Below are 144,179 nucleotides of genomic sequence, written 5' to 3' on the forward strand. Positions count from 1 at the left end.
CAGTGTACATTCCCACCAACAGTGCAGGAGGGTTCCCTTTTCTCCACAGCCCCTCCAGCACTTGTTATTTGTGGACTTATTAATGATGGCCATTCTGACTGGTGTGAGATGATATCTCATGGTAGTTTTGATTTGCATTTCTCTTATACTCAGCGATGTTGAGCATTTGTTCATGTGTTTGTTGGCCATTTGTATATCTTCTTTGGAGAAATGTCTATTCAGGTCTTTTGCCCATTTTTCCATTGCTTGATTGGTTTTTTTTGCTGTTGGGTTGTATAAGTTGCTTGTACATTCTAGAGATTAAGCCCTTGTCAGTTGCATCATTTGAAACTATTTTCTCCCATTCTGTAAGTTGTCTTTTTGTTTTCTTTTGGGTTTCCTTTGCTGTGCAAAAACTTGTCAGTTTGACTAGGTCCCACTGGTTTATTTTTGCTCTTATTTCTATTGCTTTGGGAGACTGACCTGAGAAAATATTCATGATGTTGATGTCAGAGAGTGTTTTGCCTATGTTTTCTTCTAGGAGTTTGATGGTGTCCTGTCGTATATTTAAGTCTTTCAGCCATTTGGAGTTTATTTTTGTGCATGGTGTGAGGGTGTGTTCTAGTTTCATTGCTTTGCATGCTGCTGTCCAGGTTTCCCAGCAATGCTTGCTGAATAGACTTTCCTTTTCCCATTTTATGTTCTTGCCTCCCTTGTCAAAGATTAATTGACCATAGGTGTCAGGGTTTATTTCCGGAGTCTCTATTCTGTTCCATTGGTCTGTCTGTCTGTTTTGATACCAGTACCACACTGTTTTGATGACTGGCTTTGTAGTATTTCTTGAAGTCTGGGAGAGTTATGCCTCCTGCTTGGTTTTTGTTTCTCAGGATTGCTTTGGCGATTCTGGGTCTTTTGTTGTTCCATATAAATGTTTGGATTGTTTGTTCTAGTTCTGTGAAAAATGTCATGGGTAATTTGATAGGGATTTCATTGAATCTGTAGATTGCTTTGGGTAGTATGGCCATGTTTACAATATTGATTTTTCCAATCCAGGAACATGGAATATCTTTCCATTTCTTTACATCTTCTTTGATTTCTTTGATTAAAGTTTTATAGTTCTCGGCATATAGGTCCTTTACCTCCTTGGTCAGGTGTCTTCCGAGGTATTTGATTTTGTGAGGTACAATTTTAAAAGGTATTGTATTTTTGTATTCCTTTTCTAATATTTCATTGCTGGTATACAGAAATGCAACTGACTTCTGAATGTTAATCTTATATCCTGCTACTTTTCTGAATTTATTAATCAGTTCAAGGAGTTTTTGGGTTGAGTCCTTAGGGTTTTCTATGTATAGTATCATGTCATCTGCATACAGTGACAGTTTTATCTCTTGTCTTCCTATATGGATGCCTTTTATTTCTTTTGTTTGTCTAATTGCTGTGGCTAAGACTTCCAAAACTATGTTGAAGAGCAGTGGTGAGAGTGGGCATCCCTGTCTTGTTCCAGATTTGAGTGAGAAGGCTTTCAGTTTTTCCCCATTGAGTATTATATTTGCTGTGGGTTTGTCATAAATGGCTTTGATTATATTCAGGAATGTTCCTTCTATACCCACTTTGGCGAGGGTCTTGATCATGAATGGATGTTGGACTTTGTCAGATGCTTTTTCTGCGTCTATTGAGATGATCATATGGTTTTTGACTTTTCTTTTGTTAATGTGGTGTATGATGCTGATTGATTTGCGTATGTTGAACCATCCTTGTGAACCTGGGATGAACCCAACCTGGTCATGGTGTATAATTTTTTTTGATATGTTGTTGGATTTGGTTGGCTAAGATTTTGTTGAGAATTTTTGCATCTATATTCATCAATGATATTGGGCGATAGTTTTCTTTTTTGGTGGTATCTCTGTCTGGTTTTGGAATGAGGGTGATGGTGGCCTCATAGAATGTCTTTGGGAGTATTCCTTCTTCTTCAACCTTTTGAAAGAGTTTAAGGAGGATGGGCACCAATTCCTCTTTATATGTTTGATAAAATTCACCTGTGAAGCCATCTGGTCCTGGACTTTTATTTGTAGGGAGTGATTTTATGACCTCTTCAATTTCATTTCTAGTGATCGGTCTGTTCAGTTGGTCTGTTTCTACTTGATTCAGTTTTGGCAGGCTGTAAGATTCTAGAAAATTGTCCATTTCTTCCAGATTGTCAGACTTGTTGCCGTATAGTTTTTCATAGTATTCTCTTATGTTTTTTTGTATTTCTGCTGTATCCGTTGTGATTTCTCCTTTTTCATTTATAATTTTGGTGATTTGGGTTCTTTCTCTCCTCTTTTTAGTGAGTCTGGCCAGGGGTTTGTCAATTTTGTTGACCTTTTCAAAGAACCAGCTCTTGGTTTTATTAATTTTCTCTATTGTTTTTTGAGTCTCTATTTTATTGATTTCTTCCTTGATCTTTATAATTTCCTTCCTTCTGCTGACTTTAGGACTTTTTTGTTCTTCTTCTTCTAATTCATTTAGGTGGAGGGTTAAGTTGTCAATTTGGGATCTTTCTTCTTTTTTGAGAAAGGCCTGGATTGCTATAAATTTCCCTCTGAGCACTGCTTTCGCAGCATCCCATAGATTTTGAGAGGTTGTGTCTTCATTATCATTTGTCTCAAGGTATTTTTTAATTTCCTTCTTGATTTCCTCATTGACCCATTGGTTTTTTAGTAGCATGTTGTTTAGTCTCCATGAAGTAGGTTTTTTTCTCTTTCCTTTTCCCATGGTTGATTTCTAATTTCATGGCATTGTGGTCAGAGAAGATACTTGAGATAATTTCTATGCTCCTAAATTTATTGAGGTTAGCTTTGTGTCCCAATATGTGGTCGATTCTTGAGAATGTTCCTTGAGCATTTGAGAAGAATGTGTATTCTGATTTTTTTGGATGTAGTGTCCTGAAGATATCAATTAAGTCTAACTTTTCTATTGTTTCCTTTAGGATCTCTGTTGCTTTATTGGTTTTCTGTCTAGAGGATCTGTCCATTGATGTGAGGGGGGTATTAAGGTCTCCTGCTATGATTGTGTTCTCAATATCTCCCTTTATGTCTGTTAATATTTGATGTATGTATCTGGGTGCTCCTGTATTTGCGGCATATATGTTGACGATAGTAACATCCTCTCCTTGGATGGATCCCTTAATCATTAAGTAGTGTCCTTCTTTTTCTTTCTTTATGTTTCTTGTTTTAAAGTGTATTTGTCTGATATGAGCGTTGCGACTCCTGCTTTTCTGTCATGTCTATTGGCGTGAAATATTTTTCCCCACCCTTTCACTTTCAATCTATATGTATCTTTTGTCCTAAGGTGAGTTTCTTGTAGGCAGCATATTGAAGGTTTTTGCCTTTTTATCCACTCAGCCACTCTGTGTCTTTTGATTGGGGCATTCAGTCCATTGACATTTAAGGTGATAATTGATAGATGATTATTTATTGCCATTTGAACCTCATGTTCCAGTAGATTCTATGGTTCTCCATTCTTCCTTTCTTTTTTTTTTTTTTGGTTGGATAGTCTCCTGTTATTATCTGCTTGAGTTTATCTTTTTTTTTTTTTCATTTTTTGCAAATGCAACATTTGGTTTTGGCTTGTGGTTGCCCTGTGTTTTAAGTATGCTAACCCCTTCCCATAATAGCGTGTTTTAGCCTGATGGTCCTGTAAGTTCAAACACTTCATTACTATGTTAAAATTAAGAAGAGAAACATACAAACAACCAACCAAATAGGGTTACTTCCTAACATCCCTTGCCCACATTTTATGGTTTTGATGACTCTTTTTAATTTTATTTTGCTTGAAGCATGTTCATGATTAAATCTGTATGCTCGCTTATTTGAGTGACTGCTCTCTGATTGTGGTTTCCTCAGTCCTAGTTCTTCCTCTTCTTCTTTTTTTTCTTTTTTTACTTTTCTTGATCCACTTCTCTGTTGATGGACATTTAGGTTTTTTCCATGTCTTGCCTATTGAAAAGAGTGCTGCAATTAATTTTGGAATACATGTGTCTCTGCAAGTCATGATTTTCTCTGGGTAGATGCCCAGGACTAGGATTGCCTGATCAGATAGTAGTTCTACATTTAGTTTTCTGAGGAATCTCCATACTGTTTTCCACAGTGGTTGTACTAGTTTACATTCCCACCAACAGTGTGATAGGGTTCCTTTTCCTCCACACCCTCTCCAGCACTTATTGTTTGTAGACTTTTGGATGATGGCCATTCTGGCTGGTGTAAGGTGGTACCTCATGGTGGTTTTGATTTGCATTTCTCTAATGATGAGTGATGTTGAATATCTTTTCATGTGTTTTTTGGCCATCTGCTTGTCTTCTTTGGAGAACTGTCTGTTTAGATCTTCTGCCCATTTTTTGATGGGGTTGTTTGTTTTTTTGGTATGGAGCTGCAGAAGTTGTTTATAAATTTTTGAGATTAATCCCTTGTCAGTGATTCATTTGCAAAGATTGTCTCCCATTCCGTGGGTTGTCTTTTTGTTTTGTTTAGGGTTTCCTTTGCTGTGCAGAAACTTTTTAAGTCTGAATAGGTCCCATTTGTTTATTTTTGTTTTTATTGTCATTACTCTAAGAGATGGATCTGAGAAGATGTTGCTGTTGTTTATGTCAGAGAGTGTTTGGCCTATGTTTTCCTCTGAGAGTTTTATAGTGTCTGGTCTTATATCTAGGTCTTTAATCCATTTTGAGTTTATCTTTGTGTATGGTGTTAGGACATGTTCTATTTTTCCTTATTTTCCATGTGGCTGTCCAGGTTTCCCAGCACCATTTGTTGAAAAAGCTGTCCTTTCTCCATTACATATTCTTGCCTCCTTTGTCATAGATAAGTTGGCTGTAGGTGTATGGGTTTAATTCTGGGCTTTATATCCGGATGCACTGATCTATATGTCTGTCTTTGTGCCAGTTCCATACGGTTTTAAGGATTGTTGCTTTGTCGTATGGTCTGATTTCCGGGAGCTGGATCCCTCAGCTCCATTTTCATCTTCCAGGATATCTTTGGCTATTCTGGGTCTTTTGTGCTTCCAAAAAAAATTTAAAATATTTTGTTCAAGTTCTGTGAAGAATGTCCTTGGTAATTCAATAGGGATTGCATTGAATCTGTAAATTGCCTTGGATAGTAAAATCATTTTGATACTATTAACTCTTCCAATCCAAGAGAATGGTATGTCTTTCCATCCATTTGTGTCATCTTTGATTTCTTTCCTCAGTGTCTTTTAGTTTTCAGAGTACAGGTCTTTTGTCTCTTTAGGTAGGTTAACTCCTAGGTATTTTATTCTTTTGGATGTGATGGTAAACAGGATTGCTTCCCTAATTTCTCTTTTTGATCTTTCATTGTTAGTGTATAGAAATGCCATTGATTTCTGTGTATTAATTTTGTATTCTGCGACTTTGCCAAATTCATGGATGAGCGCTAACAGCTTTCTGGTAGAGTCTTTAAGATTCTCTAGGTATAGTATCATGTCCTCTGCCCATAGTGACAGTTTCACTTCTTCCTTTCCAATTTGGATTCCTTTTATCTCTTTCACTTCTCATATTGCCGTGGCTAGGACTTCCAAAACTATGTTGAAGAGTAGTGGCAGGAGCAGACATCCTTGTCTTGTTCCTGATCTCAGTAGGAATTCTTTCAGCTTTTCACCATTGAGAATGATGCTGGCTGTGTGTGTCATATATGGCCTTTATTATGTTGAGGTAGGTTCCCGCTATGCCCACTTTCTGAAGGGTTTTTCTCAGAAATGGGTGTTGGATTTTGTCAAAGGCTTTTTCCGTGTCCATTGAGGGGATCATATGGTTTTTATTCTTCAGTTTGTTAATGTGGTGTGTCACACTGATGGATTTGCAGATACTGAAGAACCCTTGCATCCCTGGGATAAGTCCCACTTGATCATGATGTACAATTCTTTCGATGTATTATTGGATGTGGTTTGCTAGTATTTTGTTGAGGATTTTTGCAGCTATCTTCATCATTGAAACTGGCCTGTAGTTTTCTTTTTTTGTAGTATCTTTGTCTGGTTTTGGTATCAGGGTGACGGTGGCCTCATAGAATGAGTTTGGGAGTATCCCTTCCTCTGCACTTTTTTGAAATCGTTTCAGAAGGAGAGGTGTTAGTTCTTCTCTAAATGTTTGATGGAATTTGCCTATGAAGCCATCTGGTCCTGGACTTTGGTTCGTTGGAAGTTTCTTAGTCACGGTTTCAATTTCAGTTCTTGTGACGGGTCCATTCATCTCTTCTATTTCATTTTGGTTTATTCTTGGGAGATTGTACCTTTATAAGAAATTTTCCATTTCTTCTTGGTTTTCTGTTGTATTGGCATATAGTTGCATATAGCAGTCTCTTATGATCCTTTGTATTTCTGTGATGTCCGTTGTTACTTCTCCTTTTTCATTTCTAATTTTATTGATTTGAGTCCTCTCTCTTTTTTGCTTGATAAGTCGGGCTAAGGGTTTATCAATTTTGTTGATCTTTTCAAAGAACCAGCTTTTCATTTTTCTTTGATGTTTTCTATGGTTTTCTTTGTTTCTATTTCATTGACTTCTGCTCTGATCTTTATGATTTCTTTCCTTCTGCTGACTTTAAGTCTTGTGTGTTCTCTCTTGAGCTGCTTTAGATGTACAGTTAGCTTGTTTACTTGAGGTTTTTATTGTTTCCTGAGGTGGACTTGTATTGCTAGAAACTTTCCTCTTGGAATGGGTTTTGCTGCATCCCAGAGGCTTTGGAGTGTCATCTTTGTTGTCATTTGCTTCTAGGTAGTTGTGAACTTTTTTTGATATATAATTTCTTATGAATTAGAAATTATATTCTTATATTCAGGGTTACATATATTCCATATTGTGTCAATAAACCCTCTAAACAATATATATATAATATATATACACATATATATAAAAAATATATATATATATATATATATATATAATTTTAGAAAGGGAAAGGGGTTGGAGTAGGAAAGAAGCAGGGGACTAGATGTGAGATGGTACTGGAGGAACATATTTATGTACTCCATGACCCAAAAAGGAATAGCATTTGAGACCTACTCCTGCACCTTCTTTTTAACTTCCATCCAATTTCTCATGAGAAATTCAATCCTCATTCCATTAGCAAGGAAAAAGAGACTCACTCTACATACTTACCTGGCTGTCTGCTGATAGCTCATGGCAACTGTCTGGCCCCCAAGTCTTTCACAGTATGGAAAGGTCCCATCATGTGATGGGTTGGTTAAGTCCAAAAAGGGGCAAATTCTCCAAAGGAGCTTCATTTTGTCTTAGAGGCTAAACTGTTTTCAACAGCTTTGCAAGGAATAAAGAATATACCATTGTATTTATTATCCCCTGGCTACTTTGTCAACTGAGTCAGAATCCAGGGAGGAGTGAGCATATAGGTTCAAGAGAACTCCTCTAAGCATGTGATTTTCACAAAATATTGAAGTATGGCCCTTTAGTTCATTGCTTGAAAAATTAAGACATTTGAACAAGAGTTCTCGTCATGGCTCAGCAGTAACCAACCCAGCTAGTATCCATGAGGATGCAGGTTCGATCCCTGGCCTCCCTCAGTGAGCTAAGGATCCAGCATTGCTGTGAGCTGTAGTGTGGGTCACAGATACAACTCAGATCCCATATCGCCATGGCTATTAGCTGTGGCTGGCAGCTACAGCTCCGATTTGACCCCTTGCCTGGGAACTTCCATATGGTGCAGGTGCAACCCTAAAAAGCCAAAAAAAAAAAAAAAACCTGAACAAGAGATTAGCCAAGATTCTAATTCAAGGTTTTGGTTTAAAGCTATCAGAAATTATGACATCAAAACAAATAGAATGTTTTCCCAAAATACTAGCCATTTCACATGAGCAAAATAGATAAGCCCAAAATCTCAAACTGACTTAAAATTACTACCATATAGAAAAGGAAAAACTAGAGAAACACTAAGAATAGGGAACAGAAAAAGAGAATGCTAAATATCTATATTATAATACCTAAAATAGTCTACTATTCTGAGACATTTACAGAAAGAGCTCTGATCTTATTTTATGTATATTATCAGAAGGAAGTAGAAGAGGAATCAGAGAATTGTATTATAGTACAATAGTTATTCACCTGCCACTCAGAGCATTAGGTGACAAATGCATCTATATCTTCACAAAATGCAGTTGCCTAGAACTCCACAATGCCCTGAAGTCAAGATTTTCAGTTTTCTTCAAAGAAGAGAAAAAAACTTATTCAGATAAGTAAAACTTTATTTTTAAAAATTTCATCCAATTAGAAATTGTAAAGTCTGGGGAGTTGTTTTTTTCCCCCCACTCAAAGAGCTCATAAAATGTACAGGAGAGCAAATTCATCTTAAAAAGAGCATTATTATTTAAAAGGCAAAAGATGCTATCCATAGGCATTCATTCACTTTCCGAGAGGCAGAGTGAGCCAAGCTGGAATACCAAGATTAGTAAGACAGTCTTCCCCGCTAGGATTCATAACTTAATTCCTTCACTTAAAAGGGGTTAAAAGAAAGTACATAGTCCAGCAAGGGAAGAACTGTTCCTGTAAGGAAGGAAAAGAAACAGTCAGGCATGTACTGATGGGAAACTAGCACGTAAAAGTTCTTGAGATACTTCACTGTGCCTCAAGTCAGGACTACAGGAGTTGGGAAAGAGGCCATGCATTTTACACCACAGAACCTATTACAGGCATACTTCATTTGACTGCACTTTGCAGATATTGTCTTTTTCATATATATACAAATTGGAGGTTTGTGGCAGCCTTGAGTCAAGCAATTCTATTGGTGCCATTGTTTTCCAACAGCATTTGCTCACTTCATTTCTCTGTGTCACATTTTGGTAATTCTCACAATGTATGTCTACATTTTTCATTATTATTATATTTCTTATGGTGATCAGTGATCTTTAATGTGATGACTATGCCTTGCTGAAGACGCAAATGAAGGTCAGCATTTTCATAATAAGGTATTTTTACGTTTAGAATAGATAAGCAATGAGGTCCCGCTGTGTGGCACAGGGAGCTATATCCAATCACTTGTGATAGAACATGATGGGAGATGATATGAGAAAAAGAATATATGTGTGTGACTGGGTCACTTTGCTGTACATCAGAAAATGACAGAACATTGTAAATCAACTATAATTGAAAAAATAAAAATTTTACCAAAAATAAATAAAAATAAGGTATTTTTAGTTAAGACATGCACTTTTTTTAGACATAGTACTATTGCACATTTGATAGACTACAGTTATAGTGTAAACATAATTTTATTTTGTCTTTTTAGGGTTGCACCTATGGCATATGGAAGTTTCCAGGCTAGGGGTCGAATCGGAGCTGTAGCTGCTGGCCTACACCACAGATCGCAGCAATGCCAGATCCTCAACCCACTAAGTGAGGCCAGGGATCAAGCCTGTGTTCTCATGGACACTAGTCAGATTCGTTTCCCCTGAGCAATGATGTGAACTCCTAAACCAAACTTTTTTTTTTTTTCGTCTTTTTTGCCTTTTGTTGTTGTTGTTGCTGTTGTTGCTATTTCTTGGGCCGCTCCCACGGCATATGGAGGTTCCCAGGCTAGGGGTTGAATCGGAGCTGTAGCCACCGGCCTACGCCAGAGCCACAGCAACGCGGGATCTGAGCCACGTCTGCAACCTACACCACAGCTCACGGCAACGCCGGATCGTTAACCCACTGAGCAAGGGCAGGGACCGAATCCGCAACCTCATGGTTCCTAGTCGGATTCGTTAACCACTGCACCACGACGGGAACTCCCCAAACTTTTATATTATACTGGGAAACTCAAAGATTCATGTGTGTCACTTTATTATAATATTCGCTTTATTGCAATGGCTTGGAACCAAAGCGTCGGTATTTCTGAGGCATACCTGTACAATTTTGTAATGACTCAAGTACAGTCAATGCATTATTCACATATACCCATTATTGGTTAATAAATGCTTATAAATTTTACATACAATAGTATCTCAAATTTTGACTTATGATAGATCTATGAAATAGAAATTCACACTATCTGTGCATTCTCAGATGCTAAAGTGCTAGGGTAATAAGCCAGTTGAACAACCCTTATGTCTCTCCTTCAGATTTGAGAAGGGTTTTCTCCTACAGGTGCTTAGCCTGTTGAAGGTAAAATGCAAATGTTAAGAGTTAAATATGTATCAGTTACAATCTTCATGGCAATTCTTAGGAATTCTCAGTCCTGTTCTATAGATGTAATAGGTTATAATCAAAGTTTTTTGCCCCTCTGAGTGGGTTGGGATTGATAATATGAATAGCTATTGAGGGTTCTTAGCAAAACTATATTTTCCCTGAGTGAATAATGAGAAACACTATGATAAATTGTAATCCTGATCACCATAAATTCATGGTCACAACAATCCTGAATGAATCTCTGTGGGCACCTGCAATACAATATGTGGTATGTGTTACCAATTTACTGAACCTTTGATTTTTTCATAAGCGTCTTAGAAAACATTTATAGGCAGAGTTCCCGTCGTGGCGCAGTGGTTAACGAATCTGACTAGGAACCATGAGGTTGCGGGTTCGGTCCCTGCCCTTGCTCAGTGGGTTAACGATCCGGCGTTGCCGTGAGCTGTGGTGTAGGTTGCAGACGAGGCTCGGATCCCGCGTTGCTGTGGCTCTGGCGTAGGCCGGTGGCTACAGCTCTGATTCGACCCCTAGCCTGGGAACCTCCATATGCCACGGGAGCGGCCCAAAGAAATAGCAAAAAGACAAAAAGACAAAAAAAAAAAAAGAAAACATTTATAGGACTAAGTCCAAAACTCACCCAAATGATGCTTCTGGATTGGTCTCCAAGAACTGTCCTTGAGATGATGTTGAGTTTGTCTTTCCTACTGGCTCTTGGAAGCTTTTCTCAGATATATTACTATTATCTTTTAAGTCTTTTTCCACAAAGGTGAACGAATCATTTCTGAAAAAAAGAAAAAAAGATTTGAGACTGGTGTACATTTTACTATTTGTTTTTACAATAACTGGAAATGCAAGGCTGGAAACAACACTAGACAGGTGTCTGAGTTGTAAAGGATGAAATGCCAGGTGATTTAAAAACAAAAAACAGAAATGGAAATTTTATTTCAGAGAAATACAAGGGAAATTTTCTAAAGGAATGTTAGTCTTTCCCATTTTCTCAGAATTAGTTATTATAACCCAAAGCTGAAACCAGAGAAGTGTCAGATGCCAGAAACTCTTGAAAAAGCTACTGAACCAGCTAAGTTGAAAAAGCTACCTAACCAGCTAAGTTATCTCCAATCATCTCACACCCACAGGCTACATGAAATGATTACAGAGATACAGTTTCAAGTTTCTGAAATATGGTGGGCAGGTAAGGAAGACACAGAAGCACTTCCTTTCTTTATGAAGCCAAGTAAGGGTGTCTTTTTTTTTTTTTTTTTTTGTCCTTTTGCTATTTCTTTGGGCCGCTCCTGCGGCATATGGAGGTTCCCAGGCTAGGGGTCGAATCAGAGCTGTAGCCACCGGCCTACGCCAGAGCCACAGCAACGCAGGATCCGAGCCTCGTCTGCAACCTACACCACAGCTCACGGCAACGCTGGATCGTTAACCCACTGAGCAAGGGCAGGGATCCAACCCGCAACCTCATGGTTCCTAGTCGGATTCGTTAACCACTGCGCCACGACGGGAACTCCGAGTAAGGGTGTCTTAAAGGAGGCCCTTAAACACTCCAAGTTTCAGAGTTCCTGTTGTGGCTCAGTGGTAATGAACCCGACTAGAATCCATGAACATGTGGGTTTGATTCCGGGCCTCGCTCAGTGGGCTAAGGATCTGGCATCTCCGTGAGCTATGGTGTAGATCACCGATGTGGCTCGGATTTGGTGTAGGCCTGCAGCTGTAGCTTCAATTCAACCCCTAGCCTGGGAACTTCCATATGCATGGGTGTGGCCCTAAAAAGCAAGCAAACGAACAAACAAATGCTGAAAGTCTCAGTAGAGACTGACATCTCACTCCCAATGTTTATAGACTTGACTATTTCCATTGTGCCTACTTAGTACAGAGGAAAAAGAAAAGTTGAAAGACAAAAATGTAACAAATGCCCCCAATGCCACATTTGGTGAGTGATTTCCTACAGATAGCTGGGTTTGAGCTATTTCTCTGCTGCACCAACAAATAATACTTATCACCAGTAGGTTACTTGTCACCTGCAGAGGGGTATTCAAAAACTAAGAGAGGTGTAAGATCAACAATCAAGATAGGAAACTGGCAAGCTGTCTTGTGGCGAAGTGGGTTAAGGATCTGGCATCATCACTGCAGCGGCTTGAGTCACTGCTGTGGCGTGGGTTGGATCCCTGGCCTAGGAACTTCTACATGCCCTGGGCACAGCCAAAAAAGCCAAAAAGAAAAAGGAAACTGGGAGGGAGGTTGAAAAGTAACATTTGGGTACAATTGGCAAAACTTTATCTAGGTTGCCCCATCAAAAAATAGCAGTGGATACCTCTATTCCTTGTAAGTCCCCCTAAGAACCCAAATGGCCATAAGTGGAACTACATTTATAGTCCATAGGGCAAAGCTATTTGCCCAGTATTACTAGAAATGAACTATAACAGGGAGTTCCCATTGTGGCTCAGTGTGTTACAAACCCAGCCAGTATCCATGAGGACGTGGGTTCAATTCCTGGCCTCGCTCAGGGGGTTGAGGATCCCTGCCATTGCAGTGAGCTGTGGTGCAGGTCCCAGACATGGCTCAGATCCCACATGGCTGTGTCTGTGGCATAGGCTGGCAGCTGCAGCTTGCTTTCGACCCTTAGCCCGGGAACTTGCATGTGCCACAGGTACAGCCCTAAAAAGAAAATAAAAAGAAAGAAATGGACTATAATCGTATCAGGTTGAAAGGCATTCATCCCTCTTTCCTCATTCATCTTTTTTCCTGCTTTGGCTTGCCGTGGTGGTTGGAGAAGCAGGAAAGAGGATTCATGGATTATGATGGCTCTTCCCACTTCCAATCATTTGTGCTTGGATCTGGAGGAGTGAAGGACAGCCACACCAAATCTGATATGAAATTGAAACTTTCATTGGGCTTAATTTTGCCATGGACGAAAAAGGCCAGAGATGTGATGAAAGGATGGGAAGGAGACTTTACAAAACAGAATGAGATCATTTGGTTCTTGTGTCTCCACAGAGTTCAGACTGTTTAAAAATTGATTAGAGAAGTTCCTGTCATGGCTCAGTGGAAACGAATCTGACTAGTAGTCACGAGGATGCAGGTTCGATCCCTGGCCTCACTCAATGGGTTAAGGATCCAGAGTTGCCACAAGCTATGGCATAGGTTGCAGATGTGGCTCAGATCTGGTGTTGTCGTGGCTGTGGTGTAGGCCTGTGGCTGCAGCTCTGATTCGACCCCTAGCCTGGGAACTTCCATATGCCATGGGTGCATCCTTAAAAAGCTAAAAAGAGAAAAGAATACACACACACACACACACACGAATGTATACATACATACATACATACATATATGTATATAATCTACTGACCTGACTAAACAGAACACAGTTGATCAGACTGGCCCCAGAATGCAATCTTAGCATGTTTTCTAATGTCTTTTCTCTCATCCTGCTGTGGTCTGAGTGTTTGTATTCCCCCCAAATTCATAGGTTGAGATCCTAAATTCCAAGGTAATGGTATGAGGAAATGGGGCTTTGGGGAGGTGATTAGGCCATGTGGGTGGGAGCCTCATGAATGGGATCTGTGCCCATAAAAAAGAGACCCCGGAGAGATCCCCTATCCCTTCCACCATGTAAGGTTACAATAGCCATCTATGAACCAGGATGGCCACTTACCAGACTCTGAATCTGCCCAGCACCTTGATTGTGGATGTCCCAGCCTCAAGAACTGAGAGATGAATATGCGTTTCCTATAAGGCAAGCAGTCTATGGTATTCTGTAATAGTAGCCCAGATGGACCCATCAGAAATACCTGGCAGCCAGGAACACACTAGATAATCATCTCTGTGGTCACCTAGACTTACCTTTTAACAAGGCAAAATACTGGTCTGATTCCTCTTCTATTTAAAAAGAAAGGCTCATATGTGATTGAACTTTCGATGAGAATGCCCCACGAGCGTTCCTGGGGGTGGGTGGGGAAATGTACAGTTATTTCAGTTAAATCAGAGTTCAAAAAAAAACCACTAAAAATTATAATTAGAAAGTTATAGGAATCCTCATGGTACCTTAAGATATAAAGAAGCAGTTCAGCAGAGCTAAGTGATCAAATGTCTATGTTTAAATAAGATCCTAATAATAGCTCCTGACATTGTGTCGGGGACATTGTATTTGTTGGGCAGTAGAGTCGGCACAGACAACTTTTAATCGCCACATCTGATTTATGGTAAGGGTCTGATTTAGTCAGACTTGGGCAGTAGGACAGGCTCTGCAATTTACTCTGGGTGTGAACTTTAACTCAATATTTGACAGCTTCAAAGCAGGCTCCACCTTCCCTATTTATAGAATGGAGATAATGTAAGCCATGGATTGATAAATTTTCTAAAACTGGCCAGAGAGTAAATATTTTCATTTTTGTGAATCATACTCTCTCTCTCATTTCTGACATCGTAGCATGAGAGCTGTCAGGCAATGCTTTAAATGAATGTTCCTATGTTCCAATAAAAGTTAATTTATAGGATGAGTTCCCGTTGTGGTGCAGAGGAAACGAATCCGACCAGGAACCATGAGGTTGCAGGTTTGATCCCGGGCCTCATTCGGTAGGTTAAGTTTCCAGTGTTGCTGTGAGCTGTGGTGTAGGTTGCAGACGCAGCTTGGATCTGGCATTGCTGTGGCTGTGGTGCAGGTCAGCAGCTTTGGCTCTGATTAGACCCCTAGCCTGGGAACCTCCATATGCCATGGATGTGGCCCTAAAAAGAAAAAAAAAAAAAATACTATCTTCCAGCAGGGTTACTCTGAGGGTTAAGTAATTGTCTGGTACACTATTTATTAAATAAGTAAAGTATGATCGAAGAATGAAAGCCGTTAAAATGCTCATCAGCCCCATGGGCACAAAATTGTTTAGTAAATTTTTCTTACATCACCGTCCATTTTATTCAGGAGAGTTGACAGAATTTCAAAAATTTTGGTTTGAGAAAAGAGGATTGAATCCTTTCTTAATTTTACAGCAGTTAGTAACTTGATATCTCCTATTTTAGTTGGATATTTAAATCAACATGACAACAAAAGGTTGGGGGCATTTCTGGAGTAGCTTCAAAACAAAATGTTTCTTTCAAGTTTGATTTTAACCCCAGAGAATATAAAATCTCTCCATTAAAGGCAGAGGATATTAGAGGAAGGAAGACAAAAAGGAATGCCTGATTTTTTTTTTCTTAATCCCACATTTTGGCTGATTTTTTTTTTCTATTATGAAATGATCCAAAAATTTAGGACAAAGAGTAGTCGTTATAGCATAAATTAGAAAATCAGTTGACAACAAGCACAGTGTTGTTAGGAAAGGGGGTTATACCCTCAAATAAGAAAAGACTGTCTCATTAAAAAGAATAACCAATCTTACATATGTCCTGATGCCACAAGAAGAAAGCATGTAAAAGAACTCGAAGGAATCATTCAGCACCCTGGTAACAGGACAGCCAGTTCCTAGATATAGTTCGTAAACCTGGGGTAGCAGTTCTCCCATATACGGTACTCGTCTTATTCGGACCTGAAGCCAGTGATCAGTACAGGTTACAGACACTGATGGAAGAAAAAGAGGGGAAATGTCAGAGTATATATTCTGTCCCCAAACAATGGCTCAGAAAATTTTCAACCTCTTGGTTGAAATGTCCAGTTCCAGAGCAAAAATGCCTTGGTTCTATTTCAATTTATTCTATGGTAACCTCTTCGGTGAGTTACTTAATCTCTACATGGCTCAATTTCCTTCTCTGGATGTAGGGGAAGTCATAAGAGCTACATCCTGGGAATCACTGAACATTAAAATTAGTCAAGGCTCTGATAGTCTTAGACTGATAGAGGAGACCTATCAGTAATTGCCTGATATTACTAGCAAGAAAAAAAATATGCCTCATCGGATAACAAAAGTTTTATTTTTTACATAAAACTTTTAAACTTGTTCTCAAATATGTAGACACTGCCTAGTGTCTTTTAAGTTGAAACAATATCCCTTTTAAGCATTTATAGCACTAAATATGACATATTGTTTGTTGCTCACTTCAAAATATATTTCCTTTATGTTTTCAAGCAGAATTTCATTGTTTAATAGGATCTGGTTTATACACATACAGTTCTGCAATTTGCAGAGACTGTGTTGATTTGACTACTGTGGCTAATAATATCTTCTGATAGCTGGTAAAGAAACTCACTTATACTCATATTTTACTCCAGGTTAATTCTCTATTTCCTAGTCAGCAAAATGGTACAGTATGACTAAGACTCTATGACAGTTTAAAAATATAATAGGCATCACCTGTAGCTATGATTTCTAATTCTAGTATGAAAAATACTATCTTCCAGCAGGGTTACTCTGAGGGTTAAGTAATTGTCTGGTACATGATAATCACTATTTATTAAATAAGTAAAGTATGATTGAAGAATGAAAGCCTTTAAAATGCTCATCAGCCCCATGGGCACAAAATTGTTTAGTAAATTTTTCTTACATCACTGTCCATTTTATTCAGGAGAGTTGACAGAATTTCAAGAAGTTTGGTTTGAGAAAAGAGGATTGAATCCTTTCTTAATTTTACAGCAGTTAGTAACTTGATATCCCCTATTTTAGTTGGATATTTAAGTCAACATGACAACAAAAGGTTGGGGGCATTTCTGGAGTAGCTTCAAAACAAAATGTTTCTTTCAAGTTTGATTTTAACCCCAGAGAATATAAAATCTCTCCATTAAAGGCAGAGGATATTAGAGGAAGGAAGACAAAAAGGAATGCCTGATTTTTTTTTTTCTTAATCCCACATTTTGGCTGATTTTTTTTCTATTATGAAATGATCCAAAAATTTAGGACAAAGAGTAGTCGTTATAGCATAAATTAGAAAATCAGTTGACAAGAGTAGTTGCACAGTGTTGTTAGGAAAGGGGGTCATACCCTCAAATAAGAAAAGACTGTCTCTTATTAAAAAGAATAACCAATCTTACATATGTGTCAATAAAGGAAGCAATCACATGTACATTACTATATTCAAATGAGAGTATACCTTTAAATGGCTATGAAACAGCTGTATGAATTGAGCATTATAAGCTTGGCTACAAAGAATATCTTCATATAAATCAAATATTATTGAATTTTATAGGTTAATTTGGTTATTGTCTAATAGGATTAGAAATATGCATAATAGTCTGGATCAAAGAAAATTTAAAATTAAAGGGAACAACCTATAATTACTATAGAAGTATATGAATTCTCAAGATTTAACACAGAGCCTCGTGATTACAGTCAATAACACTGTACCATAAACTTCAAAGATATTGAGGGCTTAATTGTTCTCACCCCTCCTCCAAAATGATATGACAATTATGTGGCATGATAGAGATATTAGGTAAAGATACAGTAGCAATATTGCACAATATATCAACACATTTTATATCTTAAACTTACATGGTATATCAAATAGATCTCAATTAAAAAAGAAAATCAAGATTGATTTTAAAATTGATTTTAAAATTTAATAAAATTGTATTTCAAATCCCATAGGACCCATTAATCAGAGGAATTTACCTATGACTGCTTCCTTTATCAACCCAGGATGAAGAAAGATTTTCTCACTCCTTCATCCCTATAGAATGATATTTAGAATTTCTTTACAATTTACTTTTCCCCTTCTCACCCCCCAGTGATACTTTTGCATGTATTTGCTTACTTTTCTTCCCTTATCCCAAACGTCTAAGTTTCACTGTGTTGTTTGTACCAATTTACATTTCGTTAAAGAGAAAGCACATACTCTGAATCAATGATTCTCAGAGTTTGATCCCAGAACCAACAGAGTTGCATCATCCAGGCACTTAGAAATGCAAATGTTTAAACAAGCAGCAGTCTATTGAATCTGCTGGGTTGCAGAGTAGGAATCTGTTTTAACAAGCCCTCCAGGTGAGACATTCAAAAGTTCGACAATCACTGTTTTAAAGGATTTTTTTTTAATCATATATTTTGTCATGTCATATATCACTTATCGTATTCTCATAAATGCATACATTTTAGACTAAGTATTCTATGTATTTATCTGAATATTATTCTCTTTTCTTTCTTGTTTTTCTGCCCCATCTTGAGTCTCTGTGCAGCTGATTCCCCTTTGTCAAGTGTTACTTGTTTTTGCTTCTTTCCCTGCTGATGAAAGGATGAAGCAAAGTGTACCCATTGTTAGGCTAACTGAGATAAACCAAGCATTTGAACAACTGCATTCAAATAAAAGACAGTTTGGTTGGTACTGGTACCACAGAAGGTACTGTTACTACTCCTTCTTAGCAAGTGTGTCCAAGTTTCTTCAAGTTCTCGATTTTCTATCCCAATTGCAATCTGTCATGAGAAGTCATAATGAAGAAATTACAGGACAGATTTATCAAACAAGCTCTACTTCTCATTGAATTTATATCCTAGTGGGTAGGTTAGAGAAACAAAATCAAAAGGATTTTGGGTGGTAACAAAAATTTTGAGGAGAAATCAAACATTGAAAGGGCACAAAAAACATTGAAAGTTGAAATCTTAAATAAAATGATCCTATGGAGAAGGCTTCAGTAAGCGTGCTGTAAAGTCCTGTAGAAAATGAGGAGAATTATCTAAATAACTGTGGAAAGAGTATTGCAAACAGTGGGAAGAGAAAACACAAATTACTGGTGTTAAAAGCACAGCTGGAGATACCTGGGGAGTGAAGAGTCATGGAATAGAGCAAGTGAGGCAGAAACAGGATATGGGGTCAGAGAAATTAGGAGGAGAAATCACACACAGCCCTGGATGCCATCAACGGGCCGGGCACTTGACTTCGAAAGAAATGGAAAGTCATTAGAACGTTTGGTGGCAGAGGAATGACACAATCTTGTATACATTTCAAGAAGGGCACTCTGGCTGCTATGTGGAGAACAGCTTCTAAGAGGACAGGAGTAACATAGGATACTATTTATAGGAAGGAGTACAATAAACCAAACAAAAGGTACTGGTGGGTTGGACCAGCCTGGTAACATTGGGGTTGGTGAGAAATGGTTCAATTCTTGAAATATTTTAAAGATAGAACCAACAGTTGGTTACGTGGAGTAATACAAAGAGGTAGGCAGGATGGCTTATCCAGTAATAAAACTGTTTTCTTTCTCTACGACCTTTGGAAAGAGGTCTTCTGGGTGGTGAAAAGATTTGATTTTAATTGTATTTTCCCAACACAGGATTTGCTGGTGATAGAAAATGACATAGGAGAAACAAATATGAAAGTTCATAGGCGTCAGTTTGGAAATGTTAAGTCTGAGATGCTATTGAGACAGGAAAGAAGTTGGGGCAGAACACAGTCATTAAAAGAATGACACAACCATTAAGACCAGGATCCCACAAAAACCGGGTAGAACCTGCTAGGCCAAACAAAGATGGTGAAGAGTCACCTTGCAATGGATCTTCAACCTCATTAATGTGCTCATTGTACTGCCTTAGCAGCTAAATGACATGCCCACAGGTGCCGTGAGAGTTCTGAGGTCAACTGCAAATGGCCAAAAAGTGGGTGGTGCCCCAATTCCTGAAATTACCACCCCTTCTCCAAGGTAATTAGAATATTCCTCCCAATCATTAGCCTATGAAATTACCCAGCCTAAAAAAAAAACTAACCTCACACTTCAAAGCCTCTCATTCTCCATGTCCTGGGGCCACCTCTCTCACCTTCTGAGCCAGCCCACACTCTGTCTACGGATTGTCCATCTCTCTAAATAATCCTGCTTTCACTGTATGATGGTTCACTCTTGAATTCTTTCCTATGTGAAGCCAAAGTCCCTCCTTGACATCCCATCCCAGAGACTCACCCGAGACCTGGAACAGGACCATTCTCCTATGCTGCATTTTTCCAACAGCACTATTAGACATTCAGAGATGGGAGGCAGTGGGTTATATGCATCAGGAGTTGGGAAAAAATATACAGGATGGAGATTTTTTTCTTAAAAGGGTAGAAATCATGATCATAAAAATGGTACATAAAGCCATGGCACTGGATCAGTTAACCAAAAAACAAAACAAAGGAGTTCCCGTTGTGGCTAAGTGGTTAATGAATCCGACTAGGAGGCATGCAGTTGCAGGTTTGATCCCTGGCCTCATTCAGTGGGTTAAGGATCCGGCATCACCATGAGCTGTGGTGTAGGTCACATATGTGGCTCGGATCCTGAGTCGCTGTGGCTCTGGCATAAGCCGGCAGTTACAGCTCCAATGGGACCCCTAGCTTGGGAACCTCCATATGCCATGGGTGCGGTCCTGAAAAGACAAAAGACAAAAAAAAAAAAAAAGTAGGAAAGGGGTCCTAGGATTGATTCATGTGCAAATTTGATCAGGCATCTGAGACACCAGAAAAGGAAACAGAAATGTCAGTAAGATGGGACGAAAAAAGAGGAAGGGATGGCATGACCTAGAAGCCAAGTGAAGGCAAGTAAGTCAAAAAGAGGGATAATCCATCCCATAGCTATAACAAAGTGAAGTTAAGATGGACAATGAAGGACGCTGAATTTTGCTAGGAAATCGTCAATGTCCCAGACAAATTCATTTTTGATGATATGCTTTAGGGAAAGGCTGATTAGAGGGGGCTCAAAAGAAAAGTGGGAGAAAATCCAAGCAACATTGAAGGGAAGAAGGAAAGTGAGGCAGAAACTGGAAGTAGGATCAAGAAAGCCAGAGAGGGAATTCCCATTGTGGCACAGCAGAAATGAATCTGACTAGTATCCTTGAGGACTTGGGTTTGATCCCTAGCCTTGCTCAGTGGGTCAAAGATCTGGTGTTGCCTTGAGCTGTGGTTTAGGTTGCAGACGTGGCTTGGATCCCGTGCTGCTGTGACTATGGTGTAGGATGGGCAGAGGATGCCTACATAATTATCCAGAGCTAAGCCCCACAAGCAGAGGAGATGTTAGGCTTTCATTAAGATGTGATTAAGATGACTGAAGGTTCGGGAGATTCAAAACATGTGTGTGGGTTAAAATGAAGATATCCCCCAAAGCTTTCCCAAGTCCTTTAGAAATGTTTCCATTTTATTATGGAAAAGGGCTTCATGAATGTGTCCTTGAAATTTTTCCAAACACGACAGATACAGGTCTGAATTAAGGATGTGTGAACTGGAGTTTGGCACTTGCCATCTGCCTCTACATGGATTAAATCATGAGCCACTGTTGACCCACATGCAGCATCCCTTGAGCAGATCTCAATGTAGAGACCAGGAGTGAGGCACTCCGGGGAAATGGGAAGAGCAGGTCTTCAGAGAGATATTTTTCAGAGATTTTATGAGCCCACTTCTTGCATCTCCTCATATTTAGAAAACACTTAAAATCCTTCCTGACAACTTTGGGGCAGTATTTCAGAGCTGCCTGGGCTGTAGTTAGATGAACAAAACAAAAGATGTCAAGGTCATCTGTGATAAGCAGTTACTCCCAAGGGTGGGCCAGTGAGCCCTGAGGGAACTCAGGAAAAAAAAAACAAAGACTGGCCCACAGCTGAGGGCATATCAAAGGAGTGATTCCAGGAAGCCCAGAACTTTACATCTTCCCATAGAAACTTCTTTGTAAATCTGGTTTTCTGTAAATCTTTTGTTTCTACTACCTGTCCTTTTTTGGCAAAAAGCTCCTATGTATCCTAGCTTCCTCCCCCTCCACTTCTTCAGAGTCATTTCTCAGGGCTACCTGAGATAATGTCTCACAGGCTAAAGCCCTAATATCACCCCAAATAAAACTTCACTCTCAACTTTCAGGTGGTGCAATTTTTTTAAGTTGACAGATGGAAGAAATTCTATATCTAGTTATAGCCATTTAGAAAAATAAATCAGCTGCTTGGTTTTAAAAAAAAATTACTCAAATCATTTTGATAGAGATGGAGTGGGATAGTTATACAGGTATTTGTAGGGAACCACAGAGAGGGAAAACTGGGGAATTAGGGGAGACCACTGTAAGTTAATAATTGCTCAAGAAAAGCCATCAGAAAGAAGCAGTCTTGCTTAACTGTAAAACCACAAATAAAATCACTAGATATGCATCAGTTCATTAAGTGAAAGATAAAATGAGGCCTGCATTCAAGTTCAGCAAGACAATGACCCTTAGGACAAAGGACAAGGATTTAAGGGAAAGATGACATTCCAAACTAGGAGACCGTCATTATAGAGAAACCTGAGATGATTCAACGTCTTTTAGCAGATGTTACTACCTTTCTGCTGATTTGAATAAATGCCACGATGGTCCTAGTTTGACCTCATAGGGTCAAAAACTCTCTTACCAGCTACAAAGGAGGAGCTAATGACGTAAGCCTGACGTCTACTTGAAGGAAGAGGAAGAGGCGGTCTTTTCCCCACTCTCCCACCTCCCCTTGGATTATAAAAGAGTAGCCAACCTACTTCTTGGGGCAGAGCTTCCTTGCATCTCTCACAAGCATTTTATCTCAATAAGTCAATCTCTTTCTTGCCTATCACTTTGTTCCTGGCTGAATACCTTCTGTGGGGAGGCACAAAGAACCTGAACCTCAGTAAGTTCAGAACCAGGTGAGTGATTCTAATTTAGAATGGGTTCAAGTCCCCATTTGGCTTTTGGCTGGGTTTGAGTCCCAGCATGTGGGTTCAAGTCCCAGTCTGGGTTCTGGCTATGTTCAAGTCATAACGGTTGTCAGTTTCAATTTGAGCCAGTTAATGTAGTTTGATATGCTATGTGACAGTAAAGATTTTTAATAAATTTTAAAATATACGTACATTTCAGATGTTTCCAAGATACATCTGCAGATGTTTTCATTATGGATTTTACCCCACGGGCCAAGCTTGTTTTTAAACATGTCTTACGGACTCTTCATCTCACCCATGCCATGTCAATTTTATTAGTTTTCCACATACACAGATGAATACATTTAAGTCACATAGATGCTAAGCAGCAGAGAAGAATTAAGACACAGGCAGAATCTGCTGAAATCCTTTGATCTACAACAGAATTATTTACAGTTGAAAGCAGCTGACCACTCTGCCCAACTTTCATAGGCCCAAAGTCATTAAGAACCTAGTCAGCCTCCTCTCCCAGGCATCTGGCAGTCTCCCCTGATGTATGCATTCAGCACAAATACTTCAGCCTCTGCCAAGTAACAAGCTTGTCCAACAAAAAGAAAATAAGAGCCTTAAAATGCTTGGCAAGCAAAGAAAAAAACAAAACAAAAAACCCCAGCACCTTGAAGTCACCTATGGATTCAAGAGAAAAATAGTGATAAAGATGCCCTGATAAAATTGTATATCAGTGAAAATGGAAAACCAATAGATACTAACAGATCGTCACCAAATTATAAATATCAACCTCAAAGCCAACAGTATAAAACGAAGCACCACACTACTTGCAATTTCAATACCACCCTCCAGCTTCCCCTCTTGTTCTTACAGTCATCAAGACCATGAATCAACACAAAAAGCATGAGGAGCCCTCCTAATATGCCAGAGGCCTTCATTACTTCAGCTCTGGATCCAAGGTTTCATGGGAAACAGGAATTTGAGGAAAGTGGGCACCGCAGGTGTTTATAGACCCCTTGTCTCCTCAGCTGTGGGTGATGATCCAGAACACACACTTGGCTTTTCCTTCTCACCGCTGAAAGTGTTATAATCATGGCTCAGAGAATCAGAACCTAAATACGGAGAAAGTAGTTCTAGACGGCACCTCTCCATTCATGTCTTCCCCAAGCTTAAGGATCTGTCTGAAATGGTGCCTTATGTAATATTTGATACGTGTCTAATGGAATGTGAAGAGCAGAGCTTGACAGGATGATTTGAGGAGATTCAAGGGAGTAGTGCAGAAGAATTATTTATGATTTGATTGATAACACTGTTTATCATGACCATTTTGGGGTCTTGTGAAAAACACCAATTCCCTGGCCACACAGCCAATGTTTCTGATCCAATTGACTGACTAATCCATCTCTCTAACAAACTCCAGGAGATCCTGATTCAGGTAAGCAAATTCACAAAATTGCTATCTATGCTCAAAAAACAAAAACCAAAAAAAACCTGCTTTCTCTTTTAATTTAGCTTTCCCAAGTGTATTTTATCATAAATGCATACATCTCCAGGTTGCTGGAGAAAAACTTTATGAGAGCATTTCTGTCCAGTAAAACCTAACAGTGTAAAACCCTGGTGGAAAAAGAGATCATGGATGAGAATAAAATTTTGCACTAGCTCCGTAGTTTGGCATAAAGCAGCAATTGTAGAAGCTCCATCTCAAAAGCAGAAGTTTAACAACTGACCTTTAGAAATTACATAGTATGTTACATGGATTGCCTCAGTTTCTGACTGTAGGGTAATCGCTAGGAAAGATGATTAAAATTGCAGAAATCTCCAGGACTGTGTATAAGGGGAGCAAATAGCAAGCAGAAAGATACATGTCTGATCATGAGAAACCTCAGGTGAAAGTTTTTTCCCATGAAATATTTTAATTATAGTTTCTGTGTCTTAAAATCAAGTTTTTTTGTTTTAGGGTGTATTGCTTATGTAATAGCCAGGAATGAGTGTTCCTTAGCTGATGTAAATTAACAAAGACGTTATCATTAAACTGTAGCTGATAGTTTTCTTGACTATACAAAGATGGGAACATTTTATTGTAAATAATATAAATAATATAGAACTATTAGTATAATTATAATTAATATAATTATTAGATGGAATAATTATTGTATAATTATCATATAATTATTATAATATAACAATATAATCCACATAATATAATTAATATAACATAATTGATACATTAATCATAATAATTATATTAACAGATAATATATTAACCTATCAATTATATATAATTAATAAATAATATAGAACTAGAATATAACATTGAAATTTCTACTTGACCAATAGCGCCTCCTTTACCCCCATCCTCAGGTAAACATCAATAATATTTTATTGTAGAAAATCTTGGTAATTTTATTGACAACTGTTTCATTTCATGAATGCACATACATCTAGGCGTTTATGACATATGGAATTTGTATTGTTCTATGTTGAGGTTTATTTATGTCAAGTGTCTCAGAGAATTTTAAGGTCACTGCCTTTGCCTGTACCACTTTCTTTTTTTTTTTTTTTTTTTTGTCTTTTGTCTTTTGTTGTTGTTGTTGCTATTTCTTGGGCCGCTCCCGCGGCATATGGAGGTTCCCAGGCTAGGGGTTGAATTGGAGCTGTAGCCACCGGCCTACGCCAGAGCCACAGCAACGCGGGATCCGAGCCGCGTCTGCAACCTACACCACAGCTCACGGCAACGCCGGATCGTTAACCCACTGAGCAAGGGCAGGGACCGAACCCGCAACCTCATGGTTCCTAGTCGGATTCGCCAACCACTGCGCCACGACGGGAACTCCCACTTTCTTTCTAATGGCAGCATGGTAACCCTTATATGAAAATCATAAAATATTTAAAGTTTAATGAGCATTTATGTCTTCTCTTTTTCTGTTTATTAACATCATCCTTCCCAGACACTCTATTTCCCTCTTGCTGTGCTGAGACCTGACCTTACTATCAGCCTGAGGGAACTAAGGATAGTCAGGGTAGATTTTGAAGGGGACGTGTGTCATTTCGTGATGATCTTGCCACAAGGAAGATATCTGCAGACTCCATAGGCAAGGAGAAGCTGCTTTCCTCTAGAAAGAAGGATTGGGCCACTTCAGCTTTCTGGAAGTTTTAGACAAATTGAGGGTATCTCCATGGACTTTGGCCTTTTCACAATTTACCATATCACATGGCACAAGGAAAATTAAATATTTGTTTTGATTAGGAAATTGGAGCATTACCTAAAGTGGAGGATGTTTTGCTAATGGCTTCCCACCTTGACGGGTAAAAGGAGACTAGATACAGAAGCATCCCATGTAAATTGTCTTTACAATCTGGGGAGTAGCCATGGAATCGATTTTGCTTAGCTATCTACTCTTTTTAGCCTATCCTGTCCATATAGGGACAATAAAAGAATATTGTTGATTGGAGATACTTAAAGAATTCCAGCAATATGGAGTATCTGGGATGAGGAAGAAAGGAATAGCATAGATTTCACCTGAAATCCTTTACCTAATGAGAAAACAATTTCAGCTTCATCATTTAGGGTCGAGGTAAACCTGGGGACTCCCCCGTCTTCAATTTACTTTTTTTTTTTTTTTGACTCTTGTCTTTTTAGGGCCACATGCGGCATATGGAAGTTCCCAGGCAGGGGGTAGAACTGGAGCTACAGCTGCCAGCCTACGCCACAGCCACAGCAACTCGGGATCTGAGCCACGTCTGCAACCTACACCAGGGCTCATGGCAATGCTGGACTTGAGATTCCATGCTTCATTCTAACAAGCTCCTGGTCATAGCCTTGCTTGTCTGGACATCACTTTTATATGTGGAAGGTTGTAGAGGCTACTCATAGAATGAAGGGGGCTGCAGAGTCAGTGGGAGGGACCTGGGACTGAAAAGGAAAGGAAAAAAAATCACATGTTCATGTGAGAAAGCAACTGTATTATCGCAGTAAAGTTTAACAAGTTACATGGACTTGGTGTTAACAAGTTACATGGTGTTCATGAATAAAATAAGCCACCATGAGGCCTATCTAGATGCTACAGATCTTGTGGTTACAGCTTCACCACTATCACCACTTCAAGCAAATGGGACCTAATCAAGGACCATTCTCTATCCCTTATACTAGAAGGAACCCTGGAACATTATCCTAGAGCAGTGGCTTACCCTCAGCACGATTGATATTCCAGGTTGATGTACCAATTTCTCCCTCATGATTAGTGGTTTTGTGGTTAGGGGTTTAATACATTTTTCTGACACCAAAATCACAAAAGACTTCTCTATGCTCTTACAAAAGTTTTACAATGATGCTTTTCATAGGTTCTTAATCTCTTTGAATTAATTTTTCTGAATAGAATAAGATATTCGAGCAGATATACATCCAAATGAATACTCAAATAATCCAGTTCTATTTTTTAAAAAGTCTGTCCTCATCCATATCTTTGCAGTCAGTTCATCGTAAATCAAGTCTACATATGTGTATGACTATTTCCAGACTCTGTATTCGTTCATAGGTTCGTTTATACATTCTTGTATCGATTTCGTATTATCTCAATTATCCACTTATATTTCATCTTTACATATATTACAGTTAAGTCTTCTTTTTCTCTGCTTGAGCATGTTTGAGCTCTAACATACACATTTTATTACTATAAATTTCTTTGAGTCCTGTTTTAGTTACATCCCACAGGCTTGACATATGGTATTTTTGTAATCATTTTCATGTAATGTATTTTCTAATTACCATTATGATCTTTTTATATCAATTGGTTATTAAAAATTTATTACTCAGTTTTCACATATGGTGATTATTTTAACATACTTAAAAATGGTTGAATTTTAAATACTTTGGTGTACAAAACATTCTTTATTATTTTAATCTTTGAAATGTGTTGTTTTCTCTTTATGTTGACTGTTATTTTTGTATGTTGCCTTTCTACCCTGCACCTTGCTGAATTCCTTTTTTCACTGTACTTTTCTCATGGATTCTTTGGATTTTCTATATATAAGATCATGTAACCTGCAAGCAGTTTATTTTACTTCCTTTCCAATTTGGATGACTTTTATTTCTTTGCTCTATCTGGTTAGGACTTCCAGTACTATAGCAATCCCTATTTTGTTTTGCTGTTGGATATCTGCACTTCTTCAGACTCTAAGGCAAATTATCTTTTAAGTCCATAAATGCCCAGAAAAAATCTTTTCTTCACAGATGAATTCCAGTTAGTCTAGCCATAGATATAGAGTATTAAAATAAATTATCTTAGAATATAATTTCTATTTCTCCATGGCCTGCTAGTATTCATGGTAAGTCTGTAACAATTTAATTACCATTTATGTTTTGACTGTGTTATCTGAGACTACTGAATTCTGCTGTAAAGGCAAGAAAACAAACAAAATGGTGAAAATTTAGAAAAAGTAATAAACATAGATCTAAGTAAACTATGAGATACAGGCAAATTCATAGGATGACTTTTTTTAGCTTTTACTTTTTTATTATAAAGAAAATAGAACAAACAAACTGGTTCCTTAAAGTCTACATGAACACATTCATATAAATGTGTGTGTATATTTACATATATTTAAATTGCATTGCAAAGCAGTACTGTGTTTGGTTTTTTTAAATTATTTTTTATTACTCAAATGAACTCATCACATCTATAGTTGTATAATGATCATTACATTTCAATTTCACAGGAGTCCCATCCCACAACCCCAGCACATCCCCCCACCCCCCAAACTGTCTCCTCCAGGGACCATAAGTTTTCCAATGTCTGTGAGTCAGCATCTGTTCTGCAAAGAAGTTTTCAGTCTGTCCTTTTTTCAGATTCCACATGTCAGTGAAAGGATTTAATGTTGGTGTCTCATTGTATGGCTGACTTCACTTAGCATGATAGTTTCTAGGTCCATCCATGTTGCAAAAAATGATGGTATTTCGTTCTTTTTAATGGCTGAGTCATATTCCATCGTGTATATGTACCACATCTTCTGGATCCACTCCTCTGTCGATGGACATTTAAGTTGTTTCCATGTCTTGCCTATTGAAAAGAGTGCTGCAATGAATATCAGAGTACATGTGTCTCTGTGAGTCATGGTTTTCTCTGTGTAGATGCCCAAGAGTGGGATTGCTAGATCAAATGGTAGTTCTATTTTTAGTTTTCTGAGGAATCTCCATACTGCTTTCCACAGTGGTTGCACCAATTTACAATCCCACCAACAGTGTGATAGGCTTCCTTTTTCTCCACACCCTCTCTAGCACTTATTGTTTGTAGGCTTTTGGATGATGGCCATTCTGGCTGGTGTAAGGTGGTACCTCAGAGGGGGTTTTGATTTGCATTTCTCTAATGATGAGTGATGTTGAATATCTTTTCATGTGTTTGTTGGCCATCTGCTTGTCTTCTTTGGAGAACTGTCTGTTTAGATCTTCTGCCCATTTTTTGATGGGGTTGTTTGTTTTTTTGGTATGGAGCTGCAGAAGGTGTTTATAAATTTTTGAGATTAATCCCTTGTCAGTGATTCATTTGCAAATATTTTCTCCCACTCTGTGGGTTGTCTTTTCATTTTGTTTAGGGTTTTCTTGGCTGTGCAGAAACTTTGAAGTTTGATTAGGTCCCATTTGTTTATTTTTGTTTTTATTGTCATTACTCTAAGAGGTGGATCTGAGAAGATGTTGCTGTTGTTTATGTCAGAGAGTGTTTGGCCTATGTTTTCCTCTGAGAGTTTTATACTGTCTGGTCTTATATCTAGGTCTTTAATCCCTTTTGGGTTTATTTTGTGTATGGTGTTAGGGAGTGTTCTAATTTCATTCTTTTCCATGTGGCTGTCCAGGTTTCCCAGCACCACTTATTGAACAGGCTGTGTTTTCTCCATGGTATATTCTTGTCTCCTTTGTCATAGATGAGTTGGCTGTAGGTGTGTGGGTTTAATTCTGGGCTTTCTATCCGGATGCACTGATCTATATGTCTGTCTTTGTGCCAGTACCATATGGCTTTGATGATTGTAGCTTTGTAGTATAGCCTAAAGTCTGGGAGCCTGATTCCTCCAGCTCCATTTTTCTTTTTCAGGAGGTCTTTGGCTATTCAGGGTCTTTTGTGCTTCCAAAAAAAATTTTAAATATTTTGTTCAAGTTCTGTGGAGAATGTCCTTGGTAATTTGATAGGGATTGCATTGAATCTGTAAATTGCCTTGGATAATAAAATCATTTTGATAATATTAACTCTTCCAATCCAAGAAAATGGTATGTCTTTCCATCCATTTGTGTCATCTTTGATTTCTTTCATCAGTGTCTTTTAGTTTTCAGAGTACAAGTCTTTTGTCTCTTTAGGTAGGTTTACTCCTAGGTATTTTATTCTTTTGGATGTGATGGTAAACGGGATTGCTTTCCTAATTTCTCTTTTTGATCTTTCATTGTTAGTGTATAGAAATGCCATTGATTTCTGTGTATTAATTTTGTATCCTGCGACTTTGCCAAATTCATGGATGAGCTCTAACAATTTTCTGGTAGAGTCTTTAAGATTCTCTAGGTATAGTATCATGTCCTCTGCCCATAGTGATTGTTTTACTTCTTCCTTTCCAATTTGGATTCCTTTTATCTCTTTCACTTCTCATATTGCCGTGGCTCAGACTTCCAAAACTATGTTGAAGAGTAGTGGCAGGAGCAGACATCCTTGTCTTGTTCCTGATCTCAGTAGGAATTCTTTCAGCTTTTCACCATCCAGAAGGATGTTAGCTGTGGGTATGTCATATATGGCCTTTATAATGTTGAGGTAGGTTCCCGCTATGCCCACTTTCTGAAGGGTTTTTATCAGAAATGGGTGTTGGATTTTGTCAAAGGCTTTTTCTGTGTCCATTGAGGGGATCATAGGGTTTTTATTCTTCAGTTTGTTAATGTGGTGTGTCACACTGATGGATTTGCAGATACTGAAGAACGCTTGCATCCCTGGGATAAATCCCACTTGATCATGATGTACAATTCTTTTGATGCATTGTTGGATGTGGTTAGCTAGGATTTTGTTGAGGATTTTTGCAGCTATGTTCATCAGTGAAATTGGCCTGTAGTTTTCTTTTTTTGTGGAATCTTTGGTTTTGGTATCAGGGTGACGGTGGCCTCATAGAATGAGTTTGGGAGTATCCCTTCCTCTGCACTTTTTTGAAATCGTTTCAGAAGGAGAGGTGTTAGCTCTTCTCTAAATGTTTGATAGAATTTGCCTGTGAAGCCATCTGGTCCTGGACTTTGGTTCGTTGGAAGTTTCTTAGTCACAGTTTCAATTTCAGTTCTTGTGACGGGTCCATTCATCTCTTCTATTTCATCTTGGTTTAGTCTTGGAAGATTGTACTTTTCTAAGAATTTGTCCTTTTCTTCTAGGTTTTCTGTTGTATTGGCATATATTTGCATATAGTAGTCTCTTATGATCCTTTGTATTTCTGTGATGTCTGTTGTTACTTCTTTTTTCATTTCTAATTTTATTGATTTGAGTCCTCTCTCTTTTTTGCGTGATAAGTCAGGCTAAGGGTTTTTCAATTTTGTTGATCTTTTCAAAGAACCAGCTTTTCATTTTTCATTGATGTTTTCTGTGGTTTTCTTTGTTTCTATTTCATTGACTTCTGCTCTGATCTTTATGATTTCTTTCCTCCTACTAACTTTTGGTCTTGTCTGTTCTCTCTCAAACTGCTTTAGATGTGCAGTTAGCTTGTTTATTTGAGCTTTTTCTTGTTTCCTGAGGTGGGCTTGGATTGCTAGAAACTTTCCTCTTGGAATGGCTTTTGCTGCATCGCATAGGTTTTGGAGTGTGGTATCTTTGTTGTCATTTGCTTCTAGATATTTTTTAATTTCCTCTTTGATTTCTTCAGTGATCCCTTGGTTGTTTAGTAGCATGTTGTTTAGTCTCCACATGTTTGTGTTTTTTGCAGTTTTTTTCTTGTTGTTGATTTCCAGTCGTATAGCATTGTGGTCAGAAAAGATGTTTGATATGATTTCAATTTTCTTCAAGTTACCAAGGTTGGATTTGTAGCCCAGGATGTGATCAATCTTAGAGAATGTTCCATGTGCACTTGAGAAGAATGTGTATTCTGTTCCTTTTGGATGGAATGTCCTATAAATATCTATGAAGTCCATCAGGTTTAATGCTTCATTCAGGGCCTGTGTTTCCATATTGATTTTCTGTCTGGATGATCTGTCCATTGCTGTAAGTGGGGTGTTAAAGTCCCCCACTCTGATTGTGTTATTGTGGATTTGTCCTTTTAAGGTTGTTAGCAGTTGCCTCATATACTGTGGTGAACCTATGTTGGGTGCGTAGGTATTTAAAATTGTTATATCTTCTTTTTGTATTGATCCTGTGATCACTATGTAATGACCTTCTTTGTCCCTTAAGATAATCTTCATTTTAAAGTCTATTTGGTCTGTTATGAGTATTGCTACTCCAGCTTTCTTTTGATTCCTGTTTACATGGAATATTTTCTTGCATCCTCTCACTTTCAATTTGTATGTGTCCCTAGAAATGAAGTGGGTCTCGTGAAGCCAGAATATATATGGATCTTATTTTTGAATCTATTCAGCCAGTCTGTGTCTTTTGGTTGGGGTGTTTAGTCCATAAACATTTAAGGTAATTATTGATATGTATGTTCTTATTGCCATGTTATTAATTGCTTTGGATTTGTTTTTGTTGCTCTTTTTTCTTCCCTTCCCTTCCCCTGTTCTCTCCTCTTGTGGTTTGATGACTATCTTTAGTGTTGTATTTGATTCAATTTTTCTTAATTGTTTGTGTATCAATTGTAGATTTTGGTATGAAGTTATTCTGAAGTTTTGATATGAGTCTATATATATATATGAGATTGTTTTAAGTTGTTGGTCTCTTAATTGCAAGTGCATCTCCAGTGTCCTGCATTTTTTATTTTCAGTTATTGTATTTTGCATCTCTTCTTGTTTGAAGTTTTATATCTTGTATCTCTTTGCCACATTCACCCCTGTTTTCCCAGGAGGTCCTCCAAGAACTGCAGTCAGGTTTGACCCAGATTCCCATGGAGACTTTGCTTTGCCCTGGGACCCATTGCACGTGTAAATCTATGTGCGCCTTTTAAGAATAGGGTCTCCGTTTCCCCCAGTCCCATAGAGCTCCTGCACACAAGCCCCACTGGCCTTCAATGCCAGATGCTCCAGGGGCTCTTTCTCCCAGTGCCAGATCCCCACACTTGGGAGTTTGATGTGGGGCTCAGAACTCTCACTCCTATAAGTGAGTCTCTGTGAACCAGTTAGTTTCCAGTCTGTGGGGCTTTCCACCCAGGAGGTATACGGTTTTTTATATCATGAAATCACCCCTCCTACCTCTTGATGTGGCCTCCTCTTTGTTTTCTGGGGTAGGATATCTTTTTTAGTGTTTCCAGTCCATTTGGTTGAAGACTGCTCAGCCTTTAGTTGTGAATTTTGTTGTTTTTAGGAGAGAAGTTGAGCTCCAGTCCTTGTATTCCACCATCTTTATCCCATCTCTCCCTTAGGATATCTTAAGTAGAGAAACATTAGTAAGCACGAAGTTTGTGAAATATCACAGAACTAATAAGATGTCTTAAATATAAATTAGTTAGCATGACAGTGAATTTTGTGTGTCAACTTGACTGGACCAAAAGGTGTGCAGAAGTTTAGTTCAACATTATTTCCAGATGTGTCTGTGAGAGTATTTCTGGATGAGATTAGCCTTTGGATGAGATTAGCCTTTGGACTGAGCAAAACAAACTGCCCTCCCCGAAGTGGGTGGGCGTCATCCAATCTGTTGAAGGCCTGCGCAGAACAAAAAGGGAGAGGGAGGAGAATTCCTTCTCCCTCTGACTACTTCTGACCTCAAACCAAGGTATCACAGGAAAAACAAAGTCAAGGACATAACCCTCTACGGGTATTAATAAAGCCTCCTCAGCTAAGGGTGATGCTCCATCTTTCTAGGAAGCGTTGAAAAGCTCTCAGTGCAGTGTTGGCTTTCCCTTCTCATAACTGAAGTTATTATAATTATAAATCTGAAAACGAAGAGGGAGGATGTGACAAGTGGTTCTAGACTGTATGCGTCCACCAATTGTGTCTTCCTCCAATCATATAGATGGGTCTGAAATTGTGTTTCATGTAGTAATTGGTACATGTCAATTGGACCTTTAAAGAGGGTTTTTGCAAGATGATTTAAAGGACCCAAGTGGATGATACAGAATAATCACCTACGAATTGGTTGAAGTCATTGTGTATCATATTTACTCTGGGTTCCTGTGAAAGAAGCCGGTTCCCTTCCTCCCAGCCAATAATCCAGATCCAGTAAACCTGGAACGAGACCTGCCAAACCTGTACTTGTAACCAACTCCAGGATATTATGATTCAGGGAAATAAATTCTTATAATTTATTTGGTCTAAGCTTTGGGAAAACACTTCTCTCTGATTAAATTTTGCTTCCCCAAAAGGCACTTTATTATGACTATGTACATCCTTGGGATACTACAGAAAGGCTCTAAGAGCGTTTTGGTCTAGTTAAACCCAGTAATACAAAATATTGAGAAAAAGGGATTATGGACAAGGATAACAGTGTGACCTGATTACAGGTATTGGTGGAAACCAACCCCTAAAAAGATCCATCTCAAAAGTAAATGCTTAATAAGTTATGTTTAGAAATTATATAGTATGCCACATAGATGCCTCAGCTTCTCTGTACAGGACAGTTGTTGGTGAACACTGTCTAATTTAGCTATAGGAATCTTCAGGATTGTGAATCAATATAACCATAGACAAGCAAAAAGGTACATCTGTGGTTATCAGAAACGTCTAGGTTGTTTCCATGTCTTGGCTGTTGTGAATGGTGCTGCAATGAACTTAGGGGTGCATGCATCTTTTTGAATTGTAGTTTTGTCCAGATATATGCCCAGGAGTGGGATTGCTGGACTGTATCGTAGTTCTATGTTTAGTTTTCTGAGGTATCTCCATACTGTTTTCTACAGTGGTTGTACCAATTTACATTCCCTTTTCTCCAAACCCTCTCCAGAATTTGTTATTTGTAGACTTGTTAACGATGGCCACTCTGGTGTGAGGTAGTACCTCATCATTATTTTGATTTGAATTTCTCTAGTAATTCATGATGTTCAGCATCTTTTCATGTGCCTATTTGTTACCTGGATGTCTTCTTTGGAGAACTGTCTATTTAGGTCTTCTGCCCATTTTTTGATGGAGTTGTTTGTTTTTTTGTTGAATTGTATGTGTTATTTGTATATTTTGGAGATTAGACCCTCATTGGTTGCATCATTCCCAAAGATTTTTCTCCCATTCTGTGGGTTGTCTTTTTGTTTTAGGTGTTTTTTTTTTTATTGTTTCCTTTGCTGTGCAAAAGCTTTTGAGTTCAATTAGGTCCCATTGGTTTATTTTTGTTTTTATTGTCATTATTCTAGGAGGTGGATCAACCAAGATGTTGCTGCAATTTATGTCAAAGAGTGTTCTGCCTATGTTTCCCTTTAGGAGTTTTATTCAAGAGGTGAACATATTGTTATTTTAAAAAGTTAACAATATATATATAAATAAAATAATACTGAAATTTCCAATTTCAGTAGTTTTATATGCTTTTTTACATGCCCTCTAAGTAACCACTGATAATTGTTTTTGTAGAGTTGAAATTCACATAATGTTAAATTAACCATTTTAAAGTATACAATTAAGGGGGTTCTCTTGTGGCACAGCAGGTTAAGTCTGCCTTGTCGCTGCACTGCAGCAGCTTGGGTTGCTGCTGTGGTGCAGGTTTGATCCCTGCCCTAGGAACTTTCACATTCCATAGGTGCAGCCAAAATAAAACAAAATAAAATTCAGTGGCATTTAGTACATTCACGTATGTAACCATCACCTCTATCCAGTTCCAAAATACTTTCAATACCCCTGAAAAGGAGAACCTAGATCCATTAAATAGCAACTACCCATTCCTCCCACTCCTCACCCCTCCCACAATTCAACCATTAATGTGCTTTCTATCTCTATGGATTTGGCTATTACAGATATTTCATAAAAATATAATTGTACAATATGTGACTTGTGAATGGATTGTTTCATTTAACATGTTTTTTCAGAGATTCATCCACATCGTAGTGTTTATCAGTACTTTATTTCTTTTTATGGCTGTATAATATTTTATTACACGACTATACTCCTTTTTGTTTATTCATCCATCCTGTGACGTACATTTGGGATGTTTCCACCTTTCAGGTTTTTTCCATCTCTGTGCTTCATGATGTTATTATGAATGTTCTTGTATAATATATTTTTGAATACCTGCTTTCAGTTACTCTGGCTACACAGCTATGTTTTTATCACCCCCTATTCACCCCGTTCCTGAAGGGTGAATGGAAAAATTCCCACCTTAAAGGAATTGTTAAAGTTTTGCACAGTAGCTGCACAATTTGACATTTCTGCCAGCAATAAACAAGAGTTTCATTTTCTCCACTTTCTCATCAACACTTGATGTTTACTGGCTTAAAAAGAAAACTTATTATTGTGATCCTAGGGGTTAAGTAGCATCTCACTGATTTTGGTTTGCATTTTCCTAATGACTAGTAGGATCTTTTCATATGATTTTTTGTCATTTGTATACTTACTTCAGATAAATGTCTATTCACATCATTTGCCTTTTTAAAATTCTTTTGTCTTTCTGTTGCTGAGTTGTAAGAATTTTTCCTATAATGTGGATCCTAGACCCTTAATAGATATGATTTGCACATATTTTCTCTCATTCTGTAAGTTGTCCTTTCACTTGATAATGTCCTTTGATGCACAAAACTTTTGGATGAAGTTCATTTTATCTATTTTTTCTTTTGTTGCTTTTGCTTTTGGTATTATAACTAAGAATTCACTGTCAAATCCAAAGTCATGAAAATTTACCACTGTGTTTTATTTGAATAGTTTTGTAGTTTTGGTTCTCACATTTGTCTGAGTTAAAGTTTGTATAGGGTGAGAAAGAAGAGGCCATCTTTGTTCTTATTCACATAAATATCGGTTACCCTAGCATAATTTTTTGAGAAATTATTCTTAACCCATTTAATGATCTTGATACCCTTGCTGAAAATCAATTGATAATAGATTTATGTCTTTATTTGGAGCTTTCAATTCTATTCCATTGGTCTATATGTTTATCTTTATGCCAGTAGTATACTGCTTTGATTGCTATAGTTTTGTAGCATGTTTTGAAATTGGGAAGTGTAAATTGTCCAACTTTATTCTTTTTCAAGACAGTTTTGGATATTTTAGATTTTCCTGTGTGTTTTAGGATTAACTTTTCCATTTCTGTTTTTTAAAAAATGTTGTTGAAATATAGGGATTTCATTCAATCTGTAGATTGCTTTGGATAGCATGGCTGTCTTAACAATATGAGGTTTTGATTTTTTTTTTTTTTTTGTCTTTCTGCCTTTTCTAGGGCTGCTCCTGCAGCATATGGAGATTCCCAGGCTAAGGGTCTAATCGGAGCTGTAGCCGCCAGCCTACACCACAGCCACAGCAACACGGGATCCGAGCCGCGTCTGCAACCTACACCACAGCTTACAGCAATGCCGGATCCTTAACCCACTGAGCAAGGCCAGGGATCGAACCCGCAACCTCATGGTTCCTAGTCGGATTCGTTAACCACTGAGCCACAATGGGAACTCCAACAATATGAGCTTTTTAATCTATGAACACAGGATATCTTTATATTTATTTGTCTTCAATTTTCATCAACTTTACATAGTTTTCAGTAGGTTTCCTTGTCTATTCCTGCACTAATATTACACTGTATTGACAATCCTTAATTTCTGGTCAGTCTTGATTTCTGACACAGTAAATTCTTCCACATATTTTCTGAGAGTATTTTGACTATATTTGATCAATTGCCAGGCTATAATTTTTTTAATTTGTACTTCCTTATATTTTTTTCATCTTTTACTTTATTTTTAAACTCCTTAACAATTTTTAAGTATACAGTATAGGATTATTAACTATAAGCCCAATGTGGTACAGTAGATATCTAGAACTTTTTCATCTGCCATCCCATAATTTTTAACACCAGCTTTACAAGTTTAAATTAAAAAAAGAAAATCTGATTTGATTAGTATTGGAATCTACAATCCATGAGTCTTCTATCCATGTGTCTCATCATTATTTTAGGTCTTTTTGCATGTGTGTAAGAGTAAAGTTTTGTAATTTTCTCTTTAAAGCCCTTGCATATTTTTAGGTTTATTCATAGGTACTTGATATTTTCCTACTACTGTTAATCTGCTAATTATTTTTCTTTTCTCTTTTTGCTTTTTTTTTTTTTGCTTTTTAGGGCTGCACCCACAATACATGGAAGTTCCCAGGCTAGGTGTCAAATCGAGGCTACAGCTGCCAGCCTATGCCACAGCAACCAACGCCAGATCTGCAACCTACACCCACAACTCATGGCATTGCTGGATCCCTAACTCACTGAGTGAGGCCAGGGTTCAAACACGAATCTTCATGGATGCTAGTCAGGTTTGTTACCACCAAGTCCTAATGGGAACTCCCTGTAGTTATTTTTCTTACTGTTTCTGGCACACTAAATTTCAGCTGCTTTTTATATATTAGCTTTAATTATTTATATATAGTCTTTGTACTTTGTACATATACAATTATTCACCTGTGAACAATGATGGTTTTTTCCTTGACAGCTACTTTATCCTTCCTTAATGTTGCCGTATACTCTACCTAGAACCTCCAACTTGGAGTTGAGTAAAATGTTAACAGTGGGTACTTTCATCTTATTCCTGATCTCAGAGGTAAAGTCATGAACATTTACCTTCATGATACTGGATCCAAAACAACGACCTCTCAGGTTACAGAAAAGAAGAGGAGACTGGGCTGCTCATGTGACTTTATGGCTCACAGACAGCTCGGGTGTTGCATCAACGCACAGCATCAGCTGTTACCACATACTCAACCCATTTTCCTAAAACGCCATTCTCTACTGACCACATGGACTTGAAAATTCAACAAAGTAAAACGTGAAGATTAGTTTTGCCAGAGCCGTGTTTCCTCTTTGGGTCTATGGTAGTGACAGGAGAGAAAGTATGTGTAATTCTCACACCATTTATTTTTTAGGCTCTCAGTCCTTGTGTGGGTAATTTGAGCAGCACCAGGAGACCCCATCTGACTTTCTGATGTGTTCAAATCCACACACAATCTTCCTGGCATTCAGCATCATGGCAATCCATCTTATTCCCTCCATCTCTACCCCAGCTCCCATCTCCACTTTCCTCTACAACACCCGATTTCCATTCTTCTCTTACATTTATACTCACTCTTTCAAGTTTTTTCTTCTCATCCTCTCTTTTTCTTAATTGAAGTATAGTTGATACACTATATAAATTACAGGTGTATAATGTAGTGATTCTCAATTATAAAAGATTGTGTTCCATTTATAATTAATATAAAATATTTGCTATATTCCCCATTTTGTACAATATGTCATTGTAGCTTTCTTTATACCTAATAGTTTGTACCTTTTAATTCCCTGCTCCTATATTGCCCCTCCCCCTTCCTTCTCTCCACTGGTAACTATTTGTTCTGAATCTGCTTTTTTGTTTTCAATCACAAATTTGTATTTTTTTGGATTCCACATATTAGTTATATCACACATATTTTTCTCTCTGTCTGACTTATTACTCTTAGCATAATTCCCTCCAAGTCCATCCATGTTGCTGCAAATGGCAAAATTTCATTCTTTTTTATGGATGAGTAATATTCCATTGTGTGTGTGTAGTATACCACATCTTCTTAATCCATTCATCTGTCACTGGACATTTAGGTTGCTTTCATATCTTAGGAGTGGTAAATAATGCTGCTATGAACATTGGGGTGCATGTATCTTTTTGAATTAGTGTTTTTGTTTTTTTGATTTCTCATCCTCTCTTAAATCTGATCCAACAGGTTTTGTACATACCTCTCCACCAAAACTGCTTTTGCCAGAGTCATCAGTGCTCTGCACATTGCTAGAGCTAATGGTCAGTTTTTAGTTCTCATGCATCCTACTTGATCTTTCAAGAACAAGTGATATGCTTGTCAGCTCCACCTGACTTACTCTATGCTGTTTTTACTTCAAGTCTACCTTACTGACTTTGCCTCATTTGAAGGTTCTGCCTTCTTTCAGCTACCTCTTAACATCAGAAATCCCAAGGCTTTAGCCTTGGATCAGTTATCTTCTTTTTCCTTGCTTTTTGCTTGAACTCAGTCTTATCTGCTTTAAATTTTACTTTTTGCCGATGAATACAAATTTTCTACATCCAACCTCGACCTTGTCCCATGAACCTCAGGCCTACATTTAACTACTCATTTGCTGTCTCTTTTTGGATATCTAAGAAGCATCTTAAACCTGACATTTTTTTTTTTTTTGTCTTTTTTGCTATTTCTTTGGGCCGCTCCCGCGGCATATGGAGGTTTCCAGGCTAGGGGTCGAATCGGAGCTGCAGCCCCTGGCCTATGCCAGAGCCACAGCAACGCAGGATCCGAGCCGCATCTGCAACCTACACCACAGCTCACGGCATCGCTGGATCCTTAACCCACTGAGCAAGGGCAGGGATCGAACCCGCAACCTCATGGTTCCTAGTCGGATTCGTTAACCACTGCACCATGACAGGAACTCCTTAAACCTGACATTTTCAACATAAACTTTCTAAACGAGGATCTCCCACATTCTTGTCTAAGTTAGCGGCACCTCCCACTTTACAGTAGTTTGAATATCATGAAGTCTCCTGGATTCCTCTTTCTCTTTTACCCTATGTCCAACTGTATGCAAATCCTTCTAGATTATACATATTGATATATCTATACAGACATAGCTCTCCAAAATCTGACCACTCTATTCCCCTGCTACATCTAACCCAGGGTTCTTAACCCCAGCCCAGGTCATTCTTTGTTGTAGGTGGCTATCTTATGCACTGCAGGATGTTCAGCAGCACCCCTGGCCTACACCCACTTGCTTTAAGTAACACCTCCCCTTGTGGTAAGAAGGGAAAAATCACCCGTGGATGAGAACCACTGGTCTAACACTCCATCATTACCTCCCACTTGGAGCACTGACCTAATTGGTTTCTCTGTTTCAGCCTTTGCTCCATCTTGGGTCTATTCTGCACACAGAAGCCAGGGTGATCCTGGTTTAAAAAAAAAAACAAACCCAAGTTGGACTTTGTCACCCCTCATTTGAAATTTTCCAGTGATACTCGCCATCTTGTTTCAGGTAAAAACCAAGGTTGTCACATCAACTTGAAGAAACTATATGACCCACCCCATTGTTGTGGGGTTTTTTCCCACCTCATTTATTACCACCCCCACTACCACCACCACTGCACTTACCTTCTTGCTCTGTGAACACTTTGAGCATGGTCTCCTTTCAGGGACTTTATAGCAGTTCTTCCCATAATCTTGAATAACCTTCCCTCCAGTATCTGCACGGCTCACTCCCTTCAAGCTTTCTGCTAATCATCATCTTTCATTTAGGCATTTCCTGGTGCCATATTTAGAATGGCACCCCTCACACACATTCCCACTCTCCTTTTCTCCTATAATTTTTTTTTCCTAAGTGGCATTTACCCCATTCCTGGAATACTACAGAATACATATTTTTTTATAGTCTGTCTCATCCTACTAAAATGTAACTTCCATGAGGGAATGTTGGTGAAATAAATGAATATATACTATTACTAGGTCCAACTATGACTAAATCCTAGCTAAGGGCATGAATCAGACACCAAGAGAGTAAAGTTTTATTTAACCCTTAAAAACCTCTTTATAGTGTGCATCAAAGCTTAAAATCACATCAGTCCTTCAGTAATTACAGACAGCCATGTAATAGAACACACTTTATTCATAAATAAATCTCCATAGAGTTAAAAGCAGGGGAAATTTCTTTTTAGAAAAAATAAATTTAAGGCAGCATGCTGTTGGATTTAAAATTGCAAATTCATTTTTTTAAATAGAAGAAATTGGAGTTTCATTAAGTTCCATACCAGCTCCTCAGATTTCTACAAAATAGCACATTAAATCCTTAGTCCTAAGCAGTCATTTTAGAGGTTGCCTCTGTAGACTTAATTTCTTCTCTCCCAGTAAATGTCCATCATTTGACACACAAAGAGAATATCTCATTCAGATTCTTCCTGAAATGGAAGAAAGACAGTTTTAAAAAAACCAATCCCAGTATAAACATTTAGCTTTTTCTACGAGCCTATTATTCTTAGGTAAAGCAATTTATATGCATGGAGGCACAGAATGGGAGAGAGTGTAGATTAAAAGTGAGGGAGAAGGAAAGAGGGAGAGGCTTGGACTGGCAGTTTGAAATTAATAGATGCAAACTATTACATTTTTAATGGATAAACAGGTCCTACTGTAGAGTACAGGCAACTATATCCAGTATCCTGGGATAGACCATTACAGGAAAGATTCTGTATATAACTGTCACTTTGCTACACAGCTGAAATTGGCACAACATTGCAAATCAACTATACTTTAATTAAAATAAATAAATATCCATATTTTAAAAGTGAAGGAGGGGAGTTCCCATCATGGCTCAGCAGAAATGAATCCAAAGTGTGTCCATGAAGATGCAGGTTTGATCCCTGGCCCCATTCAGTGGGTTAAGGATCCAGCATTGCCATGAGCTGTGGTGCAGGTCACAGATGCAGCTCGGATCCCACATTGCTGTGGCTGCAGTGTAGGCCAGTGGCTACAGCTCTGATTCAACCTCTAGCCTGGGACCTTCCATATGCCGCAGGTGCAGCCCTAAAAAAAAAAAAAAAAAAAAAATGAGAATGAGAGAAAGGAAGGAAATATTCCGTCCTTGAGACCATATCCTTAAATGTGCAATGATTCAAGTGCAATGCATGTGTAAATGCATTTTGCTTCTGTAAGCTAGGAAGTACAATCCAAAGGGTCCAAGACTACCCTGATACTCTCCATAAACATAGCTCCATCTCTTTATTGAGAACCAAAAATTAACACACGTGGAATTTTTTAAAAAATCCTTTCATCTGTGACTCAGGAATGAAGAACTGCACTGCCTTAAGGCATGTGGCCCTTTCTGGAAGAAGTTGCAATCAAGAACTATGGCACTTCTGAGTTCACTTCCCCACGGATTATCAACATATCTAAACCTCCACGTTGCAGACTTAGCTTGATGCTGATTTTTTTTTTAACTCAGCACTGTATTAATGTTGTAATTGATGGATAGTTCTTTCACTTTTGTATTTATCATAGAATTTCGTATGATGCCCAAGAAGGACAGCTCTTACTTAAATGAGATCCCTGCCAGTTCACGACAGATTAGCAAAACCACCATAATTGGCAATATCGTCAACAAACATAGGCATGCATGAATTGGTCATTCATGAACTGGAAGTTTTTTAGGCACAAAGCACCTTAATAGATACATGGCATTTCCTTGCCAATTGTATTGGCTCTTACCTAGGACATGCCTGGATAAAATGGTAAAATGCCAGTTCCAAGGGCCCTTACCATGGCTGAATTTCAGAAGCAACCTCCATGTCTTCAGAGCTAGTTTCATTATCTCCACTTTCAGCTTCACTTAAAATAGGATACGTACTAAAGTGAGAAAAGAAAATAGAGAACTATCACATGAATCTAAGATCTTTTCAGACCCTTTTGTTTGCAAGGCTGAAATTAAAACCAAATTCCTATTATGAATAGATTATTGATTTCTGCTTATTGTTCAAGAACATCGCAGGCAGTGTTTTGTAGCGTTGAATAGCATAGGCTTAGAAACCAAATTCTAGTTTTCCTTTCTGGTTCTACTCTCTACCAGAAAATGATCTCGAGCAAATAACTTCCCTGTGCTTCACCTTCCTTACCCCTAAATTGGCATAATAGTATCTACCTATTGAGTTGTCATGAAGAACAAACACTTAAATAAGTGTTACATCAGTACAGGAATATGCTAAGTGATTAATTAACGTTAACTGCTATTTATTATTGTTATTATCTGTGAAGAACACTATGTAGTGAGGCTCTTCTGTAATCACTGAGAGAAAAAACAACTCAATTCAATATTTTAACCAGTGGACTCTAAAAAAAAATTATCCAAAGAAAGTCCTGCCAACGATCAGAATTTTGTCAAACTGATCAAAGTTGTTCTGATATAAAGCTTGATTTCTGTAGACTTTCTCAGAAGTCAGACATATTTCTTATTCATTTATTTCAGGAATCTTAAATGAGGGTTCAAACTTCAAAATAACCAGATTTGGTTACGATCTGGCTAAGATCTATCAGGTTTTCAGTAACTCTGACATTTGTACTAAAAAAAATCAACATCATTCTATTTTTCCTCATTCCTGGTATTATAATATCCTAGAAGACAATTGCAATAACTTTTAAAACATATGTGGTCAGGGATCAACAGATTGGTGTTCCCATTAGGGTTTTATGTCTGTCTCCCTCTAGTTATGCCTGTTAACTTTTCAGGGTTGGTTTCTTATCTGGAAGATTAAGACGAAACTGGGGACCAGGACAGGACTCTGACATACCCTCCTCGCTTTGTGACAACATGTGACAGTGGCATTTCAGCTCTGTCTTTGGAGTTTCTTGAGAGATACTCGATTTCAGTTATAAGCAGAAAAATATTCTGGAAAGTCTAAGGGGATGAAGAGAAATTTTAAACAGATTATTTGTCTCAACAGTCTCAGGAAAATAAAATTATTTGAATATAAGTTATAGATCCTTTAGGCTCTCTAAAAATGGCCATACTCTTACTGAAATGAGTATACACAACATGTGTTCATGGGAAACCAGGCCATTTCCTAAATGACAGATGGATTAAAATTTGGCCCAATGCTTGTACATGAAAGGCAATCAGTACTTGTTAATTGGAAAAAAAAAGGAGGTCTGTGATTCATATTCAGGAACGTGTTTGTTTATATCTCTTTTTGAGAAACACTCGTGTAAATTAGTGGTAGAGAGAATGAGCATTGAGATCATATGAATACAATTTGGAACATGGGAGCTGCCTTCACTCACCATAAGTCCCTGAGAATTTTGTTTAAACAATTAAGTCAACATACAGAAATTAGTTATGTTTTTAAACACTAACAACAAAATATATGGAAAAATAAAGAAAAATCCCATTTATAATAGCATCAAAAACAAGAAAATACTTAGGGATGATTTTAACAAAGAAAGTAAAAGATCTGTACACTGAAAATCACAAGACTTTGATGAAAGGAATTGAAGACAAACAATGGAAAGATATCCCAGGTTCATGCACCAGAAAAATTAATATTGTTCAAATATCCATACTACCCAAAGCCATCCATAGATTCATTTCAATCCCTATCAAAATCCCAATGGTATTTTTAACAGAAAAAAAACTATCCAAAGTTGTATTGAACCACAAAAACCTTGAATAGCCAAAGAAATTCAGAGAGAAATCAAGCTGGAGGCATCACAAGCTAAACTACCTTTGGCTTAGGATGGCAATGTAAGATTCTTAACTTAGTCCCTCCCACAGACATACTGATTCTACAGCTGTGTATGGAACAATTTCCGTTGGGGGGGAAATATACTACAAAGCAGTATTAATCAAAACAGTATGGTACTAGCATAAAAATAGATACTTCTAATAACCATCCTACATGCTCAGCTCTATCTCAAATTTTGCTTTCAACAGAACACAGTCTTTGGGTTTTTTTCAGGTTCAGTGAGACCTGAAAAGTTATATTCGTCTCTTAATATTCCATTTGGTAGTAAGCAAAGCAATAAGTAACTTCATAGCAAATTTTTGTTGGCTGTTAATTTTTTAATTAAGACAAAATCCCAATTATATTTTTATTAGTGGTTTGCATACTTGATCTTTCACTGTGCCCCAATAAGGCACATCAAAATCTCTGGTGAATGAGGTTGGGTAGGGCTGAAAGAGTATGAAACATTTACTTTGGAAATTCTTCCAGGAATTCCCACTGCAGCTCAGGAGGTTAATAAGCTGACATAGTGTCTATGGGATCAATCCCTGGCCTCACTCAGTGGGTTAAGGATGTTGCATTGCTGTAAATTGTGGTGTACGTCACAGATGGGGCTTGGATCTGATGAGGCACAGGCCTCAGCTGCAGCTCTGATTCGACCCCTAGCCCAGGAACTTCCATACGCTTCAGGTGCAGCCCTAAAAAGAAAGAAGGAAGGGAAGAAAGAAAGAAAGAAGGGAAGAAAGAAAGAAAGAAGGGAAGAAAGAAAGAAAGAGAGAATCTTCTGATGCTTGACTAGTGTTACTTCCTTCTTCTGATAATACCTGGCCAAAATTTATGAATTGCAATGTATCACTAGGCACTAGGTTGGGAAACTATACGATAAACTTATGATGTGTGGAAAATGCTTTTCTCAAATTTGTCATCTCCCTGTTCTGTTACTAGTTGAATTTAATATCTACAAGGTACACATTAGAGTTTGTAGTTATTACCCAGTAAGAAAAAAAAGTATTTAGCACCTCCTTCATTAATTTCCTCTGTCCTGAATGAGACTATTATAGAAATTAGTCCAGCCATATTACAAATAGAAACTTAGTGACTTCCAGGTTGGGGACATGTTGAAGGAATCATGCAATGCTCAGGTTTTAGGTAAAATATCTATTCCTCTTACTTTTGTTATGATGCCACAGTCATAAGAATAATAGAAAAACTCATAGTGATCATCCAATGATGTGCAGGTTACAGGGCAGCCATCTCTTAAAAATGCTTCATCAGGGTCCATATACAAATTGTGAAATACCGTGGGTTTAATCTTGGCATAGAACCAAAAGTAGCTTCACTGTACTCATATAGCTAAGAAGTAAAAAAGAGAAAATTCCTGTTAGTATTGCTGTTATTCAGATCAGGTCAGGAAATTTTAGCACAGCCAGTTAATATAAATGAAGAGATCATCTTTCTACTAAAAACGTGCCTTAGAGATGAGCAAGTCTGTAAAATATGTTCTCCATATTTTGCTTTATTCTCTGAAAATACCCATACAAACATCCTTCAAAGAGTTTCTTAGGTGGATCCATATATGAAAAAAATCAATATGAAATAAAATCTTATGAACCAACTCTCCAAAGTCATCATTTATGGAGCTGGCATCATAGACGATATCTATATTATAGCATCTGCGCTAAGAAGTGTAGAGCATCTTTGATCTCCAATGTTCAACTAAAGTAGTTCTAAGCAAGTTCTTGTTTCCATGTTTGTATCCACAGCTTCATGATATGTAAAATAAGAAACCAAGTATTGATAAAGGAATAAAGACTTATCCAAAAAACTAAAACTTAGCAACCAGACTTTTATAGAAATTGAGTGTCTATAGTGCTTTATCTTTTCCCTTCCAACTAATAACTGGATAGTAATTTTTGTGTCTGAGAAAGGGAATCATTTTCTAATATAATTTTATATCTGGGCTAGGGTCCAGAAGGAGAAAATTAGAATAACCTAAAAAATATTGGATTGGGTAAGACATGGGATATAGAGAGTTAAGTTAGCTATTTATCTAGTCTTCAATGAAGATAAATCCTCTGGTTGCACTTGGGATACTAAAAAGGAGCCTCAGAGGATACTGAAAACTCACAAGCCAAGTAGAAACTATTTAAACCTGCAAACTTTTCACCGAGAAGTTGTACAGGTTGCAAATAAAGACATGAATAGATGTTCAACATCATTAACCATTAAGAATTAAAATCACAAGGAAATATCACTGCATATCTATCAGAGTGGCTAAAATAAACATGTGACAACATCAAATGTTGACAAGGGTATGGAAGAACTGGACCATTCATGCCCTGCTGCTGAAAATGTAAAATATAACCACCCTGAAAAATAGTTTCGCAGTTTCCTTAAAAACTAAACATATAACTACCATATGACAAAGAGATTGAAGTCTTTGATATTTAACCCAGGGAAGTAAAAACATATTCACATAAAATACTTATATTTATACTTATAAAATACTTATATTTATACTTATAAGTATACTTATAAAATACTTATATTTATAATATAATAACAAAAAACTAGAAACATCCCAGATGTTTTTCAATGGGAAAATGGTTAAACAAACCGTGGTACATCCATGCCATGGAATACCACTCAGCAACAACAGAAAGAATGAACTAGTGATACATAAAACAATGTGAATGAATCTCCAGGGAACTATGCTGAGTGGAAAAAGCCAATCCCCAAAACTAATATACTGTATGAATCCATTTATGCAGCATTCTCAAAATGACAAGATTGTAGAAATGTAAAATGGATTTATGGTTTCCAGAGCTAAAAGGACTGGGGTGGGAGGGGAGAAGGGCTGCATGAGGAACTCAGGAGGGAAGTAGACATGGCTGTCAAAGGACAACATGGGGCTCTTGGTTGTGATAGAAATGTTTGTAACCTGGCTGTGTTAATGGCGCATTATGATGGAATATTGTCCTCTAGTTTTGTAAGATGTTACGATCGGGTGAAACTGAGTAAACGGTACACTCGATCTCTCTCTGTAGTATGTCTTATACAACTGTCATGCATTAGACAACTGTGTATGACTCTACAACTATCTAAAAATAAAAACGTTCGTTAAAATTAAGCCTGCTTTATTATTTCATCCTCAGATTGTCAAAAAGTAAGACATCTGCAAGCACCAAGTGCTGGAGAAAATAACAATATTATTCTTCTAGGAAAACTGTAGACTGTCATACCCTGTTAGACAAGAATGAGCAAGAGTGAGTTTGTTTTCAGATATGCCCACCTTGTGACCTCATGATCCCATTCCTGAGGATGCAAAACACACTCAAGTTCAAACTCTACATGTAACAGCCAAACATGGAAAAATTCCACCTCCCAGCAGGAGAATAGAAACCATTTATGACAGATTAACTCCATAGCATACCATTTGACAGTTAAAATAAACTGAAGCTACACATATAAATCTCTAAATAGTGTTGAACAATAACAACAACAACGAAAAAAGCCGTAGAATGAAACAGAAATTTAAAAAAAAAAAAACCTGAATGCCTGCAAAACCTACATTTATGGATCGACAAATTTGACGTAAAATTTTAAAATGCACAGAGAAATGAATAATTACAAAACTCACACCTGGTCAAGGAGGCAAGAGAATAGTTTCAGGGCAGGCCATGGGGATGGCAATTCTACCTGATCTTTGACTTCTATCAGAAATTAAAATGTAAGCAACTGTAAACCCACGCACCTATAGCCAACTAATCTATGACACAGGAGGCAAGACTATACAGTGGAGAAAGGACAGCTTGTTCAATAAGTGGTGCTGGGAAAACTGGACAGCCACATGAAAAGAATGAAATTAGAACACTCCCTAACACCATACACAAAAATAAACTCAAAATGGATTAAAGACCTAGATATAAGACCAGACATTATAAAACTCTTCGACGAATACATAGGCCAAGCACTTTCTGACATAGATGACAGCAACATCTTCTCAGATCCACCTCTCAGAGTACTGACAACAAAAACAAACAAATGGGACCTAATCAAACTTCAAAGTTTCTGCACAGCCAAGGAAACCCTAAACAAAATGAAAAGACAACCCACAGCATGGGAGAATATATTTGCAAATGAATCACTGACAAGGGATTAATCTCCAAAATTTATAAACACCTTCTGCAGCTCCATACCAAAAAAACGAACAACCCCATCAAAAAATGGGCAGAAGATCTAAACAGACAGTTCTCCAAAGAAGACATACAGATGGCCGAGAAATACATGAAAGCATGTTCAACATCACTCGTTATTAGAGAAATGCAAATCAAAACCCCTCTGAGGTACCACCTTACACCAGCCAGAATGGCCATCATCCAAAAGTCTACAAACAGTAAGTGCTGGAGAGAGTGTGGAGGAAAAGGAACCCTATCACACTGTTGGTGGGATTGTAAATTGGTGCAACCACTGTGGAAAGCAGTATGGAGATTCCTCAGAAAACTAAACATAGAACTACCATTTGATCTGGCAATCCCACTCCTGGGCATCTATCCAGAGAAAACCATGACTCGCAGAGACACATGTACTCTGATGTTCATTGCAGCACTATTTACAATAGCTAAGACATGGAAATAACCTAAATGTCCATCGACAGAGGAGTGGATCCAGAAGATGTGGTACATATACACAATGGAATATTACTCAGCCATCAAAAAGAACGAAATACCATCATTTTTTGCAACATGGATGGACCTAGAAACTATCATGCTAAGTGAAGTCAGCCATACAATGAGACACCAATATCAAATGCTTTCACTGACATGTGAAATCTGAAAAAAAAGGACAGACTGAACTTCTTTGCAGAACAGATGCTGACTCACAGACATTGAAAAACTTATGGTCTCCGGAGGAGATAGTTTGGGAGGTGGGGGGATATGCTTGGGATGCAGGATGGAAATCCTGTGAAATCAGATCGTTGTGATCATTATACAACTACAGGTGTGATAAATTCATCTGAGTAATAAAATAATTAATTTAAAAAAGTAAGCAACTGTAGCCAACTATGGATTTAATAAGGTTGAAGAGAGGGTCAATGAATATTTATGTGACTTTTATGGTTGTCTGCTTTAAATAAAGGAAAGGGGGAGAAAAAGCATAATGAATACACCAAGATCCTTGCAAGTCACCTTACACAGCAGACCTGGGTGGTCCTGTGAAACAGGCAATTTGATAACATACAAACTCTTATTGCAACTCTGAAATTTCAACCTTAGAATCTGACAACCAAAGTTTATACTTAGGGCGACCAACTATCCTCTTTGCTCAGGACAGAGTTTCAATGCTTAAATAGAGAAAGTAGTAGGAATATCCAGTTTGTCATCCCACATGGAAAGGGCTAAATGCTCCCTCTCAAAAACAATGGATTTATGAAGAATAGTATAAGTGACAACAGAGCCCTTGATAAGGCTTTCTTCCTGCATGTCACACTCCAGAGTCCTGAGGTCCTGCCAATGCCCATGGAAGTCATTTTGTGCCCCTACCGCCCCCTCTACACACACACACACACTCCTTATATTCAACCCATTTCAGATATTTGAGCCTCAAGAAAATGACATCATCTGAAAGGGGTCAGAAAAGATGAGGGGTTGAGGAAAGCATGAAACTCTCAAATTTGGGCACATTCTACAGTCTCAGAACTAGTACTCAATCATCTTAAGATCAAGCATCTAAAAGAAAACTACACTCTAAGTATTCTTAGCTGTTTCTAGGATTCAGCAAGACCAAAATCAAGAACAATCCAAACAGCACATTGAAAGCCTTATCTTTCAGCACTTAAGAAACTCCTGTTCAGTTCCCGTCATGGCATGGTGGAAACAAATCCGACTAGGAACCATGAGGTTGTGGGTTCGATCCCTGGCCTTGCTCTGGTGTAGGACAGCAGCTGTAGCTCCATTAGACCCCTAGCCTGGGAACCTCCATATTCCACGGGCACAGCCCTGAAAAGACAAAAAAAGAAACTCCTGTTCTTCAAGTTGTATGTGATACCTGACTAATCGCCAACACAAATCCATGTCATAGAAAAAAGCAGAAACAGCGCTCTTAATCCCAAGAAACTCTTCATTGTCCCAGATTGCAAATGAAATCCCACTGGGGAAACAGGATGCTAGGAGAAGCACACTTTAAGCCATTATAGCAGAAGCTGCACTCATGTGTGTGTAATTAACTACCAACTTTGGGCAGCACACACATGCCATAAATATACCATTAGTTCATTGTCTAAAACCCAACACTTTTTACTCAAATGTTTTGTTCCCATGGAACAATGAATTTTACAAGCCTACAAAAACACCCATGAAACTCACACACAAATTGTAATGATGACTACTGAAAGCATAGGGAGCAGGTCTTTTAAATATGATTCAAAGATCAAGAGAAGGCTCTACTTCATTTGCTTAGTCTCAATCATCAAATACAAAGTTTTGTTTTGTTTTGTTTTTTTGTCTTTTTGCTATTTCTTGGGCCCCTCCCGCGGCATGTGGAGGTTCCCAGGCTAGGAGTCTAATCGGAGCTGCAGCTGCTGGCCTACGCCAGACCCACAGCAACGCAGGATCCGAGCCACGTCTGCAACCTACACCACAGCTCACGGCAACGCCGGATCCTTAACCCACCGAGCAAGGGCAGGGATCGAACCCGCAACCTCATGGTTCCTAGTCGGATTCGTTAACCACTGCGCCACGACGGGAACTCCCCAAAGTTATTTTTATACACTAATGTTTGCTTTATAAAAACTTTCTATGATCCTATAGTATCTATCTCCATGTCTAAGCACTAAAAAAGTAATGATAATAACTGTAAGAGAATTTAATTGTCCTGTGTACCTGAGAAGATGAAGTTATGAGGATTTGAGGATTATAAGACTGATTTCTCCTATCTTCTCCTAATTCACCAACAAACCTCTAAACAATGGCTCTTGAACCTAACAGACATCAGACTCACCTGCAGAAGTCAATGAAGCTCAGCACAGCTGGCTTAGCCTCACCCTACTGATTCAGTAAGACAGGGTGAGACTCAAGAATTTGTATTCCTAGCAAGTTCCCAGATGGTACTGAAACTGTCCAGAACCATACTTTGAGAATCACTGCTCTGAAGGGTTTGCCTTCAGAATGCATGCTGTGTTGATGCTCATTAGCAGTGCTTATCAAAATTTAAAACATAAACACATCACCAGAGCATGGCATTACAATGCTTATTCTGATTTAGAAGGTCTGGAGTCAAGCTAAAATCCTGCATTTCTAACAAACTCTGAGGTAATATCAGTGATACTGACTTATAATTTTTAGCAAGGCCTGAAGATATTTTATACAGGGTTCAAATTCCTTTCCTCAGAAGAGAAGATGAAGATGAGCAATTTCAAAATCTCTCTAAGAAAATGGGCCTAAAAGAATATTTGGTTCAAATGCATTCCACTGCTTCTTTTTTTCCTCTACAACACCAGTTCCTCAAGTTCAGTGATATTGTGCTGTTTTATTTTTATTTTATTTTATTTTTTGTCTTTTTGCCATTTCTTGGGCCGCTCCCGCGGCATATGGAGATTCCCAGGCTAGGGGTCGAATCGGAGCTGTAGCCGCTGGCCTACACCAGGGCCACAGCAACATGATATCCGAGCCGCGTCTGCGACCTACACCACAGCTCACCGCAACGCAGATCCTTAACCCACTGAGCAAGACCAGGGATCGAACCCACAACCTCATGGTTCCTGGTCAGATTCGTTAACCACTGCGCCACGACAGGAACTCCTGTGCTGTTTTAATATAACATGGTAAGGAGAAATTTACAGGAACTAGAAATGATTAGATAAATGCTTTTAACTACTCTTGGTATTATGTGGATTTTTATCCTTACATTCACAGTCTATTCTAAAAGTAATGGCCACTAAGTGATGAGATCTTCAAGGGCAGGGACCATCCCCATGTATTTTCGCATTTCCAGAACTTGGCAAACCTGGTACCTGGTAACAGATGGGAACCTGTGGCTGAGGGGAACAGTGGAAAAGAAAAATATATAATTCATTAACATTTTTTTCTATTTAAGAGTTTACCAAATTATTTATATCCCACTTGAGTGTAGGCATAAATATATGTATATTTAAAATATTTATCCTTGTGAAATTTTATGCATATTAATATAAAAAGCATATTAATATATTTCATAGATATTGCCATCTAGGTTAGCAATGCTAAAGAACAGCACAAATGAAGGCCAGGCTTGTGCAGAGGTAGATACATCAGTGTGTCTGATTTTCACATCTACCAATCAGCAAAACTACAACTGTCGACAAATTGTTAGCAAACCGGTAAAGGAATATGTGGTTTAAGTCTTAAATGTATCTGGTTAAATCTCTAGGAAAGCAGTAATTTCAGGATGAGGAGGGAGGCATTGAAAAGTAGTCACTTATACCTCTATATTATTTTTCCTCTACTCGTGAGCCTCTATCTTCAAGGCTTCGTGATCTCTCCTCTTTTTTTTTTTTTTTTTTTTGCAATAACCCCCCAATAGCTTGCTATACCCTGAAAAAAAAAAAAAAACCTCCTTTTTCTATTTTCAGTATTTTTTTTAAAAAGCTCTCAACATTTTAAGTACTTACAAAAATTAAGTACATTAATATGTATGTTTTAGTGAGTGAGGGTATATTTTAATTTTTGGAGGGAAATGGTTACGTGAGAGGCACTATAGGAAATAGCGGAAAGATGAAACAAGACCTTCTCCTCCTTACCTACTGCAACTGAGGTTCCAGAAACCTCCAGACTTATTATGGTGATTATGCAATATACAGGCCATATTTAAGGTTTTCCAGTTGTTAGCAATGTGTCTTTTCACAGCAATTTATTACTATTTATTATATTCTGAATATGATAAAGATTGATGCATTGTTTGGGTTATCGTATCCCTTTAATCCTCTATAATGTACTAAAGCCTGTCTCTCAGCTTTCCTTTTCGGTTTAAATATTAACTACTTTTTTACTTTTTAAAAATTAGGGCAAAATGTACAAACAGTTTAGTTCAGTCTTTAAAAGGTGTACGGTTTCATGAGTCTTGATAAATATATGCAGGCATGTGAACACCACGACAGTCGAGATAGAGAACATTCCCATGATCCCACATGTTCCTGTATGCCTCTCTTTGCATCGGCTAATCTCCCAGTCAACCACATATCTATTTTCTGTCCCTATACGTTTGTCCTCTCCAAAGCGTCATTTGAATGGAATCATACAGTTTGTACCCCTTCGTATCTGGTTTCTTTCACTGAGCATCATGCGTTTGAGATTCATTCATTTTGAGTTCTTAGGGGTAACAGTAGTTTTCTTCTCATTATATCTAAATAGTATTTCATTATATAGCTATACCACTTGTTTAATCATTTATGAGTTGATAGACATTTAAGCTGTTTCCCAGTTTGGGGTTATTATGAATAAAGCTATAATCTTTTGTGCATTGATCTTTGTATAGGCAGATGTTTTCATTTCTTTTCAGTGGGATTGCTGGGTTGTATAACAAGTGTATGCTTAATATTTTAAGAAATTACTAATCTGTTTTCCAAAATGATTTCTAGTTGTTCCATATCCTCACCAGCACTTGATATTATGGGTCATTCTAATATGTATTTTTCTCTCATTGTGATTTAAATTTCCATTTTCCTAGTAATTAATGATGTTGCACAAATTTTCATGTGATTATTTGCCATCTGTTTCTTCATTTCAAAGAAGTGTCTGTTCAAAAATTTTGTTCATCTTTATTGAGTTTTTTTTTCATCTTATTAGTTGTGCCTCCTGACTTGTTTTTAATAAAGATATCTTTTTAGCAGAGTCATAGCTAGTTGTCTTAAGACCCACATTTAGAATCTATTTAGTTATTTCTTCAAATTAGAAGCAAGTGAACCTTTTTGGCAGGAATAATCATAGGCTCGTAGTAAAGTTAAAGATCTTAATTTTTTTTTCTTTTTAGGGCAGCACCTGCAGCACATGGAAGTTCCCAGGCTAGGGGTGGAATCAGAGCTGTAGCTGCCAGCCTATGCCACAGCCACAGCAACATGGGATCTGATTCTTGACCTACGCCACAGCTCACATCAATGCCAGATCCTTAACCCAGTGAGTGAGGCCAGGGATCAAACATGAGTCCTCATGGATACTAGTTGGGTTTGTTACCACTGAGCCATGATGGGAAATCCAAGATCTTACAAATTTAAGAACAATTACGTTTCTTTTTCATTGTGCATTTTTATGATTTTTTTCTTTTTTATGATGTTATAGAGCTCTTCATATATTTGAGAGATTATGCTTTTATCTTTGACAAATATGTTCCTCCCAGGAAGTCAGCTGTCTTCTGACTTTACTTGTTATATTTTTACTGTTTAATTTTATTTTGAATTTTATTTGGTCACATTTTACTTATTGCTTCTGGACTGTAAGTCATAATTAAGACAGATTCTCCCATATCTAGTTAATAAAATAATTAATACAAGCGAGCAACATTAGGTTTATTAGTTACTTGGACCAAAGGGTAGCCTGTACAGAGCTAGTAAGTCACTATCCTTTGTCATTTGTAATTCACCGTTGTGTGTATCCAGTGTGATCTCTAGACACCTAACTGATTCAAATAAACCCTCAGGTAAGTGGCTAGTAACACTAAAACCTTTCAGCTATTTCTCCTTAACACTTATATGCAGGCAAGAAAATAAATTGAAAAAATCTCTCACTCACTAAGGTGTCCAGAGGTCCCATCTACAGTCCTGTCTCCCCAAGTGAGAGAAACCCAACATCTGTGTCTCATTCTTACTAAGCTCTGGACCAGGGGTCAGCCAACATTCGCTTCAGACAATCAAGATATTGATCCTTCGAAAAGGAGACTTCTCTGTGTCTCTACATCCTCTCCTTCTCCTTGCCTTGGGTTTAGGGTTCCCATCTCTATTTTTCAAAATTGCTCTTTTTTTACAAAAAGAATTACTTCCCTTGGAAAATGTACAAGTTAGTTACAGCGGAGGGTCCCAAACATTCACATAGTTCTATTGGTGGCTTAGTAATTGTTTTTAGAGCATCTCTAGGTCAAAAGAAATACTTAATGGCTTCATTTATTAATGCCCAAAATAACTTAGTAAGTACTTATGCCCTAACAACTTTATAGCTTTTTGAAAACAAGAAAACACATACGCTGAAAAAAAAATTTTAACGTTAATTTTATTGTTTAAATAACCACAGTTATTTACTAACAGAATGTGTATGCTTCTTCAACAACACACAACTTCTCATATATTGGAAACTGATTGGACATTGATACTTTTATTTATTTATTTTTTTGTTCCACATCTATTTTCCCATGATTGCTTTTGCTTTTTATCATAGCAACCACTACATCCCCAGTTGCACAAAGATATGGCTTCATTGAAAGAAATGTTGTGCCATCAGATGATGGAACTCTGGGCTACTTTGAGCTAGTAGTTCATACAGTGCCTGGCAACTGTCAAGTATCTGTCACATACAGAAGATTCATAGCTGTATATATTCTCGACTCCATGTAATGAGGAATTGCAAACTTAAACAAAGGGGTATCATTTTCATCCACCTGGGGAACAAAGTTTAAGAGATTCATTAGCATTCAATGATGATGGGGTCCTTAAAAAACAGGCAATATTGTTTACTCCCTACATGAATGTAAGCGACACATTTCCAAGGAGTGATTTAGCAATAAATATTCAGTCTTTAATAATATTAAATACAGTAAACATACTTTATCACAGCAGTTCCTCATCTAGTGTTTTATTCTATAGAAATACTGACATGAGATTGCAACAATTTATCTTAAAACATGTTATTTGTAACACTCTTTGTTATACTGGCAAATTTAGAAGGCAGCAATTCATCATTTGACATGAGTTAGATCAATTATGATCTATCTGTACACTGCATTGATACTCAGCAATTAAAAATGACAAAGTAAATCTATATACTATATATGTATAAATATATATACATAATTATATACACTATGTCTATATGTCTACACTATACACACACATATATATACACACATACATATAAAGTAGAGTATCTGTATACATGATTTGGCATTAGCCATGATGATGATTTTGTGCAGTTTTTTCCAAAGTGTGTCTGTAGAGAAATATATGTATACCTCTATAAATATGTATATATTCTGGACACATATATTATATTTGTGTATAGATATGCATATATATCATTTCCTAGAATGTATTTCTAATAAGAGTGTGTGTATATATACATACACATTAGAATAATTATCACAATGACTATCACCAAGGAATATGTTAGATGAAACTTTAATTTTGTATTTTAACGTTTTGTATCCATTTGCCTTTTTAACTATTTCATGGATTTTCTTACATCATCTAGTTAACAGAATCTCCCACTGGACTGCATACACTTAAAACTTAGCTATTAGACTTGCTATACTCAATAAAATTCTTAAGCCATTTTGCTGAATTAATACCATATTCAGATCTGCCTGTCTGGTGCTTCTCATACTATCTTTGAAATAGAGGAAATTAATAACACCATAAGTGTATAGGATCATAGCTGGAAGATGCATGCTTGAAATACAGTTTTTTCTAAATATGCATATAAGTTTTCCGTGCCTTTCTACAACGACACTTATTTTATTTGCATTTAAAATAACATTTTAAGTTGTTTTCCAGATAAGTCATTAAGTATCTCTTAGAATAAATTCTCCAGGAATTTTGCCATATCCATCCTTTCTCTTTGACTGTATTGTGGTACTTCAAGGCAGTCTTAAGTTTGTATAAATCCCAGTATAGGAAAAGCAGCACTACTGGGAGAAATTAATCAATGTTTTCACAGGAACCAACTTGAAGAAAATCTAAGCTTTTCATAGATCATAGGACTTTTGTAAATCTTCCAACTAAACAGGCTCTCCAGGAGATGTGCATTGCTCACCTAGGAACATCCATGAGGGCTAATTGACCACTGTGTCTATCTGGGAATATGAAAGCCTGGTTAGAAAAGAAAAACAGGGCAAAGAGTTAGACTATCTGACCCCTAAGAAGGATGTGAACATAGCATTTAAGAGAACGGGACTCTGTAAGATTGATTTTTCACAAATACAGGGGTGGTCAAGGTTGGACCTCCTGACCCTGTTGGCATCTCTTTTCCAGGGCGATAATGTTGGGCAAGTTCTGCAGCTACTGATACAGACAATTCTAGCACCCTAGGAAAATTTGTAAAAATAAACAAGCAAACAAACAAACTGGGGTTAGGGGAAGGGGAATGGCTCCATCTGTGAGTGCTGAAAGGCATCATCAGGTCAGAGCTGTGACCACCCTAAGTCCCATATAGTATCAAAAATTGGCCTGCGAATGACATCTCTCTGAGCACTTCAAAGGTCTTCAAAAAGACAGTTCTGTGGCTACCCCATGATGCTTTGCTGTATTCCCTTTATAGGATACTGGTTTTCAATATCTAAGTGATCAAGAAAAGGTCAGACTTCAGGAGCCAGAGCTGATGATAGGTCTAAAGGCTTTCTCTCTCACTGCAGAACTGAGTTAACAGAATACATCTGTGTGTGCCATCAGGTATAAAAGCTCTTTGGCTTCCCCAGCTGGTCTCAACTTCCTGTTGCCTGAGGAGCTCTGAGCCCAGGATCTAGCATCATGAAGTCCTCTGTGGCGTTGGGAGGACTTCTGCTTCTATGTGTTTCCTTGATGTGGATGTGTTCTGGGCAAGAGCCAGGTATGAGTGAACCCCAAATGATGGAGCTTTGAGTTATGAGCTTCTGGATGCTTGGACTTGATTGGCTCCTCCTAAAAGGGAAGAACTCTACAACTCTCATGGCCCCAGCCTTATCCTCCCCTTGAGTCCAGCAGATAATGCTGAATGAGTGAAGGGGTATTGTATGCAAGTTATTTTCTCTGAAGTTTCTCCAATTTGTCTCTCCTCTTTTCCTCCCACCTTCTCCTGCTTGTCAGCTACTGGAATGCCCACCAAGTTATTCTTGGACCAAATGCTCTTGCACATGACTTTCTCTTCCCATTGCTGACACCTCAACTGTTCTTTCACCACTTCACGTGTAAGTTACTTAATTACATGTTCTTAACTGGCCTCCCTTATCTAATTTCCTCTCTTCCCCTCCAGAACATCATTGCATAAGGTTTCTTGAGCTACTATGCTGATTCAACCCCTTCTTAAAAACTCCAGTGCCTCCCTGCAGTCCACTGGGTGAAGCATAGACTAGTTGTCAATATGCTGTAAAGACAGACCTCGGGCTACCCTCTGATCCCATGGGTCTGATTGGTCCCCAAAGAGGGATTTTCAGATTGTTTCCCCACTGGCATTGTGTAGTCTCACTCTGGCACCTGGGAAGAATTTGGTACAGAACCCTTCCCAACATATTCAGGCTGTGTAGACCATAGAGACCTGGGTGGCTCAGGGGAGGCAAATGCTAACTTAAAAATCTTGCAGGTATGTAAACCATTCTAAATGCTCAGAAGGAAAAAGTAAGATAGATTATGTAGCAGGTAGAATTGACATAGTCTAGGAGAACATATTTGAGGTAGGGCCTCGGGATGGCATTGTCTTTACTTAGGGGAAGTTTTGGGGGCTGAAGAGCAGAGACCACCTTCTGATTTTTGCCTTAAAAAAAAAGTTATGCAAAATGCCTTTAGTTCAGTGGTGGTCATCTGTGTCTAGGCTGCTACACCAATGGGGATAGAATACAGAGAGGCTGAAAAAAAGGTGGAGGAGACCAAAGGGGTATAAAAGTAACAGGGGATCTTGAGGTGTTTGGGGACAGGGGAGCAAGCAGCACAACCATCCCCTCTGCACAGGCTTTCTGATATAGAGAGTAATGTGCTTTTGCAATGGTTATTAGAGAGCTGATTTTTTTTTTTTTAAGTAGAAGTTGTGTGGAAGCTAGGAATGGAATGTTGGTCTGCCACTGAAATTTCAGGACTCAGAGGTGAGGCAGGTGGAAAAGAAAATCAAAGGGAACACTCCCTTTGTGCTAACACCCCACAAAGAGCCAGGGGCCCCCGTTCTGACCCCCCCACCCCGTTCCCATCTGGCCCTGACCTGGGGCTCCATAGCCCGAGAACAATGCCTGGCTTGCTTCAAGGCAGCTCATGCTAAAGACTTTGGTCTTTTTCCTGCTCACACCAGAAACCAAATTCTGGAGACCAGGGTAGTGGTATGGACATGAGAAAGTATGCTGAGTGTCTGTGGCATTGGGGCTGACCTAAGGTTTCACCCACCCTATACCATTCTTTCCAAGCCTTGCCTGATGCCTTCCCCCAAATTGGCATCATCATTCACAAACCAGTTCAGATGGATGAAGGATGTGGAAAGTACCATCAATTCTAAACAAGGGGTCCCTGGTAAACAAGTTGGCTGATACAATAGCCACGGTGACCCCCGACCAGATTATAAACTTAGGCACCCAAAGCCCTTGAGTCTCTACTTTCCTTGTCTGTCAAATGCAGAGAATCATGTTCAATTTCCCAAGAGATTGCGTTCAAACTTAAAATAATGGTAGAAATATGACAGATCAAAAAAGAATGAGTATGCAGGTGCTTTGTAAGTATAGATTTCTCCCAAAGTTTCAAATAATGGTATCGAAAACGTGAGTTTTCTCCCCAGTATTAGGATATACCTGGTGGCTAAAGAGGCCTATGAGGCTGTTAGGGCATGTTGTGAAGTGTCCCTTAAGACTTAGAGCTGGCAATAAGTAACTTTGATGCAATTCCACATGCCATCTTCACCCTCAATATTGAACTTTCCCTAGAGAACTCAGGCTCAGGCAGCTTTATTTGGGCTACTTCTGTTTCTATGGTAACGCCGTTGATACTTCAGTTGCCTCACAAGGGTCTAGAATCTGAGCAAGATCTTTCCTCCTTTTCCAAATACAAAGGCCATATTATACCTCTGTTTTTGTCCTCCCAACATTTAGAACAGGGGTATCAGAATGCCCAGTGTTAATTTCCATTTAACACTTTCTTCCCTCATCTATTTACCTACCATGTGCCTGACTGTTGGTGGCTGTAAAAATATAACAGTAAACAGCTTCTATCTTTATAAATCCTGCCTTATAGTTGGGGAGAAGGCACTATAAATAAGTAGATAACTGACTCAAATTTTATGATAAGGGTGATAATAGAAATAAATGGCATGATGTGAGATGGGAATAACTACGGAAAAGAAAAGGCACTTGAATAGAACACTCAGTGCAAGGTCTTCTGAGAAGCCGACATTGAACTAGGACGTGAAAGAAAAGTCATCAAAGCAAATATGCAGAGAAAAGGAATTGGAAAGGAAGTGGCCACCTCAATGAACCATAGGGAGGGATTAAAACACATTGTATTGCCCCCTGGAGTGCTTTGGAAATTTATGTTTTTGTTCTGAACAAGACTAAGGGAAAGAAAATATGCTATACAGCCTAAAATTCAAGAGACAATCTCATACTGCAAAGAATTGTCCCATATGAATTTCAAATACATCCCTATTCTTTTATCTTAGAGGCAAACATGTGTGTAATATCCAAACCTAGAATTTACCATTCATGTATATATAAATAGTCTTTTTATAAGGTTCTACATATAAAACCAAGGAAAATTGCACATCAGTTTGCTTGGAACCTTACTGAGTTTTTCATCATTCTGGAAATATCTCTCCCCTGAATTTTGTGGTACTTAAATCTCTGTTTTATCAGCAGCAGTGTCACACACTATGACTCTTGATATAAGTGTAGATGACTCTGAGTATCTACATATTGATATCCATGCTACTTTATTATAGCTTGCTTTCTTTTTATTTCTTTGATATTGCAATTAGTGGATTATAGTGACTTTTTAAAGAAATGTGTATAGATGGATTATCTATAAATTTTATTTAGGGATAATAAAGGAGACATTAAAATTGATTATTATAGAACTAGAGCATTTGGGTCTGATAGGCTGAGACCACTAGGCTAGAGTTTAGTGTATCAGTGAAGGTTAGGTGGGCAGATACTCAGGGACCACAGCAGTGAAGGTGGTAGAGGCCATTACAACTTCAGGTTTGCTGGGCATAATGGGAAGCAATTGGAGAGTTGTGTGCAAGCTGGTGAAATAGTTTTTATCTGATTTCATGTTTGCAATTGCTCTAGAAGGAGAACAAAAATGGAAGCGGGATGCTCCTTTACAAGGCTATGGAGGTGGTCCAGGAGAAACAGTGGAACTGGGGGTCAGGGCATTTCTCATGGAAAAGTGGATAGATGTGAGATCCAAAAATAGGCCACAAATGATCCTATCTACAAAACAGAAATAGACTCACAGACATAAAGAACAGACTTGTGGTTTCCAAGAGAGAGGGGGAAGAGAGTAAGATGGACTGGGTGTCTGGGGTTGATAGATGCAAACTATTACATTTAGAATGGATATAAATGAGCTCCTACTGTATAGCACAGGGAACTATATCAAGCCTTTTGGGATAGACCATGATGAAAGATAATATAAAAAAGGGAATGTATATAAATATATATACAGTAATTTTTCTGTACAACAGAAATTGACACAACACTGTAAATGAACTATAAATTTTTTTTTAATTTCAAAGGTAAAAGTGAGAAGATTCAGTGGACTGGATGCTGGTCCAAAGGAAAAGCAGGAGTTGGCAATAAATCCTTGTGTCTCTTGACTTGGCAGTTGAATGCATTGTGGTGTTATCAAGAGAGATAGAAAACAAACAGGGAGTGGGGTGAAAGTTTGGATTTCTGTGTTGGACATGTACCCTTTGAGTGGTCTCTCTCAAATATCCACTTGCTCTCTAGTAGCTAATGGGAAAGAAGACTCTCAAACTCAGGAGAGAAGTCTAGGCCAGGTATAAAAATCAGATCTGCCAAGGTAATGGAATGTGGTCCCAATAAGCTATGAACCTGGCATGATTTTCAGTCCCAGCTCTTTTTAAGAGTTCTGTGACCCTGAAAGAGTCTCTCATTCTCTCCATATTTTTGGTACATCTGCTCCTGTGTGACACAGAGCCATAGGCAAAAAGTTAAAATAGGGGACTATTTTCCAAGAGTTCACATTTTCCAGGACACTAGGTTTCAGGGAACTTAGCACCTGGCTTGAGAGCCCTAATAAGGACATGCTCCTCCACCAAATGGAGCTGCCACTGCCATTGTTTCTCAGGTAGACATTCTGAGGGCTCTGCAGGTTGATTCTGACCATTTTTGGTGGCGCCAGGGAGGAAGGGTGGCTGGGGTGGAAAGAGGGGGTGTTGTACTGTGAAAAGAATCATTTTCTTATACAACTCTCTAAGCTCATTTCTTTTAGCTGAAGCTGGTCTTCCTTCATGTTACCTAATACTGCTCAAACTTTGAGCTATTTGTTGAAACAGAATTGCTGGCTGATTTTTTTTTTTTTTTTTGGCTCTTTTAACAGTGTTGGTACAATGTAGCTGTCTTCATTTCCGCACTATAGCTAAAAGAGCACTATTTTATAAAGATGAATTGGTAGGCCCTGATGAATTATTTCTGGGCACTGGCTGTCTGGCAATTCACGTGCGAGCAGATGAACTTGAATTTGATTATCCTGTTACTTTGTGTGGAATTGAAATACAGGTAAGAGAAACAACTGTTTTACCTAGTATCATCTGTAAAAAATTTGAAACTGTTGCTTTATGTTTATTATAATATGCCATTTGCACTTCTAATTGGTATGATAGCTTAAGCGGAAGCCCAGAAAGAACACAAAAAACCTTTTATCTGTTTTCATTCATTTCCCAGAGACCTACTATGTATAGAACATGAAGAGTGAATAGGAGGCCCAAAGACCATTCTCTTCTGAAGCTTGGAGTCTGCGTGTATCATGATATAAATATATTATCAAGCACTTTCACACATTTTCCAATCCTCATAATTCTATGGAGAAATGCCATCCTTATTTGTGCAGGTTAAGGAATTGAAGCACAAATACTGGCGATGTAACCAAACTCAAAAAGTTAATATAGAGCAGAGCTTTATTTGCTTCTGCCCTTTGTCATATTTTGTTTTGCATTATGACTCTACTGTACAGCACAGGGAACTATATCCACTCTCTTGGGATAGAACATGATGGAAGATAATGTGAGAAAAACAATATATATATAAACATATATATATGACTGGGTCACTTTGCTGTACAGCAGAAATCAGCATTGTAAATCAACTATACTTTAATTAAAATTTTCTAATTTTTAAAAAAGCAGCTCTAATTGTAGAATATACAGCAACAATTTTACAAAAACTACCTGGAGGAGTTTGGAGGAAAGTTACAGGAGGTATTTTGAACTCAAAATAGACTTTGCTTGTTCTTCTCTATCTCACAAAAGATTATTGAAAATATATCCATATTATAGCAACATCAGAGTAAGGAAAGCTCTGGAAAGGTTTTGATATAGGAGCTTTCCATCACACCAAAGGTAAGTGTAACACTACATCCATTTTATCTCGGTTTGCACTGCTTTAGCCATGGGGTTAAGTATTTTCTGCCAGGAACCTACCCACAAGTCAATAGAAGGGGTTGTTTGGACATGTTGGTGTGAAGTTCTTTCAATGGAGCCTCTTCGCTGACCCATAAGTGTTGTGGTCTGAGGGCGCCACTTATGCTTGTCCAGCACATGCCATTTTGCCAGCCCTTAATCCCTCCAGTGGGATCCAGTGACTCAGATATTCTCCATCATCCTTGCCAGGGAGAGATCCAAAGTCATTTGATCCACTTTTAATGGTTAAAAACAACTGTCACTCCTACAGTCCTAGGCAACAGCCTAAACTGGTAGTTATCAAGCTGGGGTGATTTTTTGCCTCCCAGTGGACATTCAGCAATGTCTGGAGACAATTTTAGTTGTCACATCAGGCAGGGCTGCAGTGAGTGCTACTGGCATCTAGTGAGCAGAGGCCAGAGATATAGCTAAACACCCTACACTGCAACCTACACCACAGCAAAGTCAGATCCTTAATCCACTGAGCAAGGCCAGGGATTGAACCCGCATCCTCATGGCTCCCAGTACAGATTGTTAACTGCTGAACCACACAGGGAACTCCTAATTGTCTTTTTAAAAAAATCTTACCACTTGACTTGACTTTCTGAAACAGATAAATCATTTAGATGCCAGGATACTCTGTAGCTAATAAATCTATAATTTGATGACATAAGAACTTCCCTATTAAAGTGGGAAAAAAAGAAGATACACATACAAAATATACATTAAGATCTTAATAATATAAACAGTGGAGAGCTAATAAAGTTAGGTAGAAATACACACCAACAGAGAATTAAACCCAGGATGATATCATTTTAGGAAATATACCTCATTTGCTGAGCCGTAAACATATTTCACATGCTTCCTGCAATATGTGCATATTTTACATTCAGAAAACTCTGTTCAGTAGAACACATGCAGAAGTTTTAAGTACCTATCTTCCTATCAGGCTAATGTTTTCGAGGATTTGAAGAGCAGATCAAAAAGAAAATATTATGTTTTAATTTAGAAGCTATATAAAGTATTTCAAAACCCCACAATATTGTCTTTTAAAAAAATCCTTTCCTGGTAGAAAAATTCTTCTCCTAAGATGTGAAATTTTTTTCATTCCTCGAAAAAATACTTTTTTTTTGTTGTTTGCTTTTCAGGGCTGCACCCACAGTATATGGAAGTTCCCAGGCTAGGCGTCAAATCAGAGCTACAGCTGCCGGCCTACGCCACAGCAACACCAGATCCAAGCCACATCTGCAACCTACACCATAGCTCACAGCAACGCCAGATCCTCAACCCACTGGGCAAGCCCAGGGATTGAACCCATGTCCTCATGGCTACTAGTCTTCCACTGTGCCATGATGGGAACTCCGCTCAAAATTTTTTTTTAATATTCTGGGAAAGAAAAAGAATGTATGCCAATTCTAGCTGTAATTATTGCATTAAATATGATTTGATACATATTATATAATTTTTGAATAATCTAAGTTATTAAAAAATGAAATTTATTATACTGTTCAGAATATAGGACCATTTTACCACAAAGCTGTACTCTGACTTATTGCATACAAAGTAAAGCATTTTGTTTTAAAATACATTCATCACCTTTTGTATCATTTTAAAACTTGAATCTCATGATTTTTTAATTTTGATTTGAGCAGTTGAACATAAAACACTCAGGATCAACTGACCCTTAGCTGACAATTCTATTCAAAATCATATGCCCTGTGTTTTTGTTCTGTATTCTCCTGAAGTTAAATGCCTCCATTTTGCCAAGGAAAACTTTAATTACCCTGATTGCAGTCAATATCATGATCTCTAGAGAGTGAACAGTTTTAAATTTGAATAAAATAATATTTTGCGATAAATAAACACAAATTTCAAAGGTGTTTTTCCCCACCAGGTTTTCTATGATGGAACGTTCATTAATTCCTGGCTTACCTACAAACCAAGGAATCACTTACTTTCTGCTGAACTTCGTTTGGAGTGTATGGTTCCCAGGTTAGTGCAAAACATCCTTTTTTTTCTTCCTTACGTACTATAGCTTTTTGCTGAAATGTAGCACTATTTATCCAGAGACCTCGAAAGTCACAGTTGTTTGGGGTTTTGTTGTTGTTGTTATTTTTAGGTCCACACTAGCGGCATATGGAAGTCCCCAGGGTAGGGATCAAATCGTAGCTGTAGCTGCTGGCCTACACACAGCCACAGCAAGGCAGGATCTGAGCCAAGTCTGCAACCTACACCACAGCTCATGGAAACACTGGAGCCTTAACCCACTGAGCAAGGCCAGGGATCAAACCCGCATCCTCATGGATACTAGTCAGGTTCATTACTGCTGAGCCACAACAGGAACGCCATGATTGTTTCTATCTAGATTAGCTTGATAGTATGTCTGCCAATATTATTTAATCTCTGGAGCATCTCACTGTTCAGCTGTCAGGACTCAGGATGAGTGAGTTACACAAGTTATAAAGCCAGACGTGAACCTCGCTTCTTAATTCTAGATTCTTGATTCTTTCTATTCACTCTCCCATCCATGATGAGGGTATGCTGCCTAATCTACTTCATGGCACCAACACTTGACACACACATGTAAGGTGTCTTAGGCAGATGGATAGATGGGCTTTGACTCTTCCGTAATTCAAGAGGCTCTGGTTGTGCAGAAGAGTTGGGGTTTGGGAAGTCAAATAAATAATAATCCATTTCTCCTCCTGAATTTGATATCAACGAAGTAATAAGTCAGAGGATAGAGAAGATGCTGATCAGGATGCAGCTTTATTTCTAATAAAGCCAACTGGCAAATGAGACTTTAGACCTGCAACTATAAACCCCCTACAACTGCCCCATGATATGAATTTACTGACTCAGGAGAAAGAACTGGAAGAGTGCAATCTTCCCCCCTTGCCTGCAAAGAACTGATCTGGTAAGCTGGCCTCTTGGCTGCAGAGCAGACCAGAAGGTGACCCTCTGAAGACAGTCTGGCTCCACAAAGATATCTACACTGGGACCGAATGGTCAATGATCTGTTCTTTCTCTCAAATTTACTATTGGATAATATTTTCTTCTTCCACTGAGAAAAATGAAGGGAGAGGGCCCATAGAAGGTGAAACTCTTCCTCCTATGGTTTTCTCTCCCAGACAGCAAACCAACATACACCTTTCTTCTCTGGAAACTTAAAAATATGGGGTAAAAAAAAAAAGAAAATTCTACCGTTTGAGCAGTAAGGGTACAATTTCTTTTAAACCAGTTGGAATTAAATAAGAAGAAGTAGAAACTTTGCTAAGAACAGACTGTCAGGCAACAGCTTTTGACCAAAAAAATGTTTGATCCTTGCTACTAACAAAAAACTCATTTATTGAACACTTACCATGTGCCAACCACAAGTTTACAAGAACTTAAGGCATTTTAATCATCATTATCAACCTTATGCATGAGTCACTAATATTTAATGTTTGAGAAACTGGTCTTAGATGCATTGAATGATTTGCCAATGTCACCTAGCTAGAAAGTCCTAGATTTAATCCTAGGTAGAATGACTCAAGCTGCTGTTTTACATTGCTATGCTATGCCATTCTGTGATGGTTAGTAAGCTCTTATCTTTCAGCTTCTAAACTGTCTGATGTTGTCTTTTGAATAAAAAGAATAGATTTTATTAGCTCTTTGCAAACCTGTTAATAAACTTTAAGAGATGCTAGGAAAATCTTGCCTTGGACCTATTACTATTTTCAAGCAAAAATCCCTGTTCATATCTTAAAATGGTTTTTCTTAATTTAACAGAGAACCGTTTCTGGTTACATAATTTATTAGCCCACAATAAAGGATTTGGTGAGGGTATTGAACAGAACATGATAATGTGTTTGTTTGTTTGTTTATTTTTGGCTGCACCATGGTACATGGGGTTCTTGGGCCAGGGATCAGATTCAAGCTGTGACAACGCCAGATTGCTTAGTTCACTCTGCCTGACCAGGGATTGAACCTGTGTCCTGGCACTGCAGTGACACTACCAATCCCATTGTGCTGCAGCAGGAACTCCAATAATGTGTTATTCTTAAAATAAAATGAAAAGTTATAGCTGTTAAAGCATAGCTTGCTAATATCTGAGCCCAAAGATCAATTCCAGGAATGATATCTTAAGCCTTGGTATTACTTTTCAATTCTCTTCTTTTTTTCTTTTGAAAGCTCCTGTGTCTCCCCTGACAGGTCCACTAATGACACTGAAAGAATCAATAGCTTAATCATACCTCCACCTGTTCAATACTGGTTCTTGATACAGTACAGATACTGTGTGAGATGTGGTTATGCCCACTTCAGAGATAACTGGGTAAGGATACCTTCAAAATCCAATACCTACCAAGCCCAAACATTCTGTCCATCCTACTTCCTCCCCCTTCCTCCTTGCAACCACAACTCTGTTCTCTACATCTGTGAGTCTGTTTCTGTTTAGATAGGATCATTTGTGCCATATTTTGGATTCCACATATAAGTGATGTCATATGGTATTTGTCTTTCTGATTTATTTCACTCTGTATGAGAAATGTCTATTCAAGTCTTTTGCCCATTTTTCAATTGGGTTGTTGACTGTTTTATTGTTGAGTTATATAAGTTGTTTGTATATTTTAGAGATTAAGCCCTTGTCAGTTGCATCATTTGAAACTATTTTCTCCCATTCTGTAAGTTGTCTTTTGAGGTTTTTTTTTTTTAATGGTTTCCTTTGCTATGCAAAAGCTTGTCAGTTCGATTAGGTCCCATTGGTTTACGTTTGCTTTTATTTCTGTTGCTTTGGGAGACTAACCTGAGAAAACAGTTGTAAAGTTGATATCAGAGGATGTTTTTCCTATGTCTCTTCTAGGAGTTTGATGGTGTTTTGTCTTATGTTTAAGTCTTTAAGCCATTTTGAGTTTATTTTTATGCATGGCGTGAGGGTGTGTTCCAGTTTCATTGATTTACATGCAGCCAAACAATATTTCAAACATGTGCAAGACTCCCTTGAATTTTGTTTTCCTTCTATAATCTTTAAGAGATGTGATCCAGGTTGCTCCTGTTCTTAAAATCTGGACTATCTCAAACCATCTGGGATACAGTTCATATCTGGGAGTTATAAGAAAATCAGACCCTAAAGCTCACCTTAAATAGTCTTACTAGTTCCATTCCCCTTGGTATGAACTCAGAGAGTCCTCCTGTTTGTTTGAACAATATCCCTGAAACTTGGGTTTCATAAATACCAAATATCAGTTGCTTATGAATTTTGTTTTTCTACAGTCAACGCCTTTTTATGGACCACACAATTACTCCCTTCCAAGGAACCTGACTCCTTCTTTCCTCTACGAACTTTAGAAGTGTGTGCTCCTGGACATCCAACAGCAACACAGAAGTAATCCAGTTTATCGATGTCATGAGGCATTTTATTCTTATGTTATTTATATCTTTTTAATTCATTTTAATCTACTGTAACCATGATGCCTTTGAGAAAGGCCATTGGTGCTTTTAACTTTCAATGTGGCCATATGTCCATGAATAAAAAGGCATATTTTATTATATATCTGCCTTTATTGGATTTCTCATTTAGCATACTGGGCTACTGGGCTGGGTTAAAAGGGAAGGTGGGATCTGGGAGAAAGTATATCACCAATGTTATTCTCAACAACTATTTAACATGTAGCTGCTGAAAATTTGTAGTAGTTGTTTGTAGGAATATGGATAGTACACTTGCTTGGAAGATAGTAAATAGAAATTAAAACCCATTAGAAGCAGAGAGAGCTCAGAAGGGTGAGTGAACAGAATGTCTATTTATATCCCCCCCACCAAATTATTCTATAATGCAAGTTCAAAGGGTTGGATTTTGTCTCTACCCACATGTCCCTCTGACAGTCCCTTGGTCATATTATGATACATCCCTCCACCCCCAATACAAACAATACCAGCCACTCTTCCATTCTTGGTCCCAAAGATTCTGTGTCAAGTGGCTACTTGCACAGAAAACTCTGAAAGTTATGGTCATCTCTACTGATACCTTTTCAAATTTTACTTTGGTCAAGATGTTATCACCTTTTTAAATTTAGAAGCCCTGTTACCATCAAAAGAATTTTAATTGTATGCTCTGTGGTAATGATGCAAGCACAGTCACTTTCTTGGGTATAACATGATGGAGAAGGTAAAATAAGATCCCCAAGTATAGGACAGGGTTTTTCCAAAGTCCAAACTGGCCCCTGAGCTTCTGTCATGGACCTGGATTTGTTCTTACCTGCTTAGTCAACCCTACCCTTGTAAGCCCCACATATTTCCTGTGCATACATTATTAATAATAGATGTTTTCAATTTGCGTGTCCAATTAGGTTGAATTCAAGCCAGGGAAACCCACTCTCTGAAGCTGGAATGGTCCAAGCCCCAGCCCTTTCCACCGTCATTTTCCTAAGGGGCATCTTAGTTTCCCGGTAAGGGTAAAAGACTTACTCTGCTTAGGGCAAGATTAAGACTCTGAAAACCTCCCTAGGTAGGGCTCAGGGATTGAGAAACTGGCCATTTGAGCCTGCATCCTCTTATTACCTCTTCTGCCCAGTAAGTAAGGAAAGCTGCTTCACTTTCAAAAGTTTTGCCCTGGGGTTCCAGCTGTGGCTCGGCAGGTTAAGAACCCTACATAGTGTCCATGAGCATGCAGGTTTGATCCCTGGCCTTGCTCCGTGGGTTAAGGTTCTGGCATCTTTTATTTTTACAGTTCTTGCCAATGTTTTTAAGAGCCATTCAGGGAGCAATCAAAATGCCCCCGAAGCTGCAGAAGTCATGCACCCAAGCCAAGCTCGCAAAATAAACCTCCTCCCACCAAAAAAAAAAAAAAAAAAAAAAAAAAAAAATCATGAGGATGAATGAATAGACGGGTAGATACAAAAATATATATTTTCTAGGACTTGCACCTTTGAAGAGGCCCAGGCCAGGTGCATTGCAAGATTACCCCATACTTTCAATTGACTTCATTCTAGAAGTATTTTTCTATGCAAAATTTTATTTGAAATAGAATCATCAGTGATTTGGTGCTTTATTTACACTGACCCCATGGCATTCGTTCAGTTACCCACCATCTATTGAGAGTTACTATGAGCAAACTATTGTTTTATGCTTGAAGAATACATTAATTTTTCAAAAAGACAAAAATCTCTTTCCGTTTTGACCTTACATCCTAATAAAAAAAAAAAAAGATGGGTAAGTAAAATGTATTGCACGTGGTTAGTGCTAAGAAGGAAAAATTAAAAAGAGATGGGTATGAAATGTTGATGCGTGTGAAATTTTAGATAGGGTGGAGGAAAAGGACTCAAGAAGAAAATTTTGAGTAAAGATAGGAAGATAGCCAGCGAGAAGCCATGTCGATATTTACACAGAGGGAATAAAGGAAAGATCACTGAGATACAATATTAAGATAATTAGGTTGGGATGATTGTTGTACAACTACAAATATAATTCATTAAAAAAGAATATTAAGATGCCATTTTAAGTAAAGATTCATGCACATAGGACAACAGCACATGTTTCACATTGGATGCAAACGATTGTCAATAAATACATTAGAGCAGTTGCCTACCGTGGAGGAGGGATCAATGGATCAAATCAAGAAAGAGATCTTGCATTACCAATGATAACAATGTGTGATTAACTTGACTCTTGAAATTTCTGTAATTCTACCTAGTTTGATTTTGTCTAAAATGGGAAGTAGATGAAGCTACTCCCCTCGTCTTTCCCAGATAGATAAGAGACTTAAAGTCTGAAAAATTAAGTCTAACTGTAAAAAATTAGTCTCTCAGCCTTTTGCCCAGAGGTTTGGCATTCCTAAAATCATCACACCTGGGTAGCCCCCTACAAAGGAAAATGGCTCTTGAACTTTCCCTTGAATTAGGATCCCCTGGGGAACCTGTAAAGCCATGGATTATTTGGCTTCCATTCCTGAGGGGGTGGGACCAAGAATTTGCATTTCTAGCAAGTTCCCATGCAGTGCTGATGCTGCTACCCTGGGGACCACACTCTGGGAACAACCGTATAATAGTATTGAAGGTTAGCTTGTAGACAACGCCCTCCCAGGCACTTCAAATTCCTCCAGGTGACTCACAAAATGATTCCATTTGATTTGACATGGTAATACCCCGCACTTCAAACCTCAGGAGTGTGGAGCTCCAAGTGTGAGGAGGGCTCTCTTTGTTCTCCAGAGTAATGGGTAACCACATCCATCTGTGAGTGGTTTTAGGTACCAACCCTTTTGAGTCTTCTCAGCTCCTCTCAACTTCCGATTGCTCACAGTGTTCTTCACTTGTGACCCATCACAGTGAGGGTCTTTGTGGAGCTACCTGCTACTTGTTTCTCTGATTTAGGCATGTGCTGGGAAAGAGCCAAGTATGAGTGGGCTTTCGCTGATACTAGTTCAAAAGGCTGGTGTTTTGATGACCATGAGACATTGGGCTTCCAAACTAGCTGCACAGATTTGATTTTTCTTTTCCTTTTCTTTTTCTTTTTTTTCTTCCATTTTTGGCCACCCAGTGGCATATGGAGTTGCCAGGCCAGAGATCAGATCTGAGCCTAGCCGCAACCTAAGCCACAGCTGTAGCAATGCCAGATCCTTAATTCACTGTACAGGGCTGGGGATTTAACCTGTGTCCCAGTGCCACTGATCTCATAGTGCCACTGATCTCACTGCACCACAGCGGAATTTCTAATTTTTCTCTCTTAAAAGATAAGGGTGAGTGGTTCCAATTTAGCCCTAGATATTACCTTCTCCTTGGCTCTGGTTAACATTGTTGAATAATTGATGAGCTCACACTACTATCTCCTTTCTCAAAACTGTAGTCAGAGGTTTCTCAAATTTAACTAGTCTCTCTGCCTATCTCCCATTTCCTCCCATTAAGTCATCCTTGCTTATCTGCCCTTCCCTCCATCCATTCTTTCATGACGTCACACTAAATGACATTAACTCAATATCAAATATTTTCCATTATCTGCCTCTCCCCCTCTCCAGAACAGTATTATGTAAGTTTTCTTAACTCTACCTTAGTCCAATCCTTCCTTTAAATCCAGAACTTTCCTGCAGTCAGCTTTAAAATTATTTAACTATAGTTGATTTACAATATTAATTGTTAGTTCCAGGTGTCCAGCCTCAGATTCTTTTCTGTTATAGGTTATTATAAGATATTAAATATAGCTCCCTATGCTATACAGTAGGACCTTGTTGGTTATCTATTTAATATGTAGGAGCATGTATATGCTAATCCCAAACTCCTAATTTATCCCTCCTCTGTCTTTCCCCTTTGGTAACCATAAGTTTGTTTTCTCTGTCTGTGAATCTCTTTCTGTTTTGTAAGTAAGTTCATTTGTATCACTTTTTTTAGATTCCACATGTGAGTGATATATTTGTCTTTCTCTGAGAATGATGATGATTTCTAGGTCTACCCATGTTGCCACAAATGGCAATATTTCATTCTTTTTTATGGCTGAGTAATATCCCATTCGTGTTTATGCACCACATCTTAATCTACTCATCTGTTGATGGACACTTAGGTTGCTTCCATGTCTTAATTATTGTGAATAGTGCTGCTATGAACATTGGAGCACATGTATATTTTTGAATTATGGTTTTCTCTAGATATATGTCCAGGAGTAGGATTTCTGGAGCATATGGTAATTTCGTTTAGTTCATTTAAAGAACCTCCATACTGTCTTCTATAGTATCTATCCCAATTTACATTCCCACCAACAGTGTAGGAGGGTTCCCTTTTCTCCACACCCTCTCCACCATTTGTTAGTTGTAGACTTTATGATGATGGCCGTTCTGACGGGTGTGAGATGCTACCCCATTGTAGTTTTGATTTGCATTTCTCTAATAACTAGCAATGTGGAGGACCTTTTCATGTGCCCCCTATAGCCATCTTCGTGAAACACAGGCTCAAACTGGTGTTCCACCTCCCATATGAATCTACCCGGAGCCCTCATGTCTGCGGGCTACTCATCTAAGAACTTCAGGAAGGACATTCATGATTTTTCCTTTGCAGCTTAATAACCTGTCTGCAATACGTTATGCAGATCACATAGCTTCTAGAGATAAGGTATCTGATCTCAGAGAACAGATCAATGTTATTGATATAACCTTGCAGTTTGTGATGATTACATATATCTTAAGTGGGCCACAGGGTCCCAAGATATTTGGTCCAGTATTATTATGGGTACATTTGTGAGGGTGTTTCTGGATGAGATTAACATTTGAGTCATAGACTGAGTAAAGGAGATTGCTGGCCTAAGGTGGGTGGACCTTGTCCAGACAGTGGAAGGCCTGAATAGAATGACAAGGCTGAATAAGAAGGCACTCCTCCTGCCTGATTGCCTTCCAGGTGGAAAATTGGTTTTTCCTGCCTTCATACTCAAGCTGAAACATTTTGGACTAGAATTACCTTATCAGTTCTCCTGAGTCTCCAGCTTGCCAACTAAAGATCTTGGGACATTTCAACCCCCATAATCACATGATTATGAAGTCTAGCCAATTCTTTATTTAAAAAGAAAACGTAAAGGAGTTCCTGTCGTGGCGCAGCGGAAATGAATCTGACTAGGAACCATGAGGTTGAGTGTTCGATCCCTGGCCTCACTCAGTGGGTTAAGGATCCCGTGTTGCTGTAGCTGTGGTGTAGGCCAGCAACTACAGCTTCGATTTGACCACTAGCCTGGGAATCTCCATGTGCCAAGGGTGTGACTCTAAAAAGCTAAAAAAAAAAAAGAAAACATACATAGGAAGTTCCCTCATGGTATAGCAGGTTAAGGATCTGGCATTGCTGAAGCTGTGGCACAAGTAGCAACTGCTGCACGTGTTTGATCTCTGGTCCAGAAACTTCCACATGCCATGGGTGCAGCCAAAAAAAAAAAATTAGATACACACATCCTTTTGGTTCTGTTTCTCAGGAGAACCCTAACACATAGCTTTATAAATGTTGCTCAGTGCTTACACTCAAATGACTCATTTCACGCTAATCACCTTACTAATCTCTAGTACCTATAATATTTCAATTTCAGGAGGTTTTGCTTATAATTAGCAAAGGCTCTCCTCAAGCTGCCCAAGCAATGGATTATTGTAGACACCTGAAGGGATGCAGCTATATTAACACGGGGCAGCTGGACCTCTCACAACTTCCTGTTTCCTGAATGGATGTTGCCCTGGACTCTGGCCAGATGAGAGTTGTTCCGGCATTAGGAGGTCTGCACCTCCTTTTCTCTCTGCTTTGGACTTGTTCTGGAGAACAGCCAGGTAATTCCAGGGGAATAGGGGACTTTCTGGGTAATTGATGATCAATAACAAGACTGCATCTTTGATGTTCCAAATCTGAATATTTCAGTTTGCTGCTACGTTGATAACAGCTAAAGGTCTACCCTAAATGATCTGCATTGAATGGTTGAGGTTGGAATGCCTTGTTTCCTGACCTGGCCTTATCCCTGGTAGCTTCCTTTGCCCCCACAATGTCCCCTCCTCCTTCTAGAATAGCTCATCATATTATAAGGAAAATTGGGTTGGTTAGAGAGAAGTTTCCACTTATCTGAGATGGAAGGGTTATCTTAGCTTCAGCTGTGGAGAATGTTGCTTGGGAATAAACCTTGAGGAAACATGTCATAGTGTTCTGTGTATATATCAAATGCTTGTCTCTAGTTTCTCAGCCATTTCAGAGGAAACTGGTTTTTTTTCAGTTTGGTAACACAAAGTGCCAAGTGATTAGAATTAGAAATTCAGACAATGAGGTCAAGAGAGTTATGTGCCAATATGTTTTCTTTTTTTTTATTACTCAATGAATTTATTACATTTGTGGTTGTACAATGATCATCACAATCCAGTTTTATAGGATTTCCATCCCCCAACCCCAGCACATCCCCCCACCCCCCAAACTGTCTCCTTCAAAATCTGTAAGTCAGTATCTGTTCTGCAAAGAAGTTTAGTCTGTCCTTTTTTTTCAGAATTCACATGTCAATGAAAGCATTTGATTGTTGGCGTCTCATTGTATGGCTGACTTCACTTAGCATGATAATTTCTAGGTCCATCCATGCTGCAAAAAATGCCGGTATTTCGTTCCTCTTAATGGCTGAGTCATATTCCATTGTGTATATGTACCACATCTTCTGGATCCACTCCTCTGTTGATGGACATTTAGGTTGTTTCCATGTCTTGGCTATTGAAAAGAGTGCTGCAATGAATATTGGAGTACATGTGTCTCTGAGAGTCATGGTTTTCTCTGGATAGATGCCCAGGAGTGGGATTGCCAGATCAAATGGTAGTTCTACGTTTAGTTTTCTGAGGAATCTCCATACTGTTTTCCACAGTGGTTGCACCAATTTACAATCCCACCAACAGTGTGATAGGGTTCCTTTTTCTCCACACCCTCTCCAGCACTTATTGTTTGTAGACTTTTGGATGATGGCCATTCTGGCTGGTGTAAGTGGTACCTCATGGTGGTTTTGATTTGCATTTCTCTAATGATGAGTGATGTCGAATATCTTTTCATGGGATTTTTGGCCATCTGTATGTCTTCTTTGGAGAACTGTCTGTTTAGGTCTTGTGCCCATTTTTTGATGGGGTTGTTTTTTTTTTTTTTTTGGTATGGAGCTGCAGAAGTTGTTTATAAATTTTGGAGATTAATCCCTTGTCAGTGATTCATTTGCAAAGATTTTCTCCCACTCTGTGGGTTGTCTTTTTGTTTTGTTTAGGGTTTCCTTTGCTGTTCAGAAACTTTGAAGTTTGATTAGGTCCCACTTGTTTATTTTTGTTTTTATTGTCAATAATCAAAGAAGTGGATCTGAGAGCTGTCATTCATGTCAGAGAGTGTTTGGCCTATGTTTTCCTCTGAGAGTTTTATAGTGTCTGGTCTTATATCTAGGTCTTTGATCCATTTTGAGTTTATTTTTGTGTATGGTGTTAGGGAGTGTTCTAATTTCATTCTTTTCCATGTGGCTGTCCAGTTTTCCCAGCACCACTTATTGAACAGGCTGTCTTTTCTCCATGGTATATTCTTGTCTCCTTCATCATAGATGAGTTGACTGTAGGTGCGTGGGTTTAATTCTGGGCTTTCTATCCTGTTCCACTGATCTATATGTCTGTCTTTGTGCCAGTACCATATGGTTTTGAGGATTTTTGCTTTGTTGTATGGTCTGAAGTCCGGAACCCTGATTCCTCCAGCTCCATTTTTCTGTTTCAGGATATCTTTGGCTATTCAGGGTCTTTTGTGCTTCCAAAAAAACTTTAAAATATTTTGTTCAAGTTCTGTGAAGAATGTCCTTGGTAATTTGGTATGGATTGCGTTGAATCTGTACATTGCCTTGGGTAGTATAGTCATTTTGATAATATTAACTCTTCCAATCCAAGAGCATGGTATATCTATCCATCTATTTGTGTCATCTTTGATTTCTTTCCTCAGTGTCTTTTAGTTTTCAGAGTACAGGTCTTTGTCTTGTTAGGTAGGTTTACTCCTAGGTATTTTAATTCCTTTGGATGTGATGGTAAACAGGGTTGCTTTCCTAATTACTCCTTTTGATCTTTCATTGTTAGTGTATAGAAATGCCATCGATTTCTGTGTATTAATTTTGTATCCTGCGACTTTGCCAAATTCATGGATGAGCGCTAACAGTTTTCTGGTAGAGTCTTTAGGATTCTCTAGGTATAGTATCATGTCATCTGCAAAGAGTGATTGTTTTACTTCTTTTCCAATTTGGATTCCTTTTATTTCTTTTACTTCTCTGATTGCCATGGCTAGGACTTCCAAAACTATGTTGAAGAGTAGTGGCAAGAGCGGACATCCCTGTCTTGTTCCTAATCTCAGCAGGAATTCTTTCAGCTTTTCACCATTGAGAATGATGTTAGCTGTGGGTGTGTCATATATGGCCTTTATTATGTTGAGGTAGTTTCCCTCTATGCCCACTTTCTGAAGGGTTTTTCTCAGAAATGGGTGTTGGATTTTGTCAAAGGCTTTTTCTGCGTCTATTGAGAGCATCGTATGGTTTTTATTCTTCAGTTTGTTAATGTGGTGTGTCACACTGATGGATTTGTGGATATTGAAGAACCCTTGCATCCCTGGGATAAATCCCACTTGATCATGATGTACAATCCTTTTAATGTATTGTTGGATGCGGTTTGCTAGTATTTTGTTGAGGATTTTTGCAGCTATGTTCATCAGTGAAATTGGCCTGTAGTTTTCTTTTTTTGTGGAATCTTTGGTTTTGGTATCAGGGTGATGGGGGCCTCATAGAATGAGTTTGGGAGTATCCCTTCCTCTGCACTTTTTTGAAATCGTTTCAGAAGGAGAGGTGTTAGCTCTTCTCTAAATGTTTGATAGAATTTGCCTATGAAGCCATCTGTTCCTGGACTTGTGTTTGTTGGAAGTTTTTTAATCACAGTTTCAATTTCAGTTCTTGTGAGGGGTCCATTCATATTTTCTGTTTCATCTTGGGTTTAGTCTTGGAAGTTGTACTTTTCTAAGAATTTTTCCATTTCTTCTAGGTTTTCTGTTTTATTGGGGTGTAGTTGCATATAGCAGTCTCTTATGATCCATTGTATTTCTGTGATGTCTGTTGTTACTTCTCCTTTTTCATTTCTAATTTTATTGATTTGAGTCCTCTCTCTTTTTTGCTTGATAAGTCGGGCTAAGGGTTTATCAATTTTGTTGATCTTTTCAAAGAACCAGCTTTTCATTTTTCATTGATGTTTTCTATGGTTTTCTTTGTTTCTATTTCATCGATTTCTGCTCTGATCTTTATGATTTCGTTCCTTCTACTAACTTTAGGTCTTGTGTGTTCTCCCTTGAGCTGCTTTAGATGTACAGTTAGCTTGTTTACTTGAGCTTTTTCTTGTTTCCTGAGGTGGGCTCATGTTACTGTAAACTTTCCTCTTAGAATGGCTTTTGCTGCATCCCATAGGTTTTGGAGTGTGGTATCTTTGTTGTCATTTGATTCTAGATATTTTTTAATTTGCTCTTTGATTTCTTCAGTGATCCCTTGGTTGTTTAGTAGCATGGTTGTTGAGTCTCCACGTGTTTGTGTTTTTTGAAGATTTTTTCTGGTTGTTGATTTCCAGTCATATAGTATTGTGGTCAAAAAGATGTTTGATATGATTTCAGTTTTCTTCAAGTTACCGAGGTTGAATTTGTAGCCCAGGATGTGATCAGTCTTAGAGAATGTTCCATGTGCACTTGAGAAGAATGTGTATTCTGTTGCGTTTGGATGGAATGTCCTATCAATATCTATTAAGTCCATCTGGTCTAGTGCTTCATTCAGGGCCTGTGTTTCCTTATTGATTTTCTGTGTGGATGATCTGTCCATTGCTGCAAGTGGGGTGTTAAAGTCCCCCACTCTGATTTGTTATTGTGGATTTGTCCTTTTAAGGTTGTTAGCAGTTGCCTCATATACTGTGGTGAACCTATGTTGGGTGTGTAGATATTTGAAATTGTTATATCTTCTTCTTGGATTGATCCTTTGATCATTATGTAGTGACCTTCTTTCCCTTAAAATGTTCTTCATCTTAAAATCTATTTGGTCTGTTATGAGTATTGCTAGTCCAGCTTTCTTTTGATCCCTGTTTACATGGAATATTTTCTTCCATCCTCTCACTTTCAATTTCTATGTGTCCCTAGGAGTGAAGTGGATCTCTTGAAGACAGCAGATATATGATCTTGTTTTTGTATCCATTCAGCTAGTCTACGTCTTTTGGTTGGGGCGTCTAGTCCATTAACATTTAAGGTAATTATTGATATGTAGTTCTTATTGCCATTTAATTAATTGCTTTGGATTTGTTTTTGTTGCTCTTTTTTCTTCGCTTCCCTTCCCCTGTTCTCTCCTCTTGTGGTTTGATGACTAACTTTAGTGTTGTATTTGAGTTGATTTTTCTTATTTGTTTGTGTATCAATTGTAGATTTTTGGTTTGCAGTTATTCTGAAGTTTTGATATAAGAGTATCTCTCTCTCTCTCACTATGTATGTGTGTGTGTGTGTGTGTGTGTATATATATATATATAGTTTTAAGTTGTTGGTCTCTTAACTGCAAGCGCATCTCCAGTGTCCTGCATTTGTACCCATCTCTTCTCATGATTTCTCATTTTGGTGGCATAATTGTGCATGTATGATCTTGTATCTCTATATATACCTTTACTGGTGAGCCTTGTCATTTGCGGTATTTTTGTTTTCTGTTCTGGTCTTTTCTTTTCTGCCTAGAGAAGTTCCTTTAGTATGTGTCGTAAGGCTGGTTTAGTGGTGGTGAATTCTCTTTGCTTTTTCTTATCTGTGAAGCTTTTGATTTCTCCTTCAAATGTGAATGAGAGCCTTGCTGGGTAAAGTAATCTTGGTTGGAGGTTTTTTTCCTTTCATCACATTAAGTATATGATGCCACTCCCTTCTGGCCTGCAGAGTTTCTACTGAAAAATCTTCCAATAACCTTATCGATGTTCCCTTGTATGTTACTTGTTTCTTTTCCCTAGCTGCTTTCAGTAGTTTCTCTTTGTCTTTAATTTTGGTCAGTTTGATTAATATGTGTCTCAGGGTATTCCTCCTTGGGTGTATTTTATATAGTACTTGTTGTGCTTTCTGGATTTGAGTGAGGGGTTTCTTTCCCATGTTGGGGAATTTTTTTGGCTATTACCTCTTGGAATATTTTTTCTGTCCCCTTCTCTCTCTACTCCTTCTGGCACCTCTATAATACAGATGGCAGTGCATTTAACATTGTCCTAGCATTCTCTGAGACTCTCTTCATTTGTTTTCAATATTTTTTCTCTTTTCTGTTCCACATCCATAATTTCCACTAATCTGTCCTCCACCTCACTTATTCGTTCTTCTGCCTCCTGTATTCTGCTGTTAGCTGCTTCTAGGGAATTTTTTTTTTTATTTCAGCTACTGTATTTTGCATCTCTTGTTTAAGTTTTATACCTTGTATCTCTTTGCTCAGTGTTTTCTGCAAGTTATCCATCTTTGCCTCCAGTTTATTTCCAATGTTTTGCATCATCTTCACCATCAAAAGTCTAAAGTCTTTTTCCTGGAGGCTGAGAATCTCCTCACGGCTTAGCTGATTTTCTGATTTTTTTTTTCTTTCTCCCTTGTCTGAGTTAGAGTTCTCTGTCTTTTCATTTTTATAGAATTTTGGTGTGGTGACCTTTTTACAGGTAATAAGAGTTGTAGCCTCTCTTACTTCTGGTGTTTGCCCCCTTGTGGCTGAAGTTGGTATGGGGACTTGCACTAGTCTTCCTGATGGGAGGGATTGATGCCTGCCCACTGGTAGGTGGAGTTGATTCTAATCCCTCTGGTGGGTGGGCTTAGTCTCTGGATGGGATTAGAGGTGGTTGTGTGCCTGAGGGGTCTTTAGGCAGCCTGTTTACTGAGGGGTAGGGCTGTGATCCCACCTGGATTGTTGTTTGCCCTGGGGCTTCTGAGTGCTGACTGATGGGTGGGGCCAGATTTTCCCAAAATGGCCACCTCCAGAGAAAGGCAAGCTGCTGAATATTCCTGAGAGCTTTACTTCCAATGTCCTTCCCTCACAACAAGACACATTCACCTCTGTTTTCCCAGGAAGTCCTCCAATAACTACAGTCAGGTTTGACCCAGATTCCTATGGCGATGTTGCTTTGCCCTGGGGCCCAGTGCACATGAAAGTCCATGTGTGCCTTTTAAGAATGGGGTCTCTGTTTCCCCCAGTCCTGTGGAGCTCCTGCACACAAGCCCCACTGGCCTTCAATGCCAGATACTCTGGGGGCTCTTTCTCCCAGTGCCAGATCCCCACACGTGGGAGTTTGATGTGGAGCTCAGTACTCTCACTCCTATAGGTGAGTCTCTGTGAACCAGTTAGTTTCCAGTCTGTGGGGCTTTCCACCCAGGAGGTATGTGGTTTTTTATATCATGAAATCACCCCTCCTACCTCTTGATGTGGCCTCCTCTTTGTTTTCTGGGGTAGGATATCTTTTTAGTGTTTCCAGTCCATTTGGTTGAAGATTGCTCAGCCTTTAGTTGTGAATTTTTTGTTGTTTTTAGGAGAGAAGTTGAGCTCCAGTCCTTCTATTCCTCCATCCTAATCCCATCCTCCCAATATGTTTTCAAGAGATAAGAGTCTGGTCCACCTCCAGAATCCAATTATTTTAAATATATGCATGAGGACCTCTGGAGGGGCATTCTAAGCACTATTTCTAGAGAAAAAGTGAATGATCTTTCTCAGCTTAAGAGCGTAACTCAGTTCTAACAATGCAAGTGCCACATCTCTCAGTGGTTTTTGAAGATTTCTAATGCAGAGAAGACCTGAGGTTCATATTAAAAATGCAGACATATGGGTCCCACTCCACCTAACAAATAGGAATTCTGAGAACTTGGCCAAATAATGTGCATTTTTAACAAGCACTAAAGAGGATTCCACAATAGAACTTTAGTAAAAAGCCAGAGACTTTCTCACTTCTTGATTCTAAACAAAGTTGGGACTCATGGAGTTCCCGTCATGGCTCAGTGGTTAATGACTCCAACTAGGAATGATGAGGTTGCAGGTTCGATCCCTGGCCTTGCTCAGTGGGTTGATGATCCAGCGTTGCCACGGGCTGTGGTGTAGGTCGCGGACGAGGCTCATATCCCACATTGCTGAGGCTGTGGCATAGGCCGACGGCTATAGCTCCTTTGACCCCTGGCTTGGGAACCTCCGTATGCCATGGCAGCAGCCCAAGAAATGGCAAAAAGACAAAAAAAAATTGGAACTCAGTGTGAAGTCACTTTTTGTTCATTGTGGGCAAAGTTAACTCTTAGCAGATTTGGCAAGATCCTTCAACCATTCCCTACCACATGTGAGTTCAGTTCAGTATCTTCTATGTGCTGAATTTTCTGTGATCTTATGCTAATGTATCATCTCCTTTGAACTATTCTAACTACCTATTCTACACATTAACTTAGATATACAATATGTATCTTTAAATTATCATTTTGTAAATTAAATGCATGCATTTTTTTAAAATCCCAATTGTGCCTCTTCCTACTTTTCTTTATCTCGGTTAACAGCAGCATTGTCCATTCAGAATCCTTTATAGGAGTTCCCGTTGTGGCGCAGTGGTTAACGAAACCGACTAGGAACCATGAGGTTGCGGGTTCGGTCCCTGCCCCTGCTCAGTGGGTTAACGATCCGGATCCGGTGTTGCCGTGAGCTGTGGTGTAGGTTGCAGACGCGGCTCGGATCCCACATTGCTGTGGCTCTGGCGTAGGCCGGTGGCTCCAGCTCCGATTCGACCCCTAGCCTGGGAACCTCCATATGCCGCAGGAGCGGCCCAAAGAAATAGCAAAAAAGACCAAAAAAAAAAAAAAAGAATCCTTTATAATTATCCCCACCCCCAGAGTCTGCATCCACATGCAGCAACTCTGTTTCTAGAACCCCACTGGTTCTCTCCATTTCTTTACAGCAGCTCAAGCTAGTTCTGGTCTATTTGAATATCCTCATAACTAATCTCCCTGATTCCACTCTCCTCTGACCTAGCAGAACAGACTTTTCAAATAATAAACCAAATCCTATTTACCCCACACTGTGCTCACTGTGGTTTCTCACTTTTTTTAATTGAAGTATAAGTGATTTATAACGTTGTATTAGTTTCTGGTGTACGGCAAAGTAATATAGATAGATAGATACTTTTTCATTATAGGTTATTACAAGATATTGAATATAGTTCCCTATGCTATACAGTAGGTCTTTGTTATTTATTTTATATATAGTGGTGTGTACATTTTAATACCAAACTCCTACTTTATCCCTCCTCCCTTCCTCTTTGGTTCCATAGGTTAATTTTCTATGTCTGTGAGTCCATATCTTTTTTTAAAGTTTTTATTTAATTTTTTATTTATTATTATTTTTTTAATATTGAAAAGTTTTAATTATTTAAATTAAATTATAGTTGATTTATAATGTTGTGTCAACTTTTGCTGTATAGCAAATTGACCGAGTCATGCATATATATATATATATTCTTTTTCTCATATTATCTTTCACCATGTTCTATCCCAAGAGATTGGATATAGTTTCCTGTACTGTAAAATAGGACCTCATTGCTTATCCATTCTCAATGTAATAGTTTGTATCTACTAACAGCCATCTTCCAGTCCATCCCACTCCCTCCCCACTCCCCCTTGGCAACCACAAGTCTGGTCTCTATGTCTGTGAGTCTGTTTCTGTTCTGTAGATAGGTTCATTTATGCCATATTTTTGATTCCATGTGTAAGTGATATGACATGGTATTTGTCTTTCTCTTTCTGACTTACTTCACTTAGTATGAGAATCTCTAGTTGCATCCATGTTGCAGCAAATATCATTATTTCATTCTTTTTATGGCTGAGTAGTAATAGTACTCCATTGCATATACGTACCACATTTTCTTAATCCATTCATCTGTCAGTGGACATTTAGGTTGTTTCTATGTCTTGGGTATTGTGAATAGTGCTGCAATGAACATAGGGGTGCATGTATCTTAATTGCAGTTTTGTTCAGATATATGCCCAAGAGTGGGATTGCTGGATCATAGGTAGTTCTATATTTAGTTTTCTGAGGAACTTCACATTGTCCTCCATAGTGGTTGTACCAATTTACAGTCCCATAAAAAGTGTAGGAGAGTTACCTTTTCTCCACATCTTCTCCAGCATTTGTTATTTGTAGACGTATTAATGATGGCCATTCTGACTGGTGTAAGGTGGTACCTCATTGTACTTTTGATTTACATTTCTTTAATAATTAGTGATGTTGAGAATTTTTTCATGTGCCTGTTGGCCATCTATATGTCTTCTTTGGAGAAATGTCTATTTAGGTCTTCTGCTCATTTTTGATTGGGTTGTTTGGTTTTTTGTTGTTGTTGAGTTGTATGTGTTCTTAGCATATTTTGGAGAGTAAGCCCTTGTTGATTACATCATGTGCAACCATTTTCTCCCATTCTATATGTTGTTTGTAGGTTTTTCTTATGGTTTCCTTTGCTATTTGAAAGCTTTTAAGTTTGATTAGGTCTCGTTTGTTTATTTTTTATTTCTATTGCCTTGAGAGACTGAACTAAGAAAATGTTTGTATGGTTGATGTCAGAGAATGTTTTGCCTATGTTCTCTTTTAGGAGTTCTACAGTGTCATATTTTATGCTTAAGTCGTTAAGCCATTTGAGTTTATTTTTGTGCATGTCGTGAGGATGTGTTCTAGTTTCACCAATTTACATGGATCTGTCCAGTTTTCCCAACAACACTTGCTGAAGAGATTTGTCTTTTTCTCATTTTCTATTCTTGCCTCCTTTGTTGAAGATTAATTGGCCACAGATATCTGGGTTTATTTCTAGGCTCTCTATCCTGTTCCATTGGTCTGTATGTCTATACTTGTACCAGTACCATACTGTGTTGATTACTATGTCTTTGCAATATTGTCTGAAGTCCAGGAGAGTTGTGCCTCCTGCTTTTTTTTCCCCTCAGGATTGCTTTGTCAAATCTGGGTAATCTTTTATACTTACATAATTTGTTCTAGTTCTGTAAAAAAAAAAAAAATCCATGGGTAATTCGATAGGGATCACATTAATTCTGTACATTGCTTTAGGTAGTATGACCATTTAACAATATTAAATCTTCCAGTCCGGGAGCATGGAATATGGTTCCATTCCTCTGAATCCTCTTTAATTTCCTTAATTAATGTTTTATAGTTCTCAGCATATAAGTATTTCACCTCCCTGGTCAGGTTTATTACTAAGTATTTAATTTTGGAGGATGTGGTTTTAAAAGGTATTGTTTTATATTCCTTTTCTAATAATTCATTGTTAGTATACAGAAATGCAACTGATTTCTGAATGTTAATCTTGTATCTGCTACTTTGCTGAATTTATTGATCAGTCTGAGTAGTTTTTGTGTGGGGTCCTTAGGGTTTTCTGTATATCATGTCATCTGGATATAGTGACAACTTTACCTCTTCTCTTCCAATTTGGATACCTTTTCTTTTGTTTGTCTGATTGCTGTAGCTAGGACTTCCAATATTGTGTTAAATAAAATTGGTGAGAGTGGGCATCCTTGTCTTGTTGCAGATTTTAGCAGGAAGGCTTTCAGCTTTTCTTTGTTGAGTATTATATTGGCTGTGAGTTTTTTGTAAAATGGCTTTTATTTTGTTGAAATATGTTCCCTATATACCCACTTTGGTAAGAGTTTTATTATGAATGGATTTTTATCATGTTGGATTTTGTCAAATGCTTTTTCTGTATCTACTTAGATGATCATGTGGTTTTTGACTTTTCTTTTGTTAACATGGTGTATGATGTTGATTGATTTGTGTATGTTGAACCATCCTTGTGAACTTTGAAATGAATCCCACTTGGTCATGGTGTATGATCTTTTTTATGTGTTGTAGGATTTGGTTGGCTGAAATTTTGTTAAGAATTTTTGCATCTGTATTCATGAAAAATATTGGCCTATAATTTTCTTTGTTGGTAGTATCTTTGTCTAGTTTGGCATTAGGGTGATGGTGGCTTCATCGATTGTCTTTGAGAGTATTCCGTCTTCTTCAATCTTTTGAAAAAGTTTAAGAAGGATGGGTATAATTTCTTTTTTGTATGTTAGGTAGAATTCACCTGTGAAGCCATTTGATCCTAGCCTTTTGTTTGTAGAGAATGTTTGTATTACATATTCAATTTCATTCTAGTAATCAGTCTGTTCAAATGATCTACTTCTTCTTGATTCAGTTTTGGTTGGCTATATGTTTCTAGAAAGTTGTCCATTTCTTCTAGGTTGTCAACTTTGTTGGTGTATAGTTGTTCATAGTATTCTCTTATGGTTTTTTGTATTTCTGCAGTACAAGTTGAGATTTCTCCTTTTTCATTTCTTGTTTTGTTTATTTGGTTTCTCTATCTTCTCCTTGGTGAGTCTGGCCATAGATTTGTCAGTTCTGTCTACCCTTTCAAGAACCAGCTCTTGGTTTTATTGGGTTTTTTTTTCTATTTTTTTTAATCTCTATTTTTTTGATTTCCTCTCTGAGCTTTATGTTTTCCTTCCTTCTGCTCACTTTAGGTTTTGTTTGTTCTTCTTTTTCTAATGATTTTAGGTGGTGGATTAGATTGTTTTTCTTGTTTTTTTGAGGAAGGCCTGATCACTATGAATCTCCCTCTAAGAACTGTTTTTGTGGCATCCCATAGATATTGTATAGTTGTGTTTCCATTGTTGTTTGTCTGCGATTCCATTTCTGTTTTGTAAATAAATTTATTTCTATCATTCTTTTAGATTCCACACATAAGTGATATCATATGGTATTTGTCTTTCTCTTTCTGACTTACTTCACTTAATATGATAATCACTAGATCCATCCATGGTGCTGCAAATGGCAGTATTTCATTTTTGGTTTGTGTACATTCGGGCAACATTGCCCTTCTTTTTATTTTGACAAGTCACCAACTAGGGTCTTTGCACCTCTTGAACACACTGCCCAGAATGACAAGTGACCTAATGCTCAAGTCGCCCTCTTCCTCTCTGAATAAAGAAAAAATACCCAGCCTACCCACCATACATGAGCCAAAAAGGAAGAAGGGACATGCCGGTTGTTTTGTGTAGTCACTTTCACTATTGTAGTACTGAGATTCTCTAGTGGTTGGAAAGCCCCAGCAGCTAAAGATGGTGTTGGGACTCTGAACGGTTGACTCCTAAAAGTCATTTCCCCCATAGGTAACTTTCCAGTAGTTCTATACCTGCCTATTTAAAACAGCATATAATTCCTCCTCAGATTTTCCAATTTATTCTCTAAAATACCAGCAGTACCAAATTACTCTGAGATTTAACTGCCAGATCCTGTATTTCTATATCATTCTGATTCTTTGGCCTTTAGAAAACTTTATTGTTTCAATTGTAAATATTATCCCTTTGATTTTCTTTTGACTGGCAGGATATAACATCTCTTGAAACTACCAGTTTGCTGTAACCTTTAGCAGAAACATCTAGAAGACTTCATCTTTGGGGCCTCCTCTCCATCACAATCCAAGTTTTACCTGTTCTCCTAAAACAGCCCAGTGATCAGGGATGCTCTGTGCCTACTTTCCACTTTCTCAGCAATTGGCAGTGTCATTCATGTGCTCATTTTACAAACATGTATCAGAAGTTATTGTGGACTTGTTCTTGGCTGTAAGTGTGACAGCAATAAACAAAATGGGCCAAATCTCCATTCTTATGGAGCTTATGTTCTCATGCAAAGAGGGCAAAAATTTAAAGAATCTGGAGTTCCTGTCATGGCTCAGAAGAAACAAATCTGACTAGCATCCATGAGGACACAGGTTCAATCCCTGGTCTTGCTCACTGGGTTAAGGATCCAGCATTGCTGTGAGCTGTGCTATAGGTCACAGACATTGCTTGGATCTGACATTACTGTGGCTGTGGCATAAGCCAGTGGCTACAGTGCCAATTAGACTACAAGTCTAGGAACTTCCATATGCTATGGGTGCGACCCTAAAAAGACAAAAAAAAATTAAAGAATCTAATTACTAGATCACAAAAAGTAGTAAGAGAAAATATTGAAAAAGTACACAGGATTGGAGTTCCCTGGTGGCACAATGGATTAAGGATCTGGCATTGTCACTGCTGTGGCTTGGGTGGCTGCTGCAGTGCGGGTTCACTCCCTGGTCTGAGAATTTCCACATGCCATGGGTGTGGCTAAAAAAAAAAAAAAAAAAAAAAAACATGCACAAAGTTTAAGCTATGATCACTAGATTTCTACCCTGGCTTTGTTAATTTTGGTCAAATAACCACATTGCTTGAGAAAAATACCAAGATTAAACAGATACCAAGATAAGGCAAAGGTTTTTTTCTTTCCAGGAGTTTAAATTGGGAATAAAGCTAGGTAGACTTTTGCCTGTAATTATTAATATAAATGTCACAGTGGACATGGTCTTCCCCTTAGACTGTAAAATGGGCCTCTCAGACCTTGTTTGGGTTATTTCTAATCCACATACAGGATAACCTGGATTCTTCTTGTAGATGAGAGGACATGTGAGTGTTTGAAGGGAAAAGGTAGGACTAGAAAAATCTCTAAAATTTGTTTTTCCTCAACAAATGGGGATGGCTTTTTTTTTTTTTTTTTTTGTTAACTGGCTCTGAGCTTCCCTGAATCAGGACCACTGTCTTATTGGACACTTTCTCTTTTTTTCCTCTCAATAGTGTATATACGATGCAGCCTCTTTACATTTCTGGTCAGAGTCAAGTCCACTGCATTTGATAATGGCCTACCTATGGCTCCTGATGAAGTATTTCTGGGAGATGAATGTCCTGTAACCTCGGTTTATCAAAGATTTTATGAGTTTGACTACCATCCCACTGACTGCAACATCAGGACTGAGGTAATTAGGTATCTTCATAACCAGCTAAATTATCTCAGAGACTTTCAGGCTCACAAACTGAATGACATGGGAGTTTTCTTAGTTTTTTCCCTAGTAACAAGATAAGCTGCTTTTGCCAAATGTCACATCCATGCCAAGAGCAGAACAGAGGTACGAATGAAGAGGATCCACTTGTCAGTCAGTTGTACCTTCCTGTAGAGAATGCAAACCTAAATAAGACGTGGAACTTGTCCTCATTTTATTTATTTTTTTATTTTTTGGCCACCCTACGGTATATGGAGTTCCAGAGCCAGGGATCAGATTTGGGCCGCAGTTGTGACCTACATCACAGCTATAGCAACACCAGATCCTTTAACCCACCATGCCAGATTATTGAACCTGCATCCCAGCACTCCAGAGACACCACCAATCCCATTAGGTTACAGCAAGAACTCTAAACTTGTACTAATTTTAGCAAAGCCCAGGCTTATTTTTTCATCCCTATATCAGGGGTCAGCAAAGTACACCCTGCTGGCCCTATCTCACCCCACCATCTTCTTTTATATGGTCCATCAGCTAAGAAGATATTTTTAAATACTAAAATGATTTAAAAAATAACAAAAAAAGTGAGTTCTCTCATGGCTCAATGCGTTAAGGATCTGGTGTTGTTACTGCTGTGGCTCTGGTTACAGCTGTGGTGTAGATTCAATCTCTGGTCCAGGAACTTCTGCATGCTGTAGATGTGGCAAAAAAAAAAAAATGAAGATGGCAATTTGGTGGTAATGATGGTAATGGGTAAAATGTATTTAAAAATAAAGTTTCAGTGTTCCTACATTCAATTTTATTGGCACACAGCCACACCTATTCACTCATTTATTTACTAATTGTCTGTGGCTATTCTGACACTATATTGCAGAGTTGAGTGGCTGCAACAGAGGCCATATAACCCATGAAGCCTAAAGGATGTACTAGCTGGACTTTTACTGAACTTTGCCCATCCATGTTCTGTGTTGTAAAAGCTAACCCACTAGCTTCACATCCCTCTAAGTTTTTATAGTCTTAAGAAGCAGCCAGTCCCTCCTGGCTGTAGGCAAATGAAGGAGTGTGAGTGGTTGACACATCTGCTGCTTTCAAATGGCATTCTTCAAATGACTATCTGACTCACTTTCTGACATCTCAGCTCCTTCCAGGGGTTTGGGAGTCAAGATGGAGAGATCAAGGGCATCAGTCTGGGGTGGGAAATGGATCATTTGAAAGCCTCATGGGTAACTCAAATGCCTGGTGTTCCCCTACTATCTCATTCCACCTAACTTCCTGTGAGAAACCCAAGGGAAATGTGATTTCCTTTCACCTTTCTCCCCTCGAAAACTAAGAAACAAAGACTTAGGGCTCTTTTAAAACAGATTTTAATATTATTGTCATGGTCCTGAAAAGAAAAAAATTGGGGATATTAATGAGAACAAATGGTGAGGCCAGATAAGCTAATAAGAGAGTTTCGATTATGTTAAAAGATATCCCTTCTATGTGGGGTCTAGAAAAATGATACAAATGAAGTTATTTACAGCACAGAAACAGATTCACAGACTTTAAAAACAAACTCATAGTTACCAAAGAGGACACGTGGTGGGGAGGGATGGATTAGGGGTTTGGGACTGGCATATGCACATTGCAGTATATGGAATGATTGGCCAGTGAAGACCTGCTATGTGGCCCAGAGAATTCTACCCAATATTCTGTAATAATCTACATGGGGGGAAAAATCTGGGGAAAAAATGGATACGTGTATATATATGAATGAATCACTTTGTTGTACAGCAGGAATGTTAATATCACAACATTGTAAATCAACTACAATTCAATAAAACTTTTTAAAAAATAGGTGAGGGAGTTCCCATTGTGGCTCAGTGGTTAACGAGCCTGACTAGCATCCATGAGGATGCTGGTTTGATCCCTGGCCTCGTTTGGTGCATTAAGGATCTGGCGTTGCTGTGAGCTGAGGTGTAGGTTGTAGATGTGGCTCAGATCCCGTGTTGCTATGGCTGTGGTGTAGGCTGGCAGCTGTAGCTCTGATTCAACTCCTAGCCTGGGAACCTCCATATGCTGCCAGTGTGACCCTAAAAGACAAAAATAAATAAATAAATAAATAAATAATAAAAAATAGGTGAGAAAATAAATGCATATTGAGAATAAACAAAGAAAATATGCCCAAATATTCACTGTGGCAGTGTCCAGATAATGATACTAACTCTTCCTATTGTGTATGCTACATTTTTCACATTTCCTTAAAAATGTTATTTCAGAAGACCATACAGACCTATTCAAATTATTCCTTTTTCTTTCTTTTTTTTTTGCATTATAATTTGGGGTGTTTTAATTTACATGAATTTACCCTAGATCTTGTTTTGTTTTGTTGTTTTGTTTTGCTTTTGTGCTTTTCCTTTTTTAAGTGATTTTTATTTTTTCCATTATTGTTGGTTTACAGTGTTCTGTCAATTTTCTGCTGTACAACAAAGCGACCCAGTCACATGTACACATATACATTTAAAGTATTCTTTCTAATTAGATATTTTTCTTGCTCATCTATGATTCAAAGGTCAGGTTCAGTATTTTTAAGGACTCCTGGAATTTAAAGAATAGTTTCTCAAGAGAAGAAGTCATAAACTTATTCTATCATTGATAATGATAAATAATGAATTTGAGAAAGTATTATTCAAACTCAACTGGCAGGTGCTTTTACATCCTGTGACTCATATGTTAATTCTTCTGGCCACTTAGAAAACGGTCCTCTGTCCCACTGGGAACATAGCCTTTCAATGTGAGTGTGTTCACTTTTAAGAGATGTTGACTGAACCACTAACTTCTAATGAAATCTTTTTTTTTTTTTTTCTTTTTAGGGCCATACCCACCACAGATGGAAGTTCCCAGGCTAGGGGTTGAATGGGATCTACAGCTGCAAGCCTACACCCCAGCCACAGCAATGCCAGATCCTTAACCCACTGAGCGAGGCCAGGGATCAAACCCCAGTCCTCATGGATACTAGTTGGGTTTGTTACTGCTGGGCCACAAGGGGAACTCCTCCTAATGAAATATTTAAGTTGACTTACACTTCCTTTGTCTCAGCAGGTCCTCCCAGAAGATCGTCTCCTTTTCATATCGAAAATCATCTTTAAGTCAAAGTTCTCAGATCTTGAAGCTTCAATGCCTGTGGCCTGTGTTGTGCCCCGGTGAGTCTATAATACCAAACTAATGCCATATCCTCTCAACCGCCTTTACAGGTTCAAGGAGGAGAGGAGGGCTGAGAGCAAGTTACTATGACCAGGCTTACCAAACCTTCATGAGAATCTTACTCTCTTGGTATCAAATTAATCTGAGTTCACCTCCCAGCTCTGCTACTTATGACCAGCATGACTTTTGAGGAAGTCACTTAGTAACTCTGAGAAGTCACTTAGTAACTCTGGGTCTTATCTTCCCATCTTTAAAGTGAAAATAACAGTGCCCAGGAGTTCCTGTCATGGCGCAGTGGTTAACGAATCCAACTAGGAACCATGAGGTTGCGGGTTCGGTCCCTGCCCTTGCTCAGTGGGTTAATGATCCGGCATTGCCATGAGCTGTGGTGTAGGTTGCAGATGTGGCTCAGATCTGATGTTGCTGTGGCTCTGGTGTAGGCCGGCAGCTACAGCTCCGATTAGACCCCTAGCCTGGGAACCTCCATATGCCGCGGGAGCGGCCCTAGAAAAGGCAAAAAAAAAAGACAAAAAAAAAAAAAAAGAAAATAATAGTGCCCATTTCACAGATCTGTGGCGGGGATTAAAAGAGAATGCACATCAGGAGATTAGAGCAGTGTTTTAATCATAAAAAATACACAGGACACAATAGCTGGTGCCATCCTTATATCAACTAATTTTCTTCAATGTGTTATACAGCTGTGTGTAATACCACCAGGTCTAATTTCACCATATATCTAGTAGCTCTTAGACTAAGAAATTGGTTGATTGCAATTATATTTATTGTCCATATTACAAATTCTATTTCTTACCTCTTAAGCCAAGAATAATTGGGAAGATTAGATGTCATGATTAAATCAACAAGGGGCTGAGAGAAGGCTGATTACTAAGAATTTATAAGCAAAGCAGAGTTTACTAGACTACTAGATTTAACCAGTTTAATGTTAAATATTTTAACTTCCTCCATGATATGGGACTCATTGGCTCATTTAGATGCTTTTTGCAAATGCTCTAAGGTCATTAAATTTTAACTCAATGACTTCTGATCAGCCAGCAAAAACAAATCTGGTGATATATTTGGGAAGGGCTTCCTTTTTAGATAAAGCTTGCTGGGTTTGGCTATTAAATTAATAACTCATTTTCTAAAATAAAGGCAGAACAACACTTCATAGTTTTTTTCCCAGTAATGGAAAGGCTGCTGGCACAAAAGCAGGGAAAGTGAAGAGTGAGGGCTTGTCTGCAGGTTCTGAACCTCAGCCACCAGGACTTGCAAAGAGCTTAATCCCAATTCTCGTTCTTTATCTTCTTTTCCCTTTCTGTAGACATCCAGCTCCTAAAAAAAGAATCTTACGAAATAATGCAAATAAACAAGGTGGCCCCTTGAAAAGATCAGGAATACCACATTTACACTTTGGAAAGACAATCACCTGGGAAGTTCAGGTGAGATTACTTAAAGTATGCTGCCCAAAGATATTTTATGACCATAAACAAGACTTTTTTTGTTTTTTTTCAAGGAAACTCTGTAAATACCTGTGCTTCCAATTTGGGAAAGGCTGGTTAGGGTATTCCTAGCTTACCAGAGATGTTTCCCTTATGGGCAACCCCTTGTCTGTCTGGCACTAATTGATATATTGAATGGTATTAACCACATGACTCAAATTGTTCCTCAGAAACCACAGAGGGTGAGGCAAGAAATGAAATATTTTTACCAAAATCACTACCAATAGCATATAAATGTCTTGAAATACCAAAACCATAGACTGTGGACTTTGGTAAGGTAGATCATCCATGAGAATGTTCATTCAGAAATATCTTAAATTCAGACTATCCTGAAAAGCTTAAAAGCCTGTCTGCCAAGGAATGTATTTCCTACATTGTATGTATTTTCCTTCCTACATAACGAGAAGGAAAATTATGAAAACATACAGATATCTGTATTATAAACTTCTGGATGTTTAAATACTAAAGAGATGGCAAGCCCTTTATAAAATTTGGGATGTGGGGTTTCCATTGTGCCTCAGCGTGTTAAGAACCTGACATAGTGTCTGTGAGGATGCAGGTTTGATCCCTGGCCTTGCTAAGTGGGTTAAAGATCCGGCATGTCTGCAAGCTACTGCATAGGTCACAAATGCAGCTTGGATCTCGTGTTGCCATGGCTGTGGTGTAGGTTGGCAGCTGCAGCTCCTATTCAACCCCTAGCCTGGGGACTTCCATAGGCAGCAGGTGTGGCTATAAAAAGGAAAAAAATTGATATATTAGAGATGCTATATTAAATCAGATACATGTTACATATCTCTGATATATTATTTCATAGTTAAAAGAAGCAAAAAATTTGTAAACCCAGACATATATAACTCCTATGTTAATTTTTTTAAGGACAGAATCCTAAGCACTACCTCTTTTTCTGTCTACCATCCCTTAGGAATGGGACTTAGGAACACTAGACCCTCTGAGATAAAGATGGAGAACTGTACTGCAGCAGATTCTGATTCTTTTTTTCTCTTTGCAGAACTATCTTGATGTGCAGTTTTACCCCTTAAAATATCATACAGTTCATCTTTCTCCACCTGAGAATTCAGAAGATGATTCCAATCTCTATAACGCGACTGCACGTTAAAGCTGGAATACTGTCTAAGGATCCCATTTGTTACCTTACACTTCTAAATGTTTTAGATGACTTGATTTTAAATGGAATAGCCCTTCATTTTACTCTCCCTTATTAATAATGGCCTGCCTCTCCTTTAACTACATAAGGAATTATAATAAAACGCGTTTTCTCTTAATAGATTATTATTTCTTAATGCGCTGTGCTAGAGTATCTCATCATACATAAAACTTGCTATATGCAAAACTTATGTTTTCATTGGTTGTTTAGTACCTTTAGTTAAAGAATTAATCCTAGGAGTTCCCGTCATGGCACAGTGGAAAGGAATCCAACTAGGAACCATGAGGTTACGGGTTTGATCCCTGGCCTTGCTCAGTGGATTAAGGATCTGGCATTGCCATGAGCTGTGGTGTAGGTTGCAGGTGCAACTTGGATCTGATGTTTCTGTGGCTGTGGTATAGGCTGGCAGCTGTAGCTCTGATTGGACCCCTAGCCTGGGAACCTCCATATGCCATGGGTGTGGCCCTAAAAAAATGTAAAAAAAAAAAAAAAAGAGTTAATCCTAGTTTATGCCTAGAAATCCAGATAATCTATTTAGGATTGGTTAGAATTAAATGCAGAACTACTGGAAACAAAGTGAGTGCTGTGGATAAAGACTTTCTATTTCAGCCTACACTATTTCCAAAATGAGAAAAGAAATAGAAGATACCTGGAAATAGTCTCATTTTACTGACAGGGCTTCTGATGGGCAATGTGGAGAAGGGTTTAATCCTAGACTATCCAAGCAGGTGGTAAGCAGGAAGTCAAAACTCTAACACCACTAATAAGTCCAAAATTAAAGATTTTCAGGGTTCTCTGATCGGAGCTTGTCCTGAATTTGGGGTATGCCTCTTCTTAGGTAATATTTGTAATTGGATCTAGAAATGAGTGTTAAATATAATAGAAAGTGTTCATCACATCCATTCTCCGGGTGCCACCAAATATTTTCTCTATTTACTCTCCGTAGAAATAAACAGAAACCTCAATTAAATAGAGTTAGGGGCATTCCTGTCATCGCTCAGTGGTTAAATCCAAATAGGAACCATGAGGTTGTGGGTTTGGTCCCTGGCCTGGCTCAGTGGGTTAAGGATCTGGCATTGCTGTGAGCTGTGGTGTAGGTCACAGACACAGCTTGGATCCCAAGTTGCTGTGACCCTGGCATAGGCCGGCAGCTCAGCTCTGATTAGACCCCTAGCCTGGGAACCTCCATATGCCAGCAGGAGCAGCCCTAGAAAAGGCAAAAAGACACACACACACACACAAAAATTGAGTTAGGAGACCAGGAGGGGGAGCTCTCATGACCTAGGATGATAGCTGAGCCCAACAGGAAGAAGACTCTTTTTCCTGGTAAGGACTCAGCCAATGAAAAGCCATGGACAGTTTTCCTCCCTATAAAAGGGGTCTCCAGTCCTTACTGTGTGGGCACTTGCACGTGGTCAGTCATGGTTGTCACCCCAGATTGTAACTCTCTGCTAATCCTGAATAAACCCTTCTTTGCTGGAGGACTATCTGGCACTCTATTTGGCTCAACATATCTAGATACTATGGACTGGAAGGGGAAAAAAAAGATTTTTGGGGTGGCTAACTTAATATAGAGTCAAATATCCCATAGCAGAACAAATCATTCATCTCATACTCTATTGGTTTGTTAGGGCTTTCATGACAAAGTACCATAGACTAGGTGGCTTAAAAACAGAAATTTATTTTCTCACAATTCTAGAGGCTAGAACTGTGAGGTCAAGGTATGGGCAGGGTTCTGAGTCTGTTCTCCTTGGCTTATAGATGGCCATCATCTCTCTGTCTCCCTCCATGGTCTCCTCTGTGTGTGTGTCCTTGTCCTAATCTCCTCTTCTTATAAGGACATCAGACATAAAGGATTAGGGCCCATCCCAACAACTTCAAGTAATCTTAATCACATCTGTAAAGACTCTGTCTCCAAACAGAGTCATGTTATGATGTGCTGGGGGTTGGGACTTCAGTATGCAATTTTGGAGGGACACCATTCAGGCCATAACACCTCACCCTCTGGCCCCCCAAAATTATGTCCTTCTCACATGCATTGACATTATTGTGCATGAACACCCCCTGGAAAGTGTGTACTCTCATGTGTGTAAATATTCCACTAAGACTGCTGATTGAGATGAATTCCATTGGTAGAAATGAGACTCCGTGACCTACCCTAGCATAGTGGTTGAGAAAGTAGATTCTGGAGACAGACTACTGAATTTTCATTTTTATGGACTCTTAATATCCGTGTGACATTGTGCAGGCTACCTAAACTGCCTATGTATCAATGTCTTCATCTCTAAAATGGGACTATAGTAGTGCCTCTCCCACAGGTTTGTTGGAAGTGCTAAATATGTTAATACAAATACATGATTAGAAAAGTATCTGGCACATAGTCCATTCTTAATATTATTTGTAATTATAGTTAAAATTATTTTTGGTTTTACTCCTATCTATTTTTTGTTCTGCTATGTTTTGTAATTGTGAATCTCGGGACTCATTTGACCATATTCTTTATCATGGCCAACTAGTATCATTCATCTCTGTAAAGACTCTCATTATTTTCCTTAATTCAACCTCTCCAATCCCAGTTCCTACTACTTATTGGTCACCCTTAAAAATATTTACTGTGTATCCTTCCATATTACTCTGCAAAGATTTTTAACATATATGTGCAAATGTGAAAAACATATTTTAATATATGTTTCTAAATAGGTGCTCTCTATCTTAGGGTTTTCTCTTGCATTTTTCATTCCCCTTTCTGCGTTTGGGCTAAATCCATGTTTCTATATGATTTCTAATCTATTCCTCTTTACCGTTGCATGGCTTTCTCTACTATTTCCCACCTCACTCAGTTCCAGCAACTATGATCTTTTCATTTTCTCAAGCACCCAAAACACCCTCTGTATTAGTTTTCTTTTTTTTTTTAATTGTTATTTCCTCCAACACAATTTTTTTTTCCACTGTACAGCATGCGGACCCAGTTACACATTACATGTATACGTACTTTGTTCTCCCATTGTCATGCTCTATTGCTAAGTATCTGGACATAGTTCTCAGTGCTACACAGCAGGATCTCACTGTTAATCCATTCCAAAAGCAATAGTTTGCATCTGTTGACCCCAAGCTCCCAATCCATCCCACGCCCTCCCCCTCCCCCGGGGAACCACAGTCCATTAGTTTTCTATGGTTGCATAACACATCACCACAAATTTGTCAGCTTAAAGCAATACCTCTCATTACCTCATAGTTCTGTAGGTCATAAGACACAGGCTCAACTGGGTCCTCTGTTTAGGGTCCCATGAGGCCAAAATCAATATATAGGCCAGGCTGGGCTTTATCTGCAGGATCTGGGGTAGAATCTGCTTCCAAGCTCATTTAGGATGTTGGCCGAATTCAGTCCTTTGGGCTTTTAAGCCTGAGATCCCCGTTTCTTTGCTAGGTCTCAACCATAGGTTTCTTAGCTCCTGGGGGCTGCCCACAGTTCCTCTCACACGGACCCCCTCCATTTCAAACGAGCAAGGGAGCTGGTCCTTTTCATGCTCTCAAATGTCTCTAATGACTTCTGCCACCATTAGAGAAAAGCTCTGCCTTTAAAGGGTTTTTGTGATTAGATTAGCCCCACCCAAATGATCTCCCTTTGAATTAATTCTAAGTCAACCAAAAAAAAAAAAAAAAGAAATCCCCTGTGCTCTGTAAAGTAACTTAATTACAGAATTAACATCATATTCACAGCTTCTACCACACTGATAGAGAAGTTACACAAGAGAGTAGGCCACTAAGAGTTATCTTATTCATGCCTGCTGCATCTTCCCGACCCACAACATCTGTACTTTTTGATCCCTTTCCTAGGGAGTCTCTCCCTGATATTTGTTTTTGTTTGTTTTTTGCCTTTTATGGCCACATCCACAGTGTATGTAAGTTCCCAGGCTAGGGGTCCAGTCAGAGCTGCAGCTGCCTGCCTATGCCACAGCAATGTGGGATCTGAGCCACATCTGCAACCTATACCATAGCTCACGGCAATGCCAGATCCTTAACCCACTGAGTGAGGCCAGAAATCAAACCTGCATCCTGGTGGATACAGGTCGGGTTTGTTAATGGCTAAGCCACAATGGGAACTCCTCTCTCCAACATTTGTGATGGCTCCCTCCCTCTCTTCATTCAGATTTCTACTTAGAATAGTCTTCTCTGAATATAGCCCTTCATCAGTTTTCAGTCCCATTAGCTGTTTGTTTAATAGTTCATTATATGTCATGCTTGTGTAATTACTTGTTTAGTGTTTTTATCCAACAGTAAAATGTAAGCTTTGTGATGGAGGTAATATTGCTGGTTTGTTCACCCCTAACAGCTAGACTGCTACCTGGCTTATGGAAGATGCCCAAAATCTCTGTGATAGAAAAAGGAATAAGAAGTTATTCTTATCAACCGAAAGAGCCCACATTTCATTTAACTTCCATTTCTCGGGCTCTGAAAATTAAGATGCTCTACCAGGATCCTGCCTATAATCTTAGCATTATTTATAAGTTTTGATTATAAGTTTTATAGCAGAACCCAGTTCTGCTAATGGGTTCCCTACTCTGACCCATAACTACTACAGGCTGAGAGCAGAGCTTCCACTCGGCCAACACTATCATCCCAGGTTTTGGGTAGTCGATTAAAGTGTAGATGGATTAGTCCCAGAGTATTTTTGAAACACTTACAGCAGTTGAAAGCAGCTAGAAGTTAAGGCAGGTAGAAAAAAAACAAGCAGAGCACCTTCTCCCTAGCTCTGCCTCCAGTTTTAAGGCTAGAAAGCCTCAGAAAACACAGAAACCCCAGTTTCTGGTTCAGTCCCTGTGGGTGGGGTTTAAGAAGGTGCACGTCTATCAAGCCCCCAGGTGAAGTTGATACTACTGGCCCAGGGATCTCACTTTGAGAACCACGGCCTTAGAGATTGTTTGGGGGACTGATGTGAGAGCAGGTGAAACAAGTCATCTTAACCAAATTCTCTCAGCATTTGTCTTCTCAGGTGCATAGAACAATTAAATTCTTCTGGAACAGTGCTCTCCTCACTCAAGAGTTTTCTTCACCATGCCGGACCTGGAGTTAGGAAGAGAATAATATGTCAAAAGTCAAAAATAAGGACTTAATGGATGACTTATTCTCATCAGCAAGTGAGGTGGGGTCTCAGTGATCCTCAAATCTATGGTTAAAAACCAGCCTTCCCAACTCACTAAATCTAAGAGCTATATGACAATTTAACAGGCCCTTTCATAGGCACAGGGGAGACAGTTCTAGAAACCCTCAATCTTTTGCATACATACCCCACTAACATGCAATTTTGAGCATAAAATACCACATTTTAGGAAGCTGATGTAATAGAATATCCTATAATGACATCCAAAATGTGGTTAACTACCAACATCTGAGCATGGCTTCCCTTTTATAACACAAGGGTCAGCCCACCCCTCACAACTTCCTGTTTCCTGAATGGGCTCTGGCTCAGGGTTTAACCACATGAAGGGCTTCCTCCTACTAGGGTGGTTGTTCCTCCTGATTTCCAAGATATGGACTAGTGCTACAGGCCAAAAAGGTATGACAATATAATTTCTGGGTCTCTAAATGTCATGTATCCATGAATATTAGATACCGTTGTTTTGTACATCTTTGTTCAGTATTGCTTTTGATTTTTTATTATACATCCACAATGATAATACATTCAGTCTTTGTTGAAGGAGGTTTAAGTTGCTACCAGTTGCTAGTTTTCATTAATGTTGCTCTTTATATCCTTGTATATACAACTCTTCCTGCATATACACGCATGTTCCTAGGTGCTTCTCAGGTGCAGCTCTGCAGGAAGGTAAATGCTGGGGTGTGTGCTATGTGCACACACAGAGTATACACGCTTACTATTCCCTAGATATTTAGCATTTCTTCCACAAAGTTGTTGAACTTGTTTACCCTCCCTCTAGAGTTTCTCCACACCCTTTACCAACACACAGTTCCAGGAAACTCAAATATTTTCCAATCCAAAAGGGAAATGGTGCTTCTGGATTTTAATTAACTTTCATGATTACTAAAGAGATTGCTCTTTATCACATTTCCTCTTTTATGTGCTGCATGTTAATTGCTTTTGTTCACTTTATATCAGAATTTTGTTGATTTGCATGACATTATATATTCTGGATACTAATTCTTGTGGATTTGCAAAGTACTATGTTATTCCTTTTTCTTTTCTTTTTTGGCTTTTTAGGGCCACATCTGCGGCATATGGAGGTTCCCAGATTAGGGGTTGAATTGGAGCTATAGCTGCTGGCCTAAACCACAGCTACAGCAATGCCAGATCTGAGCTGCATCTGCAGCCTACACCACAGTTCACAGCAAAGCTGGATCCTTAACCCACTAAGCAAGGCCAGGGATCGAACCCACATCCTCATGGATCCTAGTTGGGTTTGTTAACCACGAGCCACAAAGGGAACTCTTATGTTGTTTCTTAAGAGTGTTTATGATGACTTTGGGGACAGAAATATTTTTTATTGTGGTAAAAATATTTAACATGATATCCACCCTCTTAAAAATTTTTTAAGTGTGCAATACAATATCGTTAGCTATAGGCACAATGTTATACAGCAGATTTTCTAAAACTTATTCATTTGCGTAACTGAAACATTGTATCTGTTAAATAAAAACTCATTTCCCCTCTCCCCCAACTCCCCAGCAACCATCATTTAACTATCTACTTCTGTGTGACTCCTTTAGTTAAACAAATGTGACTATTTCAGTCATTTGAGTAGGATAGTGCAGCATTCATCCTCCTGTGACTGGTTTGTTTTAAACACTCCCAAGATTCAACCATGTTGTTGTAGACAGCAGGACTTTTTTTTGTCTTTTTAAGGCAGAATAATATCCCATTTCTTTTTATTCCCCCCCCCTTTTTTTTCTTTATATGGCCGGCCACACCTGTGGCATCTGGGAGTTCCCAGCCTAGGAGTTGAATGTTAGCTGCAGCTGCTGGCCTGCACCACAGCCACAGAAACACCAGATCTCAGCTGCATTTGTGGCCTATGCTGCAGCTTGTGGCAATGCAGGATCCTCAACCCATTGAGCAAGGCCAGGGATTGAACCTGCATGCTCATGGACACGATGTCAGTTTCTTAACCTGCTGAGCCACAATGAGAACTCCTGATTTCTTTTTCTTCTTTTTTTTTTGAACTAAAAACCCAGAAGTAGGATTGCTGGATCATATGGTAGTTCTTTTTTTTAAATTTTTTAAAAACATCCATATTATTTTCCAGAGTGTGCACCAGTTTACATTCTCTCCAATAGTCACAAGCTTACACTTTCTTCTCATCAACATCTGTTAACTTTTGGGTTTTTGAGTTTAAAAAAAAAAAAAAATAGCCATCCTGGATTTCCCGTCGTGGCTCAGTGGGTAACAAATCCAACTAGGAACCAGGAGGTTGTGGGTTCGAACCCTGGCCTTACTCAGTGGGTTAAGGATCCGGCGTTGCTTGAGCTGTGGTGTAGGTTACAGATGCGGCTCAGATCCCGCATTTCTGTGGCTGTGGCGTAGGCTGGCAGCTACAGCTCTGATTTAGACCCCTAGCCTGGGAACCTCCATATGCCACAGGAGCAGCCCTAGAAAAGGCAAAAAGACAAAAATAAATAAATAAATAAATAATAATAAATAGTCATCCCAAACAGGTGTGAAATGATGCAGTTTTGATTTCCATTTCCTTGATGACTGGTAATGTTGTGCATTATTTTTTATACCTATTGGCCATTTGTTTGTCTTCTTTGGAGAAATGGCTATTCAGGTCCTTCATTCATTTAATTGGGTTCTTTTTTTGTTATTGAGCTTACGACTTCCTTATATATTTTGAATATTAATTTTTCACCAGTGTTTTCTTCCAGATGTTTTAGAGTTGCAGGTCTTAGATTCAAGTCTTTCATCAATTGTCATTTTCTTGTTTATGGTGTATGGTAGAAGTCCACCTTTATTTGTTTCTATGGTAATGTCCAGTTTTCCCAGCACCATTTGTTGAAGAGACTGTCCTTTCCCCATTGTGCATTCTTGTAACTCTTGCCAAAGATCAACTGACCATATACGTATGGGTTTATGTCTTAGTTCTTTACTCCGTTCCACTGATCTATATATGTCTTTAATACTGTAGCAATGTAATATTTTTAAATCAGGTAGTGTGATGCCCCCCAACTTTATTCTTCTTCTTCAGAAATACTTTGGCTTTTCAGGGGTTTGGTTCCATATGAATTTTAGGACTTTATTTTTCTATTTCTGTTTAAAAAAAAAAGCCATTGCAATTCCAATAGGAATTGCATTGAATCTATAGACCACTTTGATTAGTATGGACATTTTATCAATAGTAAGTCTTCTAATCCATGAATACAGAATCTTTACCATTATTTGTGACTCCTTTAATTTCTTTCATCAATGTTTTATAGTTTTCAGTGTACAAATGTTTTATCTCCTTGGTTTATTTTCAAGTGTTTTAGTTTTTAGATGCTATTGTAAATGAGACTGTTTATTTTTTTGGATGGTTCATTGTTAGTGTATAGAAATGCAACTGATTTTTTTGTGTGTGTGTTGACTTTATATCCTGCATCTTTACTGAATTTGTTTAACAGATCTTGGACTCTTCAGAGTTTTCTGTATGTAAGATCATATCATCTGCAAAGAGAAAATTGTACTTCTTTTCAATTTGAATGCCTTTTATTCCCTTTTCTTGTTGGAAAGGATTTTCAGTACTATACTTAATAGAAATAGCAATAGTGGACACCCTTGTTTATTCCTGAGTTTAGAGGAAAATCTGTTTTTCACCATTGAACATGATGTCAGCCATGGGCTTGTCACATACGGTATTTATTATGCTGAGGTAATTTCCTTCTATACTTTCTTTGTTGAGAGTTTTTATCTTGACAGTGTGTTTTAATTTTGTCAAATGCTTTTTCTGCATTTATTGAGATGGCCATTGCTTTTTATCCCTCATTTTTTTAATGTGTGTGTCACATCTATTGATTTGTTGAATCACCACTGCATCTCTTTTAACGTGCTGTTGATCTAGGTTTACTAGTATCATTTTGAGTTTTCTTGCCTCTCTATTAATGAGGAGAGGGATATTTACCTGTAATTTTCTTATAATGTCTTTTTCTGACTTTGATATCAGGGTAATGCTGGGCTTATGAGTTTGAAAGTGTTCCCTCCTCTTGTATTTTTTGGAAGGAGTAGATTTAATTCTTCTTTAAATGTTTTATAGACGTCACTATTAAAGCCATTAATGGTTATTGATTTGCTCCGATTTTGTATACGTCCTTATGTTAGTTGTAGTAGTATTTTCTAGAAAATCTCTACTTCTCATGTTAATCATTTTGGAAGCTTAGACAGCAAAGTAGTATCTTTTTATTCTAACAGACCTGTACTACAGCCCCTTTTCATTCCTAATATTTTACATCTGGGCTTTTTCTGCCTTTCTACCTCCCTCCTCCAACACCCTCTGATTAGTCAAGAGTCAGGTTTATCAGTTGATTTTGATGGGCAGTGTGTTTTCTGGTGTTTGGTTTGTTGTGGTTGTTTTTGCTTGTTATGATTTCTGTCTACAAAGAACCAGCTTTGGAAAAGTGGACCTTCTCTTTGCATCTTTTGTTTTCTATGTCACTGATTGATTATTGCTTATCCTTATCATTGCTTTTGGTTTAACTGTATACAGGAAAGAGTTAACATAGCAGGCTTGACTTAGAAGATCATGCTTGCAGGGCTGCCTCTTGACTAGTGTCTAGGAACTTGACTTTTAAAAACATTGCGTAGGTGATAAGGTACCTGCTATTCCAGTCTGCTCAGATAATTTGTGCAAACAATGCCATTTCTGGTTAAACACTTGCTTTCCTTCTGGGGGTCTGGAATTGGCGGTGGGGGGATGGGGCCTATGGTACCTACAAGCCCTGAGTAAAAATTCTAGATTTTGAGTCACAAACATGCTTCCCTGGAAACAAACACTACAAACATGGCATCTTGCTGTTGGAGAAAGATCCATGCTTGGCAAGATCCCTTCTGAGCAGGGAAGGGAGAACATAGGAAGCCTGGGCATGGATTTCTCCAGAGTCTTCCAAATGTTTCTTTTCCCCTTGCTGATCCTGTTACATATGCTTTTGCTGGAATAACCTATAGCTGTCATTACACTGCTGCCTATGTCTTGCCATTTCAGTGAGTTACTGAAGGTGAACTGGTGGTGGTCTTGGGAACCCCCTAAGCATACTTTTCCTGGGTTTGCTAGTTGCTTATTTTTTTATTAAAGTATAGTTTAATAAATATATTAATATATATTTATTAATATCATATATTACAGTGTACAATATAGCAATTCACAAATTTTAAAGGTTGTACTCTATTTATAGTTTTTATAAAATCTTGGCCATATTCCCTATGTTGTACAATACATCCCTGTAGCTTATTTTGTATCTCTTACCCCCCTACTCCTTAATTGCCCTCCTCCCTTGCCCTGCTGGTAACTGGTTTGTTCTCTATATCTTTGTTTTTAATTGTAGTTAATTTACAGTGTTATACTAATTTCCACTGTATAGAGAAGTGACTCAGTTATACACATACTTTCTTTTTTATATTCTTTTCAATTTAGTTTATCCCAGGATACTGAACATAATTCCGTGCTATACAGTAGAACTTTGTTTATCCAATTCTACATGTAATAGTTTGCATCTACTAACCCCGACCTTTCAGTCCACCCCTCTCCTAACCCCTTCCCCCTTGGCAACCACGATTCTGTTTTCCACGTGTGTGAGTCTGTTTCTGTTTTGTAGATAGGTTCATTTGTGCCATATTTTTTATTCCATATATAAGTGATATCATATGGTATTTTGTCTTTCTCTTTCTGACTTACTTCCCTTACTATGAGAATCTCTAGTTGCATCCATGTTGCTGTGAATGTCATTATTTCATTCTTTTTACAGCTGAGTAGTATTCTATTGTGTATATGTACCACATCTTCTTAATCCACTCATCTGTCAATGGACATTTAGGTTTTTTTCCATGTCATGCCTATTATACATAGGGCTGCAATGAACATAGGGGTGCGTGTATCTTTTGAATTGTAGTTTTGTCCAGATAGATGCCCAGGAATGGGATTGATGGATCATATTGTAGTTCTTTATTTAGTTTTCTGAGGAACCTCCATACTGTTCTCCACAGTGGTTATACCAGTTTACATTCCCACCAACAGTGTATGAGGGTTCTCTTCTCTCCACACCCTCTCCAGGATTTTTAGTCTTATCAATGGTGGCCATTCTGACCAGTGTGAAGTGGTACCTCAGTATAGTTTTTATTTGTCATTCTCTAATAATCAGTGATGTTGAGCATTTTTTTCATGTGCCTGCTGGCCATGTGTATGTCTTCTGTGGAGAAGTGTCTATTTAGGTCTTCTGCCCATTTTTTGATTGGGTTATTTTGTTTTCTATTATTGAGTTATATGTGCTGTTGTGTATATTTTGGAAATTAAGCCCTTGGCAGTCAAATCATTTGCAAATATTTTCTCCCATTCTGCAGGCTGTCTTTTCTGTTTTTTTTTTTAATGTTGTTCTCTATATCTTGAACATTTGTTTTCAAGTTTATTGAGTATAATAAATGCATTTAAAATAACAGATTTCTCTTTATATTTTTTTGGATGTGTTCAACAACCAATTTTGAAATAGCCTTTATTTTAAATATATTTTACTTTGCCTTACTTTGTTGGCCTAAGTCATAACAACTTTAGGAGCATATTACTAGAAATTCAATTTAAAAATAATTTTATTGAATTCTAATTGGATTTGAGGTCAGAGAAATTTTCTCTTTTGAATTTAAGACTTCTATTGCAATCTAGAACCATGGTCAGTTTTCTAATTATTCTAGAATAGGGCTGGTCACCGGCTGTGTCTGCTCAAAATGTCCTTTCCTTCTTCTCTAGGTCCACAGTGTTCTGGAAACCCTAGATCTAAGTGGATGTGACTCTAGCCCCTGACTCTGCGCACTGCGTTGACTCTGTGTCCCCACCCCACATGGGGACTTCAAATAACATGTCATACCCAGAACCCTCACGTGACCCCGCCCCAAGCCCAGAAAACTCATAGCCCAGCAATGTTCTCTCTTTCACATTTCTATTTCTGCTCCATAGGCTTATTTTGTTCTCCAGTTCTTTATTTTTTAATGTTACAGCAATGCGTTTAGTACAGAAGAGGTTATCACAGTGATAGGACAGCCATCCTGGCCAGAAAGCATTGCCAATCATTCCGAAGTGAAGACTAAATAACCTTTCAAAAAACGAGAAGGGCTCAGAAATCTTTCAGACCTCGTCTTTCAGTACTTCCTGTGATGTTTTAAAAGATGAACTGTACAAATATTCCCAGGGTACTTACTTCAGAATACAAATACTGGGCTCCATTCAGACTTATTGATTCACACACTCTTGGAGTATGAAGGGAAATTTTGCATTTTAAAAAACAGTTTAGGTGATTCCACAAGAAACAGCGCTAACAAAATTCTAGAAGTTTATGCCTTAATGTCTCCAGTGAGAATTGAATACTTCTTTGTTATAAAAGGACTTGGAATGTTGTGTTGCCACTCATGTTTATGAGTGTGTGTGTGCGTGTGTGTATCAATAGGCAGAGTCACTTCTGTGCAGGTTTCTGAGGATCTTTCAGCTTTGCCTGCTCACCAGATCCTGACTCCAATACCATCCATATGCTAAATATCCCTACATTTCTCGTCTTCTGTAACTTTCCTTCTACTCTCTAGACATATCTTGTTACCATGTTCACCTGAATTTATAATGGGTCTCAAATGTAACATCTCCAAAATAGCATCCTCGCCACTACTTTCCGAATCACAAAGCTGTTCCTTTCCTAGGTTTGTCCACCAACTTAGTCTCGTCAAAACCCTGTATGTTGTCCTTGATTCCTTCCTTCCCCTCTCTGTCTACTACGCACATATCCAATCTGTCAGCCACACAACTCTTATCCCTAAAATACAGCTGAAATCCCACAACCCCTCAACATCTCCATTGCCACGGCCCTACCCCAAGCCCCCATCGTTGCCTTCCTAGACTATGCAATGACTTACCTCCCACCTCCAATCATGGTTCCACCCATCCTTCTCCACACAGCAGCCAAGGTCACCTTTTAGAAACATAAATCTTATATACAGAATTTTGTCCTATCGCTCCCCTTTTTAAAAGTCTCCAATAGCTTCAAAGTTCATTTAAAATAAAATTCAGGAGTTCCCATAATGGCTCAGGGGAAACAAATCTGGCTTGTATCCATAAGGACGCAAGTTTGATATCTGGCCTGAATCAGTGGGTTAAGGATCCAGCATTGCCGTGAGCTGTGGTGTAAGTCAAAGACATGGCCTGGATCTGGCATTGCTGTGGCTGTGGTGTAGGACAGCAGCTGCATCTCCAATTCGACCCCTAGCCTGGGAACTTCCATATGATGTGGGTACAGCCCTAAAAAGACTAAGTAAATAAATAAATAAAAATAAAATTCCAACCCTTGTGATAGACCCCCAAACCCCTGTGCTATCTGGCCTCTGTCTTTGAGATTTCATCTCATACTACCTCCCCTGGTTCCTTAAACTCTGGGTACAATGGTATCCTTCCTTCTCCTGGATCACCCATAAGTTGTTCCTACCACAGAGCCTTTGTACTTGCTATGAAGATGTTCATTTCTCCCAGACCCTTTTAGCAACAAGCTAATCACATTTTCCAGTGTTCAGCTTGAACAGCAGCCCCTTAACAAGGCCTTCCCTGAGCACTGGATCTATCTAGGGGAGTCCCCCCTCACTTCGCCTCGCATCTTGTTTTACTGTCCTCCACCAGGCTCATGACACTGCATCACTTATGACACTATATCACTGTCTTCCTCACTGGAGTGAAAGATGACAGGGTCTGGTGTGTTTCTAACACATGGAGTACAGCCTAGTGGTCAAAATTCCCTACAACTCCCTGAATGGATGAAGTGGCCATTGCGATGCTAGAGAATGCATTTTGAAATGTCACTTTCAAGGTGGCCATAATGTGACTCACTGCAGCTGACCATGCCCACTGGGCAGAGAGTCTTTGCCCTGCCATCATCAGCACCTTATCCAGGAAAACTGGACAAGCTCGCATCAGCTACCCCTTTCAGAGGCTGTGAGCTGGACTTTTTTCTCGGGCCTGCTACTTCTGCCTCTGTGTTGTCTAGACATTAACCAGAGGCCCCTTAGTCGATGTTCTTCCCAGGTCATAATCTTTACTTCCAGCACTCTCTCCTCCTATGGGATTGGGGAAAGGGATGGTGGGGGATAGCAGTGTCAACACAAAGAGTCGAATTTTCAAGGCATGCTCCTGAGAATCATAGATGTTACTGGAAATTAAACATTCCTAGTTATTCCAAGGATGCAAGAATGGGCCCATGCAGTAGCTTCTTCTGGAGAAAGCCAAATCCATCCAATGCAGTTTCCAAAACTGGATGTTTCTCCTGTACTAGGATGTATTGTTGCTTTGGATTCCCAGATGAGTTCTGAACAATATATGTAGAAACACTTTTTTCAGAAGGAAGCTGGTTCAGTGTTCAGCTGGTTTAATACTCTTTTAAACAGAAAAATGCTTACTGTAGACTACAGGGAATCATACCCAATCTCTTGTAATAGAACATGAAAGGAGACAGTATGAGAAAAACTATGCATATACATATTTTTCTAGGTCACTTCGCTGTACAGCAGAAATTGGCACACTATAAGTCAAATATAATTTTAAAAATGTTTTAAAAGAAAGAAAAATGCTTATGTTATTTCAGGCAGCTCTACCCCACAAATTCTTAAGTTCTGAACAGTTTATAATAAGTAATTTAGACAGATGGGGTTTGTCCTGCTACACATGCAAACACACATAGTAATAGGGTAAGAAATCCACTAATAAATATCACTGAGCACTTACGCTGAGGTCTGATCAAGCTCAGTCACTCCTTTGGACCTCCATAATAGATAGGGGTGTAGGTAAACCCAAGGGGTTAGAGGAGACGGGTTTATTCTGCTCTCTCCAGTTCCTTAGCTGCAACCAAATGAGATGACTTAAAGTCAGTCATTATTCCTCTCCCCATGATGCTTAGCTCCATGATAATACCTAGTTCCTTTTATTTATCTTCTGGCAGCCTGTCCAGCTGCATCTGAGAATTCTTCCTTTTCTCAAACTAAAAAGTTACTGTCTAGTTCTGCCAAGGAATGAGAGGATGAGAAAAAGGGTCATTGCATCCAGTCTCTTCCAGATCCCTGGGATCTGGGACTGTGTGAAGCTCTCTGTGGTGTCACCTCAATATCCATTATATACTTTGTGTTGTAGTTCTTGCTGGGTTAGCTGCAAAGATAAAGATAAGCCAGTTTTTGTGGCAGGAGCTTCAGTTTGAACAGTAGTGTCAGACTTTATACGCTATAGTTATTAGTATAAAGGCTGCTATATGGCTCTGATCATCTTGCACAAAGAGTACTAAGAGAGTTCCTGTTGTGGCTCAGTGGTAGCAAACCCGACTAGTATCCATAAGGACAAGGATTAGATCGCTGGCCTCGTTCAGTGGGTTAAGAATTGACATTGCCATGAGCCACAGTGTAGGTTGCAGACGTGGCTTGGATCTGGTGTTGCTGTGGCTGTGGCATAGGCTGGCAGCTGCAGCTCCAATTCAACCCCTAGCCTGGGAACTTCTAGATGCCATGGGTTCAGCCCTAAAAGGACCAAAAATAAAAAGTACTGAGAACTTGTTGACCCTCATCTATTTGTAAACTAAAGTGGGCACTTCTAGGTAACAGAGGTATACCTGGGTAGCTTTGGGAGAGTGAGCAATCCCGTAAAGACCACCTTTTGTATACTCGTGTGTCTCTAATGTTTAGTTTATTTTAGCAGAGGAAACTTTCTTCATCAAATTAACTGGAACGCTGAGCCTCTCCTTGAAAGAACTGGCACTTCACCTGTTGTTTCTCAAATAATGCCTATCCAATACGGCCCCTCTGGGATCCAGGTCAGAAAGAATCCATGGTAGTTGACAAACTCTGTAGGCACCCTGATGGTATGTTTCTGGGAGCAGAATGCCCTGTCACCAAGGAGCTACTCAAAAATTCATGAGATGGAGTTCCCGTCGTGGCGCAGTGGTTAGCGAATCCAACTAGGAACCATGAGGTTGGGGGTTCGGTCCCTGCCCTTGCTCAGTGGGTTAACGATCCGGCGTTGCCGTGAGCTGTGGTGTAGGTTGCAGACGCGGCTCGGATCCCGCGTTGCTGTGGCTCTGGCGTGGGCTGGTGGCTACAGCTCCGATTCAACCCCTGGCCTGGGAACCTCCATATGCCACGGGAGCGGCCCAAGAAATAGCAACAACAACAACAAAAGACAAAAGACAAAAAAAAATAAAAAATAAAAAAAAAAATTCATGAGTTTTTCTACAGTGTTCCTCGTTGTGGCATCAAAACAACAGTTAGAACAATGACTCTTTTATCCAATCACCTGCCCATTTCATGTTCTTCCTTAGCCCCACAAACTGTTTGTATTTTGAGTTACAGAAGAAATTATAATTCACAGTTATGAAACTCTTGAGCTTCTCTTTGTCCTGAATATATATCAATTTTCCTACTCATTACATTCAGGGCATAGAAAGTTAATGAGATGCTGGTTTCTCTCTCATTGGCCAGGAGCTGCAACTTTTTTTTTTTTCTATGAAATTTAGTCAAAGCTTTATTTAAGAAGTGGTTCATTTCTTTTTGTTGTTGTTGTTGTCTTTCTCTTAACTCTAGTTTTTATCTTCTTTTTTTTTAATACTTTTTTTTATTTTCCCACTGTACAGTGAGGGGGTCAGGTTATCCTTACATGTATACATTACAATTACATTTTTCCCCCACCCTTTGTTCTGTTGCAACATGAGTATCTAGACAAAGTTCTCTATTCTGTTCCATTGGTCTGTCTGTCTGTTTTGATACCAGTACCACACTGTTTTGATGACTGTGGCTTTGTAGTATTTGTAGTATTTCTTGAAGTCTGGGAGAGTTATGCCTCCTGCTTGGTTTTTGTTTCTCAGGATTGCTTTGGCGATTCTGGTTCTTTTGTGGTTCCATATAAATGTTTGGATTGTTTGTTCTAGTTCTGTGAAAAATGTCATGGGTAATTTGATAGGGATTGCATTGAATCTGTAGATTGCTTTGGGTAGGATGGCCATTTTCACAATATTGATTTTTCCAATCCAGGAACATGGAATATCTTTCCATTTCTTTACATCTTCTTTGATTTCTTTGATTAAAGTTTTATAGTTCTCGGCATATAGGTCCTTTACCTCTTTGGTCAGGTGTATTCCGAGGTATTTGATTTTGTGAGGTACAATTTTAAAAGGTATCATTTTTTTGTATTCCTTTTCTAATGTTTCATTGCTGGTATACAGAAATGCAACTGACTTCTGAATGTTAATCTTATATCCTGCCACTTTGCTGAATTTATTAATCAGTTCAAGGAGTTTTGGGGTTGAGTCCTTAGGGTTTTCTATGTATAGTATCATGTCATCTGCATACAGTGACAGTTTTGTCTCTTCTCTTCCTATATGGATGCCTTTGATTTCTTTTGTTTGTCTAATTGCTGTGGCTAGGACTTCCAAAACGATGTTGAAGAGCAGTGGTGAGAGTGGGCATCCCTGTCTTGTTCCAGATTTGAGTGAGAAGGCTTTCAGTTTTTCCCCATTGAGGATTATATTTGCTGTGGGTTTGTCATAAATGGCTTTGATTATATTCAGGAATGTTCCCTCTATACCCACTTTGGTGAGGGTCTTGATCATGAATGGATGTTGAACTTTGTCAAATGCTTTTTCTGCGTCTATTGAGATGATCATATGGTTTTTGACTTTTCTTTTGTTAATGTGGTGTATGATGCTGATTGATTTGCGTATGTTGAACCATCCTTGTGAACCTGGGATGAACCCAACCTGGTCATGGTGTATAATTTTTTTGGTATGTTGTTGGATTCGGTTGGCTAAGATTTTATTGAGAATTTTTGCATCTATATTCATCAATGATATTGGGCGATAGTTTTCTTTTTTGGTGGTATCTCTGTCTGGTTTTGGAATGAGGGTGATGGTGGCATCATAGAATGTCTTTGGGAGTATTCCTTCTTCTTCAACCTTTTGAAAGAGTTTAAGGAGGATGGGCACCAATTCCTCTTTATATGTTTGATAAAATTCACCTGTGAAGCCATCTGGTCCTGGACTTTTATTTGTAGGGAGTGATTTTATGACCTCTTCAATTTCATTTGTAGTGGTTGGTCTGTTTCTGCTTGATTCAGTTTTGGCAGGCTGTAAGATTCTAGAAAATTGTCCATTTCTTCCAGATTGTCAAACTTGTTGCCATATAGTTGTTCATAGTATTGTCTTATGGTTTTTTGTATTTCTGCAGTATCTGTTGTGATTTCTCCTTTTTCATTTATAATTTTGGTGATTTGGGTTCTTTCTCTCCTCTTTTTAGTGAGCCTGGCCAGGGGTTTGTCAATTTTGTTCACCTTTTCAAAGAACCAGCTCTTGGTTTTATTCATTTTCTCTATTGTTTTTTGAGTCTCTATTTTATTGATTTCTTCTTTGATCTTTATAATTTCCTTCCTTCTGCTGACTTTAGGACTTTTTTGTTCTTCTTTTTCTAATTCATTTAGGTGGAGGGTTAAGTTGTCAATTTGGGATCTTTCTTCTTTTTTGAGAAAGGCCTGGATTGCTATAAATTTCCCTCTGAGCACTGCTTTCGCAGCATCCCATAGATTTTGAGAGGTTGTGTCTTCATTATCATTTGTTTCAAGGTAGTTTTTAATTTCCTTCTTGATTTCCTCATTGACCCATTGGTTTTTTAGTAGCATGTTGTTTAGTCTCCATGGAGTAGGTTTTTTCTCTTTCCTTTTCCCATGGTTGATTTCTAATTTCATGGCATTGTGGTCAGAGAAGATACTTGAGATGATTTCTATGCTCCTAAATTTATTGAGATTCGCTTTGTGTCCCAATATGTGGTCGATTCTTGAGAATGTTCCATGAGCATTTGAGAAGAATGTGTATTCTGATTTTTTTGGATGTAGTGTCCTGACGATATCAATTAAGTCTAACTTTTCTATTGTTTCCTTTAGGATCTCTGTTGCTTTATTGGTTTTCTGTCTAGAGGATCTGTCCATTGGTGTGAGTGGGGTATTAAGGTCTCCTACTATGATTGTATTCTCATCAATATCTCCCTTTATGTCTGTTAATATTTGTTGTATGTATCTGGGTGCTCCTGTATTTGCGGCATATATGTTGACAATAGTAACATCCTCTCCTTGGATGGATCCCTTAATCATTAAATAGTGTCCTTCTTTGTCTTTCTTTATGTCTTTTGTTTTAAAGTCTATTTTGTCTGATATGAGCGTTGCGACTCCTGCTTTTCTGTCATGTCTATTGGCGTGAAATACTTTTCCCCACCCTTTCACTTTCAATCTATATGTATCTTTTGTCCTAAGGTGAGTTTCTTGTAGGCAGCATATTGAAGGTTTTTGCCTTTTTATCCACTCAGCCACTCTGTGTCTTTTGATTGGGGCATTCAGTCCATTGACATTTAAGGTGATAATTGATAGATGATTATTTATTGCCATTTGAACCTCGTGTTCCAGTTGATTCTATGGTTCTCCATTCTTCCTTTTTTTTTTTTTTTTTGGTTGGATGGTCTCCTGTTATTATCTGCTTGAGTGTATTTTTTTTTTCATTTTTTGCAAATGCAATATTTGGTTTTGGCTTGTGGTTGCCCTGTTTTTTAAGTATGCTAACCCCTTCCCATAATTGTGTGTTTTAGCCTGATGGTCCTGTAAGTTCAAACACTTCATTACTATATTGAAATTAAGAAGAGAAACATACAAACAAACAAAAAGGGTTATTTACTTCCTAACATCTCTTGCCCACATTTTATGGTTTTGATGACTTTTTTATTTTTTTCTTTTTAATTTTATTTTGTTTGAAGCATGTTCATGATTAAATCTGTATGCTGGCTTATTTGAGTGACTGCTCTCTGATTGTGGTTTCCTCAGTCCTAGTTCTTCCTCTTCTTCTTCTTTTTTTTTCTTTTCTTTTTTCTTCCCTTTCCTTCCTTTCTTTTTGGTTTAGAGAAGCCCTTTCAATATTTCCTTTAACCTGGGTTTTGTGTTGCTGTATTCTTTAAGTTTTTGTTTGTTGGAAAAAATTTTTATTTCCCCTTCTTTAAATGATATTCTTGCTGGATAGAGTATTCTGGCCTGTAGTGTTTCTGTAGAGAAATCAGCTGATATTCTTATGGGGGTTCCCTTGTAGGTAACATTCTGTTTTTCTCTTGCTGCCCTTAGGATCCTCTCTTTATCACTAACTTTTGCCATTTTTATTATGATGTGTCTTGGTGTGGGTCTGTTTGGGTTCAGTTTGTTTGGGGCCCTCTGTGCTTCTTGTATCTTGAACCCAGTATCCTTTAGATTTGGGAAGTTTCCATCAATAATTTCTTCAAATATATTTTCCATCCCCTTATCTTTTTCTACTCCCTCTGGAATTCCTATTATGCGTAGATTGGCCTGCTTTAAATTTTCCCATAGGTCTCTTATATTGCTTTCCAGTTTTTTGATTCGGTTTTCTGTCTGTTGACCGGATTGAGTGATTTCCATTATTCTATCTTCCATATCACTGATTCGTTCTTCTGCATTATTCATTCTGGTTTTTACTGCCCCTAGTTCAGTTTGCATCTCTGCAAATGAATGTTCTAGTTTTTCTTGGCTCCTCCTTATATTTTCTAGTTCCTTTCTGAGGGTATCTGCATTACTGTTCCTATCTTCTCTTAATTCCTTCAGTATTTTCACTATTTCTCTTTTGAACTCCAGGTCTGTCTGACTGCAGAGATCTGTTTCATTGTTGACTGTTTTAGGTGAGTTCTCCTGTTGGTTTGACTGGGAGTGGTTTTTCAGCTTCTTCATCTTGCATGTTGTTTTCTTTCTCCTGAGGGAGTTGTACTCTCCGTGATCGGGCAGTGTTTGCCTTGTCACTGCCGTGGAATATTTCCTGAGGGCTGGCGTTGTTGGTCAATCTTTTTTGAGGCAGTGTGGCTTTTCTGGAGTGTTGATGGGGCTAACAGTGTTTCTTTGAAGCAAAGGAGGGCTTCCTGAGGGCAGACAGGACTGGGAGGTCCACACCACGATGGTAGCAGATTTCACTTGGTCATGCAGAGCTTGCTCTGGTGTTTTTAGGCTGTGGGGTTCTTGCAGGGGGTTGGCGGTGTTGGGCAGCTGCTTTTTAGGGGTGCATCACCCCCTGGGGGCTGGAGAAGCTATCTGGGGCACTGAGAACCTGAGAGGCTCTTCCCTAGGGCAGCCCAACTCAGAAGGACAGCCTGAGAATGTAGGCAGATCTTTTCACAGTCTGGCCGAGCTTGTTGCAGCTTTTCTGGACTGCAGGGGCTCTTCCAGGGGGCTGGTGGTGCTGAGCAGGAGCTGCAACTTCTAATGTCTACTGGTATCAAGAGCAGCTCTGTCCAAACAAAACTTTCTGCAGTGATGGAAATGTTTGATATCTGCTCTCTTAAACATGGAGACGCTAGTTATATGTAGCTTCTGAGCACCTGAAATGTGGCAGGTGTGACTAAAGGTATGTTTGTTTTATTCTAATGAATTTAGATGCCACATGAGGCTGTGACTGCCATGCTGATCAGCACAGCTCTGTAGAATACAAAGTAAACTAGTGAGGTAATGGGTTTATGAGTTGAGAGTTTGAATAAAAGAAAAGCTTTTTTAGTGTGAAGTAAAATCAAAGATATTCCATAGTCTATTGAATTACTACAATTTAGAGTGTTTAGTCAGCTTCTCAGTCTGAAAGCAAATAGAGAATCTGTTTGTGTACTGCCAACCCCCTGGGTGCTGTATAGAGCAAAATATGTTTCCCTCATCCTATATTCTGCTGTATAGAGCAAAATATGTTTCCCTCATCCTATATTCTGTGGGACCTGGTAGGACCCTATCAATGAATTTCCACACCATCCTACATGATTGCTTTAACTAGGTAAAAACAGCATCAAGTGTCAGATTTTTGCTAAAATAAAACAATTTTTTTTTAGTCCTGAATATAATGTTAAAAGAAAAAGTCTTAGAATTGTCACCTCTAGATAAGCTATTAGGAGAATTTCAACTACGTCTTTAAAATATGCTTTAAAAAAAAAGACAGAAGGGGTAAATCCATGATTAATTGTGATGGTCTCTGGGTATTAAAATCAGGAGAGTTCTATACTCTTCATGCCTAGTTTCCAAACCTTCTAGAAGAAGCTATATTTCTAAATAAAGGGGAAGTATCATTTAAATAAGGGTTGTGCAGATGTTCCCTGACGACTTAGTAGCTAAGGATTCTGCCTTGTGACTGCTGTAGCACAGGTTGAGTCCCTAGCCTGGGAACTTCTGCATGCTGTAGGTATGGCCAAAAAAAGGATGAGTAGCTACCTCTTTCTATAAAAGGTCAGGAAGTAGGAGTTCCCATCATGGCTCAGTGGTTAATGAATCTTAGTAGGAACTATGAGGTTGCAGGTTCAATCCCTGGCCTCACTCAGTGGGTTAAGGATCCGGCATTGCTGTGAGCTGTGGTATAGTTTGCAGACTTGGCTCAGATCCTGCGTTGCTGTGGCTCTGGCATAGGCATGCGGCTACAGCTCCGATTAGACCCCTAGGCTGGGAACCTCCATATGCCATGAGTGCAGCCCTAGAAAAATACAAAAAGAACAACAACAACAACAAAAAGTCAGGAAGTAAATGCTTTAGGTTTTGTGGGCCATTTAGTCTCTGTTGCAATAACTCATCTCTGTAGTTGTAGCTGGAAAGCAGCCAGACAATCCACAAGTGAGCCTTGTTGTATTCTAATAAAACTTCATTTACAAAAAGTTTGTAAAACTTTATTTACAAAGAAATTTGCCTACAAGCTGTCAAAACATCATTGTTCATAGTTACAAGTGCTTCGATTAGATTCATTTATTTATCTCAAGAACTTAGGGATCAAGAGCTTTCTAAAGAACATATTGCGATCAATGCTCTTAGAAAAGTGTTTACCATCCTTCTAATCAAAGGATTTATTTTCTTTTTTTTTTATTTTCCCACTGTACAGCAAAGGGATCAAGTTATCCTTACATGTATATATTACAATTACATTTTTTCCCTACCCTTTGTTCTGTTGCAACATGAGTATCTAGACATAGTTCTCAATGCTACTCAGCAGGATCTCCTTGTAAATCTATTCTAAGTTGTGTCTGATAAGCCCAAGCTCCCGATCCCTCCCACTCCCCCCTCCCCCTCCCATCAGGCAGCCACAAGTCTCTTCTCCAAGTCCATGATTTTCTTTTCTGAGGAGATATTCATTTGTGCTGGATATTAGATTCCAGTTATAAGTGATATCATATGGTATTTGTCTTTTTCTGGCTCATTTCACTCAGGATGAGATTCTCTAGTTCCATCCATGTTGCTGCAAATGGCATTATGTCATTCTTTTTTATGGCTGAGTAGTATTCCATTGTGTATATATACCACATCTTCCGAATCCAATCATCTGTCGATGGACATTTGGGTTGTTTCCATGTCCTGGCTATTATGAATAGTGCTGCAATGAACATGCAGGTGCATGTGTCTCTTTTAAGTAGAGTTTTGTCTGGATAGATGCCCAAGAGTGGGATTGCGGGGTCATGTGGAAGTTCTATGTATAGATTTCTAAGGTATCTCCAAACTATTCTCCATAGTGGCTGTACCAGTTTACATTCCCACCAACAGTGCAGGAGGATTCCCCAAAGGATTTTTTTGTCTGAGTTCCTTCACTGTAATAACTACTCTGCATATTGAGTGTTTACAATGCATTAACTTTCTAAACACTGTTAGTATCTTATTTCCACAATGCCATGAGATTCGCAGTTTTTAGTGTTGAAGAGGCCAAGGCTCAGGCAGGCTGGACAGTGTTTCTAGGATTACACAGTGTATAGGAAGAGCATCAGGATTTCAACCCAGATTCATTTCAAAGCCCATGCTCTCAACCATTATTTGAAACCCCATCTAGAACATTATTTTTCAAAAGATACATTTTATTGAAAATGAAACATGATGATCATCAGATAACAAATCAGTTAACAAATTCCATGCACCATGCCAGAGTTGAAGCCATCTGCCCCATCTTCTCCCAGAAGTAGACCTCTCATCTCTTCTTCCTTAGAGTAGATGTGTTGTTTAGGATAGCTCAACTCCTAATCAAATGCCTTTCTTGGAGTTCCTGTTGTGGCACATCAGAAATGAATCTGACGAGTATACATGAGGATGCAGGTTCGAACCCTGGCCTTGCTCTGTGGGTCAGGGAAACTGGCATTGCTGCGAGCTGTGGTGTAGGTTGCAGACGTGGCTCAGATCTAGCATTGCTGTGGCTGTGGTGTAGGCCAGTAGCTGTAGCTCCGATTCAACGCCTAGCCTGGGAACCTCCATATGCCACAGAGGTGGCCCTAAAGAAAATCTAAAACCTCTATGCTTCAGTTTAATACCTACTCTGATCAGGTATTTTAAAATCTGCATGGTTAGGTCTCTTTGGGGCAACTTTCATGTGTATATATATGTGTGTGTGTGTGTGTGTGTGTGTCTGTGTGTGTGTGTATCCACACCTCTGGCATACAGAAGTTCCCAGGCCAGGGATCAAACCCAAGCCACAGCAGTGACAACACCAAATCCTCAACCATTACGCCACCAGGGAACTCCCAAAATTCAATTTTTTTCTTTTTTTTTTGGCCACAGCTTGATTTGGGATCTCAGTTACCAGACCAGGGATTAAACCCAGGCTGCAGTGGTGAAAGCACTGAATCCTAACCACTGGACTGTCAGGGAACTCTATTGGGCTCAAATCTTAAAAACAAGAAACTTTCATCCCCACAGTAGAAGCTAAGTCTTCAGGATGTCCTCACCTTAAGTAATATTAAAAATAACTGTATGACATTGGGACCCTACTTCATTAAATTATGTTTTAAGCACTTTGTTAGTATTAATGCACTTAATCCTCACTATAAATCCATTAGATTGAATCCTGCTATTACATTTCTTAACAGATAGTGAAGCTGAAACACAGAATAGGATATTTGCCCAAGGTCCCATAGCTGGTAGATTGTGAATCCAGAATGTGAAACTGGAAATGTGGTTACAAATCCATGTGCTTGTTACTTCTGTGAACAAATCTTCTGACTGAAAAAAAAAATCTGGTGTCAAAGCATTACTACTGGGTTAGTCACATCCTCCTGGGGGCAGTTACAAGATGTAATTAGAACTGTAAATATTTTTATTGATATAGTTGACTTATATTAGTTTCAGGTCTACAACATAGAGGTTCAAATCTTCATAGATTATACCCCATTTAAAGTTATTATAAAATATTTGCTATATTACCTCTGTATAACATACTCTTATAGCTTATTAATTTTATACCTAGGATATACCTCTTACTACCCTAATGCCTCTCATGCCTCTTCCTTTTATTTTTTAGATTCCACACACAAGTGATAACATACAGTATTTACCTTTCTCTGATTTGCTTCACTAAGCATAATACCCTCCAGGTCCATCCATGTCATTGCAAATAGCAAAATTTCATTCTTTTTTAATGGCTGAGTAGTATTCCATCTTCTCACCACATCTTCTTTATCCATTCATCTGCTAATGGACACAGGTTGCTTCCACATATTATATATTGTAAATAATGCTGCTACGAACATTGGGGTGCATGTTTTTTGCTGCATGCACATGGGGTGCATCTTTTCAAATTAGTGTTTTTGTTTTCATTGGACATATGCCCAGGAGGGGAATTGCTGGGATATATGGTAGTTCTATTTTTTTTTTGGTGTTTTTTTTTTTTTTTGAGGACACTTCATGCTGTTTTTCCATAGTAGCTGTACCAATTTACAATCCCATACAAGGATTCCCTCTTCTCCATATCCTCACTAGCATTTATTTGTTATCTTTTGGATGATGGCCATTCTGGCAGGTGAATTGATAGCTCACTGTTTTCATTTCTCTGATGATTAATGATGTTGAGCATATTTTCATGTGCCTTGAGGCCATCTATATGTCTTCTTTGGAAAAAAAGTCTTTCAGGTATTCTGCCCATTTTTAATTGGATTGTTAGAGTTGTATGAGCTATTGGTATATTTTAAATGCTGACTCCTTATCAGTCATATCATTTGCAAAAATTTAGGTTGTCTTTTTGTTTTCTTGTAGGTTTCTTTTGCTATGTAATTTTTTTCCCTTTTTTTATTACTCAAATGAATTTATCACATCTGTAGTTGTATAATGATCATAACAATCCAATTTCACAGGATTTACATCCCACAGCCCAAGCACATTCCCCCCACTCCCCAAATTCTCTCCTCCAGAGACCATAAGTTTTTCAATGTCTGTGAATCAGCATCTGTTCTGCAAAGAAGTTTAGTCTGTCCTTTTTTTCAGATTTCACATGTCAGTGAAAGCATTTGATGTTGGTGTCTCTTTGTATGGCTGACTTCACTTAGCATGATAGTTTCTAGGTCCATCCATGTTGCAAAAAATGCCGGTATTTCGTTCCTTTTAATGGCTGAGTCATATTCCATTGTGTATATGTACCACATCTTCATCCACTCCTCTGTCAATGGACATTTAGGCTGTTTCCGTGTCTTGGCTGTTGCAAATAGTGCTGCAATGAACATCGGAGTACATGCGTCTTTGCGAGTCGTGGTTTTCTCTGGATAGATGCCCAGGAGTGGGATTGCTGGATCAAATGGAGGTTCTATTTTCAGTTTTATGAGGAATCTCCATACTGCTTTCCACAGTGGTTGCACCAATTTACAATCCCACCAACAGTGTACTAGGGTTCCTTTTTCTCCACACCCTCTCCAGCACTTATCGTTTGTAGGCTTTTTGATGATGGCCATTCTGGCTGGTGTAAAATGGTACCTCAGAGTGGTCTGATTTGCATTTCTCTAATGATGAGTGATATTGAACATCTTTTCATGTATTTTTTGGCCATCTGTATGTCTTCTTTGGAGAACTGTCTGTTTAGAACTTCTGCCCATTTTTTGATGGAGTTTATTTTTTTGGTATGGAGCTGCAAAAGGTGTTTACAAATTTTGGAGATTAATCCCTTGTCAGTTGATTCATTTGCAAATATTTTTTCCCATTCTGTAGGTTGTCTTTTCATTTTGTTTAGGGTTTCCTAGGCTGTGCAGAAACTTTAAAGTTTGATTAGGTTTGAAGGGTTTTTCTCAGAAATGGGTGTTGGATTTTGTCAAAGGCTTTTTCTGCATCTATTGAGAGGATCATATGGTTTTTATTCTTCAGTTTGTTAATGTGGTGTGTCACACTGATGGATTTGCAGATATTGAAGAACCCTTGCATCTCTGGGATAAATCCCACTTGATCATGATGTACAATTCTTTTGATGCATTGTTGGATGTGGTTAGCTAGGATTTTGTTGAAGATTTTTGCAGCTAAGTTCATCAGTGAAATTGGCCTGTAGTTTTCTTTTTTTGTGGAATCTTTGTCTGGTTTTGGTATCAGGGTGATGGGGGCCTCTTAGAATGAGTTTGGGAGTATCCCTTCCTCTGCACTTTTTTGAGATCGTTTCAGAAGGAGAGGTGTTGGCTCTTCTCTAAATGTTTGATAGAATTCGCCTATGAAGCCATCTGGTCCTGGACGTTGTTCATTGGAAGTTTTTTAATCACAGTTTCAGTGGAAGTTTTTGTTCATTGGAAGTTTTTTAATCACAGTTTCAGTATCAGTTCTTGTGAGGGGTCCATTCATCTCTTCTATTTCATCTTGGTTTAGTCTTGGAAGATGGTACTTTTCTAAGAATTTGTCCATTTCTTCTAGGTTTTCTGTTGTATTGGCATATAGTTGCATATAGTAGTCTCTTATGATCCTTTGTATTTCTGTGATCTCCGTTGTTACTTCTCCTTTTTCATTTCTAATTTTATTGATTTGAGTCCTCTCTCGTTTTTGCTTGATAAATTGGGCTAAGGGTTTATCAATTTTGTTGATCTTTCCAAAGAACCAGCTTTTCATTTTTCACTGATGTTTTCTTTGTTTCTATTTCATTGATTTCTGCTCTGATCTTTATGATTTCTTTCCTTCTACTAACTTTAGGTCTTGTCTGTTCTTCTCTCTCGAGCGGCTTTAGATGTGCAGTTAGCTTGTTTATTTGAGCTTTTTCTTGTTTCCTGAGGTGGGCTTGGATTGCTAGAAACTTTCTTCTTAGAATGGGTTTTGCTGCATCCCATAGGCTTTGGAGTGTGGTATCTTTGTTGTCATTTGCTTCTAGATATTTTTTAATTTGCTCTTTGATTTCTTCAGTGATCCCTTGGTTGTTTAGTAGCATGGTTGTTGAGTCTCCACGTGTTTGTGTTTTTTGCAGTTTTTTTCTGGTTGTTGATTTCCAGTTGTATAGTGTTGTGGTCAGAAATATGTTTGATATGATTTCAATTTTCTTCAAGTTACCAAGGTTGGATTTGGAGCCCAGGATGTGATCTTAGAGAATGTTCCATGTGCACTTGAGAAGAATGTGTATTCTGTTGCTTTTGGATGGAATGTCCTATCAATATCTATTAAGTCCATCTGGTCTAGTGCTTCATTCAGGGCCTGTGTTTCCTTATTGATTTTCTGTGTGGATGATCTGTCCATTGCGCTGCAAGTGGGGTGTTAAAGTCCCCCACTCTGATTGTGTTATTGTGGATTTGTCCTTTTAAGGTTGTTAGCAGTTGCCCCATATATTGTGGTGAACCTATGTTTGGTATGTAGATACTTAAAATTGTTATATCTTCTTTTTGGATTGATCCTGTGATCATTATGTAATGACCTTCTTTCCCTTAAAATATTCTTCATTTTAAAGTCTATTTGGTCTGTTACGAGATTTGCTAGACCAGCTTTCTTTTGATTCCTGTTTACATGGAATATTTTCTTCCATCCTCTCACTTTCAATTTGTATGTGTCCCTAGAAGTGAAGTGGGTCTCTTGAAGTCAGCATATATATGGATCTTGTTTTTGTATCTATTCAGCTAGTCTACGTCTTTTGGTTGGGGCATTTAGTCCATTAGCATTTAAGGTAATTATTGATATGTATGTTCTTATTGCCATGTTATTAATTGCTTTGGATTTGTTTTTGTTGCTCTTTTTTCTTCCCTTCCCTTCTGTTGTTCTCTCCTCTTGTGGTTTGATGACTATCTTTAGTGTTGTATTTGAGTTGATTTTTCTTTGTGTATCAATTGTAGATTTTTGGTGTAAAGTTATTCTGAAGTTTTGATATGAGTCATATATAATATGAGATTAAGTTGTTGGTCTCTTAATTGCAAGTTTATCTCCAGTGTACCCATCTCTCCTCATGATTTCTGATTTTTGTGGCATAATTGTGCATGGATGATTTTGTATCTCTACTCTATATATACCTTTACTGGTGAGCCTTGTCATTTGTGGTATTTTTGTTTCCTGTTGCGGTCTTTTCTTTTATGCCTAGAGAAGTTCCTTTAGTATGTGTTGTAAGGCTGATTTAGTGTTTCTGAATTCTCTTGGCTTTTGCTTATCTGTGAAGGTATTGATTTCTCCTTCAAATCTGAATGAGAGCCTTGCTGGGTAAAGTAATCTTGGTTGGAGGTTTTTTTCCTTTCATCATGTTAAGTATATGATGCCACTCCCTTCTGGCCTGCAGAGTTTCTGCTGAAAAATCTGCAGATAACCTCATCAGGGTTCCCTTGTATGTTATTTCTTTTCCCTAGCTGCTTTCAGTTTTATATCTTGTGTCTCTTTGGTCAGTGTTTCCTGTAAGTTATCCATCTTTGCCTCCAGTTTATTTCCAATGTCTTGCATCATCTTCAGCATCAACAGTCTAAAGTCTTTTTCCTGGAGGCTGAGAATCTCCTCACGGCTTAGCTGATTTTCTGGGGTTTTTTTCCTTTCTCCCTCATCTGAGTTAGAGTTCTCTGTCTTTTCACTTTTACAGGTTTTTGGTGTGGTGACCTTTTCACAGGTAATAGAGTTGTAGCCTCTCTTAGTTCTGATGTCTGCCCCCACCTCCCCCATGGCTGAAGTTGGTATGGGGGCTTGCACTAGTCTTCCTGGTGGGAGGGATTGATGCCTGCCCACTGGTAGGTGGAGCCGATTCTAATCCCTCTGGTGGGTGGGGCTTAGTCTCTGGATGGGATTAGAGGCAGCTGTGTGCCTAAGGGGTCTTTAGGTAGCCTGTTTACTGAGGGGTAGGGCTGTGATCCCACCTGGGTTGTTGTTTGCCCTGGGGCTTATCAGTGCTGATGGGTGGAGCCAGGTTTTCCCAAAATGGCCACCTCCAGAGAAAGGCACACTGCTGAAGATTCCCAAGAGCTTCGCTTCCAGTGTCCTTCCCTCACAACAAGCCACCTTCACCCCTGTTTTCCCAGGAGGTCCTCCAAGAACTGCAGTCAGGTTTGACTCAGATTCCCTTGGAGACTTTGCTTTGCCCTGGGACTCAGTGCATGTGAAAGTCTGTGTGTGCCTTTTAAGAATGGGGTCTCTGTTTCCCCCAGTCTTGTGGAGCTCCTGTGCACAAGCCTCACTGGCCTTCAATGCCAGATACTCCGGGGCTCTTTCTCCCTGTGCCAGACCCCCACATGTGAGAGTTTGATGTGGGGCTCAGAACTCTCACTCCTGTAGGTGAGTCTCTGTGAACCAGTTACTTTCCAGCCTGTGGGGCTTCCCACCCAGGAGGTATGTGGTTGTTTGTATCACGAAATCGCCCATCCTACCTCTTGATGTGGCTTCCTCTTTTTCTTCTGGAGTAGGATATCTTTTTTAAGGTTTCCGGTCCATTTGGGTTGAAATTGCTCAGGCTTTAGTTGTGAATTGTGTTGATTTTAGGAGAGAAGTTGAGCTCCAGTCCTTCTATTCCCATCTTAATCCCATTTGTGTGTAAAATTTTTTTTTTTTTGCTATTTCTTGGGCCACTCCTGTGGCATATGGAGGTTCCCAGGCTAGGGGTCCAATCGGAGCTGTAGTCTCCGGCCTACGCCAGAGCCACAGCAATGTGAGATCCGAGCCGTGTCTGCAACCTACACCACAGCTCATGGCATCGCCGGATCGTTAACCCACTGAGCAAGGGCAGGGATCGAACCTGCAACCTCATGGTTCCTAGTTGGATTCGTTAACCACTGCGCCACGACGGGAACTCCCCCATTTGTGTGTAAAATTTTTAAGTCAGGTCCCATTTGTTTATTTTTGCTTCTGTTTCCTTTGCCTTAGGAGACACAGCAAAGAAATATTGCTATGATTTACATCAACGAGTGTTCTGCCTACCTTTTCTCTAGGAGTTTTATGATTTCCATTCTTACATTTAGGTCTTTAATCCATTTTGATTTTATTTCTTGTATATGACATGAGAAAATGTTCTAGTTTCATTCTTTACATGTAGCCTTCCAGTTTTCCAAGCACCATTTATTGAAGAGGCTGTCTTTTCCACATTTTATATTCTTACCTCCTTTGTTGTATATTAATTAACTTTATGTACTTGGAATTCTGGACTCTCTATTCTGTTCCATTGATTTTTGTGTCTATTTTGGTGCCAGAATCATACTGTTTTGATGACTGTATCTTGGTAGAATAATCTGAAATCAGGGATCAAGATGCCTCTAGCTTTGTTCCTTTTTTCAAGATTGTTTTAGAAATTCAGGATCTTTTGTGGTTCCATATAAATTTTAGGATTATTTGTTCTAGTTCTATGAAAAATGTCTTGCGTGTTTTGACAGGGATTGCACTAAATATTTAGATCACATTAGGTACTATGGACATATTTAGCAAAATTAATTCTTCAATCCATGAACATAGTATATCTTTCCATTTCTTTGTGTCATCTGCAATTTCTTTCATCAGTGTTTTATAGTTTTCAGATTATAGGTTTTTGTTTGTTTGTTTTGTTTTTTTGTCTTTGTAGGGCTGTACCCACCGTATATGGAGGTTCCCAGGCAAGGGGCTGAATCAGAGCTGTAGCCACTGGCCAACACCACAGCCACAGCTTACACAGGATCTGAGCCACATCTGCAAACTATACCACAATGCATGGCAATGCCGGGTCTTTAACCCACTGAGCAAGGCCAGAGATTGAACCTGCATCCTCATGAATACTAGTCATATTCGTTTCCTCTGAGTCATGACAGGAACTCCTAGAATATAGTTCTTTCACCTTGTTTAAGTTCATTCCTAGGTATCTCATTCCTTTTGATCCAATTTTAAATGGGATTGTTTTCTTGCTTTCTCTGATAGTTCATTTTTAGTATATAGGAAAACAACAGATTTATATATATTAACTTTGTATTCTGTAACCTTACCAAATTAACTGATGAACTCTAGAAGATTTTGGTGGTATGCTGAGGATTTTCCATGTACAGTATCATATTATATGAACATAGTGATATTTTTACTTATTTTCCATTTGAATTCCTTTTCTTTCCTTTTAGTGTCTGTGGCTAGGACTTCCAATATTATATTGAACAAAAATGGTGAGAGTAGTCATCTTTGTCTTGTTCTTGATCTAGAAGAAAGGTTTTCAGCTTTTCACTGTTGAGTATGATGTTAACTGTGGGCTTACTCTAGAATATGAGCTTTATTGTGTTGAGGTATATTCCCTCTCTAGCCACTTTCTGGGAGAGGTTTTATAATAAATGGATGTTGCATTTTATCAAAAGCTTTTTCTACATATATTGAGATGATCACATGGTTTTTATTCAACTTATATTTGTTATACATATAAATTGGTATATCACATTGACAGATTTTTTTTCAGTTATTGACCCATCCTTGCATCCCTGGGATAAATCTCACTTGATCATGGTGTATGATCCTTTTAACTTACTGTAGGATTCATTTATAATACTTTGAGGATTTTTACATCTATATTCATCAGTGATATCGGCCTGTAAATTTTTTTATGTGTGTCATCTTTTGTCCAGTTTTGGTATCAGGGAAATGGTGGCCCCATAGAATGAGTTTGGTAGTTAGTGTTCCTTTCTCTCCAGTTTTTTGGAATAGTTTGAGAAGGATAGGTATTAACTCTTATCTAAACACTTGGTAGAATTCACCTGGGAAGCCATCTGATCCTGGCATTATGTTTTGTTGATTTTTTAAAAATTAGTACTGATTAAATTCCATTACTGATAGAAAAACAGAAAATATGAACACACAGTTAAACTAAGAATTTATCTACTTCTAGGTTGTCCATTGTATCAGCATATATTTATTGGCTTGTAGTAGTCTCTTATGGTCCTTTTCTATTTCTACAGTGTCATTTGTAACCTTTCCTTTTTCATTTCTAATTTTATTGATTTTGGCCCTCTCACTTTAATATAATTTTTTTTCCATTATAGCTGGTTTACAGTGTTCTGTACTGGGAACTATATCTGGTCACTTGTGATGGAGCATGATAATGTGAGAAAGCAGAATGTATACATGTATGTGTAATTGGGTCTCCCTTTTCTTCTTGATGAGCCTGACTAAAGGTTTATCAGTTTTATCAGTTCTCATTCTGTTGATCCAATCTTCTCCAAAGTTCTTTGAGCATCTTTATGATCATTACCTTGAACTCTGTTAAATTGCCTATATCCACTTTACATAATTCTTCTGGAGCTTTATCTTGCTCCTGCATTTGGAACATGTCCCTATGGCTTCCTTGTTTTGCCTAATATGGTGTTTCTATTTTTATGTATCTTGTAGGTGGGGTTACATTTCCCATCCTTGGAGAGGTAACCCTTAGTAGATGTCCTATGGATCTCAGAAATGTATGCCCCTCTGGTCACCAGAACTATATGCTCTAGGATTTCCCCTCATGTGGGCTGTGGTGGTCCCTCTGTTATGGAAGGCTAGGAGTGGTCTGCTTGGTTGCCAGATCTTGCCTTGTCTGGAGGCTGCCAGTCATTGATTGGCTGAGCCAGGTCATAAGGAGGCTGGGTATAGAATGCTGGGGGCCCTGGGGCTAGAACTAGTTGTCTAGTGGACAGAATCATGTTCTGGGTCCATGATTCCCAGATCTAGTGTCAGCCTGCTGGTGTGTGGTGACAGTTCCTGACACAGCTGGCTGCAAGGTCCAGGGTATCCTAAAGTTTGTGTCAGCCTCCTGGTGAGTGGTGCTGGCCTTCTGGTTGGTGAGACTAAAGTCAGCTTGCTGGTGTGCATGTTCTGGGGCTAGTGCCTGCCCTCTGGTGGGCAGAGCTGTGTCCCAGAGTCTCTGGCTGTAGTGCCTGTGTACTGGTGCCTCCAGTGAACATAGCCACGTCCAGGGGTTGCTGTGGGTTCAGGGGGTCTTAATCCAGCCTACTTACTGGTAGTGGACCCGTGTCCACACCCAGCTAGTTTCTTGGTGTGAGGAATTCCAATATTGATGCCTACAAGTGGATTGGTGGAGATGGGGCGGGGGTGGGGGGAGAAGCCCCAAGTGGACTCAGGAAATTTCTATTCCATGATCTTGGCCCAGCTTCTCAGGAGTGCAATTTTTTTTTCAGCCATACCCATGGCATAGGGAAGTTCCCAGGTCAGGGATCAAATCCAAGCTATGACCTATGCCACCACAGTGGCAACACCCGATCCTTAATCCATTGCACTGGGCCAGGGCTTGAACCCTCATCACCTCAAAAGCAATACCAGATCCTTAACCTACTGTGCCACAGCAGGAACTCCTCTGGAGTGTAAATTTTTTTTTCTTTTTTTTTCTATTTCTTGGGCCACTCCAGCGGTACATGGAGGTTCCCAGGCTAGGGGTCTAATCGGAGCTGTAGCCACCAGACTATGCCAGAGCCACAGCAATGTGGGATCCGAGCCGCGTCTGCAACCTACACCACAGCTCACGGCAACGCCAGATCGTTAACCCACTGAGCAAGGGCAGGGACCGAACCCGCAACCTCATGGTTCCTAGTCGGATTCGTTAACCACTGTGCCACGACGGGAACTCCAGGAGTGTAAATTTTTTATTGAAGTTTAACTCCTATGAAAGGAAAAGGGAGAAAGGATTGAGCAGGGGAGTCATCAGACAAAGACTGAGACTATATCCGTTCTAGTCCAACAAGTGATTCCAGAGCAAAAATGATCATTTAGAGGAATTCCAGGTTGGGCAGTGATAGCTACACTCTTGTTCCAATCTTGCTCAGGCATGGGCTGGAACCCCTGAGAGAAGTGTATATCCCTGCTCAAAGGCTGAAGGAGTTAACAGTGGGAAGCTGCCAGCTAGCCATGCTGCTCTGGGATGGGCAATGCCTCTCTTCCTGAAAGGAAATATGAGCAGCACATGTGTGGATGCCACAATGACAAACTGGTTCAACCCTAAGTACAGTCAATAAATACTTAAAAACCTAAAGGCATAGGTTTCCTTTTTTGTCCCATTTTATCCAGATGACTCTTGCAGAATAAGTCCAAAGGAAAAAAGGAGTTGCTAAAAATTGCCTTTGATTTGGTATTCAGAGAGAAGAAAAAAATTTTTTTCTTCCTTTTTACTGCCGCACCTGTGGTACATAGTATTTGACCCCTAGCTCAGGAACTCAGAGCTGCAGCTGCAGGCCTATGCCATGGATCCAACCTACGCAGCTTGCAGCAATGCTGTATCCTTAACTCAATGAGCAAGGCCAGGGATCAAACCTGCATCTTCACAGACACTATGTCAAGTTCTTTTTTTTTCTGTCTTTTGTCTTTTTTGTTGTTGTTGTTGTTGTTATTGTTGCTATTTCTTGGGCCGCTCCCGCGGCATATGGAGGTTCCCAGGCTAGGGGTTGAATCGGAGCTGGAGCCACCGGCCTATGCCAGAACCACAGCAACGCGGGATCCAAACCGTGTCTGCAACCTACACCACAGCTCACGGCAACGCCAGATCGTTAACCCACTGAGCAAGGGCAGGGACCGAACCCGCAACCTCATGGTTCCTAGTTGGATTCGTTAACCACTGCGCCACGACGGGAACACCCTATGTCAAGTTCTTAATCAACGGAGCCACAATGGGAACTCCAAAAGAGAAGAAAAATTGAACAGGCTTAGTCAAAAGAGAGGGTGAAGAGATTGATTCTGCAAGATGGATGAGGTAAGGAAACTTAGAAGTGGCATTTCTTAATTTCACTCATTTCTTAATTTCACTCAAATGTTTATGAAACCTTAAGTACCCTGTTTCTAAAGCATTTTTAGTACAGAAGTTTTAACTGTTTGTATTGATATACTAACTGTATTGGTATACTAACTGGGGTCATTTTAAATAAGAGTTTAACCCCTAAAATTCTGTGTAGATTTTTATAACCAAAACTAAGGTAAAATATCTCTCAATTCCAACATCAGTAGAATCTTAAGTCCTAAAAATAAAAATAATTGTTAAGAGTACAAAATGGTGATTTTGAGTATGCAGATAACCCACAATAAAAGGTAACTAGGAAGACTCCTAAAGGTAGGACTCAACCTCTTCCTAAAAGGAATCAGTGCCTGCGTAACAATGTTTTGAAGCTTGAAGTTGTCAAGCATCCATAACCATCCATAACACATGAATCATTATTGTCCTAAAGACAAAGTTTGAAGGATAGAACATTCTGTCTCAAGATCTACTTGTAAACACACACACATTCTACTTTTTCTTAGAAACAATGAACACATCAGTACCTGCTTCCTGTACTTTTTGTCTTTTCAGGAATCTGAATATGTACCATTGGATTATTCCCCTGTGTATCATGTGATGTGCCCTCTCTTCCAGGAGAGAGGAAATCTGGCCATCGCTTGCATACTCAGGAGCTCTACTTCTATAGCTGCTTAAGAATTGTGCACAAAATGGGCTACCTAGTAGTTTTAGGAAGCTGGGACTAATTATTCTGTAAACCGTCCCCCATTTTAAAAAACAAATTACTTCTAAATGAAATGGCCCAATAGCTCCTTAGAAATGCTTTCTAAAAAAGGATCCTTTTCTTAACGTCATACAGGGTAATGTCTACGAATTAACCTGGTTTTATCTTATCTTATTAGGTATCTATCATTATTATCTGTAATTCAATAAAAACTGGATGAAATGTTAAAAGACTGAGCTGTAGGGACTTTGGTCAGGAAGATAAAGACGAATCAGTAAAGGGTGCTAAGAAGTCAATGAGGTTTATTGGAGGAAACGAAAAAAAATGTAGTGGCCTGGAAGTCAAGAAGGATCTTAAAAATGCTAGAGTGAAAATGACCAAATGCTGCTTGGTAGGTCACTCAAACGTGAGGACTGAAAAGCAACCAGTGAATTGAACAGTATAGAGGGTAACTGGTGGCTTTAACCAAAGGCAATTTGGATATAGGGTGGAAAAGCCAAATTGGAGTGAGTTCAAAAGAGAACGAGAAGAAAGACTTGAAGGGCATGTTGGCAACAGTCTTGAGTATATCTATAAAGGAAGGGAAGGAACTATTGTGGCAGCTATCAAGAGAATTATTTTATAAAACAATAAAAATAGAAGAAAGCCAAGGAAACTACATGTACAACCTAGGAGCAGGGGCAACCTTTAGTCAGTCTAGAAAGCCAGCAGCCATAAAAGTTACATTTTTGACTTTATAAAAATTCTTAAATGTGATATTACAGAAAAAAAGATCAAAGAAGCTTCTGCACATTGAAACTAATAAGTGGATAACATTTGAATGTTCTTTGAAATGATTATATCTATTGATTCATTTACCTTTCAACCTCTTGGGGAAAAAGCTATCTTCATATTAAAGGGTTTAGGAAGTTCTGTTCTCTCAATGAAGCAGAAGTTATTGAATTCAAAAGATCTGGATATAAGTTATACAGAGGTTTAAATAGAGCAAGAAAACAATGTTAGCTGATCAAAAAGGACAACTTTAGAATACTAATATTACCATGTTTTTCAAATAATTTAGCAGATGATAGATGTCCTCACCATTCATCATAGAAATAAAATCAATAAGAAAAAAATAGCCTGAGAAAAACATGTCCAGTGCATATGAAAGATATGAACTCTTACAGATTGACAGATTAATTAGTAGTACAGATATCTTACAGATATTAATAATACAGAGAAGAGCAAATCTAAACGATCAACATATGAAAAGACGTTCAACCTCACCACTAGTCAAGGAGATGCAAATAAAAGTCATGGTAAGGTGTCACTTCATATCCATCAGAACTGGCAAAAATTCCAGGGTGATACTTGATGTAGGCAGGACTTGGGGGAGGCGGGGGCATGAGGGTTAGGGGTGGTTGTGTGGGCATTGCTGATAGAAAAGAATTATTACGTGCCTTGGGGAAACAGGCTGAAAAGGCCTCCATTAAAATTTTAAAAAGAACAAAAGAGAGAAGTGGGAATAAGAGAAAACTGCAAGGAGGAAAGAATAAACCCGGGTTGGTAAAATACTGATGTAATTTTGAAGCTTGGGTAAGTACATGGGGATACAATACAAGTAGAATATTCTTGAATGTCTCTAAAAAATGAAATTCGTGTTCATTTTAACGTTGCCAAAAGGCAAGATACAGTACAGGGAGAAGCAAAGACTATGCCAAGCCAAAGTTTCTGATTTGAAACTGGGACAGACCTAAAGCACCCAGATAGTGGACTCCCTCGGGCTATAGTTAAAGCTCAGAGTCATAAGCAACCAATCCTCAACCTGTCTAACTCCTGTTTTCTTGTAAGGAAACTGGAGCAACCTTCTTCCTTTTGGATCCCAAGTAAGAGCACTCCCTCTCTAATCCCTCATCCTTCTCTTCCCCCACTACCTGTCCATACATACCTTCACCTGGCGTTGGGAAACGTTTAGGTTGGGAGGTGGTTGTAAAATAGAAATATACATGCCCCCAAAACTTGCCAGCAAACCCTACACTGGGAAGATTTTAATCATTCAACGCTGGAGTGTCATTCTTAGCTTTGAACTTTTTTTTTTTTTTTAAGCTTTACAGGGCTGCACCTGTGTCATACGGAAATTCCCAGGCTAGGGGTCGAAGTGGAGCTACCAACCTACACCACAGCTCATGGCAATGCCGAATCCCTGACCCACTGAGCAAGGCCAGGGATTGAATCTGTGTCCTCAGGGATACTATTCAGATTTGTTTCCCCTGCACCACAACAGGAACTCCTGAATTCGTGTCTTCTGAAAAATAGGATTTCCATGAGTTTCAATAGATAACATGTAGAGATATGGTATAAAACTAAAGAGCTAAACATCTACACTGTTATTCACCACCTGTGGCTGAGCCATGGCATTTTCTGGAATTCTACATTTAATCACAGGCTGCCAGCTGTGAAACAAATTAGCTAATCTGTGGAACTTAACTCAGAAGTCTTACATGGCAGATAAAACTCAAAAGTCCATGTTTAGCTTTCCTTGGAATGCAGTGCAGGACAGTTAAATGTAGCCCATCTGAAAACAATTGCTAGAACACAGATTTTGAATGGAAGTTATTTCGTATGTCGGAAGAAGCTTCACATTTAAACCAAGCAATTGATAACATATGAATGCTCTTTGAAATGACCATCATGTCTGTTAATTCTCATTTACCTTTCAACCCCTTAGGGGGAAAAATATTCATATTAAAGGGCCTAGGAAATTCTGCTCACTCAATGAAGCAGAAGTTACTGAATTCAAAAGATCTGGATGTAAGTTATACAGAGTTTTAAATAGAGCAAGAAAACAATGTTAGTTGATTTTTAAAAGGATAACTTTAGGACCCTAATATTACCATGTTCTTCAAATAATTTAACAGGTGATAGATGTCTTCACCATTTAACAGTATTGCATAAATAAGTGTTATTGCAGATATTAAAAACTTAATGATCTTGGACACTGTCTAATATAAACATCTCCTTATTAAAACGAACATGTATCAAGTCCAAACCACTCCCCTACATGCCCTAAGTGTTAATGCTAGTGCATTTGTAGAAAAACACTTCCCAAGAATAAATTTAGAATGGAAATTAGATATTACAAAGTGTTATGAAAAATGACCCCCCAAGATTTTGAGCTCAAAGATGCAAGATGAATACCACCACAATACGGTTGGGCATAAGTCCAGCCTTCGTTTGAATTTAGTAGTTTTGAGTTACCTGAAAGAAGGCAATAGTAATACTATAAGTCTTACTATAAATATTAAATTTTTAATTTTTAACATTTCTCCATTTCTGTTCATCAACACATCTATCTTCTCTTGTTTCACAGGTATAAAAATGTCTCTAATTCATCTGGAAATCTGAGATCTGCAGAAAGATTATTTCTAGTCTTCATCCCACCTAGAGTGATGATCTGGGGTGCCACCTGAAGAGTTTCCCACAGATATCTCCCCTGCTAAAACCAACAGGACCACAGTGGTTTTTCTTAGGATTGTAAGATGCCCTCAGCAGTAACCATCAGGAGACTTTGAAAGACCAGAGTTATTACTCACAGGTTTTGGACAGGTAGAGAAAGAAAGCCTGAGCCTAGAGTTCTGCTTTTATTGGGATCTAGAGTGGGAGGCCTAGATTTTGCAGACATACCCTTTAGGGATAAATTTATAACACAAGAGCAGGAATTAAAGTAGCCAAATGGTCATTATTTAAGTCAACCAGAGATGTGGCCTGCCTCTAGCTGGCAGTGTGTTTATTTAAGAGAGCCATATTTAAAGTGGATGCCTCAGCAATTAAAAAACTAAGTCAGGCACTTACATTATAATTTTTAGAAAAATCCTTCAAGTGCTTATACTAAAGAGACACACCTTATGTAAATATTCGACTAGCCTACACAAAGAGTAGAACTGTAAACTAAGTGAATGAAACAAAATCAAAAGAATATTTCACGACGTAAAAATTACATGAAATTCGAATTTCAGTGTCCATAAAGAAAAGCATTATTGAAAGACAAAGTAAATACCTAGGAATAAACCTGACTAAGGAGATAAAAGACTTACATGCTGAGAACTATAAAACATGAACCAAGGAAATTAAAAAGGATTCAAAGAAATGAAAATATATTCCATGCTCCTGAACTGGAAAAATTAGTATTGTTAAAATGGCCTTACTATCCAAAGCAATCCACAGATGCAATGCAATCCCTATCAAATTACCCATGGCATTTTTCACAGAGCTAGAACAAACAATCCAAAAATTGATATGGAATCATAAGAGACCCAGAATTGCCAAAGCACTCCTGAGGAACAAAAACCAAGGAGGCATAACTCTCCCAGACTTTAGACAATATTATTAAGATATGGTAATCAAGACAGTGTGGTACTGGTACCAAAACAGGCATACAGACCAATGCAACAGAATAGAGAACGCAGAAATCAACCCAGACACCTCAGTCAATTAATCTTCGACAAAGGAGGCAAGAGTATAAAATGGGAAAAAGTCTTTTCGGCAAGCGGTGCTGGGAAAACTGAACAGCTGCATGTAAAGCAATGAAACTAGAACACATCCTCACACCATGCACAAAAATAAACTCAAAATGGCTTAAAGACTTAAACATAAGACAAGACACCATAAAACTCCTGGAAGAGAACATAGGCAAAACATTCTCTGACATCAACCATACAAACGTTTTCTTAAAGTCTCCTAAGGCAACAGAAATAAAAACAAAAATAAACCAATGGGACTTAATCAAACTTAAAAGCTTTTGCACAGGAAAGGAAGCCATAAAAAAAGATCCTACAGAGTGGGAGAAAATAGTTTCAAATGATGCAACTGATGAAAGCTTAAACTCTAAACTATATGAACAACTTATACAACAAAAAAAACCAATGACCCAATTGAAAAATGGACAGAAGATCTGAATAGACATTTCTCCAAAGAAAGATGGCTAACAAGCAGATGAAAAAATTCTCAACAATCCTGATTATTGGAGAAATGCAAATCAAAACTACTACGAGGTACCACCTCACACAGGTCAGAATGACCATCATTAATAAGTCCACAAGTACCAAGAGTTGGAGAGGGTGTGGAGAAAAGGGAACCCTCATACACTGTTGGTGGGAATGTAAGCTGGCACAACCACTATGGAAATCAATATGGAGGTGTTTCAGAAAGCTAAGTATAGAATTGCCATATGACTCAGCAATCCAACTCCTGGGTATATACCCGGACAAAACTTTGATTGAAAAAGATACACGCACCCCTGTGTTCACTGCAGCACCTTTCACAATAGCCAAGATACGGAAACAACTTAAATGTCCATCAACAGATGAATGGATTAAGGTGTGGTATATATACACAACAGAATATATACACACAACAGAATGCCACTCATCCATAAAAAAGAACCAAATAATGCCATTTGCAGCAACATGGATAGAATTAAAGATTCTCATACTAAGTGAAGTCAGTCAGAAAGAGAAAGACAAATACCATATGATTCCAGTTATATGTGAAAAATAAAGTATGGAACAAATGAACCTATCTACAGAAAAAAGCAAACTCATCGACCTGGAGAACAGACTTGTGGTTGCTGAGGGGGAGGGAGTGGGTTGAACTGGGAGTTTCGGTTTAGTAGATGCAAACTATTGCATTTGAAGTGGATAAGCAATGAGATCCTGCTGTTTAGCATTGGGAGCTATAGTCCCTTGTGATGGAACATGATGGTGGATAACCTGAGAAAAAGAATATATATGACTAGGTCATTTTGCTGCACAACAAATTGACAGAACAATGTAAACTGTAACAAAAATAAAAACCTAAAAAAGACTGATACGCTCTCATTTACATATCGTCTGTGGCTGCTTTTGCACTGCAATGATAGAGTAGTTACACTAGAGAACATAGTTTATAAGGCATGGTTCTCAAAACCTAAATCTTTGCTATCTGCCCCTTTACAGCAAACAACCCCCTGCCTCCAGCACTAGAGTGTCCTATATAGATGAACCCCAAGTAGATAAGTGAAAAGGGAAAACTCATTCTTCATTTCCTAGTTAGTAGATGCCTTATTCTTAATAGATAATCGACTTAGCCCTCCTTCTGCATGGTTAAGCAGCAAAACTGACAGCGCCTTTTTACAAAGACAAATTTGGAACAAGTAATTGGACTTTATAAAAGCAAAGAGGAAGAAATACAAAAACTGCATCCTACGCTTACCTGAATCTCAATCTCACAACCCATGACAGAATAAAAAAACAGAAAAACAAACAAAAATCCCACTCAGTCTGCCAACTCAAAGGTCACTGGACCCAGACATAATTTATTGCCCTGTACATATTTTTGAGATTGTTTCCCCTTCCCTAAGAGATCAAAGTAAAAGAAGTTATATTCTATCACTGTTGAAATAGACAAGTATCCTTTTTGCAATTCTGCTCCCTTTCCCCAAAAGGACTCAGAGAAATTCAGCATGGCTAGTTTATAAGAATTAAGAAATAGCAAAAACTCAAATACCTGGGAATACACCTGACCAAGGAGGTAAAGGACTTATATGCCAAGAACTATAACACAATCAAGGAAATTAAAGATGTAAAGAAATGGAAAGATATCCCATGCTCCTGGATTGGAAAAATTATTATAAAAACGGCCATACTACCCAAAGAAATCTACAGATTCAATGCAATCCCTATCAAATTACCCATGACTGTTTTGACAGAACCAGAACAAAACAATCCAAACATTTATATGGAACCACAATAGACCCAGAATTACCAAAGCAATTCTGAGGAACAAAAACCAAACAGGAGGAATAACTCTCCCAGACTTCAGGCAATATTACAAAGCCACAGTCATCAAGACAGTATGGTACTGGTACCAAAACAGACAGACAGACCAATGGAACAGAATAGAGAACCCAGAAATAAACCCTGACACCTGTGGTCAATTAATCTTTGACAAAGGAGGCAAGAACATAAAATGGGAAAAAGACAGTCTTCTCAGCAAGTATTGCTGGGAAACCTGGACAGCTGCAGTGCAACACAATGAAACTAGAACACACCATCACAAAAATAAACTCAAAATGGCTGAAAGACTTAAATATAAGGCAAGACACCATCAAACTCCTAAAAGAGAACATAGGCAAAACATTCTCTGACATCAACGTTACAAATATTTTCTCAGGTCAGTCTCCCAAAGCAACAGAAATTAGAGCAAAAATAAACCCATGAGACCTAATCAAACTGAAAAGCTTTGGCACAGCAAAGGAAACCAAAAAGAAAGCAAAAAGACAACTTACAGAATGGGAAAAAAATAGCTTCAAATGATACAACTGACAAGGGCTTAATCTCTAGAATATACAAGCAACTTATACAACTCAACAGCAAAAAAGCCAACCAACCAATGGAAAAATGGGCAAAAGACCTGAATAGACATTTCTCCAAGGAAGATGTACAGATGGCCAACAAGCACATGAAAAAAGGCTCAACATTCTTGATTATTAGAGAAATGCAAATCAAAACTACCACGAGATACCACCTCACACCAGTCAGAATGGCCATCATTAATAAGTCCACAAATAACAAATGCTGGAGGGGGTGTGGAGAAAAGGGAACCCTCCTGCATTGTTGGTGGGAATGTAAGCTGGTACAACCACTATGGAGATCAGCATGGAGATATCTTAGAAATCTATACATAGAACTACCATATGACCCAGCAATCTCACTCTTGGGCATATATCTGGACAAAACTTTCCTTAAAAAAGACACATGCACCCACATGTTCATTGCATCTCTATTCACAATATCCAAGACATGGAAACAACCCAAATGTCCTTCGACAGATGACTGGATTAGGAAGATGTAGTGTGTGTGTGTGTGTGTGTACTACACACACACACAATGTAATACTACTCAGCCATAAAAAAGAACCAAATAACGCCATTTGCAGCAACATGGGTGGAACTAGAGACTCTCATCCTGAGTGAAGTAGGTCAGAAAGAGAAAGACTAATACCATATGATGTCACTTACATCTGGAATCTACTATATGGCACAAATGAACCTTTCCACAGAAAAGAAACTCATGGACTTGGAGAATAGACTTGTTCTCAAGGGAGAGAAGAAGGGAGAGGGGTGCTTGGGCTTAATGGATACAAACTATTGCCTTTGGAATGGATTAGCAATGAGATCCTGCTGTGTAGCACTGGGAACTATGTCTAGTCACCCATGATGGAGCATGATAATGTGTTAAAATAGAATGTGTACATGTATGTGTAACTGAGTCACCATGCTATACAGTAGAAAAAAATTGTATTGGAGAAATAACTATTAAAAAATAATAATTAAACAAGACAAAAAAAGAATTACAAAATACTGTAGTGAAAACAATCCTGGAGAAAAGAGAGAGAGAGAGAGAGAGTGAGTTCCTGTTGTGGCTTAGCAGTAACGAACCCAACTAGTATCCATGAGGTTGTGGGTTTGATTGATGTCCCTGCTCAGTGGGTTAAGGATCTGGCGTTGCCATGAACTGTGGTGTAGGTTGCAGATGCTGCTCAGATCCTGTTGTTGTGGTTATGGCATAGGCCAATAGCCGAAGCTCCAATTTGACTCCTAGCTGGGAACTTCCATATGCCAAAAGTACAGCCCTTAAAAAAAAGAAGAAATAACCCTCATTCCAGTTAAGAAGAGTGATCATCTGCACACAATTCTTGTTCTTCACATTCTTACTCCTTATCATCCATTAAACACTCTCCCTTCCACCAAAAAATTGTACCCTGGAAAAAAGATTCCTTGCCCTTTTTCTATATCCATGGCTAAACGATCCATACAGCAGATGCTCAGTACATGTTTATTGAAGTTGTACCCAGGATAACACAACCTAGCATTAAACTGGGACTAACACCAGGACTTTTGGCTTGGTTCAACCTGAGCCTGCATTTGGCTCCATCTCTGACTTGCTCTGAAGTTCAGATTCTTGTATCTATTTACCTACTTGACATGGCCACTGATCCAAAATTCATCTTTCTCTGCAAACTGTTCCATCTGACTACCCAGATCCTAAATCCTAGACATTAATTTTGATCCCTCTATTTCCTTTATTCCCTCATCCTTCATATCTAATCCATCAAATCCTGGTCACTGCACTTTTCAGAAAGGTCAAGTCTGTCTACCGATGAGCCACACTGACTTCCTTTCTGTGCCTTGAGCAATGCCAAGCTTTCTTCCAAATAGGGTTTTGCATTTTGTCTTCCTTTAATTTGGACTGCCCTCTCCCTGAAGCACCTGTGGCTGGCATGCTTTCATCCAGAGCATCCTGCTTCTAACCCCTGCCTTTCCCTGTCTTATACCACTCTCACTTTAAAGCATTTTCTGTGATACAAAATTACCATTTATCTGTTTATATGTTGATCACCTACCTTTTATGCCAGAAAGCCAGCTCCGTGAGTTTGATGGCTTTGTATTTCCTGCTAACTGCCCATCCCCTAGGACCTAAAAAGCGGAGTCTGGCATTGGGAAGACACTCAAACATTTTTCATTAATACATGAGAAAGGGAAGAATTTGACCAGAAAGGAAAATCACAGTGTGTTTCCCCGTGTTCAGAGAAAGTAAGCATCATACATTATCACTTTCAAGAAAAGAAAAGATTTTCTTGGTTGGTGGGTTGTTTCTTGAGGATAAAGAATTCTGCTGGAAGAAAAGACAGCCTCTCACACCTCACACTAGACTGAAAATACCTCAAGGCTCAGGACTTTTCTTTATAATTTTTTTTTTTTTTTGCTTTTTAGGGCCACACCTGTGGCATATGGATGTTCCCAGTTCTCAGGCTAAGGGTCTAATCAGAACTACAGCTGCCACAGCGGGTTCAGGCTGCCTCTGCAACCTACACCACATCTCACAGCAATGCTGGATCCTTAACCCACTGAACAAGGCCAGGGATCAAACCCATATCCTCATGGTTATTAGATTCACTTCCACTGAGGCATTAACAGGAACTCCCTATACTCTAGATCTTAATTCTTCCTCCACCATAGACTAGGACTCTTCCCCGCCCCCTCCCCAAATAGACAAGAACATGCAGCCACACCTGGGGAAGGAAAACAAATACTGACTTGTCTGGGGACTTACCAAACTCCATGTCATAAGCTGCACTCCCTGCAGATGGCACTGTTTAATAGTTTAGAAGGAGCCATGAGAGGCTTTTGGAGGAAAAACAAACAAGACAGGGTGAAATTTTCTTTACTCATTTTACAAAATTGAACATCTGTTTCAATTTTTCCTTGAAACTTAAGAGTCCTACAACTTTAGATATACCATTATTTTATGGACCAATAAGACTAATATCTGACACATTTCATCACTTAATTTTAATAATCTTAATCTATGCACATTATAAGAGTTATAAGAGTTTGTGTGGACATTTTTAATCATATCACTCTTATGCTGCATACAAAAGCAAAGGTAAAAAAGATACCAGGTTAAAGTAATAATAAAACATTATCATAGTGAGTCTAACTGTTCTAAATCACTTCTTGATTCAATCAACTAAGATCACGTTTTCCCACATACTTATCATCCTTTGAAACATCACAAGCATCGATAATGCAAATATCTCTTAAAAGGGTGCTCATTCTCATCTCCAGAATTGCCTTCCAATTGGCAACCCCCATGTCTCAAATTTCCAGGCTGACCCTCTTTGATCTTACCAGGGGATGTCAACAAAAATTTCAACTAAATTCATGCACAAGTGATCACAGCTACACCACACCTGTCCATTGGCCAATTGCAATGCCATTGGTAATAAAGCCTCTAAAATTTGGATGAGTCTTATTATACAGAAAAAAAAAGTGCTTGTTAGAATGAATGAAATATCTTACACATCTCTGTTCTTACCACTGGAGATACAGAAGTGGGGGGGTGGATAATCTCAAGAGGGTTAATACTGTAATGAAGGGATACAGACAATAAAAAATAAGCAAAAGATAGATCATATTAGATGGTGATAAACACTATGAAAGATTTAGAGCTGTACATGGGGTAAAATTTTAAATAATTTCCTCAGTCAAGGAAGGCATCTCTGAGAAAGTGACTTTTAAGCATAGATCTGAAGTTGTCACATGAGCCAGCCATAGAAGAATAGGGGGCAGTGAGAATTCCAGGCAGATGGAACATCAAGGCACAAAAGTCTGAAGGCAGAGCATACCTGGCCTATTCAATAAAGGCAAGGAGCTCAGTAGCTAAAGTAGAGTGAGGACAGACAGACAGAACAGACTAGTGGTTGTCAAGGAGGAGGGGAGAAGGGGGAAAGATGGTTTGGGAGTTTGGGATTCGCAGGTGCAAACTAGTATATATATAGCATGGATAAACAACAAAGTCCTACTGCATAGTACAGGGGAACTATATTCAATATTCTATGATAAATCTTATGGAGGAAAAGGCTATGAAAAAAGTATATATATATATATATAAAATGAATCATTTGTACAACAAAAACTAACACAACATTGTAAACATTTCAATAAATTTTTAAAAATAA

The 144,179-nt window shown here is 38.6% G+C and overlaps 1 non-coding gene across 2 annotated transcripts; it reads left to right on the forward strand.

The window, feature by feature from the left end:
• Positions 1 to 5,549: 5,549 nt before the first annotated feature.
• Positions 5,550 to 70,182, forward strand: LOC110259711 (uncharacterized). 2 transcript variants are annotated; one of them, XR_014839184.1, is made up of 6 exons: positions 22,426 to 22,651; positions 22,863 to 24,086; positions 63,579 to 63,757; positions 66,551 to 66,648; positions 68,827 to 68,968; positions 69,907 to 70,182. It is a non-coding gene; the product is annotated as an uncharacterized LOC110259711 (transcript). The 2 variants fall into 2 exon arrangements; XR_014839183.1 differs by lacking the exons at positions 22,426 to 22,651; positions 22,863 to 24,086 and adding an exon at positions 5,550 to 5,683 and having other exon boundaries at positions 63,579 to 66,648.
• Positions 70,183 to 144,179: the final 73,997 nt, after the last annotated feature.

Source organism: Sus scrofa, chromosome 2 (assembly GCF_054392235.1).
Source record: "Sus scrofa isolate SSC_HxYL_T2T_F1_AM1 chromosome 2, Sscrofa_HxYL_maternal_Yorkshire_Landrace_v2.0, whole genome shotgun sequence".
NCBI classification, from domain to species: Eukaryota; Metazoa; Chordata; class Mammalia; order Artiodactyla; family Suidae; genus Sus; species Sus scrofa.